This window comes from Sinohyriopsis cumingii, chromosome 1 (genome assembly GCF_028554795.1).
Source record: "Sinohyriopsis cumingii isolate HCF-2022 chromosome 1, ASM2855479v2, whole genome shotgun sequence".
NCBI lineage: Eukaryota > Metazoa > Mollusca > Bivalvia > Unionida > Unionidae > Sinohyriopsis > Sinohyriopsis cumingii.
The window spans coordinates 156,492,152-156,624,120 of NC_142961.1; the positions used below are offsets into that span (position 1 = coordinate 156,492,152).

Sequence of the window (131,969 nt, forward strand, 5' to 3'; positions counted from 1 at the left end):
AGCTACCTACACTTTACACAAACCCATTCGACGCAAGTTTGCCAGAAGTCGCACCCGAGTGGAAGGTATCGATCATCAATGGCAAGCCGATTTAGCCGATGTCTCTCATTTGGCCAGCTACAATCGTGGTTACAAATATTTGTTTTGTGTCATCGACGTCTTTTCCAAATTTGCCTGGGTCGTACCCTTGACTTCCAAATCCAGCAGCGAGTTAGTGCGAGCCCTGCAACGGGTGTTGAAACAAAGTGGTCGTCGCCCTCTTCGATGGCAAACGGACAAAGGCACCGAATTTCTGAACCAAGCTTTCCAAAAAGAATTAAAGAAACGTGACATTCATTTTTTTACCACCGAGAATCCCGAAACCAAAGCCAGCATCGTGGAACGTTTTCAACGCACTTTGAAAGAACGCATGTGGAAATATTTTACGCATCACCACACTCTGAAGTACATCGACATCTTACCGCACCTGGTGCAAGCGTACAACCAATCTTACCATCGAAGCATCGGACGTGCCCCGCAAGACGTGACTCCCGACAACGAAGTGCTGGTGTTCGAGCGCCTGTTCGGTACGTCCCCGACGAGGGCTGTCCCCAAGAAAAGTGGAGAGTTGACCGTAGGAGATTGGGTGCGCATTGGCAAAACCAAACGCACTTTCGACAAAGGTTACTTACCTAACTGGACGACCGAACTGTTTCGCGTCACTGGACGAGTACATGGCCGTCATCCTGTCGTCTATAAATTGGAAGACATGAACGGAGAAGTACTCAAAGGAACGTTTTATTTGCCCGAGTTACAACGTGTCACCAAAAAAGAAGACGACGTGTACGACATCGAAAGCATTCTCGAACGCAGAACCCGTAAAGTGGGCAAACGACGTGTCAAAGAAGTCAAAGTACGTTGGAAAGGATATCCACCCAGTTTCGATTCTTGGATCGACGCTTCGCAAGTCATCGACTATAAAAAGAAGAAGTGACCATCATGCCCTTTCACACATCAGACGCAGCTACGTCGACCAGTCCTTCTTCCCCTAGTTCTTCTGTGCAAGATTTACAAAAACAAGCCTTGTGGGTGTGGTGCGGAGAACGTGTGCCTAAAACGCAAATCGTCTTTTTCTGCCAAATCTTCGTGGTGTATTGTGTCATCGGGGCAGCCATTGCCAATTTGAGTTTGCAACAAGGAGACAAACAATTGTGGACCATTTTATTGAGCAGTTGCATCGGTTACCTGCTTCCCAATCCCTCCCTGAAATTCTCCTCGAACGGGAACGTTGTGTCCAGTGCCAGTGCCAGTCACCACTCCAACAACCACAACCAGAACCCCATTTTGGGCGGAGACACGCCTCTGACATCCACTAACCCCTCGGACAGCCACAGAACTCTGGAATTATGAGTCACCAAAACCAATTTTACTTAACTTTACCCAGTGACAGTTCCATGGAGGTGTTTCCCAACAACACGTTGTGCTGTTACACGGCCAAATTACCTCAAGCCATCCCCTTAGATCACGAAGCCCATTGGGAAGTGGCTTTAGTAGAAATGATTCACCCGACCCAAGTCCTCAATGTCATTCCCCAGCAAAATTGTTTTCAGGTGGAAGTTCATGACAAACCATTGCAAGAGGAGTTGGATAAGACTAGTAGCACATATACCAATAAAACCTATGATGAGAAAACTAAAACATGGACCTACAACTTCTCCATTCTCCCAGGCTATTATTTCAGTGGTCATCATTTGGTCAGCGCCATAGCCTCCAAGTTTAATGGTGTGTTTGGGGAAGTTTTTAAGAAGGATAATGCCAATGTCAAGAACAAAAGTGTCACCATGGAGTACCACAAAGTAGCTCGTCGCTTCTTGATGAAATTTGAGCGAAGTAAAATCGTCTCCATTATATTTTGTCCTGAATTGTTTGACATGTTGGGCGGGGACATGGAACTGAGGAAGAAATTAGAACAAAAAACACCACCCGAATTACCAGTCATTTACGACAACGTGACTTTTGGCCAGTATTTTCGTACCCCGGTAGAACTGAACCAAGGACTGAATTTGATCTTTGTGTACTCCGATGTGGTGGAATACAACGTGGTGGGACACACCTCCGTGCCGTTACTGCGTGTCATTCCTTTCAAAGTGGATTCTGCCACGAACGCTGACGAGGAAGGTGGAAACACTTACCACGTCCACCGCGAATTTGTCCATCCTCACTATTTGCCGGTCAGCAAGTCGTATTTGGACACGGTCAACATTACTATAAAAGGAGATTTGGGACAAAATATTCCATTCACCAAAGGAAAAGTCACGGTGAAACTCCATTTTCGAAAACGGTTCTCTCACGATTCGTAAGTAAGTCATGTATCCAGTGTACCAAGGGGTGGCTCGACAGCGAGGACACGGTTTAGGAGACATGTTAAAATCGGCCTTTCGTTCGGTGGCTCCGGTGTTGAAACCGATGGTGACACGCGGATTGCACGCCTTGAAAGATGCGGCACTGACGCAAGGCAAAGAATTTCTCCAAAATGTCATCATCGACAAACAAAACCCTAAAGAAGCCTTCATGAGGGCAGGCAAAAATGTCTTGCTGCAAACGGGTAAAGACATTTTGGGCCGACGAGACACACCTATAAATGCCCTGCACGCTACCGAGTCAGGCATTCAGCAAGGACAAGGCAGAAAGAGACGACGAAGAAAACACCCTTTCACCAGACTTCAAGCGAGAAAAGCCAAGAAAAGAAGAACCGTTCGAGACTTAGACGTTTTCGATTATTGAAACACAAAACAAAATGATGCACCGAGAGTCTTGCGCCTGTTCCAAGACGGAACTGGATCTGTTTGCCATGCCCCCTACCATGATGACCATGCAAGAATCCCAGTGGGTGGAATTTAATCCCATCTCCTCTTTGACCGATTCTGCTCCCATCGAGTTTGAAATCAAAGGACAGCCCGAAGATTACATCGATCTGAATAGCAGTTACTTGTACCTGAAAGTCAAAGTTCTAGATAAGGATAATGGTGCAGTAGAAGACACTGAGAATATAGCTCCCGTCAACAATTTCATGCATTCCTTGTTCAGCTCAGTGGACTTGTACTTGAATAACAAACTAGTCAGCAGTAGCATGGATACTTACCCTTACCGTGCCTACCTGGAAAATCTCTTGACGTACGGAATAGATGCCAAGGATACTCATCTCAATGCTTGTGTGCTGTGGGAACCTGACGAAGCGAACGAGTTTGACACATTAAAAAAAGACAATGACGGCTTTGAGGAAAGACAAAAGAAAATCCTAGGTGGAAAGAGTTTAGAACTGATGGATCGTTTGCATTTGGACATGTGGTTGCAAGAGAAATATTTGCTGAACGGGGTCAATGTGCGCCTGAGACTGAATCGCAGCAGTGCAACTTTCCATTTGTTGGCTGATGAAACTGCTACTAAGACTGGCAATCCTAAAAGCAAAATCGAGGAGGCCAAACTCTACGTACGACGCGTAGAAGTGTTACCCAAAGTAGGTAACGACATCAGTCAAACGTTGAGCAGAACGACTGCCAAGTATCCCATCCGACGCGTGGAAGTGAAAACGTTCACCATTCCCGCTAACCAGCATTCCATAACCGAAGATCATCTGTTTCAAGGACAGCTACCCAAGCGTTTAATCCTTGGTATGGTCCTGAATTCAGCCTTCAACGGAGCCTTCCATCAAAATCCTTTCAACTTTCAACACTTTTTAGTGAAGAAAATCGAAGTCAGTCGTGATGGCAAGACCTTGTGTACCCGACCTTTCGAACCTGACTTTACCAACAAAAATTACTTGAGATCGTACTTGTCCCTGTACGAAGCCACCGGACAGTTAGGAACCAACACCACTCACGGCATTACGTACGACGATTATGACGGAGGCTATACTTTGTGGGCTTTCGATTTCACTCCAGACCAAGGCAGCGACGAGGGACATTTCCACCCTATAAAATCTGGCCAGATTCGTGTGGAACTTCAGTTTGCAAATCCTCTGCCAGCAACAGTGAACGTCATCCTGTATGCAGAATTCGATAATACCATAGAAATCAACAGTTTAAGAGAAGTCATTCTAGATTATTAGAAAGCCATGGAAGACTGTTATCCCTCTTTACCTAGTGGAGAAACTTTGGAGATGGAATGTGAGGAGACCGTGGAAAAAGAAGAATCTCAAGACAAAGACGAAGAAGATATCATAATGAAGTCGAGATGGCCAGAACAAGAAGCCCATTTAGTCTCCTGTTTTGCCAAACACTTGGTCGACAAAATGACAGAATTGATCAAGAAAAATTGCTATGGATGTCAAGACGATCATCCCAGTCAAATTCAACACGATAAATGCCTGATGTTAAGTCAAGAAGAAAAATTGGACGAGTATCTGGACGAAGCTTGGAGTCTCATCTCGAACAAAGACGTGTTGCACCAGTGGTATAAAGACTTGCGTGAACATTCTTGTCCACCATTAACCACTCAAGAGATCCATCGTATCGAAGCTCTCCTGAATCAAAGTGAGGAAACAGAACGAATAACCGTTTATTCGTCAGACATTTTCAAGCAAAAAGTCAGGATCGAATTGACGACTTATTATTACCTGTGAAGAAGAAAACAAACACAAATCAATGGATACCTGGGAACTTTATTACCTTTTGAACCATAGTTCGTATACGGCTTCTTGGAATCCTGTCGTCTGTGCTAAAGATGAACTCCCTCATCGCAAACCTAAAGACCATCAAGCTTACGTGATCAACACGGACGAAAGTCATCTCCCAGGAACCCACTGGGTAGCCGTCTACTTTCCTCAAGAAGGCTGTGTGGAATATTTCGATTCGTACGGATTGCCCCCTTTGGAAGACGATATCATCGACTTTATGAGAAGAAATGCTCAAACCACCCGATTCAATAACGTGAAATTACAAGGCACAGATTCCTTGGTGTGTGGACAGTACTGTGTGTATTTTCTGCATCATCGCAGCCTGGGCTATTCCTTAGAACATTTAGTGACTCATTTCGATCCTCGTTCTTCTGCTAGAAACGATGTGAAAGTAGATCGATGGTTTTGTGACCATTATGCTTATCTTTTGTCTCAAGCTAGGAAACGTAGTGTCCATCAATGGCCTAATGATTTCCAACAGTGGAAATCACAATTTCATTCACAACGTTGTCAGCCCTGTTTAAAGTAGATTGTCAATTGAGAAAAAAAGTTTGTGATTTGAAAAAATTATTTGATGTTATAGTGTTGGATTATTGTTAAAAATGTTAGAGTTGTTGTTTAGTGTTAAGTGATTTTTGAATAAAAAGTGTTGTGTTTTGAAAAAAATGCCTTTGTCTTTTGTTTAGCTATAAGAATGTTGAATTGATGCTCTTTCATTTCTTACTATCCCTCTCATGACAATCACTGAACGTTGCGAATCGAAAATCGTGTGGGGATGTTTTCCTTCACGTCCGCGCTTTAACTTTAAGAACCGGGGTTGTTTCCAGTCTAGCCATCCATTGTCGACTCATCCTCCTAAGAAGATGTGTTCCAAACTAGCTAAGCTCAACGAAGCCTACGTGAATCTGCATAGGGTCAGACACAGTCTGATACCGAAGCCAGAAGAAATAGAGAATGTGAGAATGTTAAAAATCACTGAAGACCTGATAGAAGAGCTCTTCAGAGAAGAAATGAACAAGGAGAAAGAAGAATGGACAGAGAAGTACAGACTTCAGAGACAGCAGCAACAGCAGCAACAGCAGCAGCAACAGCAACAGCAGCAGCAACAGCAACAGCAGCAGCAACCTGAAGCTGACAGAGGCTTTGTCGATTGTCGTATCGACACCAAAGAATTCTTCTTCTCTTTCCGAAGAAGCAGACCTATTGCCAGAAAGTCTATCCTCAGAGGACATCGCATTCTTAGAAACTAAAAAAAGAATGCCATAGCAAAAAAACAAAAAAAAACAGCCCTTTTCAGGGCTACCCAATACTCTAGAAAAGAAATAACGATCAATTTGCCAATGTGTGTAGGTAGAGTAGTGTGAAAATAAACACTAACTCTTTCTTAAAAATTTTGAGGGTATGTGTTTGTGTATAGGATTGTGTGTTTGTGTGTTTGTAAGTGATAAAGTAGGTTGGTGTGGATAGTAGATTAAAATTATGTCTTTTTGGTGTTTGAGGTGTATATTTGGGGTTAGATTGGATTGCTTTGCTTATGTGATAGTCAATTGAAGTGATTTATAAAAAATTTTAAAATAATGATGGATAGCATAAAAAGTGAGTGAGTGTTTCTTTTAGGTCCGCGCGTTGTTGTTTTTTTTTTTGGTCATGATCTAGGTAAGATGAATTTTATGTTATTAGGGGGATGTTTTCCATCACGTCCGCGCTTTCAGTATAAATTGAAACTCGTTCGGCAGTCCAGCTACCCTTGTTGATTGATCAACACCGAAAAATGAACACGAGACTTGAGAAACTGTTGGAGCTTCATGTGCATCTGGAATATGCCAGGCGCATATTAAATGAACTGGCCGCGGAAGCCATTGTCGAGGAGGGAAGGATAAGAGAGGAGGAAAGAAGAAACAAAGAAGAGGAGGAGAGAAGATATAAAGAAGAAGAAGAAAGAAGATATAAAGAGGGAAGAAGAAACAAAGAAGAGGAGGAGGAAAAGGAGAGAAGAAAAAATTTCAAAATCCCAGAGAGCGAAAATTGGGATTCTGAAGCGACATATCCTGCCTCTGCTCTCTCCCCCCAAAAGGTAAAAAGTAACTGGGGGATAAGATGCGTATGTGGCGCCAGGCCTGGAAGGTGCCACCATTAACCAGGTGCCCATGAAGTTCCAAACAAAACAGCCCTTTTCAGGGCTACCCAATACTCTAGAAAAGAAATAACGATCGATTTGCCAATGTGTGTAGGTAGAGTAGTGTGAATATAAACACTAACTCTTTATTAATAGTGGAAGTGTAAGTGTTTGTGTGTTTGTGTTTGTAAATGATGAAGTAAGTTTGTGTGAATAGTAGATTATGGGTTTCTTTATTGTTTCTTAGAGTATGTGGAGAGTATAGTTTGGGCTTGATTATATGAAATGAGAAAAGTGGGGATGTTTTCCTTCACGTCCGCACGTTGTTGGTCATGATCTAGGTAAGATCAATTTTATGTTTTTAGGGGATGTTTTCCATCACGTCCGCGCTTTTTGTATAAGAACCCACAGTATTCGTGGTTCAAACCATTCTGCAAAGAATAAAAAAAGAAGATGGCTTCAAACCACCTTAACAAAATGGAAAAATTGCAAAACGTCATGGACAATTTAGGAATGTTTGAGCAAATGTTGGTTAACCTAAACGAGGATCACTACTCATATAGTCCCCATAGAGTGAAGATGGAGATAAACAATTTACGAAAAATGAAGGTAATCATTAGTGATCTGTTGAAAGAAATAAAGGAGGAAAAGGAGGATGAAGAGGAAAGGATAAGGATGAGAGAATGGAATGAAAAAATTGAAAAAGAAGAAGAAAATGAAAAGAGGAAGAAAGAAGAGGAGGAAGAGAAGAAGAAAGAAGAGGAGAAGAAAAAAAAGAAAGAGAAGAAGAGTGTAGGAGATAAAATAAGAACTTGGTGGAGGAAAAGAAGAAATTAGAAGAAGAAGAAAACCCAAAGGCCCTTTTCAGGGCCAGCCATATTTCTCGAAAAGAGATAGTCTTTGAATTGCCTACCCCTTTTTTTTAAAAAAATTTTTTAAATTTTTTAAAAAAAAAATCCCATGTTAAATTCCCCTTGTCCGTAAAGTGACCCACGATTTATTGCCATGTTCAATTCCCCTTGTCCGTAAAGTGACCCACGATTTATTGCCATGTTAAATTCCCTTGTCCGTAAAGTGACCCACGATTTTTCTCCATGTTAAATTTCCCTTGTCCGTAAAGTGACCCAGGGGTGTTTTTAATGCTAATTCCCATTGTCCGTAAAGCGCCCCCATTCACTACTAACAACGTATTCAGATCAACAGAAAAGACATTATTGATACTCACAAAATGTTTGTTACTGATGTGTATGCATTTTGTTTAAAGTGTGCTTTGGATTTATAGCACACATGAAAGATCAACAATTTTAAAGGCATGGGACAGATGATAATCGTATGTCACTTGTTTAGGCTCGAATAAACAGTAACACAAAAAAGAGTGAAAACAACAAGCTTTGAAAAAAATACAATAATTTATATCCCTAGAAAAAATATTGTAAAAATTAATTTAAAAAAAAAATGAGCTTACGGTTTTATAGAATCAAATCCAAAAATAATCCAAAAATAATCCGAGAATTTTAGTAATCCTAATAACAAAATGTTCTACTGATTTCACGTTCTAATCCCGACGTATGCTGCAATCTGTAGTGTTGAAGTCTACAGTTCCTTGTAGAAATAAAAACTATCACTCCGGTTTCTGATAGCTGAATACAATTTTATATAATAAAAAAAACTGCCCTTGTTCCACAATATTACATGAGCACACGTATTTTCCAGAAAAAGAATGGAATTAATCCTTTTGAATCCAAGTAATTTAAAATAACTCGAAATCAAGTAATTTGAAATAACTCCAAAAACAGCACAACACACAACTAACAGTTTAACAGACCAGCTTCTACTGAGATTAATTCTCCAAAACATGGGTTATATGGTCTTTCTAAAAACGTAAACAAGGGTCACGTGATCATCTTCTGGAAGTTTATAGAAGCAAGTACTTGTTACAGATCACGTTTACCCAGCGCGACCCTGTCGAAAACCAATAATTTTTACTCTAAGAAATAAAAAAAACAACAATTGTTTGTATCTTAAAGACAAAGTCCCATTATGACCTTGGAAACAACCAATCATTTTAAAATAAAATAGAACTTGTTTACGAATGTTGCTACAAATTCTGAAACAAGGTCGGGATTTAAATCAACACCTGGTATTTATAAACTAACTGTCACGGTCAAACTATTTTCTTTAAAAAAAATGTATCATCTCTAGTGAATACATTAAAATATAATGTAATGAAAACTTAAAAAAATTAAAACTGACAAACAATTAAATTGAAATAAATATATATTAAATTAAATCAAATATACATGACAATAATAATAATAATAATAATAATAATAATGAGGACTTTGTATAGCGCCTAATCTTCAGAAGCTCTAAGGGCTTTACAACATTATACAACACATATAACATAAAAAAACATATATAATGATATGATTACAAAAAAACAAACACCATTAGAAAACATAAAAAAACATGCTGAAAATATTTAAGGTAGGAAACATTATTAGGTCTTTAAGTTTGTTCTTGCAGTCAAAATAAGTGAGCTTTAAGAGCACTCTTGAATGGGATCACTGTGTCTTTGTGTCTAAGTTCAGTGGGCAATGCATTCCACGTTGCTTGGCCCTGGTATGCAAAAGAACATTATCCATATGACTTTGTTTTCATAGTGGGAATAATGAGTATACGATTGTCAGAAGAGGAGCGTAGGTATCTTGCTGGTGTGTACACATGGGTGAGGTCGGATAGGTATGTTGGACTGGAGTCCGTCAGTGAAACCTAGCACAGAGACCAAATTTTGTGTCTGATTCAGGATCGAATGGATAGCCAGTGTAGGGTACAGAACATCGGGGAGGTGTGCTCTGTTCGTGGTACTCTAAGTATGATCCGAGCAGCTGTGTTTTCAACGTTTTGAAGTTTCTGGAGTAGATATTAAGATCAATCAGACAAAACTGAGTTACAATAGTCAAGTCTTGAAAGTACTATTGAACGCACAAGTGTTTTAGTGGCATCAACTGAAATATATTTGCGAATGGAACTGATGCGTCTCAGCTCAATATATGCAGCCTTGCATATGTTCATGACATGTTGGTGCAGTGTGAGAGTACTGTCCAGAGTAACACCTAGGTTTCGTACTGACTGTGTGAATTTAATATTTCTGTTGCTGATATTTATTGCTTGAGGTAAAGGATGCGAATGAGAAAGTCATTGTGTTATGATCACAATGGCCTCAGTTTTATCATCATTCATCTGCAGCTTGTTACATGTCATCCATGATTTCACATCAGAAATGTACATCTCTACACCTTGGATGGTAGCATCAACTTCAGTTGGGTGGCTAGATTTGCATATTTGGGTGTCATCAGCGTACAATTGGTGAGACACTGGACGATGATCTATGACACTTTAGAGTGGTTGAGTGTATAGAATGAAGAGAACATGTCCAAAAACAGACACCTGTGGAACACCACTACATAGATTAACTAATATGGAGTGTATTACATTTGCAGATAGAATTTGTGCCCTGTTGACCAAGTAGGACTTGAACCACAGTAAGGCTGAATCATGAATGCCAAATACATGCTGGAGACGGTGAGGTGATATATCATGGTCTATTGTGTCAAATGCTGCCGACAAATCAAGGAGGATGAGGACTGTGATCTTTCCCATATCCAAAGCAGAGAGAATGTCATTAACTACTGTTAGAAGAGAAGTTTCAGTACTGTTGCAAGGGCGATATGCAGATTGTACATTGCTAAAAAGGCTGTTTGAATTCAGATGAGATACAAGATGGGATAGAACAACCTTTTATAAGATTTTTTATATGAATGGGAGATTAGAAACTGGGCGGTAGTTCTTTAAATCGTATTGGTCCTGTGTTGGTTTCTTCAGAGGCTTTACGATGGCAGTTTTGAGAAATGATGGTAATTCCCCAGATGAGAGAGAGGTATTAATAACACCAGTTAGTGAAGGCAATACTGGATCTAAGCATTCGAGCAGCAGTGATGTTGGAACTGGATCAAGTTCACATGATTTTGGTGCACTCTTCATCATGATTGTATGTACTAAATCCACAGAGACAGGTTCAAAATGCTGCTAATGTTTGCCGGTGAAATTATGTATCACAACTGTATGGTGACGACGAGTCAATTGAAATTGTGTTGTCAAGCTTATCTCTAATGGTTTGTACTTTGTCACCGAAGAAATCTGCAAACAGGCCAGGAAGGTCAACTGTCGAGAAATTTGTTGGAAGTTGTTTACATTTGTTCCTTGACATTATCTTGTTAGTAATCTCGAAGAGCTCTTTGCAGCTGAAACTTTCCATGATCTTAGGCATTTGTGGCCCCCCTCCCGAATTTGCATGTGCTGTAAAATGTAAAATTGTTTTTGCCTAAATACGAAAATTAACAAGCTCATCAAGTTTTGTCCCCCCCCCCCGAAAAATGTTTGAATCTTAGTAGTGTAGTGTGCTGATTTCGCTGCATAGACTATGTTTGTGATGTTCTTCTTAACGGCTTAATAGAATTGCTTATGAACAGTGAGTCTGGTGAATAGCCAAAGCCTCTCAGCTTTACGGCGGTCTCTTTTAGCAGTGCGAATCTCGTCCCTAACACTGCTATACCATGGAGAACACTTTTGAATTGATAATCTGCACTTGGTGGCTGGGGCATGTTTGTCAAGCAGGGAACGCAGGCAGTTATCGAGTTGTTCTGCTGTAGGAGGTAGGCAGGTTGTTAGGCTTGCTTGGATGTCATGCATTAGTTTGGTTCTAATTATCATACGGAGGTTTCTCTTAGTAGCAGATAAAGGTGGAGGGTTAGGGATTGATACGTCAAGATGGCATACAATGCAGAGGTGATCTGATGCAAGTTCGTGGGATACCAGGGAGGATCGTAGAAGTATTATCATCAGGTCTATGAAGAATTCATTCAAAAATATGACCATGTTTATGGGTTTGTTGGTTAACTGACTGTTTGAGGTTGAAAACATTAATGGAATATAGGAGTTTTTATGTGTTTGGGTTTCCGGGACAGTCAAAGTGAAAGCTGAAATCTCCAAGAATAATCAAGTTGTCACCTATCGAACTTCCATACTCCATGAGATTCGGAAACTGCTCCAAAAAGAGAGATTCATGCAATCAAACATGTTTACGTGGAATCGTTCATTTTCCTGTCCGAAATTTGGAGGGTTGACTAATGACAAATGTTATGGTTTAAGTGGACAAAGAAAAGATAGAGCAAATAGGCAGTATATACAAGTAAACTTGAATAACGTGGGTCTTTGCACGAAAGACCGGAGTGTTGCTCTTCATTATCACGCTGCCGCCGCATCTAAATTTCTGATGTGCATTTTAATACAAGTATTAGTAAAATTATAACAGGAACTAGTCTACTGAATATTCCGGTACCAGTCCAAATCTTCTAAGTTTTCGTACAAGATTATTGGTTTTGCGTTTTAAGTAGAGCGCCTTTGTCCGGAATAAGCAGGCAGCGCCATTTTTGGCATATTCTTTAAGTTTTGTAATTAGTAGTAAAATCTAGAAGAAATATTTGTTTCTGAGTCTGTATCCGTACATTTAGTGGGATGTCGGACAAGCTCGACACCCGCGTGATCCAGATCACTAATGTGGCGCCTGGAGCAACGCGAGAGCAAATGAAAACCCTCTTTGGTTACATAGGACACATTGATGAGCTGAAACTCTACCCTCCCGAGTAAGTTGGTGAAACACTGCATGTGGTTTCCGTTTGATCCTATTGTAAATTTGAAAGTTCTTTTACACTTTGTCTATTTGGTTAAAAACCCTGTTTTTCTGTTTGTGTTTAATGTGTAACGGGGTCAATTCTTTACAAAACCTAAATAGGGATTTCTCCGATTTTTGGGCTTCAGTAATTAGTTGACGTGATTGATGGAAGGGTAAAGGGGGCTGAGTAACACCAGCGAAGTTAGTAGACGAACAGACGGAAAGAACCCTTCAAATAGTCCCCACGTATTTATTCTAACCCAGGTTTGTTTCAGTTAAAAGGCAGTTCGAGTATCCTGTGACCCTTGTCACCCCATTTTTGATATTTGGACAATTTTGATAATTGGACATTTATGTTGGGGTATAGGATCAGAGTCCATTTGCTATCGAAAAGTTCACTATTTGATGTTGGCATGGGGTATTTGCTTACTAGCTGGCCCAGCAAACTTGAACGACCTTTGATCGAGATATACCTGCATGAAATTGATAGGAATATGATTTATTTTCTCAAAAATTGAGATCGCAGCATTTGTTCTGTCTTGAGTCTGCAGAGAGACGAGACGAAAGTACATCGTGGCTGAAATTTGACCTGGATCTGGCCATTTGCATTCCTAGTCACATTTCTACACAACCTTCGTAACCTACATGTCAAAGCCTTAATTTCTACTAGTAACTCTTGGTACTGAATGGTGGAAGTTGTGATGTTTTTGTAATAGTTAGTGAAAAGTAATTTCTAGCCTGTAACCCATTACACTGAATGGTGGAAATTTTGCATTACTATTATATAAATTGTGGGTCAGATATGTTATAGGCCAATTTGGGTAGGCAGAGTTAATTATGGAATGAGAATATTAATGGGCAAACTCTGCTATGGGCAGTGTAGCCCTGGAATCCTTTATTACACTGGTTAAAAAATTAGATGATAAACATGTATCTGTTGTTTTCACGTGACGTTACAAAACTTGTGTACTTCCATATCCACTATTTTGAGTCCTTAGCCCCGCAAACCGGCACCTAATAACATTGTTCTTCCCACATAATTACGAAGGCACGTCTCATTTTGTGCGTAAGAATATAATAATACATTACATTTTGTTGTGATGTCAACCACACGAAACCAAATGCGTGACTTTTCTACTTTTATCATTCAACAATCTTTGTTATTTTTTCATAAATGAATAGATCTATCGATAAACAAACACATAAACAAATGGATACAGAAACAAGTAGAAAATTGAATGAGTTTTGATTTTCATGGGTTGAAATCAATCATTTTGGCTATCATTCAAGTTGAAAAGCTAATTGTTAACATATAATTTCATATTTCTAAAAGCATTTCAGGAATACTTTGTTTGACATTCGACACAAAGTCATGTTCCGTTAGGCACGTGTTTCGTTTCAATACACTGAAGATGAAATGTCTTTGAACGGTTATAGCTTTCATTCAGTATCATCCTATGTCCCTCATCTCCACCACAAATAAAATATCTAACCATACTAATTAAATTGGTTTGTCAACTGTCTTTGGCACAAACACCTGTTGTCCCAAAAATCATTTTCCGGAAATACTCTTTCAAGACGACAAGCTTTGCGATATGATACGACACACATTTTAAAAATGTCATTATTGTCTATTTGTAAAAAGATAAATAACTTTCTTTTTGATAGCAGTAAACATGATTACGGTTCAGATTCACTATTCTGTCTTTCAATATAAGCAAGGGAACTTCCAGTTTTATTTTCTTTCTATAGGGCACTTAATTTCAAGTATAATCTATGTATCGTTTCGATGAAGTAAATGTCCTTATCAACCGTTAAATCAGATTATTATCTTGAATATACATGATCACTAATGTTGACAGAGGTTTGTTAGGGACTCATAATGGCGGTGCAATGTGCGCACGCGTTGCATTGTGTGTATTTTCGTACTCAATCATGACGTCGGTGAAAACAACCCATACGCACATAACAATAAAACTCGAATGCCATTGTGTAATGAAATCATTATTGAGAAACATCAAGAATCTATTATTAATGTGTAGAAATACAAAATGTTACTAAATAATGCAGATAGTTAACACAGATTCATCTGTAGTTTTAAACTATTTAATTTGAGAAGAAGTTTCTGTCTTACTGCCTAAATAACACTCTTGTGTAGTGTTTTCCAAGGTCTGTTAACATGCAAACTATCTAAACACTTTATAACATATTAGTATATTTTTATGTTTCATGAAAGAAACACCTCAGCTTATTCTGATTTTGGCATTACTGGATTCCATTGCATTCCAGCCAGATGAATTTTATAGGTCAACAGATTTTCAAAACACGTGTTTTTGCTTGTCAGAATTTGAATTTACTAGAAAATAGACATCAAAGTGTAATGTGACTAAAGCAGCATGACTTTATTTTGTAGAAAAGCATCAGCTTCGGCTGCCAAGTTTTCCTGAAATTTTTTTCTTCTCATTTTTATATTAGTTGACCTCGGAACACGCTACACAATGTTGTTATTTAGGCGGTAAGACGTTGATTTAAAAAAACACCAATTTGATGAGAAATGGTAAGACAGGAGTCTAGAAAAAACAGGAGGAGGACTCAGGTGTCATATATTGAAGGACTAGGGTGATTTAATAATAGAATAAAGTAGCAGTCCTACGATGTAAGCTATATGCCTTAATATTTATGGTAGCTTCCTATGATATCTTGGGTTCTATGGTATTCAAAGTTTGGGCAATTTATTCTGCCTGGTGCCACCTGTCATTTACTTGTATACAGATCATGATCATAAGTTACTAATTCTGCACCATCAGTTGATTTTGTGAAAATCTCTGGATTGCTGACAGGTACTCTGTTTAGAAATACACCCATGAATATCACTGTTTCCAAATGGGGACCCAGAGTGGTCTAAAGCACTCTCCATTATGGATCACTGCCATCTCACCTCTGTCTGCGTGGGTTCAAGTCTCGGATTCGGCTAATGTGGGTATGTGAGAAAGCTTGCCAGTAGCTTCTTGTGGGTTGGTGGTTCTTTCCGGGGTTTTCCCCGGATTCTTCCTCCACCATTAATTCTGGTCGCCATGTGTAGCCTATCATGTGCTGAAAAATGGCGTTAAACCCTACAACAATAACAACTGTTTTCAAATGTAATCTATATCTTCTTAAAATTGCTATTACAGTAACAGATCATTTAACCATTTTGTTGTCTGATAATATCCTATGATATTATGCAAGAGTTCAACCACATTATTACCGTATTTGTCAAGAACCAAGGGATCAGATCTGTAGTAGCAGTTGAGTCAAAACATGAAGTATGGTTGGTTGTTGTTTTCTTGTGGCTTTCACATTTGACAGGTGGTGACTATTAAACTTTGTTGTACACGATTTATTACTTTTTATTGGAACACTGGTAGTTGTTTCAATGGTCTGAGGCTGACATCAGTGTTCCTGCAGGTCCTGGAATCCTGTAGAAATTTTGGAATTTAAAAAATAAATTTCAAGGGCCTTGAAAAATCATGGTTTCCTTGACATTAGCTTGTTAGTAATGTTGAAGAGCTCTTTGCAGCTGGAACTTTCCATGATCTTAGTACTGTAGTGGGCTGATGTCGCTGCATGTGACCTTCTGAGTGGCTTCATAGATTTGGTTATGAATAGTGAGTCTGGTGGAAAGCCAAAGCCTCTCAGCCTTACGGCGGTCTCTTTTAGTAATGCAAAGCTGGTCCCTAACACTGCTATACCACGGAGGACACTTTTGAATTGATACTCTGTGATTGGTTGCTGGGGCATGTTTGTGAAGCAATCAGTGCTGCCAGTTATCGAGTTGTTCTGCTGTAGGAGGTAAGCAAGTTCATAGGTTTGCTCGGATGTCATGCATTAGTTTGGTTCTTTTTTTCATACGGAGGTTTCTCTTAGCAGCAAATAAAGGCGGATGGTTAGGGACCTATATATCATTGAGATGGCATATAATGCAGAAGTGATCTGATGCAAGTTTGTGGGATACCAGGGAGGACTGCGGGGCTCGAATTTAACACAAATTTCTTTGTAGCCAGAAGGACTAGTATATTGAGAAATTTACTAGTCCTGCCAAGTCTTTACTAGTCCTGTTCACAAAACAATGTCACACAGTTTTTGTGTATGTTTACTGATTCAATTTTAAGTTCGAACAACCCGCAACAAAACTGGATATTTTCTGTGTGTTTGTTTTTGCGAATTGTGTACACCAGTTACACCACATAATGTTCCTTCCCTCGTCATAATTCAGCCATTCCGTCTTTTGTCCATTTCTTCTGAAACTTTTCATTACGCTTTTCCCTATCATAAGAATTATCCCTCATCATTCTCATTCAACTTTTGCTAAGTCAGTCTTTGTTAGGGAATGGCGTAAACAAACGCTGACTATTGATAACTGAAACTTACTACCACATCTGACTATTAACATTATGAAAGTCCGACATGAAATCTGCTAGCCTTGGGCTAGCAGACTACCGCTAATTTTTGAGTCCTGGACTGTAGAAAATTATCATCAGGTCTATGAAGAATCCAGTCTAAAATGTGACCATGTTTATGGGTGGGTTGATTAACTGACTGACTGAGGTTGAAAACATTAATGGAATCTAGGAGTTTTAATGTGTATTGGTTTCTGGGACAGTCAGGGTGATAGTTGAAATCTCCAAGAATAATCAGGTTGCCACCTATCAAATTTCCATACTCCAGGAGATTCGGAAACTGCTCCAAAAAGAGGTTCAGTCAGCTTTTTTTTTCTTTTTTTACTGTGAGGATGCTGGTAGAGGCAGAAAAAATGGACTGACCTTTGTTCCAGTGTGAGTGTGGTTTGGACTAGTTCGAACAATGTGTGGTAGAAATTGATGGTTGTGGTGTGGTTAAGATGTTTGATCATGGAGTTGTTTGCGATGACAGCAATTCCATCTCCGTGAGAGTGGCAGGGGAACGACTTGATGGACATACTGTTGGGTGTTAGATCCATGCACTTGGGTTCATTGCCTGATATTTTTAGCCATGTTTCTGTTAGGAAAAAGACATGGACATTCAGATTGTTGTTAAAATTAACTATTTCTGTGTACTTTTCCATTGGTCCTACTGATTTGGCATTGAATAATGTGATACATTTTGGTATCTCTTGGATAGTTGACACAAAGTTTGATTTTTTAATAGGGATTTGGATTAGGTTGTGTAAATTAACAGCCAAATTTTTAAATTATTGAGCTGGAAAGGACGACATCCAATGGGGCTGTTAATCCTTGATGTGCTTTCTCTGTATTGAAGGGACAAGTAACTAGCAACTTGCCACCATATCAGACATACTCACTGCCAGTGTATGCAATTAACACTGACCTGCTATCCCACAATTAGTGATTTTACTGATGGGTCACTAAAATCCAGTTATCTCTAGTCAGTTGAAGCAGTGAAAATTACCACTGGTTACCAATTTAACAGTTATCTCTAATCAGTTGAAGCAGTGAAAATTACCACTGGTTACTAAGTAACATAACAGTTAAGAAGTCGTTGTGAGTCAGGATTTCCTTCAATGGTTATTTGATCTGTTCATTGTGTTAATTGAATAACATCATGCAAATATACTGGTCTTGAGGCACTCATCAGTTAGATACCATGATTATTGTCAAAACTGTTTTCATACATTTGGAGCTAGCCTGGTGAGCTGATGATAAAGCTAAATGTACAGGGTGTCATGCTAATATTGACCAGATGGGAAAGATCGCATTAGCAAACTCAATGAATAATTTAGATCTGTGCTGGAAGTTTTACTACATGTATTTATAGTAGTTAGTAGTGTGTGGTGACAACTTTGTATGTGTGGGTGTGTATGTATGTATATATATGTGTGTATATGTATATATATATATATATATATATATATATATATATATATATATATATATATATATATATATATATATATTGGATGATGACAAAAGAGGGCACAATCACAATTATGATCCAGAAAAGATGATAAGAAAGACAAGAAATGCCGACAAAATGAACACAAATGGCTGATGATTGATCCAGGTGCTGGGATGTTGTGTACTTTTTTCAGTGAATATTTGGACATTTACAAAAGTGTGCTCAGTACTTCATTTATGAGTCTTGTTGGTGAAATACAATTATTTGTTGAGTTAATGTCAATGAATAATAAACTTTGAATCAGAAATTGAACTAGATTCTGTGTCATTTTAGTAGGATCAGCAAAAATTGAGATAGGATCAGTAAAAGCAATTTTTTTATCCTTCCATTAGTGAAAAAAAATCCTAATTTTGAGCCTGCAATACATTTGTGTTTTGAAGTGAATATACATTTGTATTTTAAAATGGAAAGTAACATTTTTATGTTGTTTTACAAATATAATGACCCATATTTAAAGTCAGTAACAGAAATTTTTATTTTACTAATTCATAATGATACGCCACAATTTTTTGTCTTCAGGGAATCTGAAGTCCAAGTTCCAGCACGAGTTTGCTACGTTAAGTATGATGACACCACAAGTGTTGGGGTTGCCCTCCACCTTACAAACACAGTTTTTATTGACAGGGCCCTTATTGTTGTGCCTGTCATGGATGGTTCGTATATGTTTATTACTGCATGATCATGATTTGAAGTTAGCATTCATCATTTGCTTTAGCCTTGTACAATTTTTATTACATAATTTAGGTGGTTGGTCAGACCAGTAATACTTTTTATATCCATCCCATTCTTAAATAACAATAATCTGTAATTCCAGTTGACTAATCATGATATATTAGGAGTAGTACATCCACTACCTTTTAAATCCAGCCATTAAAAAGAAGACATTTACAACATCTTTTAAGTTCATTTAACACAAAAAGCTTGCATGCTTGCTGCAGTGGAAGTCAGAGAAGAGTGGTCTTCCCATGGGTGGAGGGATTGGTTCCAAATCATGTCAGTTAGCATGAGCTCTTTCCATTTGTACAAGGTCAGCAATTTTGTACAGGAGGCTTAACAGATTCCTTACTGTCTGCAATGATTAAAGTTCTCAAAAAGTATATGCAAGTAATAATGTATGTAGATGAGAAAGGGTTGGAATGTAGATGAAATATAGATAGAACAACAAAATCATATATTTAAATGACTTCTTGAAATCAATGCATACAAATTTAACCACATCTGCAGGAATTGGCCTGGCTTTTTTTTTTTTTTTTTTGCCAAAACAAAATTGCCAACCTCAATATTATGTAGCCAATTTTAAAAAAATGTCACCAGAACAATTAGTTAATATTTTTGCAAGCATATTAACGTAATGGGCAATGAAAATTGAAAAAGATTGGATAGTAATTACTTTATTGACAACAAGCAATACAGTAATAATATTACAAAATAAATCATTACATGACTGTTTTGCACTACTTCCATTTTCTTTGCATCCTGCATCACAGTTAGTGCATAGGTATGACTGTTGTCACCTGAAATAAATGCATTATCAAATCTAAAATATCTACTTTCCTGACATCTACAGTTTGCTGTTAATTTTGTTAGCTTACTCTTTGGATGAGATGATGAACACGTTATATTAAACTTTCATTTACTTATGATAATGTTGCACAGTTGACAGTATATAATTCTGATTGTGATTTTTACCATTTGCTTTGAATTTATACACAACAATCGTTCCTTTAAAAACTAATCAGTTTTCTATGAAGTTTTTTCCAAAACTATTTGATTGGTGCATTTTTATTTTAAAAAAACAGATGGATTAAGCATTGTTCAATTAATTGTAGCTGTTTCTATTCATGTCTTCAGATCGGTTGATTGTAGGTATAGTCTGGTAGCATTACTGAGTGTATCACAGCATACAGTACTCATGCCAGATGTCAACATAGGTGGATTATGATGCACTGTAAAGATGGGTTTGTTAATACTAACAAAGGATTTGTGTATGTAACAGATAGATTCCAGTGCATTTTGTATCTAAGTTTGTGGCTTCCTTTCTTGGTCCCTTTGAATGTCTCCACTCCAGATCCATTACTGTATGTACAAATTAAGCAGCCAAAAAGGTTGTCACCAAAAATCACCAGTTGGCATATTTTGTTGCCAAAAAGGAAACAAAACCGCAGTTTGTGACGTTGGCGAAGCCCAAGATGAACTCTGCCTCTGACATCCTGGCATGGAGGGCTTTTAAATTTGTGCATTGTGCAAGTGATGCTGATACACCATTAAAGACACTTTTACTATATATAAAAAAGGAAAACCTTGAAACAACTAACAAAATCCTGCTCAACAGAATTTGACTAAATTTGATAACACCCCGTCATATAGGGCTTTCTGTTTTGGGCCAGTAATACCTGGACTGCTCCGGTGGCCAAATGGTTAGAGCATCCAGTTCAGAGGTGGGAAGTCATGAGTTTGAACCTCGGCCGAGTAATCCCAAAGACTGATAAAAATGGTGCTCAGCATTAAGAGGTTAGTGTTAGGACTGGTCGGCCTGGTGTCAGGATAATGTGACTGTGTGGAACAACATGCTACATGTCTGTGGCATGATGCCTCAGTGCTAAACATCACAATAAACTGCCACACTGCAGACATCATGGTGATATGACTGTAAAATTGTTATGGCTGCCTTAAAAATCCAAATCACACACATGCATCCATTATTTTAAACTTTTTGCCCCTAGCTCTGAATCAGAACATAGATAAACATTTGCAAAAATATATTTCAGATTTGGAATAAAATGGAGCAAGGACACAAAAGTTGTTGATCTAATATGAGGAAAAAGGGTCCACTGTTCACCCATCTGCACATGAGTGGCTGAAATAGCAATCAAAAATAGTGTCTTTTATGCACCTAATCATCCATTTAAATGGATATCTCCCTGAAACAGATCTGTTTGGATCCATTCAAAAGTAGCTCCAAAAATGCAATTTGTACCCCCATTTCAGGCAAATCTTGAATACAATTGATGCAGTAAAAGTTCCAAGTTACTTGCCTTGCAGGACAAGTAGTCAACTGAAGTATTTTTAGCCCTGGCAAGCCATTAAATATACGAATACAACCAAGACGGCTTTGATACCTTAACTGGTAGGTGATTGCTAAAGATGTCAAAGAGAACGAAGTTGCATAATAACACAAGGAAGTAGGCAAAAAAATGTTTGGTCTCAGAGGGGTATATGTGTTGTCACAGTGACATATGCAAGCAGAGGGGCATCTGTGTTGTCATGGTAACATATGCAGACAGAAGGGTAATTAACACTTGTCTTGTTACATAAGGTGCCAGACACAGGCCTTTGAATTATGAAGGTTCTGTAACTGCAAAGAAAATATGAAATCTAGGAGGTCCTATTGCAAAATTGCTAACTCCAAGGGACTTAGGTGCATCCAGACAGCAGTATGTTATGTCAATATGGGACCTCTAGATAAAGAGTTGCTCAATTTCTTATTCCTGCTAGTGTCTTACTCATGTTGTCTGCATTCTCCATCCATGTGAACACTTTGGTCAACTTCCTGTCCTCTTCACTAATTCTTATTGCAGCATGAAATGCAGTGATTTTGTTCGCAGTATTCCCACATACAGTTGATAGTGAAATGGAATGCAAATAGATTTAGGATGGTTAGTATTAAGAAAGAGTAATTGTGCATTTTATAGTCTGCTAAAATAAAAGATTCTTATTTTTCAATTTTAATGATTCTTTAACCGTGATAGAATGAGGACTTACAAGTAAATTACTAATTTTCAGGGAAGATACCAGATGAACAAACTGCCCTTCAAATGGCCCCATCAGCAATAGCAGGAATGATGCCTGGTCAGCCCACCTGGCCAAGCAATGTTATGAGCCAGGTAAGATTATAATCAGAATTCATGCTTTTTGACAAGCCTGTAAACTTTTTTTATAGCAATCATATTAGCATCTTTGTACATGTTCATACATATATCTTCCAGCACCCTAGATGAATCTCAGTGTTAACATGGCTTAATAAATGGCAGACTCAACAAAAGTTTTGTAATATATACATCAGTCACATTTTATTTTGAAGGTAAAAAATGGACAGAGTCCATTTAGTCTGATGAAATGTCTATTATGTATATCAGAAGTAATTGGTTTAAATGTTTTTGGCCAGCAACAAAAATAAAACTTAGGATTGATTGTATTTGGAGTGAATGTCATGCTTACTACCACTCTGCATGTCATGTTTTTGATCCAGTATTCTTGTAGACACATTACAGGAAAGTCAGAAGCTCTAAAGTGTAATATATATGTTTCCTTGTAACAATAAATTCGGTCCTTCTCAGTGGAACCCATCAGGACCATGTATTAACATAAATTTGTAGAGACTGCTTGCTTGATTTATCAATACCTTATAAAATATTGTAAACAAAATATCCTGACAAGATTGATGGAAAATTATAAATGGAAGTTGTCATTAACGATTCTGCTTTGCTAATTAGGTTCTCTTAGCAGCCCAACACTTTTTCTTTTAAATAATCCACTGAAAGGTAGTCTTGTCTGTTGGGATTGTTCTCATCTTTAAGTTTATATCTGTAACAAATGTTGGGATTGTTCTCATCTTTAAGTTTATATCTGTAACAAATGTTGGGATTGTTCTCATCTTTAAGTTTATATCTGTAACAAATGTTGCCCAATCGGAACTAATTAAACCTTTCTCCTTACTGGATTTGCTGTTAAGTGCATTTTGTGATTTAAGCATAACAAGTGTTGAAGAGATGACAAGCGAGAACAAAGCTCCTTCATTTTTTTGTGGTAGTGGTCATGTGAACCTTGAATTAGATCGATTTTTAGCTCTGTTGGTCATGTGATTTTTAGCTCTGTTGGTCATGGTCCAGTCGATCTTAATGGTTGACTGTCTGTTTTCTGACATCTGTCTGTTAGAACAAGATTTTTTTACCACTACACATCATTACTTGGAGGATTGCTGTGAAACTTGATAAGCATTCATCTCAGGATATAGTTAATCCATTGATGAAAATTGCTGCTCACACATTTGGTATGGCCACCACAGCAGCCATTTTGAAAATCTTGTCACATATTTCAGAAAAGATCCACGTTATGGTTTTCACTTAATATAATTTTCACTTCAAGATTTCTTGTGCGGTCTTGTTGACTCTGAATAATAATTAAAAAAATGCCAATCAGGCATCTAATGTGGGAGAACAAAATTAATGGCTTGAAAAATATTTACTTACATCAGAAAATGTAATGTTGTACTGAACTTGTTAAAAAAAAATAAGGCCTTATATACTTCTTTTTCTAACAGTTACAAGGAACAGGAACCAACCAGGTAATCACTACAAATGATCCAAGACTGACAGCCCATGGCCTGCCTCAGTATCCACCTCTTCCAGGAAGCACTGATCCAGCCAAGATTGAAGAAATACGCAGGACTGTTGTTGTTGGAAATTTGGACGCAATTGTAAGTTGCACAGATTTGAATGGAAAAGTAATTTTGGGCCTGAACAGTTAACAAATAAAAGTTTCTACATTTATTAGCTCTATTGGTCAGTGACCAGAGCTTTTGCTATGGCCAGACATTCGGTGTCTTCTATCTATTCATTATCACAGGTTTATTCTTGCTGCTGCTACTAAACTATTGGGATGATTACTATGAAACTTTATACATGCACAGTCCTTCGTAAAAATGGTACCACATCTGATGGTCATCTTGGGGCTTCAGGTGGCAGAGTGGTCTACGGCACATGCCTTTACAGAACAGAGATATCTCTCCTTGGCCCGAGTTGGTTCAAGTCTCAGCTTAGCTAACATTGGTATGTGTGAAAGCTTGCCAATATTTTCCCATGGTTTATCCTAGGGTTTACCCAGGTTCTTCCTCCACCAGATACACTACATGCCATGTATAGCATATCCTGTGTTAAAAAATGGTGTTAAACCCACAAAACCAAACCAACTGAAGGCCATCTTGAAAGGATTGTTTTTTTCCCTTCTATTCTTGAACTGATTCGTGTATCAACATGGGATTTGCAGTCTTATGTAGTAGGTCCTTATTGAAAGTGATGTTATTAAGACCTCCAACAAGGCCACCGTCTTGAAATCTTTTTATTAATACTCATCATTTTTAGGCACTTGTCCCTGGGATGTGTGAGTAGCAACAGTTATTTGTCCCTGTTACTGTTTTATTCAACACAGTACACTTTAATACAACTAGTAACAAACATCATGAGACAAATCAATAAATAGAAACCTAGAGACTTATTTCAACTTGTTGTGGCAAGTACACAGACAAGTCATTATCAGAGTCTGAGTAAGCGCTGGCATGAGTTGCTGTCAGAACCAATTTACAGTAGTACAGCCTCGTGGCAGATGAGGTAGATCTGAATCATCATCAAATTACTGAAGTTTTGGATGATCATAAGCAGTTGCAGAGACATTATGGATTGCTTCATGGGTTGTTTTCTTACATTTTTCATGTATATGTCTCGTTGTTTTAGCTGAAGACAGCCACAGGGTCAAAGATAGAGCAGGTTCAAAACTCCTGACAGACGTTACCAAATTTGAGATTTTCATGAGATTAGCCAGTGAGCCTTGATTCATAATTTCTGAGCTTTGTCTTGTTCTGTTTTATACCTGAGAAACTTGTCTCACTCTTACCTGTGCTTGGAGACAAGGAAAGCGTAATCTCCACCAGAACCAAAATATAGCTCAAACTTTCTAGTTTAATTTTTAGTAGTGATGAGAAGACTCCATATTGCTCCAGTTTAATTTTACTTTTAACTCAGGCTCAAGTATTGTCTCTACTTCAGTCAGACTGTAATGGTCAGAAAATCAATTAGTCCTTGAATATATCAGGTCAATAGGTAGCAAGAGCTGGCATTTTGGGTCACTCAGAATGGTTGAATACTAAAAAGTGACTGACAGGAGGTTCTGATAAAGATTCAGATCTGTTGCTGATGTAATCCATTGCATCATTGAGGAAAATTCATAGCAGACATTGTCAGCTTCACTTTTTGACATAATTTATTCAACACAATAGTATTTTCCTTAGAGAGTTGAATTTCATGACAAGGTATAGTCTTAAGTTTCTCCAGCTGAAGAAGACTAACATCCAGTTTTAGTAGCACATCACTTAATGAGTTTCCACTTAAAAAACTCTTAGGTCAGAGAGATCCTTGGAAACCTCACAAATCTTTCAGAGTATAATTCCTTCAAAAATGCCCTTGTGATTGGCTCTATCCACACGCTTGCAAACTTGCATGGAATGATTTAAATGCTAGGTATGATTTTTCTAGAGCAACTAGTGCTCTGTGCTGACTGGTTATTCAACTTATCTTCTGCAGTCAAGTTTGAGATTTGGTATCTCCTCTAGCACCTGTTCAGTATTACCCATTTTGGTCCACTGTTTAGGGAGTAATAATAGAAATTGTAAACTTATTGGATGTTTCTTGAAATTCTGTTAGGTACGGAATGTTATACCCCTAGAGATCAAAGAAATACATATGATTTTGCCCCCATTACAGGCCTGCCAACTCTTCTGATTTAGAATGCCTCCTTCACCATTAGTCATTCCTACTAACAAATTCAAGGCCTCCATGGATGGCCAATTATCCAACATTTAGAATCTTGCCACAATTGTAAAAGATTGCAAAAATTGTAGGTCTTCTCTCAGATAAAATTTGCAACCATGGTAACTTGACAGCCTTATTTTTGACAAGCTTGCATCTTTCTCACCACACAAATCTCATGATGATGTTCACTATTCAGCTGTTTTACAAATATATTACCACCTTCATATTTCTGACATACTTCACTCATGGGTGTAAATCTCAACAGCAATATTTTCATGCCAAATTCCAGTGACTTCCACAGGCAGGCTCAGGAAAGTAGAGGACAGGAGAGAAAACAACGTTTATCCTCCCTCCAGTCCCATTCTTCCTGCCAACTGACTGGCATGCTGTTCATTCATCCTGCCAGCATCCCACCTGTGGGTGCCAGGCTTCTTTTTTTTTTTACAAGGCTTGAATTAGCATATCTCCAGAAAAGATTGGATGATCAGATGGTCTCTTGACTTTATTCGTCCAGCCTCCATCACTTTTGTCATCCCCCTTCGTGATGTGTGGTTTTCAATGACTGGTGTCATGTTAATGATATCACACCACTCGCAGCTGCAGTTCTGGTTTCTCTTTGATGACGAGAAGCTAGCCCCAATTACATTGAAAGGATACCATTCCATAATCTCAGATATGTTCAGACATGTTAGGGACAAAACTGACCACAACAAGAACCTTTCTGACTTGCTGTCCAATTTCAGCATATAAAGACCAGGTTCGTTCATTTTTTTCCAAAAATCGAACCGCTTCTATGTCTTGATGTGGCTTAACTCGTGTTAGATTGGGCCCTGTCTTGCACCTAACTGAAGCAGTTTTGTTTCACTTTAAAAAAACAGGTTGCCTTTTCTAGGCAGCCAAAAAATAATTCACTCTCTCTAAGCTGCCCTAAGTTGCTATTTGAGGCACACCACAGTATCTGTAGTGGCCGTAAAGTCAATTTCTACTGCTTAAGGCAGGAAAGAAATTCATAAGCACTTGCCACTTGGCCTAAATTGACCTATTCTGAACTGTCACATGATAGGTACAACTAATTAACATTTCGGATCACAAAATATGCAATTTTCACAAGCATGGTTGTCAAGCATGATGTTTCAGTTTGAGACATATTGTATTCAGTCGACTGGCATGCCCAGTCTTTTTTTTCCGACTTCTGTTTGCATGACATGGCCTGCCAAAGGATAGAGCTGAATTTCATTGGGTCACTGGTAGCTGCCCACTGGTAGCTGCCCATTCATGAATGCACAACCTTAGCTCATTGAATAATTTTGCAACTCATGCTGGATACACCCAGGAAAAACTTCAGAATGTAAGACAAAAACTGGTGTCTTCATTTATGCTAAAATAACATTTTGAGAATTTCATCCATTCAGTAGAGCAATCCTCATGCTTTTACAGGGTGACACATTGAGGTTGGTTCGTGAAACATCTCCTCCTCTTACCAATTCTCCTAATGTTTATTTGATTGGTTAATCCATTTAATGGAAAAAGCAGTTGTTTTATGATGTGTGTTTCTCAAATAATACATTATAAAATTACTATTCTTCCATGCAATATGAGCATCCTGTTAAAGATTTTGCTCAAACTTAAGCTAGTTACACCTGGGATATTGGTTTTCACCTACTGGTAACAAGGGACTTAACTTGAAAGAGTTGCTTCCCTTCATGTATATGATGGATTTTTCTTTTTCGTCTTTCAGGAAGGTCTTGATTTGGAGATATCAGAATAATTCCTTATGTTAATATGATTGAGTATGTATTATTAGAGATATATAATTTGCTAAAATCCTACTATCTGTGCACTACCACAACAGAACCAGTGGCATATTGTGTTACCTATGTCCTACCATCTGTCCTTCACACCTTGGTTAAGTTCTGCGTTTAGGTTATTTTAGGCATTGTGGTGGGGCATCCATGTTCTGTTAACACATTTTTTGTTATATCTAGCTTCCAGTTTGTTATGTTCACAATATTTTATCTGCAGTTGGCATGCCATATGTACTTGCTTATAAAATAATCTGGCTCTATGTAGTTTGTTAATCAATTGAACAAACTGACCCTGATCTGTCTGCACATTAAATAACAGCAAATCAGTCTCTATGCAGTTGGACTTATAAGTGAGTATATATGGTCAGTGCAATGCAAGATTTTTAAAAACAATATTTTTTCACAGACCACAGGAGAACATGTGCTGAGTTTCTTTAGTCAGGTGGGAGAGATTAAGTACGTCAAACTGAGTGAGGATTCAGATGGAACAAGGATTGCTCTAGTGGAGTTCTCTGATCAGAGGTCCATTGCATCTGCTCTCACATACAGTGGTGTTATGTTCCAGAACAGACCTCTCAGGTAAGATTATATGCTTGATTCACAGGTCTTTATCTTGTCTTTCAAAATTTAAGAACAGTAATACCATTCCTGTTGCTATTGCATAGCTGGTATGTTTTTGGGAGGAAAATGCACAGACCATATGATGAAAATTTCATCTTCCAATTAGGGTGAACCAGGAGACTGGAATGCCCTTGCAGGACACACTGATCATGCACACTGCCTTCATACTTTTTTCAGTTCACTGTTTGAGTGCTCAACACCTTTTATGCCAAGAAGATTTTTAGATGCCACTTCATGCTTGTTACTGTTAGTTTTGTATGCTATATTCTTTGTAAATGTTAGGATGAAACCCACACTGAGCTTTATTGTTTTTAATTTGGCTCTGTTGAGTTTTTTTTATTATTTTGTTGTAGAGCATGGTATATTAGTTTAGGGCATAAGTATGTAAGGAAGCAAATCGGGTTGTTCCTTTCTTTTACAAAGAAAGGGTAGGTATTTTGATTTTATTGCATTTATAAATTTTATTGTTCCTTATGAATCATTTAACTTGCCTTGCCTATATCATCACTTGTGCTGTATGTATACTTTTGGTTCATTTATATGATGATAGCTTCTAAAATTCATGTAGTTTTTTAGAAATTTTTTCCATTATATTAACAGTCGTGACTACTGTTTTGTGTTAATTGTTATAGTCCCTAGCTTTGCTAACCCTGGTTGACTTTTTTATTTTACAAGTTTCAGTTTTGAGTTTAGCTGTTATTTGCCTTGTGAAAACAACCCAAATAAGGTTACTTTTCACTGAAAGTTTTTTTTGGTGCCGACTAAGCATTTCTTTGTGTATCCTGTTTGTGCATATTTTTAGTTACATATTTCTAGTTGCTTCTTTATTCAGTCACAATCAAGGTTAAGCAAGGCCAAGATTCTGCTTGACTGTAAGAGGTGGTCTTTGTCCACCTATACTTTGCAGTCCTTGGTAGGTGCTTCTAACCATAAGGTTCATACCCTTACCTGGCTCACTCAACCACACACAGTGGATGGTGAATTGGCTCAAGTGGTTATTTCTGTGTGGACCTGGGTTTGCCTGTAAGTATCAACATGGGAACCTGGACTTGTCTTTCAGTAACAACATGGCGACCTGGGCTCGCCTTTAGGTAACAACAATCTGCTGAAAGGGTAATCCCTGTCGCCAATGACTCTCCAGCTTTTGTCAGAAGCAGTGGCAAACATTTCTAGTCATGTATTGTTTATGGTCATGGTCTTGTTAACTTAGCTTCTCCACCTGCAGGGATGATGCTGTGGACACTCCCAAGGTACAGTCGCACAATAAGAACCTTCTGAAGGCAGCATCCCCCCTCCATGGCTACTTACGTCTGTTGACACCAGTCCCTTGCATTCACTCTTGGCTCTTTGAAACGAGCTACGAAGCAAATTCATCCTGCCTGCCTGAGGGTCCATTAGCTAAATTCTGAGGGACCCATTTAAAGCATCAACTCGTTTCAGAGCTGCCTCTCAGCAGGTAGTTCCTAGAAGGGCATGCTGAAAAGGCCCGGAGAAAGTTCTCAGTCCCTTCCCCATTTACTAAGGAGAAGGATGGATAGCCCAGTGGATTCTCTCCTTCTTCTGCAGAGCATACCTCTTTCTTTTGTTCCTGTTGGTGTCAGGCAACCTCTTTTCAGAGGCTTGGCCCAGAGTAACGGTCAATGGCTAGATCCTTTGTATGAAAAAGATGGCCATGCCATTCGGGTACACATTCTCACTTAACAGACAGTGTTAAAATAAATATGATGGCCCAATGCCCAGGGCCTCTCTAACTTAAGATTAGGGCTGTCCTGTATTCCAAGTGAGGTGCCCATTTGCCTTGTCCAAAACAAATTAGATTACTTAAGGAAACTTTGATCATGCTGATGACATGTGGAAATTTACTTTTAAGTTGTTGAAAGACTAGTAAATTATTAATATTTTATCACCATGTATGTCCCTTAACCCTGATAAAGATTGTCTACTTATAATACATCTGTCGAAAGCAGAAAACTGCAAAGTGAAGCATATAACTGGTGAATGGGGAACAGATGGTCTAGGTTACCTATAATTAGTGCTCACTTGGCTTTAACTTAACATGTGATTCTACCTGACGTTGGACAAATACTGTTTTGGATATTTATATGTGCATTGCAGAAACCAGTCAGAACCAGTCTAGTGGGTGTCTAAACTGTTCCAACAGTCTTTGCAATTGATGTATGGTAGAATAAAGGGATTAAGGCTAGTGTGTATACACAATAGTTGATTATTTTATTTTATTCTGGGGAGTTCAGGCCAAATGCAGGGTGTTTTTTTTTATAGGTATTATAAGGAATAAGCTGATTAAGAGTGCCCCGTGGTGGCTTTTGAGTCTTGGATTAAAAATCAGACGTCCTTTGGTAGAAGTAAGATTAAATGTAAAAATCACCTAAAAATGATTTTGGGAGAAACTGAGACCTGCCAGCTGTTATGATTTTGCCTTAAGTCTTCCGAAAATGACCTTTAAATACAAACTTATGGTATAAAAGCAAAAGCTTCGGAAAAATGATTGTTGCCAAAAAATCCAGATAACTGGTTCATCCTCATTTGATTTGGATATGGGTTTCACATTAGAATTAGTGGAATTAGTTAGGGAACCAGACCAAATTTGCAGCCATATCTTGGGTGCATTTAACCACACAGTTTTCATGCAGAGCATCTGCATGATCAAACTGTTGATTATAGAATTTATTAATCTTTTCTTATTTAAAGTACACCTTTTGCATCATGGAATGACAAATATTAGTATTTAAAAAAATAGGGCTGTTTAGGGCACACGTAAATTGTACCTAGAGCTTGTGATACTCTTAAAAAGGGCAGTTTGGGGCACATGTAAATTGTACCCAGAATTTGTGATTTTCTTAAAGTGACCCAGGAGCTGTATCTAAAACATTGACAGCGGGCCTGATCAGGTATTTAAAACTGCAAAGAACAGTTGTCTAGCTTTCTAATGCCAGGATGGAATCTTTCTTGTGTCATGTGGTCTCTTGCTAAATCCCTTTATAAAGCTTTGGGTGAAGCTTCATTCAAGAACCTTACCCTCAAGAAGTTTTTTTTATGCTCACCATAGTGTCTGCAAGATGGAGTAAATGTCATGCCCTATCCAAAGAGCAGGGATGTATTGGTTTCAGTGGTAAATATGAGTCGGTTTCTCTCCTTTGCCAACTAGGATTGTTAGCACACAAAAAACATCTTCCTTCGGTTATTCCATTCCCAATGAGCTCCCCATTTTGAGCCATTTATGTGTTGTATGATCAAGACATACTTTTTTTGCCCAGTGATGGCTCAATAGCTGACTTTAAATGGAGAAGGAAGAGTTGGAATTGACTTTTCCTCCCCATTAAAGGTTTAAATTTCAGCCTCCATATATAGGTGGATTACATTGATTAACAGGAGAGCTTAGAAATTTCTTTCATCAAATTAAAGTCCATGAGATTCATGTCATTGCTGTCTGATGTAACTCCTTCATCTTTAGAGGATGTGATGAAAGCCGCATTTTGGCACACTACCTTCTGCTTTTACATTTGCTTGATAGCCACCAGAGTAAAAGCTTCTTCTCTCTGGGCCCGATTCTTATTGCTTAGAAAGTGGCCCATGCAGATCCCATCCTGCATTAGTCTCATGCACTTCAGTAAGGGTGAGTAATCTTTGTGTTTGTGTTTTATTACCAGTGGTGTGATCATTTTGCATACCACCATACTGTCTAATTCTGCAATGCAGTAGCAACAGATATGGTATTACTGTAATGGTTGGAGATGAGGGGAGGTTAATTAATTTTGATAATGTAATACTGTTGCTATTGTAAGATTCCCCCTTTGACGCCCCACTAACTTAGGCTGCTCTCTCAAAAAGAATGACTGGATTATTTTGGGGTATTTAACTCCTATACCAGCTATGCAGTAACAACAGGTAAGTATTACATCATTAAAATTTGCTTTCCCCTCCACAATAAAAACTAAATTTTTCTACTCAAATGCCTCTCAAAGAGGCAAAGAAAAAAGAATATATGATGATAGTTTATGCTCCTGCCATGTAGTCTTTCTCAAGATCATCCACCATGTCCTATATCTGTCAGGTCATATCACCTTCCTCGTAAATTTAATTTTTTGTCAGTAACCTTTTAAGAAATCTGTGGATTCAAACCATCTTTGTATGAAGCTTTACAATAAACAGATCTAGAACCAGTTCATTTTTTTTCCTTCAATATTTTGACAAAATTCAGTGGACATCAGTCCCAGTTTCACTTGGGGCTTCAGATTTCCAATACTTTTTTGGCAGGGTTACAGGGATGAACAAATTTATAGCAACTAACCTGCAGGATTGAATTTGCCCTTGGAAGAATTGAGTTTGGCCAAAAATATAACATGTCACCATGAAAGTTACAAAAATAATGTATTAAAATACAAAAGATGTCATGTGTTCTTGAAATTGTGTTGTTTTTATTTTACAATTAAATAGTTTTTTTTTCTTGTTTCCTTATTTACCCCAGCAGTTTTTGCATTAAAGAAATAATGACAGTTACAGTTTTAAAAAGGCTGTATCTGATCTACTGAACTTGGAAGAAGAGATTGCCATAAAAATCCTGCATTATGCCTGTTTTCTCAGATAATCGTGAAGTTAGGTCTTCTAGCCAAACCCATCAAGCAAGCTCTCAAAAGGAACTGGTTCTCAGGAACAAGTGGTAGATAGGATTGATTGGGCAGGAAGACCTGTCACTTTGTGAACACATGGGGACAAGTGGAAACGTTTAACCCAGTGGAAACACATCACTCCTATAATGGCTTCAGATCATTTTGACACTATGGAAGAGAGTATATGATCCAAACCAAAAACCTCTAAAACTTTGGCCAAAATGAACTCTTCCACAGGCTCTGACATGGTTTTAAAAAAGTACCTTTGAAATGAACTCTTTCACTGACTCAGCTGTGGTTTTACAAAAATGCCTTTGGTTGAAATGAACTCTTCCACATTCTCAGACTTGGTTTTAAAAAAGTTCATTTGGAATCAGTGTCTTGAACCTCCCTAAATCACCTCTGTACAAAACATGCTTCAAGTCATTCTAGGCAGTGTAAGTGAGATATATGCCTTGCTGGTTGATCCAGACTATCTGCATTTGTACCATGATGGCTTGGTTTCACTAATGCTGACTCCAAACTTTCATTGTCAAGCATGTTCCACTCATCGGGAATTTGTCTTTTATCTAGAAATCTTTCTCCTCCTTTGATCCTCACCACAATGATGTCTACAGGAAGCCATAACTGCTCCGAAGTGGCACCTAAAGTGAACTGAGCCAATCAGATTAGATCTCACACTTTCCTGCTACTCAAAGACGAAAGTCATGATGTTTCAGACAGGGCTCTGCCATCCTCGATATGATGTGTTTTCCATGACATTTGTGTTGTGAGCATATGAAGTAAGGGCAGTCACCACTAGTGTAGCATTTAAGTTCAACTGCTACCCAAGTGACACCATCCAAAGTGTGGGATTCGAGGTCAGAGTCAGCATTCAGTGTCATTTATCCCAGATACCTTTCATTCCAATAGACTTTGGTACCCGGTGAGGGACCTGTGACTCATTAGCTTCGTGCCAAAGGGCTGTGGGACCTGGTGAGACATGTGACCTAGAAGCTTCATGCCAAAGTGCTAGTGATCTGGTGGGAAATCTGTGACTCAGAAGCTTTGTAGTATTGCTGGTTGCTCTACTTTTGCTGGATTTGAAGGATTTAACCCTAGCTCACGTCTCACACAATACTAGAAGCTGCTTCATTTACATTAAGAGATTAGATACAGGGCCAACTCAAGGGTAAGGTGATAATACTGCCTTTTCTACTAATGTGTTATGGTTGTGTAACATATTTGAATAAGAAAGCAGTTTTTGGAGTAAAACGTTTTTTCAATAATAATTGACAATCATAACAGATATACCCTCCAAGACCCTCCTTGCAGTTACATCCCCCTATGAGTGTACACGTTTGTTCCATTAGTAACTGGTGGACTTTAATGCCAGTCGCAGTATCAAAAGATTGCTTGCTTGACTTTCACCTTGAGAAGCAGAGAGACTTTTTTGACAGACTTTGTACTGTGATTAGTGCACAAAGTATGCAATTTTCAGAACCTAAAAGTATTATGAACACTGAATGACCTCTCTCAGTTATTTGGACTTACCCATGAAAAATCTTTTTGTAAATTTGAGTTTTCCTGAACTGTTTAGCATCTAAATTTGAGCTTGCCTGAACTAAATCTAAGCTTGTCCCATTCATCATGCATGTGGACGTATCCAGCCATGGTCATCTGTGTTGTATGGACATACATCTAGTTTTATACATGTTTAAGATTGTGTGTGTGGATTCATTCAAGTGTAACAATGCAAACTCCGACTCCCATCCATATTCCACCCCCACACAGATAGAGACTTTAAGAGCAAAGTAAGAACATCTTTTAAAATTTGTGTTATGGGTTTGAAATATGATGTCAGTTTTGAAAATTGAACAAAGCTGGAAGTGCTGTTAGGGTGGAGTGGAGCTGTAGACTAAAGCTGGAAGTACTAATAGGGTGGAGTGGTGTAGTAGACTATTTAAGCAAGCTTAGTATGGAATTTGAGAATCAGTTATCTTTTGTAACATATTAGTCCAAATCTTTCATCAGGTCTTGATGTAGATACTAAATACTGTATTCAGCATGTTGGTACACATGAAAGTTGTTCCCATTTCAGAGTAACACACTCCTACTCCTCCATCATCAAGCCTCAAAATAAGCATCAGCAGGCAGCCCAGCGGGAGATTGAAGAGGCGATGAAGAAAGTCAAGGAGGCTCAATCTCTAATCACCGCTGCTGCAGATATGGGTGAGTAGTATATACATTACTGTGTCCGCCATAGCAGTAAGGATAACTGATATTCATACAAATGCATAAGCTTGCCTTAGTTACATGTATTGTCCATGTCTGACTTGCCATTTACTCCTTGATCTAGTCTGTCTGACTTGCCATTTATTCCTTGGACCTAGTTCTCTGACTTGCCAGTTAATCCTTGGACCTAGACTGTGTGACGTGATGCTTTCACCTTGAGCTTACTCTGTTCCTCTTGGAAACATTCTTCCTCTTTTTATCACAGTATAACAAACTAGGATTTAATAAACTCCTAATTACAGTGAAACACTTATCCGAGTCCAGACGTGTATGTAACCTATGTATTTACTCATGTTTATTAAGAGAATCTGTTTCCACTAGTCTTATGGTTTATTTTGAACATGGTCCATTTTATTGTGCTCACACTGTGATAACAGATGGGGGTACTGTACTGTGCTGCTGTCCAGGGTATAATGCTTTGCTCCTCGGTATTTGTCTGTTCATCCACCCTGAATCAATTTTAGCATCATAGCACAAACACTATTAGACCTAGAGCAATGAATGTGAATACACTTTATCATCATACACAAGATGATCTGATCACAGCTGTTTCATTAAGACATACATGTGACATTGGAGCAGTATTTAAAAAAAAATACTATGCTAGGATAGTTGGGTCCAAAATTACTTCTGTCCCTAGTTTATTCCATAAAATTGCTTCTGTGGAGTTAACTAAATTGTGAAAGCCAAATGTTAATTTGTTTGGAGCTGTGTAATAAATTCTTTTTTATTTCAGAGTGGTTTTGACAATGTAATATTCTACATTTGTTCTTCATGGATTCATTAGTCCTCATGAAAAAAACTAGATGTAAAGAAAGAAGTAAAGAAACATATGCAGACTGAAACAGTTATGTGTAACAATCCTCTTGGCATGTCATGGTGTTTTAATATGACATGTTTACACCTTGGCATGTCATGGAGTTTTAATATGACATGTTTACACCTTGGCATGCCATGGAGTTTTAATATGACATGTTTACACCTTGGCATGTCATGGAGTTTTAATATGACATGTTTACACCTTGGCATGTCATGGAGTTTTAATATGACATGTTTACACCTTGGCATGTCATGGAGTTTTAATATGACATGTTTACACCTTGGCATGCCATGGAGTTTTAATATGACATGTTTACACCTTGGCATGTCATGGAGTTTTAATATGACATGTTTACACCTTGGTGCTAGACATCACTATAAACTGCCACATTGCAGACATCATTGCGATATGACTGAAAAATTGTTAAAGCTATGTTAAAAATCCAAATCACATTACACCCCTTGGTGTGTCATGGTGTTGTAATATGACATGTTTACACCTGGGCATCTGAAAACATTTCTTGGCATCACTGGTCTTTATACAGGTAAACAATCACTCAAAATGTGTCCGTTTTAGACTTTGAAACAAGTACTCATCACGCTCCACTGCACATGCCACAATTTTAGCATTATGGCACAAAACCTGTAGTAAATAGTAAAGATTAAGTGTATTGGGATACAGAGACTTGTCATCTTATTAACACATTGTCCAGACATATTCATTCAGTCTGGTAGCCAAGTGTAGCTTTGTATTTCTTCTTGGAACATTGACATGAGAAGTGTGCAAAGGTAAGGTGAGACTGACTGGTCCATTTATTGGTTAACTAGCTAGTGCCAATTCCAGGGTTGCATCTAGGACGCGCGATTGTACAAATCCCCTACCTGCCTATAAGATTTCCCACAAGATTTTTAATCCTTTGCGGGCAAAATAAGATGTGTTATTTTATTATTTATTTTGCTGTCAAATTCCCAGTTGTCACTCGGCGAATATGTTGTACTTGTATAGTTGTAAATATGTCACCTATTTCTGTGTGTCATGTGCTCAGTTCTGAGTGGTTAATAAGAAAGGTCAGCAGATCAGGTTTGATACATAGGCTGGCTAGGCGGGACACATTAAATCAGTTGAAAATCAGACACGTTTTAATTATTTTAGCAATAACACTTCTAATAATAACAGTCGACCAGTCCTAACACTAACCTCTTAATGCTGACTGCCTAACGATGCAGCTGTTTGTACCATTTTTGTAAGTCTTTGTCATGACTTGCATGGGAACTGGACCCACAACCTCCAGCATCCGAAGCGGATGCTCTAACCACTAGGCCATCAGAGCAGCCTTTTTTTTAAACATTGTATATATATTAAAATGATTTGTATATATAAGGTACTAAGTGCTTCCAAGTACTGGGAATAACCATCTTAATTAGATGCACAAATCACTTTCAGGAAATATTTTTTTTTTGTCCTTGAGGTAAAAAGGGCTAGGGTAGGCAATGAGAAATTGGGACAGTCTGCTGACAGAAAACATGCAAGGCCTCTTGAATAAGAAGTCAGGATTTGTTGCTTGCATTTGATTTCAGGAGATGAAAAACATACAGTGGGTCATGGAGTAAATGGGAAGTGTTTGAGGTTTCATTTTTATGCATGCTTATTTTTTCAAAGTACAATGGGTGTCACACAACTTTTAAAACAAGCTTCTTCCTCATGCAGCAGGGGCATCTTGATTTAATCTTGTTCTTTATGGTATGTTCATTTGCAGATTCATCCATCCAATTCCTTATGTTGATAAGTGAAATTTGCTGGGCATGTTGCATGCATGGTTAGGTTGGATTTTAACTCTATTAGGTAGTATTAGCAGCTTTTGTCATTATTGTGGATTTTTTGTGTGTAAACATTTTTTCACTGAAAACCTTGTTTGCATAATTTTTCAAAAGAATACCTAGCTGACATTGAGTATGAATTTTCTCTTCATATGCCCGATATTGGCAAGAGTGTGTTATGTTATGATGTTGTCTTTCCAACGGTTACTAGTTTGGTTTCTGCACAGTAACTCAAGTTATCTACCACAAGGTCACATACTGAAAGAAGAAAAGGGCTTGTGCCTAATACGGGTACATAGAGGACTTAGTCGTGCATGGTTATCAAATTTTGTCAGTTGCTTGTGCTTGGGATAATAAGAACTAAATAGATTTCAGGTTTCAAAGTCAATGTCACTAACTGTAAGAATAAAAATAGTTTTTGCACAAGAATTTGAGTTTTCCGTTATCTACTATAACTTGTGGAGTGGGGAAGAATCCTAGTATGTGTGATGTAAATAGTTCAAAGGTCAAGGTCACTGTGTCTAAAAGAATAATAGTTGTTCCACATAAAAACATTAGTTCTACTTTACTTACCTTAAACAGAGGGGGGCCGAGTGGTCTAAAGCACTCACCGTTATGGATCACTGCCATCTCATGTCTGTCTGCGTGGGTTTGAGTCCAGGATTCGGTCAATGTTAGTATGTGAGAAAGCTTGCCAGTTGCTTCTCGTGGGTCAGTGGTTCTTCCTGGGGTTTTCCCGGGTTCTTCCTCCACCATTAATACTGGCCGCCATGCATAGCCTCTCGTATGCTGAAAAATGGCGGTTAAAACAAGAACAACAACAACCTCAAACAAACTATTTGGATGGGTTGCACATGAGGGAAGGTAGAAGCCTATTGATTTCTGACTTAAATGGTCATAAGTCAGGGTCATTTTGACAAAATATAGTTTTAAGGAAAATATCATTGTGGATGGTTTGCACTTAATGTTTTATTAGGATAAAAGACTTGATTTTTGAGTCAAAAGGTCAAAGTCAGGATCACTGGCAAAGAAAATGGTTTCTGCAAGAAAATTTCAGTTATTCAAATGGATGACTATTGAACATGATGTGGTCCTATAATGTGTCATTCACTGTACTCTTGTTTGGGTATGTTCCTATGCATATGTAGATGACATTAGATTTACACACATTGTGGCAGTGTTTGCTGATTCCTTCAGGATTTTGGATAGAAATATTTTGTGAAAACCATTGTAGCACACTACATAAAAATCTCAATACCTAGCTAAATAAAACATGCCTCCCAGGTTAAACTGGCCTCATCATGAATAGCCATGATTACCACTGTGTGTATAAAAGTTGTATTTTGGATGGCCAAAGAGTATATTTCTATTATGCATGTTTGATGAAGTTACTTGTAGTGCTAGATTGTCTGAATGTTATAGAGTTGAAAACTGGGGAAAAATGCTAATTATTGTTTAGATAAGTCAGCCAAGGAAAACACTAGCATCTTTTGCCTCAAAAAATGTCAACAGTCAAATTGATATGTTCTCATTTATTATCCTCCTGTGTGATGAAAATATACTGGTTTAGGAATTAAGAAGAAACTAGTGTTTACAGTAAAATGCTTGATCCAGATACTTATAAATCCTTTACTCAGTTTGTATATAACTTACAGGTCTGTAATAAGTTGAGACCCACATCATTCATTTGGTGTGCTGGGTATGAGGCCCACATCATGAATTTGGTGTGCTGGGTATGAGACCTGCATCATTCATTTGGTGTGCTGGGTATGAGACCCACATCATTCATTTGGTGTGCTGGGTATGAGGCCCACATTCATTTGGTGTGCTGGGTATGAGACCTGCATCATTCATTTTGGTGTGCTGGGTATGAGACCTGCATCATTCATTTGGTGTACTGGGTATGAGGCCCACATCATTCATTTGGTGTGCTGGGTATGAGGCCCACATCATTCATTTGGTGTGCTGGGTATGAGACCCGCATCATTCATTTGGTGTGCTGGGTATGAGGCCCACATCATTCATTTGGTGTGCTGGGTATGAGACCCGCATCATTCATTTGGTGTGCTGGGTACAAGACCCTTATCATTCTGTCCTCAGAAAGATGTGCAAACATGGGGTAATGTACCACTCGGGTGGTCTAAGTGGCTAGAGCATCTGCTTCAGATGCTGGAGGTAGTGGGTTAAAACCCTGGCCAAGTCATACCAAAGATGGTACTAGCAGCTGTCTTGCTTAATGCTCAGCATTAAGAGGTTAGTGTTAGGGTCAGTTGACCTGGTGTCAGGATAACGTGACTGGGTGTTACATGCTACGTGTCTGCAGGATGCTAGACATCACTATAAACTGCCACACTGCAGACATCATAGCGATATGACTGAAAAATTGTTAAAGCTATGCTAATAATCCAAATCAGCACAGACACACATACATGGGGTGATAAAAAACTTGATCAAGCATTATGGTAAAGTAAAACAGTCAATATTTACCCCAGAGTAGCCTTTGTTGGTAAGTGGATCAATAATTGATGCAATGGCCACCAGTAAAGAATGGTCACTGGTGAAAATCTTGGTTGTGAATGCAGGCTATCTAAGGGACAACATGAGTTCTCTTTGGGTTTTGATTAACAAACACCACAAAGACCAGTTTCCAAACTTGCTGACATTTGCAACACTGGTGTGCAACGATTCATACAGGAGACTGTGAGTGTGGGTTTAGTTTTCAAAATCATGTGAAAACAGCACTGAAAAATAGACTGTCTTCCAAGAGGGTTGATGACCTTTTGGACACAGTCTTCCAAGAGGGTTGATGACCTTTTGGACACTGTCTTCCAAGAGGGTTGATGACCTTTTGGACACTGTCTTCCAAGAGGGTTGATGACCTTTTTGGACACGGTCTTCCAATAAGGTTGATGACTTTTTTGGGCACAGTCTTCCAAGAAGGTTGATGACCTTTAGATTAAACTAGAAGCATATTGAACAGTTTCACTTCATTGATGCCTTGGAGCAGTGGAGAAATGTAAGGAGAAGAAGCTTTTTGTTTTAAAGAAAAATGAGAATTGTTTTGGACAGATAAGTTCAAGTAGACTTAAAGTTGCAGTTGGTGTCTGGTACGGATACAATTCAGTATCATTGGATATTCACATATAGACAAATTTGAACTATCAGTCATTGTGTACTTTGCTTTCTTAAATTCAAGTTAATTTCTGGTATTGAAACAAGTTCAGGATTATTAAAAGTTTATGTATAAAGTTGACTTTATTTATATTTGATCTTTAAAATGTATGTGTATTGAATGATCATTGATTATAATGATGTAAAGCAGGACACGAGAATCATCCATCATAGTTTACAGATTAAAGGTAAATATATTAAATGAAAACAGTATACAGATATATACTCATATATTCTTGTTACTACATATGTACCTAAAATGAAAAAAATACGACAGTTACATTGTTGACCACATTTTTTTAAATGGTCCCTTTTAAAAACAGTTACAGGATCTAAATGCCGCATTTAAGTCATGTCTTGGCAGAACACTGACTCCTTACAGTGATATACAATCCTTACACATGGTGTTTACAGTGTTTGTTAACTTGGGTAAGAAAATATGTCAAGTAAAAGCCTGATATTATTACTGTACATTGCTTGCTCATTGAAAACTTAGCATTACTGAACTTCTGTATTTGCAGATTTTTATTTTAAAAAACATGTAAAATTGTCAAGTTATAGTTTGCAGTATTTATTATCAAAATGCAATATTAATTTGCACGGGTAACCTATGAGAAGCATTTATGCAAAAGTTGTCTTAACAAAAGAGCAACAGTTGTCTAGCATTCGAGTTTGCCAATATACCTTGTAATCTCTTTCCTTACCTGCAAGCAGGATCATGTTACACAATAGTCTTTGCTATACAGTCTATAACTGCTTATAAGTCAAACTGCAAACAGCAAACATCCTGATCTCTTAACTTTTTGCATCCTGCAGATCAGGGTCTGTGTTGTTTGTTCTATTGATTATTCCTAACAAACTCTGCAGACCCAGATCTGCTGGCACATTATGCACTGGCATATCTGGGTCTGTACAGTTTGCAGTTGGACTCAACTTATAAGCCATATTTTATTTTCTACCCGACTATGGGGCTGAAAATTCCAAGAGATTATAGCATGGGATCCAGCTGTAGATATAGATCAATAGTAAAAAAAAGAAAAAGTCAGGTCTAAGATGACAAAGTCAGGTCTAAGATGACAAAGTCAGGTCTAAGACGACAAAGTCAGGTCTAAGATGACAAAGCCAGGTCTAAGATGACAAAGCCAGGTCTACGACGACAAAGTCAGGTCTAAGACGACAAAGTCAGGTCTCAGATGACAATGTATGTGGCACGTGCAGTACATGATACATAACGTATGCTGTTTACATACTTGGCATGACTTCATTGTGTCATGGATCCAACCTAAATTTTTGGTTTAAAAATTCCTGGACAGTGGGATCAAGAAAAAGAATTAAATTTTAATTCCTGCAGACTGTAAAAGTGAACTTACTTTTAATTGGCTCCTGATGAGTCAGTTATGTGTTTGATTGTTTTGATGTACAAGCCTGGTCTCTTACCTGTATGGGTGCAGATCACAGTTTCAAAACCCCATCGTTAGATACCATCATGATTTGGTTTTGTTGTTGGTAATCATACAGGACATAATTGTTGTTAAATACATTCATGGAACTGGTAAGACACCATAATGGATGTTATATTAATCTCTTAAACATTTTTGTATAAAAACAGTCCATCAAAACATGTATAATAATGTATATAAAGAACTTCTGTGCCATTGTATTGATTGGAAAAATATTTATAACAGACCTGCCATTTTCCACATTTGCCACACTTTACATTAATGACATCTTTTTTTCAGAAAGTTTTTTCTCAAGTATTTAACACAATCTGTTTCAGGGAAATTTTGCTGTCATAAATATGGCAGTTGTTTATTTTCTGGGGAATGGATTGTCATGTATTTTTCTTTTCAAGGTGATATCAACATTGACAAGACCGTGTCGAAGCTGGCAAATGGTTAAGTATAAATGGACTGAGTACATACTTCTAGTAAGAGGAGGGACTCATTTGTTTTAAGTGTCATAAATCAGAGTTCTCTTTAATGGGAGTCCCCATTTCTGGGAAATTCAGTTTCGTGTCCTTAACTAACTGGTATCAGCATTAAAATTGGGTCCCCAAATTGGACACAAAAATATTTTGGGAGAAAATCCCATCCTGGACCTCATTCTAAATCCCATCCTGGACCTCATTCTAAATCCCATCCTGGATCTCATTCTAAATCCCATCCTGGACCTCATTCTAAATCCCACAGAGAGCTCTGATAAACAATATGCTCACATAGGTTAGTCACATTAGACACTGATTAAAAATTCCCGTCTTGCCTTTTTTGGAGAAAAATGCAAGACAGTCATACTGATGTAATTATCCAGACAAATGGGTATTGGCGTCAACTGCTAATGTAAAAGTGTTTTATGCAAGCCAGTTTTAAAGTTCATGTGCAACCCCCTTTACTCCAAAAAAGGCGAGGCATGGTATTCCACAGAAACCCTGGTAAGAAATAGCCATTTATATAGAGTTTATGTTTTTCATTCCAATCAGATAAACTATCAGTAGATACAATTTTTATCATTAAATATATTATAAAAATAATAACATATTTTAATACAAACAGATAACCTAATGCTTACCATTAAAGTTGATGACAATTTATCAGTGGCACACCTTTATTTTCTTTGATTCAAGGTGTAAGAGACCAAAGATACAATCAACCCTTGTTACTTTTCAATGCAGCATGTGCTGTATAGAAAAGGAATTCTTAAATTTCAAATAAAAGTGTTTAAGAGATGACTCAGATGGAAAATAAAATGATGCTTATTTATAGAAAGACAACATCAAGTTTTATACGTATTTATAGAAATACAAGCCTGAACATAAAGTTTTAACTTATTCCAGATTTACATAGCAGCAGATCTCGTTCAAGATCTAAATCAAAAAAGAGACGATCCCGCTCACATTCAAGGCGTAGAAGCAGCTCCAAATCACATAAATCCAGGTCTCGCTCAAGACAGAGATCCAAATCTCGGCGATCCAGATCCAAAAAACGATCCAGATCTCGATCTAAAAAGCAGAGGTCAAGATCCAGATCCAAATCCAAATCCAAATCGAGGTCCAGGAGAAATCGTTCAAGATCAAGGTAAAAAAACTGGATTAACTAGGATTTAGTATTCTGTTGCTAGTACAGTACAGCTCACATGTATTTTTGGAACCCCACGCATTGCGGTGCGGGTCTTAATCCATTCGACTTTTGCTCCGCCACAACAGTCCACAATAAAATACAAATCATTACTGCAACTGGGCTGGCATGCTGATGGCATCTCCACCATGGAGCAGCTGGTCAACTTTACTGATTGACATTTGAACAGCCAATCAGTGGAGACCACTAATGGAAAACCGTGATGTCATTAGTGATTAACAATCAAATACTATTTCAGCAATCAGTGATCTTTATTTACATCATATATATGGACAATAGAAGTTAATTTTAAAAGTTCTCTATAATTTGTGCGTTTAGAAAACTTGTATGCTGACTTGACAAGAGGCCCACCCTGTTGACATTCTCTTGAAAAGTGTAAATTTATCCTACTGTTTAAAAATATAAAGTAATCCTTGGGGTTATGGACAGTTAAATTCCAGATATTAGCAACTTCTGTTTAAAAACACAAACAACAGAAAAGAAAACACTGAATTTACACTTAAATGCAAATCATATGTTTAGTTCTTACACAGTATTGAATGTACAAGTACAAAACTACCAATAATTCTGCACATGTACTGTAAGGAACAAGGTCATAAAAGGAATGGCATAGTGTTCTTTTATATACCACAAATCAGAATAAGAGAATAGTCTCAAGATTCACTCGCCCTTTTAGAAACTTAAATGGTGTCTTTCTAATAAAGTCTTGGATGTTCATCAGAAATCAAGGCAGTGACCATTGTAAACACTGTTATCGAATGTTAGCATCAGAATATGATGTCATTTTCAGCTTGGGAAATGTACATTTCTATCACACGAATGACTTGGCACATTGCACTTAATACGTGTAGCTCAAATTATGGTCTAGTTATTAATAACGGAAGTTTTGCTGATTAACATTTGGATAGTCAATGGCTGATGACCATCCACGAAAAGGCAGACATCATACATAATTTGAAATCAGATACCATTCTAGAAATCAGGTGACCTTAATTTTTAAAAAAGATATTGGGACTATAAAAAAATAAAATAAAAAAAGCCTTGTATATTCTGTACATTTAGAGAGGGTTGATGGACTTCTTTTGCAATATGTTTACACTTTTACTAGATTGAGGTGAAAGAAATCTGAACAAACTGACTTGATGAGAGGCACACCGTATTGATCTTCAATTAAACAGTGTAAATTTATCTTGCTGTTTAAACTTGAAATGTAATCATTTTACGGTTTAGACAGTTAAATTCCATTTGACAGCCACTTTTGTTATTAAAAAACCCAACCAAAACAAGAGCAAATTCTGAATTTATTAATCATGTAATGACCCGTCCACAAAACTGAATTTACATACTTGTTCAGTTTTAACTAAATATCTACTGAACATTTAATCTATGGGGCTAGAATGTTCTTTCCAATGGGGATATTTTTTATTGTTTCATTCATCACAAGATAAATTTATTTTAAATAAGAAAAGTAATGACATAATGTAATTTTTACAATATAAATCTCAAGTTTAAATCAACCCAGTGTAATCCTCTGATTGGCTTTCAGAAGAAAACATACAATATATTACAGAAAACTTGTCAGGGCTGGATCAGGGCCTAAAAAAACATACACACATGCAAACATAGTCAGTTGAAATTTGACCATTTTATTCTTGCGCATGTGTAGGTCACCTTTACAAATTAGCGGCGTGCTGTTTTTCTATCACAGGCATCAGTATCAGTGTCTGCACAGATTTTAAAAAATAGATTTACAAATATATAATTTTACTGCATCTCAACAATTCTTTTTTCCTAGGTCAACAGTTTTTAATGGATTTCATTGACTGCTACTGCCAGGGTAGGTGGCAGAGGGAAACACATACATACACATTATTTGTTCATTCCTGTTCAAGTTTTTTTTTATGTTTATCTCATGACCCTCTGTTTTTTATTCTATATGCTTACTGTTATGCCAAGAATCACTAAACTTTGTGAGTTATGCACCTACTACAACCCTTGTCCCAAATGTTGGTTATTGTTACCCACATTTCACACTTACCCAGATTGATTTATGTTCCCAAACAGATTCATGCTGGAAACATCAGACTAGATGATTGTATGCAAATCTATTAGTACAAACCCAAATAATTGAAGTTGCTGTGACCAATATTTCACTTTATTGGTTTAGATTATGGTTTTATGACCATAAGTTGTTTGCATCATGTATGCATTTTGTTTTAGCTGGAATCACAAAACATGTTGAGGGGATGCATCTTAATCAGCATTATGCTCTCATCATAAAAGTAGGTCAGCATGACCCATATTTCACATTTCACTGTCTTTGGTTAAATTTTGTTGAAAAAGTTAATTTATTAGTTGTTGCTTATATTAGAATCTTAAAACAATTTTTGTTTTTTTTATTTATTGCTGTTAGTAACAAACGCTTACAATCAAATAAGGTCACATTGACTTACATTTATGCTTTACTGAAATTGGTTAAATGTTTGAAGCATTATGTTCAAAAAGTACATTGCTTTATGTCTTTTGTTCACAGGGTCCAACACTTCATTCAAATTCTCTTTAGTATGAATTTATTTTGAGTTTCTGCAGAGTACTACAGCTTGATAGATGTGAGCTCTGCAGTCAGTGGTTGCATGCTGCTGATGTTTTGTCATAATAATAAATTCATCTGGTTATGGTGGAACACTAAATTTTGTAACTAATATTTAAACTTAAATGTATACATATGCTTTTTTGTTCCCTCACACTTTAGCGATGGGAATATTGTAATACACAACATCTGTTCATCTCCAGACCAATTGTCTGTGTGTAACTAGATCCTTTCCTAAACCTTTAGGATGAAATTCATGAGACTTCATAATTTGCTTATACAGATGCCATCTGCAAGAAGGGCATAATTTTTACCACTTTCCCTTAGATTGATTGAGGGTGGGTGAAGAGTTGTCAGGGATTAGATATTTTTTAAACATTGCCTTTAGAGGGACGGTTTTGAATATTACACAAAATATCCCTAATAAACTATGACCCATGGGTAATAGGGGTTAGGTGGGGGTCTTATAAGAGATCCTAAGGTTTAGATTTGAGCACAAGTGTTTTACAGAAGCCGTGGTTCCCTTCCTCTTTTTGTGCCCTTCAACAATGGTAGGACTTGGAGCATATAGTGATAGCCTTATCTGTTGTCTATCACTAGTCACAGTAGCCCTTTTGGTGCATTGTGGGGCTTGTAAGCTAAGGGTTGCAGTTTTGATATCCACCCTGTCCAGCCAGGGTTTGCCTTAGTCTGTCATTGAGAAAAAGCACTTGGCCTTTCATTTGTTTGTCATGATATAGCCAGTAATGTGTTGTGTCATTGAAAACCAAATGTCTCTCCACCTCATCTTGGTAACATTTTGCATTTATGCCATGTCAGGCATTATAGTCAAACATCTGTATTCCATGAACATATTTTGTCTTCAAATACATTACCTGATCATAATACATTTTGAGTACATCTGCTATCTCACAAATGCAGCCCTACCCAGCTAAACAAAGATACCACATCTTTTTGTTTCTTTTACCAACTGAAATGCTTCACGATCATCTGCTTGGCAAGTTGGGGGTCAGATTAGAGTGGACTCCCCTTGGATAGAGGGAACCCCTGAGTTGAGTTATTACTTCAGCTCATGACTTGTTGGCACATTCTTTCTCAAGCCCCAATAAACACCAAGTTCTCAAGCCCCAATAAACACCAAGTTCCTTTGTGTCTTTTCTTCAGTTGAGTGATTCTTGGGAATTTTCTTACTTCATTTTACTATTTCTTGCTATCGTCATTGTAGACAAAACTTTACACTTGTTTGCATAATGTCATCAACAGTAAGCTTATTGGCACCTTCTTTATTGCCTGTCATATGTTTGTAGTATTTTCAGTTAAGCTCAGTATTCAACTCCGTTAGTTCCTTGATGTAACTGATCATTTATTACATGTTATTGGATGATTCCTATAATTCCTTTGGCATTTTTCTTTATTCAGAGTGTCCCTTCACAGTAAATTCAATGGGAATTAAGTTTATGCAGAGTTATAATATAATGTGTGCTTATACTGTTTGGAACATGTATATGCAAAGATGACATCCAAAATAACTGATGAGATGGCTAAGAAGTGCACAACCAAGAATGCAGATACTGCCAATCTTACAAAGACACCTTCTGCATCAACAGTTTTTTCTGTCTGAATCTCAAAAGGCTGTAAAATTGCCTGTACAAAAAGAACATTTCTCAGCCATCACAAGCATTCTCACACAGCCCAAGTCCTGCCATTATCCTTATTACCACACACAGAACAGATCTTTATGGCAATATCTAATGGGCCAGTACCAAAATTGTATGGTGGCCCATCTTGTATGGCAATATCTAATGGGCCAGTACCAGAATTGTATGATGGCCCATCTGATATGGCAAAATCTAATGGGCCAGTACCAAAATTGTATGGTGGCCCATCTGGTATGGCAATATCTAATGGGCCAGTACCAAAATTGTATGGTGGCCCATCTGATATGGCAAAATCTAATAGGCCAGTACCAAAATTGTATGGTGGCCCATCTGGTGTGGCAATATCTAATGGGCCAGTACCAAAATTGTATGGTGGCCTATCTGGACCAGTAGTAGATATGACATCAACACATATACCCTGGTAATGACTTCAGTGATTTTAACTTTAATAGGACTTGACTGTTTCAAGAGACGTCAAGCAGCTGCTGACTGCACCAGGTCCAACACAGCCTCAACCTATGTCTGCAAGAGAAATAAGTACAGTGATCTATTTTCTTAGGATGCCCAGTCCTGGCTTAAGACTCAAATAGCACACAGCACCTGGCCAGGCCAGTTCAAGTCAGGATCCAAACAATGCAGTTTAACTGGTATCAGTCAATGAGCAGTCTCGCACTGCTCAGCACCAGACCTGTTGAACTATTGTTACCTGGCACCAGTTCCATCTCCTGTTGCAGCTCAGTTGCTGTCCAGTACCAGCAGTGGCAATTCCTCAGTTCCGTGCTCTCAGTAATAGAGTGTACACCTGGAGATACCTGTGCCCACCCTGGATGGACCAAGCTTTGTTCACTATTCCACATAACATGCATCACCAGCTCAGTTTTCTTACACAACACTAGAGGCTTCTGTATCACACCATTCTTCTGGTTTGTAATGATTCACACTTGCAAGCACCACCTTCTTTTCTTAATGTAGCAATGTTTAGAGAAGACTAGGCTTTCAGTGCATTTCTGCTCTAGAGTTCGGTCCAAATGAACATGTGCTGCCTCTAAACAAGGTTCCTGCATCCATGGATCTCTCAGTTAATGATGACCATTCAGAATTCAAATGACTACCACAGTCAGGTCAGGTAGCTCATATTGTTTGCAGAGGCAGCTTGGAGACTTGTTTGTCAACAGTCTTTTCTTCTTGCATCAACGACTCCCATAACATTTCAGCATGGTTTTCTATGTGAGTTCTTCAGACTAGTGATCAACAGGGACATCTCAGACCAGAGAATGTAAAAAAACATTTTTTTAAAATAGTGACTGGAACTCATTCTAGACACAACAGCTTATTCAAAATGTTGACTTTGTTTTGATGGCCATTTTAAACAAAGCCTAAAATCTTCCTTTTAGACCTCAGCTGATGAATTTACTAGAGTTTCAGTCTCTTGTATGGCTTATTTGTTTAATAGAGACACTTAAAACTCACTGTCTATTAACAGCTTGTGAAAAGAGATGGCTTTGTCTCCATATCAGCTGTCCTGAAAGATCACCGATATAGCCATTTCCATATTACAACCACTTTCTTCCTGTCTTTCCCTTGATCAGGCCAATGATCCCAGGACACAAACAGCCTAGGCGGCAAGCCTATCACAGTCACAGGATAGGTTTTGACCCAGCTTTTCCCTCCTCCCCCCCCCAAACCATTCATAGAACATGCTCATGCCACCGTTGTGTGACTTCCTGGCATGGGGAAGAATGCAACACGTTGCCACAGATTGAAAGATATTCTACCCCCGTGACTGTGGATTTTGCAAACTGCCTCTGAGGCCTCCAGAATATATTTTGTGTCCTTCCCCCATTGTAAAGGAATATATTTTGTGTCCTTCCCCCATTGTATGGTCTGACTTCAGGACAGACACCCCAAGAGACCTATGCAAAGCCAGTATTCCACAGCAAGAAATCTATACTCTTTTTTTGTTGTTGTGAAAATGGTGTAAAGATTGTTCACAATGAAACAATGTGATTTTATTCCAGCCTTTTCCTACTTCCCAAATCAAGTGGTAAGCATCACTGAGTCATGCTCTCTTGACCAATTCGTTAGATTACCATGGTTTGGAATGGAGATGCCAGGATTGGTTCTCAGCATTGTTCAGGAGGGAGACTTTGCAGTCAGCCAAGTCCTCCAAAATGCATACCTTCAGATTCCATTCCCATGTCTTACTGAACATTCCTGAATTTTGCATACATGGACAACTTGTACCAGTTTGGTCTGAATATCAGCCTAAGGTCTTATGAACTACTTCCGTATCCATGACATCCAGCTACACATATTACATTCTGAAAAAGCACATTTTGTATCAGGATATGATATCAATGGTTCTACCTCCACCAAATATACTTTTGCCATGTATAAGTTTATCATGCGCTGAAAAAGGCAATAAACCCACAAAACCAAACCAGGTTTTTATGAGCAATAAACCATACTCCAAGTTACATCCTTGGATATTCTGACTTCCATCTTATTAAGCAGATGACATTTTAGCTTACTAAAACAATTGAAAAGAAGTGGCAGATATCATTTATAACTGTTAGGGCTGGATTTGTGATGTTTTGATTGTCCTCCTAATATATTTCGATTGGCAATGTATTGTCAAAGAAGCATATTCAATTCTATAAATTTGTTTCTACTTCTTGTTTTTTTTTTTTGCAATTTACATTACAGAAAAAAAGAGAAGTCTGGCATCTCACCAAGGTAAATTTCAATAGATTAGCCAATTGACTGGTAGTGTGCTTTTACTTAGTCTCCAGAGACTATATTTTTAATGGTCTTGTTCACTTGGTCTATGCAGTTTGTTTTCTATATTGTACCATTAAGGCTGCAAGATGTTCTTTTTTGTTCATTCTTTGTAATTTGCACAACATACATGTAATAACATGAAAAATGTTGGTTAAAGATTAAATTAACTAACCTACCAACTCGGAGGTTTATTGCTACTATTTCTTCTGAAGAAAAGTTTTATTTATTGAAAGCAATCAGGAAAATAAATGTGGTCCATTTCAGGGTCCATTCTAGACCGATCTGTTAAAGAAAAGAAACTTAAACAACCGTGCCAAAATAGGGCATAGTGATGAAAAGTTGGAAGAAATTGGTGCAGAAAGGTTAAAAGTAGAATGTTGAAAACATTAACTGAAAACAGCAATTTTTCTAAACCTTTGAGTCAAATGACATAAAAGCAAATGAAAGACTAACTGAACCTGACAAGAATATTAGTTTTTCTTTGGTTCAGCAAACATGATATATGACTTGTAAAGGATGGTAACTTTATGGTAGCGTACAATCAGAACCAGGTTATGTCATCAAAGTATTAGCCCATTTTTCCTACTTTTGCAGGATAAAATACAGTTTAAACTTGTTTCATTTGCTAACAATCAGTCGTTAAATAATGATAATATAATAATGATGGTGATAATAATTTGAATCTAGTAAAGCACCTGATCTTTAGAAGTGCTAAGCACTTTACAGTATTAGATAACACATAAAAACATATGCAAACACCTGGTTATAAAAATAAACACCTTGAAATTACAAAAGAAAATCATGATGACAATAATTGAGGAAGAAAACATTATTAAGTCTTTAAGTCTGTTATTGTAATCAGAATAGGTGAGTTATAAGAGCACTCTTGGATGAGATCACAGTACCCTTGTCTCTAATATCATTGGACCATTTGTTCCACATGGCAGGGCCCTGGTATGCTAAAGAACATTTGTATGACTTTGTTTTTAATGGTGGGAACAATGAGAATATGAGTGTCAGAAGATGAGTATAAAGTTTATAGGATGGGGTGTACACATGGGTGAAGTCAGATAGGTATATTGGATTTGAGCTAGTCAACATAGTGAACTTATTTGGTGTTTGATTCTACATAGCAGGGTGTGTGGTGTGTGCTCAGCTCTTCATACTCATTGGATAATCTAAACAACTGTGTTTTGAAGTTTCGGTAGTAGATGATCCAGACAGAAGTGAATTACAATAGTCCAGTCTTGAAAGTACAATGGAACACAAGTGTGTTAATGCATCTATTGAAAAAATATTTTTGATTGGAGCTGATGTGTCTCAGCTCAAGATATGCAGCCATGCATATGTTCATGACATAGTGTAATGATAGGTTTTGTACTGTGTGAATTTAATGTTGGTATTGCTGATTTTTATCATTTGAGGTAAAGGATGTGAATGAAAACGTCTTTGCATGTTGATTTGGATGGTCTCATTTTCATCATCATTCATCTGCAGCTTGTTGCATGTCATCCATGACTTCACATCGGAAATGCATCTGTCTACACCTTGGATGGAAGCGTCAACTTAGTTGGGTGGTTAGATTTGTATATTTGAGTGTCGTCAGCATACAATTAGTGAGACACTTTATGTCAATCTATAACACTTGAGATCTACAGAATTAAGAGAACAGGGCAGAACACAGCCATGTGGAACATCAAAACAGATCAACTGGGCTGAAATGTTTTCCATTTACAGATATAATTTGTGTCCTGTTAACTAAGTAGGACTTTGTATCATGAATTCCAAATACATGCTGGAGAGAGTGAGGTAATGTATAAATGTGTATTGTGTCAAATGATGCAGACAAGTCAAGAAGGCTGCAGATTGTAATGTTTCTGTTATCCAAAGCAGAGTAAAAGTTTTGATCTACACACAGAAGGGTAGTCTCAGTACTATGGCGAGGGCGATATGCAGACTGTACATTGCTAATGTGACTTCGAATTCAGATGAGATACAAGTCGGGATAGAACAACTTTTTCTATGATTTTTTACTTGAACAGGAGGTTAGAAACACGTCAGTAGTTCTTTAAATTGTCATGCTCAAGCATCTGTTCCTTCAACAGAGGCTTTACAATGGCAGTTTTGATTTGAAAAATGATGGAATTCCCCAGATTAGAAGTATTGATAACGTCGGTTAGTGAAGGTAATATTCAACCTAAGCACTCAAGCAGCAATAATGTTGGAATTGGATCGAGTTCGCATGACTTTGGGGCACTCTTCATTATAATTATATGTACAGACCACTCAGGTGGCCAAGTGGTTAGAGCGTCCACCTCGGAAGCGGGAGGTCATGGGTTCGAACCCCAGCCAAATCATACCAGAGACTTACAGAAATGGTACTAACAGCTGCCTCGCTAGGCACTCAGCATTAAGAGGTTAGTGTTAGGACAGGTCAGCCTTGTGTCAGGATAATGTGACTGGGTGGGGACATCATGCTACATGTCTGTGGCATGATGCCCCAGTGCTAGACATCACTATACACTGCCACACTGCAGGCCTTGTAGCGATGACTAAAAAGTTGTTAAAGCTATGTTAAAAATCCTGATCACACACACATAATTGTATGTACCAAATCCATCGAGACTGGTTCAGATGCTGTTGATGGTTGCTATTGACATTCTGTATCACAACTGTATGGTGACGATGAGTTAATTGAAATTGAATTGTCAAGCTTATCTCTAATGGATTGTACATTGTTGCAGAAGAAATCTGCAAATATGATGCAGATATTATCTCATAAAAGTTCTTTGCACACCAATGAAGACTAGAATATTATCATCAGGTCTGTGAAGAATCCAGTCGAAAATGTGACCATGTGTATGAGTGAGTTGGCTGGCTGACTGACTGACAGGTCGAAAATGCAAATAGAATCTAGGAATTTTTATGTCTTTTGGTTTCCAGGACAGACAAAGTGATAGTTTAAATCTCCAAGAAAATTTCCATACTCCAGGAGGTTAGGAAGTGCTTGAAAAAGAGAGATTCAGTCAGCTTGGTTTTTCGACTAAGAGGAGGGTGAGAGGCAGAAGAAATGTACTGACATTTTTTCAATTATGAATGAGGTTTGGATGTTCAAATGATGTATGGCTGAAATTGAAAGTTGTAGTATGGTTAGGACGTGGATTATGGAGTTCTTTGCAGGGACAGCAATTCCACTTTATGGGAGTGACATGGGATCAACTTGATGGAGTAAGCAGAGGGTGTTAGAATAGCACACATTAGTTCATCACCCAATTTTGTTAGCCATGTTTCTGTTAGAAAAAAATATCCTGACCATTGATAAAATGAACTATTTATGTATGCCTTTCCAGTGGTCCTACTGATTGAATTATGATATACATAGTGGTTGCTCGGACTTAAAGGTTGATAATTCATGAGGAATTTGAATTAAGTTATCCAAACTAATGGTTGAGTTTTCAAATGGCTGTGAAAGAAAGGGAGATAACTGGAATCTGTCTTCCTGTTCTACTCTTTCTAGCTTTGAAACAACTTGTTTTCGCTGCAGTTTACTTTTAAATAAAGCTGATAGTAGTCCTAGTTAGTTAAGTCTGGTGCAAAATGAAGTATGGAGTGGTTATTTAATGCAGTTAATGGAGGTCCGTTGTAGCATAAACAGGTCGACTGGTGAGTATATTGTGATGACTTCATGTTCAGAACAAAAGGCAGTTGTAAGAGTTGGGCAAGACAACTAAGAAAAAGTCTAATAGTTCTCTTTTTCAAAACAAGTAAATGAAGAAACATTCCAACAGAACATCCAATGCATGATGAAATCACTAATGTAGATGAATACTGACAACAAACATATATATCATGAAAAACAACAAAAATCCAGAGTAGCTGCCTCAAGCCTGTTAAGTGTTGGTGGCCAAGTTGAAAAATAAACCTCTGCAGCATAATAAATTTAAATTTGATTGGGGTTACAAATGCATGGAATTTCACTAATGAAGCTTCATGTGTGGAATCTTGTTGATTGAAAATTAGTTGCAGACATCAATATCCATTAGATTGACATAAAAGTTTTTAATAAAGCATGCAGTACTATGTTTAAACTGCTTTACACAGGTTTTCTAACAGAAAGAAAAGATACGAGTTGATATTTTACACAGAATTCAAAAGTATTCAGTGGCCAAAAAGTATGGAGTGGGTGTTTTGAAGCAGTAGACTTATGGAAAAGCAAAGTCAACATTTGAGCAGGCTGATAGACAAGGGGACAGCTAGCATGGACTGTGCATTTGAAGTCTAGAAAACATTTAGCCATTTTTTGAAAGTATAGGTCATTACCAAAGAGTAAAAAAGCAAATGGAAAAAGCTTTTCTTTATTGAGCAGTGCAATGGATTGCTAAATAGGGGTACAGCAGACACAGTATAATGCACCATTATCTTTATGCGTGAATCATGCACAGGATTAGATGCACCGCCTTTCTAATCACTATTCATTTTGTAAAGAATGAAAGTACCGGTACAGGTCTGTATTACTCATTTTCTTGGATTATTGTTTGGTATTTTATAGAATTTTACAGGAAAACTTTGAAAATCTTTTCAATTTTAAATTTATATGTAGCAATACTCTAAATATTACAACTGTTTAAAAATTATTGAAGACAATAAAATCGGAAGTAAAGAAAAAGTTAATTTTTATATGACCATGCCAGAGTCTAAGTGGGCTTGTGATATAGCCCCTCAAGCATCGTCTGTCCATCCATCAACACATGTTGGTGAACACTGTAGATGCCATATTCTGATAGGTTTGGTCTTCAAGCTTGTATGATCAAGATCTCAGATGCATTTGAATATGAGTGACATCCAAGCATAATAATGAGGTGATCCTTGTACTGAATGGCTGAGCTTGTGAATACCCTAAATAATATTTTCCTGTTTACATTTTGATCTGATATGTAAGCTTTTATACTCAAGATCTTGGATGGGCTTTTGATATCTTGCATCAGAATGGCTGGGCTTGTGATTTCTCTAGTGGCTATATTTTCATTCAGTTTTTGATCAGACCTGGTATGTAAGCTTATATCATAAATATCTTGCATAGGTTTGATTATTATTGGTGGTCTTGAGTGACTGAGACATTAGAGTCCATATTTCTTGCGTCTGATTGGCTGAGCTTGTCAGCTCTGTTAATCCATATTTCTGAATCAGTTTTGATCAGACCTTCTATATCAGTTCATTTTGTCAGGATCTCAGATGAGTTAAATTAGGATTGAGTTCTATGCAGCTTTATTGAGTATGCAGGCTGAGCAGATGACAACCCTTCTGTCTGTTCACAACTTAAATGTTTTAACCAGTGAGCCACTGAAGTTCTCTTGTGTTGAGATTTAAATGGTTTCAAAGTGGACTCAGTAATGGGACCCTAAGTGGATAAGGACAGAGCCAGGACTTATCCTGACTGCAGACAAACTTTCCTTGATGCATCAAGTAAATGTATATATTTTAAGTGTTGGGCTATGAACAGTTTCTAAACTGTGAATCAGGACCTAGTCCTGAGTGGCAGGGAGGGACCTAGTCCTGAGCAGCAGGGAGGGACCTAGTCCTGAGTGGCAGGGAGGGGTTTAAGGATGATATGCTAGTTGTATAAAGAAAGTTACTTTATACATAGGGTGTAGGAAAAAAGATAAATAACAATATTAATAGATCATATAGCAACTATGTGCTCCAAGCTTTTCTTTCGGCTGAACAATTTCACTGCATGTATGAAATTTGCCTTCAAAAGTTGACATGCCTACTACCCAGTTGAGATATATCAGGCCCAATTAGACCTCTTGTTTATTTCTAATTTTCTTCTAAAATGATCCAAATGGCATTATATGAATGACCAATAGATATTTAAGCAACAAGAAGTCCTGAATGGCAGGTTACTGCACTGGGGAATGGGGTAATTTTATAAGGGGGTGAGAGCTGGAAGGGGGTGGGGGAACAAAATTAAAATGTCTTAGCTTGAGAAAAAAAACAATCAGGAAAATGAAGTTTTGACCGAGTGTATATTTTACTTTATTTCTCTATTTAGAAAAAGTCCTAAACCAGAGGAGGTTACTGCTAGTAAAGAGAGGTAATGAAATCTTTATATGCTCAATCAACTGCAGTAATTTTCATCAGAAATGGTGTATAAGCTTATATCATAAGGACTGAGATGAGTTTTCAGCTATGAACTGTGTCCACAGAATGTTAATGAGATAGTCTTGCAATTGTCTTGGCTTGTGAACACCCCAGAGACCCCAAACAGATTTTGATAGACCTTGTATGTATTCTTGTCAACACTACAGAGACCTGGAACAGATTTTGATAGACCTTGTATGTATTATGTATTCTTGTCAACACCCCAGAGACCCAGAACAGATTTTGATAGACCTAATATGTATTCTTATCAATACCCCAGAGACCCGGAACAGATTTTGATAGACCTTATGTGTATTCTTGTCAACACCCTAGAGACCCCAAACAGATTTTGATAGACCTTGTATGTATTCTTGTCAACACGTCAGAGACCCAGAACAGATTTTGATAGACCTTATTTGTATTCTTGTATATTTTTATTAACACCCAAGAGATCCAGAACAGATTTTGATAGACCTTATATGTATTCTTGTCAACACCCCAGAGATCCAGAACAGATTTTGATAGACCTTATATGTATTCTTATCAACACCCCAGAGATCCAGAACAGATTTTGATAGACCTTATTTGTATTCTTGTATATTTTTATTAACACCCAAGAGATCCAGAACAGATTTTGATAGACCTTATATGTATTCTTGTCAACACCTCAGAGACCTGGAATAGATTTTGATAGACCTTATTTGTATTCTTGTCAACACCCTGGAGACTCGGAACAGATTTTGGTAGACTTTATATATATTCTTGTCAACACCCTACAGACCCAGAACAGATTTTGGTAGACTTTATATGTATTCTTGTCAACACCCCAGAGACCTGGAACAGATTTTGGTAGACTTTATATGTATTCTTGTCAACACCCTAGAGACTCGGAACAGATTTTGGTAGACTTTATATATATTCTTGTCAATACCCTTGAGACACGTAACAGATTTTGGTAGACTTTCTATGTATTCTTGACAACACCCCAGAGACCCAGACTTTATATTTAAGCTTACCTCATCAAGATCTGAGATGATTTTGAACGAGATCCACACACCACTGCTCTATTTTAGCTGCTTTTTGTGGGGATTTCAATGGTTTCCAAATGAAGACTGAAGTGGCAGGGCCTCAGGGTCAAGGACAGACCCAGGAGTCCATGCTGATTACAGGTTAACTCCCCTAGTAATGCCAAGTGTGTCTGTAAATGCTGGTAGGCAGGGCCTCAGGGTCAAGGACAGACTCAGGAATCCATGCTGATTACAGGTTAAGTCCCCTAGAAATGCCAAGTATGTCTGTAAATGCTGGAAGGCAGGGCCTCAGGGTTAAGGACAGACCCAGGAATCCATGCTGATTACAGGTTAACTCCCCTAGAAATGCCAAGTATGTCTGTAAATGCTGGAAGGCAGGGCCTCAGGGTTAAGGACAGACCCAGGAATTCATGCTGATTACAGGTTAACTCTCCTAATAATGCCAAGTATGTCTGTAATTGCTGGAAGGCAGGGACTCTGACCAGTTTCTAAGTTATGAATCGGATCTAGTTTCCATGGGCAGGGAGAGATGAAGGGAATAATGCTATTTGTGATGATGATGTTATTGTGTATGTTGATATATGGTTGTGGAAAAAAGATAAATAACACCAATGTTAATAGCTAGTGTTCTTTGTGATGATGATATTGTGTATGTTTATGTGGATAAAAGATAAATAACGCCAATGTTAATAGCTAGTTTAGTATCTAAGGGCTCCAATAAACACAACCTGAACTGTCATTAACACAGGTGAGCAATATCAAACCCACAATGGGCCTCATATGTATTTCTGATTCCACTCAAAATATTATAAATGACATGACTTATCTGTTGATAATATAAGCAGCTACAAATCCTGAATGATGACTTGATACACTGGGGTGGGGGTGGCACTAGGGGGAAATTGAAGTTTTGACCATGAATGAATATTTTACTTTATTTCTCTATTTAGAAAAAGTCCTAAACCAGAGGAGGTTACTGCTAGTAAAGAGAGGTAATAACAGAAATACATGTATATATGCTTGACATTCTTAATCAATGGGAAAGAAATAATTGTAAAGCAGTGCTTCTTTTCTTAGCTTCTAAGGTTTACCTTGGTGTCTGTGGAAGAATGGTGTATGTAATTTTCATCATCTGATAATGCAATAATAGCTGAACTCTGTTTCTCTTAATACACATCTTTACATGGAGTGAACCACTGGGTCATTTTGTATAGACCCAATTCGTAACTGTTACATGGAGTGAACCACTGGGTCATTTTGTATTGACCCAGTTCATAACTTTTACATGGAGTGAACCACAGGATCATTTTGTATTGACCTAATTCATAACTTTTACATGGAGTGATCCACTGGGTCATTTTTTATAGACTGAATTCGTAACTTTTACATGGAGTGAACCACTGGGTCATTTTGTATAGACCCAATTCGTAACTTTTACATGGAGTGAACCACTGGGTCATTTTGTATAGACCCAATTCGTAACTTTTACATGGAGTGAACCACAGGGTCATTTTGTATAGACCCAATTCATAGCTTTTACATGGAGTGAACCATGGGGTCATTTTGTATAGGCCCAATTCATAGCTTTTACATGGAGAGTGAACCACTTGTCATTTTGTATAGACCCATTTCATAACTTTTACATGGAGTGAACCACTGGGTCATTTTGAATAGACCCAATTTCGTAACTTTTACATGGAGTGAACCACTGGGTCATTTTGTATAGACCCATTTCATAACTTTTACATGGAGTGATCCACTGGGTCGTTTTGTATAGACCCAATTCGTAACTTTTACATGGAGTGATCCACTGGGTCATTTTGTATAGACCCAATTCATAACTTTTACATGGAGTGAACCACTGGGTCATTTTGTATTGACCCAGTTCATAACTTTTACATGGAGTGAACCACAGGATCATTTTGTATAGACCCAATTCATAACTTTTACATGGAGTGAACCACAGGGTCATTTTGTATTGACCTAATTCATAACTTTTACATGGAGTGATCCACTGGGTCATTTTTTATAGACCTAATTCCTAACTTTTACATGGAGTGAACCACTGGGTCATTTTGTATAGACCCAATTCGTAACATTTACATGGAGTGAACCACGGGGTCATTTTGTATAGACCCAATTCATAACTTTTACATTATTGGTGTAATATGCGATGCTATGGCCATAAAAGGCAAATGTGAAACATCCAAAATGTCTGATTATACTTCTGATTCTAACAAATAGATTTTACATTGGTGTTCATTCCAGGTAAACACAGGAAACATGTTGATTGGTTTTAATTCTCTACTCCCACGAGCTTGCAAAATATAGAAAATAAAAGGATGTTGAGATGGTGGTGGAATGAAAAAGTAAGAAAACAGAGATATGCCCATGTTGTTGTTTTGTCTTCTGAGACTTAATATTTTTGTTCCACCTCTGCTGAATATTTCAGTAATCTTGACATAGCAGCTGCTTTAACATCTGTCATCAGGGCATTGTATCAGTCTAAAATTTATATCATTTTGTTCCTTACCAAACATTGCTATTATATTCAAATTTTGAAGTATATACAGTCGAGGTCACAGCGTCAGAGGTAAAGCTATTGGATATGACATCTCTGACTAGCAGTTTCATCAGTGTTTAACCTCGAACACTAATTTCAATTATTTTGTTTTTGTTTTTTGTTGCAGACATCTTGTATAGAAACTATCCCAGTACTGAATTAGAGAATTAAATAAACATGTTTCATTGTCCATAATTACCCCAACCCTTCCTTGATGAAAGTTGGAAGTTTATTAATTTTATGTGTACTAGGAATTTAGTGAAGACATAATGGTAGGGCTTGAAAATAATATTGTGCATTCACTGAAGTGGTTTTGCAAGTGGGGGTGGCTTGTTTTTTTCTTCTCAGAAATCTGTGAATTCTGCAATTGCAGATCATAGAATAGACCCTGTTATGGGTCAGATAAAAGTACAGTTTGTGGTTGAATTTTTATTTATGTGTGAAACGTTAGCCAATAAAAATTAGACATTACCTGGAGGCTATACTCTGATAAAATGATTATCTTACCACTGCCAGAAAATTCTTTTCAGGAGTATACAGTGGAACTTGTATATAAATGACACTCAGGAGCCTAGAAAAATGTTGTCCTTTATGGACTGTAAGGAACAAAATCATAAGGTTTTGGTTTTATTTATTGTGATTCATGTTCTCTTTTCACAGGTCAAGACGCCGATCATCACTGCCACGTCGTTCGAGATCCCCGTCTCGCAGGCAAAGAAGCAAGTCCAGATCTCGGTATGTTTTCATTTCTTACATTAGTAGACATTTATGTTTCATAACAATCACTGGTGAAGATAAGAGTATTTAAATTTTAGAACATTTACAATTTTACATGCTGGTAAGTTAAAAAAAAGCTACCAGCAAAATGAAAGTCTAGTTTTAACAAGTTCAGTCAAGTGTTTGTTCTAAGATGTATCAGCAAATTATTTAAAAGTGTGTGCACAAAAACTGTATAGAAAAATATGTAAAATTTGATTGGTCCGTGAACACATTTCTTGCACCAGATGCAAAAGGAAAAAGGTATATTGTTTAGTCATATGTTTTTCTTCTTTGTTATGAAACAGTGCTTTCTTGAAAATTTTCCACATCTTCACAAAAGTGAAGTATTAGCTTATCATCAGAGAATTGTAGGGTGAAGAAATTTGATATCTACTTTTGACATTTTCCCCATGATTACATATATACAAGCTTACATGTCTTGTTTGTCTGCAGATATCATAGGCCCTGCTCAGTGTGTAATAATGCCAGCAGTTGAGGACCTATTCTTTTTGTTTTACTGAACTTATAATGAACTGCATAGACCTTAGACATTATGGGATGGGATATTTGGTAGACCTAGACGTGCATTGTGCGATGGGATATTTGGTAGACCTAGATGTGCATTATGCGATGGGATATTTGGTAGACCTAGACGTGCATTATGCGATGGGATATTTGGGCCTGTGCAGTTTGCAGATGGATTTAATAGCAAGAATGTATGGTACATCAGATTTCTATTGCCTTTGAAATTTCACTGATTGGTCAGGACATGCACTGTATCATAACAACACTGGCCTTGAATCAACTGATGTCCATTTATGTTTACGTTTTTATAACTTCACCATTGAGCCCTCAGGCGGTTGAGTGATCTAAAGTGCTTGTCTTTACTGATAACTGCCATTTGACCTGTCTACATGAGTTAGAGTCTTGGTTATGTGAGAAAGCATGCCAGTAGCTTCCCATGGGTCAGTGGTTCTTCCCAGGGTTTTCCCAAGTTCGTTATCCACCAACTATACTAGATACCATGTATAGCCAGCCTATCATGTGATGAGTAATGGCATTAGCCATGTATAGCCTGTCATGTGATGAGCAATGATATTAGCCATGTATAGCCTGTCATGTGATGAACAATGGCATTCACCATGTATAGCCTATCATGTGATGAGTAATGACATTAGCCATGTATAGCCTGTCTTGTGATGAGTGATGGCATTAACCATGTATAGCCTGTCATGTTATTAGTAATGGCAGTAGCCATGTATAGCCTGTCATGTGATGAGCAATGGCATTCACCATATATATCCTGTCATGTGATGAGTAATGACATTAACCATGTATAGCCTGTCATGTGATGAATAATGACATTAGCTATGTATATCCTGTCATGTGATGAGCAATGGCATTAACCATGTATAGCCTGTCATGTGATGAGTAATGGCATTAACCATGTATAGCCTATCATGTGATGAATAATGGTATTAGCCATGTATAGCCTGTCATGTGATGAGCAATGGCATTAACCATGTATAGCCTGTCATGTGATGAGTAATGACATTGACCATGTAATAGCCTGTCATGTGATGAGTAATGGCATTAACCATGTATAGCCTGTCATGTGATGAGCAATGGCATTAACCATTTATAGCCTATCTTGTGATGAGCAATGGCATTAACCATGTATAGCCTTAACCATGTATAGCCTATCATGTGATGAGTAATGGCATTAGCCATGTATAGCCTGTCATGTGATGAGTAATGGCATTAACCATGTATAGCCTATCATGTGATGAGGAATGGCATTAACCATGTATAGCCTGTCATGTGATGAGGAATGGCATTAACCATGTATAGCCTGTCATGTGATGAGGAATAGCATTAACCATGTATAGCCTGTCATGTGATGAGCAATGGCATTAATCATGTATAGCCTGTCATGTGATGAGGAATGGCATTAACCATGTATAGCCTGTCATGTGATGAGCAATGGCATTAACCATGTATAGCCTGTCATGTGATGAGCAATGGCATTAACCATGTATAGCCTGTCATGTGATGAGCAATGACATTAACGATGTATAGCCTTTCTTGTGATGAGTAATGGCATTAACCATGTATAGCCTGTCATGTGATGAGCAATGACATTAACGATGTATAGCCTGTCATGTGATGAGCAATGGCATTAACCATGTATAGCCTGTCAGGTGATGAGTAATGGCATTAACCAGCAACAAAATGACTATATCTTTAATTGGCATCCATTATTTGTTCTTCTGTCAACACCTGTATGTGGACACTTCAGAGGCTTTGTTTCTGATAAGAACTTTATCAGACTTGGACTAATAGTTTATATCATGATCTCACATATGTTGGATTATGAGTAACTTGGATGTTTATTGAGATGATGTTGCACTGATAGCTTTTGAATAAATAATCTAAAGGCAAAATTTTTAATCAGATTAAGCTTGTATCATCATTGTATTGGAGAAATTCAGTTATGAGGAACACCATGTACATTAATGAAATAACCTTGCATCTGTTTGGCTTGCCAACAAACACTCCAGGGGCTTATTTACAATAAAATTTACATCAGATTCAGTACACAAGTCAGACTTTGAACATATTCTGATCATTACCTTGGATGAGTTTGATTACAAGCGTATTATGAGGTGATCATTTAACTGGTTGGCCAAGCTTGTGAACACTTTGTAGTCCATAATTCTAATCAAATTTTTTGATCAAATGTGTTATAACAGTTTATAATGTTAAGATCTCAGATGAGTTACATCCATGCTTGTTAATTAGGTGATCTAGTGCCTGATTGGTTGAGCTTGTGAATATAGTAAAAGACCAAATTTTTAACTAGATTTTGATTAGATTTTATAATATCAACTTGCAGACCATTAATGATTTAATCATGCATCTGGTTGGCTGTGATTATGAACACTTTAGAGGCCATGTTTCTGATCAGATTTTCATTAGATAATGGTATATAAGCTTACATCATTAGGATCTCAGATGAATTTTCAGCTATGAGCAATATCCATGCACATTAATGAGATAGTTTTGCAGTTGATTGAGGTTGTTAACACCCCCGAGACCCTGAACAGATTTTGATAGACTATATTAGGTGATTTTGCATATATCTACATATATGAGATCTCAGATGTTAGATAGATTTGGATAATAAGCTTTTGAACACCCTAGAGCCCCTGAACAGATTTTGATAGACTATATTGAGGTGATTTTGCATATATCTACATATATGAGATCTCAGATGTTAGATAGATTTGGATAATAAGCTTTTGAACACCCTAGAGCCCCTGAACAGATTTTGATAGACTTGATATGTAACCTTATATCATCAAAATCTTGGGTGTTTTTGATTATAAGCAACATCCTCTCATATTAATGCGAATCCAAGCTGAGCAGATGGTGGTAACCAAACCCACAACCTTCTTGAACCACTGAGCTATTTTCGCTCCTTTTTGTGGGGATTTCAATAGTTTCCAAGTGATGACTAAAGTGCCAGAGCCTCAAGGGTTAAGTGCAGACCCAGGAATCCATGTTGACTGCAGAAGTAACACCCATTGTAATGCAGAGTGTCTCTATATACTTGAAGGTAGAGGTTCTGACCAGTTTCTAAGTTATGAATCGAGATCTAGTTTCCATGGGCAGGGAGAGATCAAAGAGACAACAGTGCTAGTTGTATACATGATTTTAACCTTTGTATGCTGAAAAGTTACTGTGTATGTGTGTGTGTATGTATGTATGTATGTATGTGTATATATATATATATATATATATATATATATATATATATATATATATATATATATATATATATATATATATGTGTGTGTGTGTGTGTCATGGAAAAAAAATAAATGACACCAACGTTAATAAGTACTGTTGCAGTTAAGTGCTCAAGTACATGTGTACCCATTGTATGAGGAGGAAGTTATGTATACATGCATATCTATATGGTTGTAGAAAAAAGATAAACAACACCAATATTAATAGGTAATGTAGCACCTACGTCCCCATTACATGTGTGAATTTGCATTCACAACCTGAACTGTCCTTACCAGAGGTGTGCAATGTCAGGCTCACATTGGCCTCGTGTTCCACTCAGAATATCATAAATGACATGACATGACTTATCTGTTGGTAATTTAAGCAGCTACAAATCATGTATAATGACTTGATACACTGGGGTGGGGGTGGCATTAGGGGGAAATTGAAGTTATGACTGCGAGTGAATATTTTACTTTATTTCTCTATTTAGAAAAAGTCCTAAACCAGAGGAGGTTACTGCTATTAAACAGAGGTAATAACAGAAATATATGTATATATGCTTGACATTTATTACTGAAATCTGTATGTGATAAGAAAAGAAATCATTGTAAAGAAGTGTTTCTTTTCTTAGCTTCTAAGGTTTACCATGGTGTCTGTGGAAGAATGGTTTGAATTTCATCATTTGATGATGCAATACTGCTTATATCTATCTCTCTTAATACACATCTGCTACATGGATTTAACCATTGGGTCATTTTGTATAAACGCAATTCATAACTTTTACCTTATGTAAGTAAAATGGTGAATACATAAAGTGTTTTATTACACTTCTGTTTCCAACAAACAGATTTTACATTGGTGTTCATTTCTAGTACAATTAGGAAACTTGTTGAGTGATTTCTTACTCCCCAAGCTTGCAACATATGAAAATTAAAAGGATGTAGGGATGGTGGTGGAATGAAAAGTAAGAAAACAGATGTACAGTTGCTTTTTTCAGATCTCTGTTCTTGTTTTTCCACCTTTGCTGAATGTCTCAGTAAGCTTGACATAGCAAGCACATTTAAGATCTGTCAAACACATTGTCATTCTTTATGTTGCTTACCATACATCCCTGCTTGTTTACATCCATTTCCTACTGCCTTTACCGTCAAGTTTAAAAGGATATTATTAATTGCTGATGATCACAATGTCAGAATTTTTTACATTACCCACCATCAGTTCCACAAACATTAAATCTCTTGATCTGATTTAGTTGTTTTGTTTGTTTCACATAGATTTTGAATAATTGAAATTAATGGTTAATCCATTTCTAAATACTTACTCGAGGAACTTGTTCCAAAACTAGAATAGTAATTATCCTAGTATTGAATTAAAGAATTTGATAGGTTTTACTAATTAGGGACAGGATGTTTCTAGAACTTAAAGGTGAAGAGGAAAATTCTTTCCATTTGAACTACAAGAAGTGGCAATTTTTTTACAAATATCGGAGGGATTTAAACAAGACATAATGGTCAGGCTTGAAATATTATGCACAATTTTTGCACATTCAGATGTACGAGAAAGATTTTTGAGAAATCAGTGTGAAGTGCACTGTCATGCAAGCTAGAATAGATCCTGTTATAGTAAAGTCATACAGTTCATGTTTGCCCATTTACCCGTCTTAAATTTACAATAAATTGTTGTTTTAAAATATGATGCTAATATTGTTTAACCAAATTCTATTCAGTCCTGATTATTGAATATTCTGCACTGTAGCTGTCATCAAGAAACTTTCAGACAGAAATGTAATATTATAGGGTAGTACGAATTTGTTTATCAACATGCATAGCTTTTTTATGACATGACATCGTGCAACATTCAATCAGGATTGTACTGGATGAAACCTTTTGTTTGATCGGGTCCAAAAATGTCCATTTACTTTAACATTGATTTTGCCGTATATACTACTCGGGTGTGTGCGTAAATTATGACCGTCCAAGGAGTATGGATGTATGAAGATTCAAATAAAGTGAACAATTTACATTTAAAAGTATGTGAAATTGAATTCTAAAAAATGACATCCATTACTGAACTAATTGGTAATAAACACATGCATGAACTCTGACTTACTATAAGGATCAGATAAAAATATAGTTTGTGGTTGCATCATGGAATAGATCCTGTTAGGGGTAAGATAAAAATACAGTTTGTTTTGCATCATAGAATAGACCCTGTTAGCGGTCAGATACAATTTTACAGTTTGTGGTTGCAGCCTACAATAGATCCTGTTAGCGGTCAGATACAATTTTACAATTTGTGGTCCTAAATCCCGTTAGGGGTCAGATAAAATGCAGTTTATGGTTGCATTCATGTTTACTATGAAAAGCTAACCTGTACAAATTGACATACTTCTGATTACAAGGCACTGCAATAAATAGGTGACTGTATCATTTCCATATTTGTCGGTTATACTCAATCTATAGTATGCATATCATTGCTTATGAACATGTGATAGATTTAATGTGATCGGAAGTTAGTTGGATAATGCCAATTGTGGTTATGATAGAGCTTGTGTCCTGAGGGATCAGTGAAAGTCCAAAGGCAAAATAAATTTAAATATACATGTTAATGATTGGAATACGAGTCAGTGAGTCATACAGTATCGAGTTAAGTAGCTCATGATGAACCAGTTATGAATTGATTGCCTATTAAAAGCGAATGACCTGATGACAACCGACGTTCTGATTCTGAGTGACTTTACCTGCTGATCTTTGGTTGCTTCTTGAAGATCTTATTCCAGTGCTTTCATTTTTGTCCACTTTGGAAAGAAAGTAATGCAGAAAATATATTAGTTTTAAATTTTATCAATCAGATATGATCGCTTCAAGGCAATTTTTTTTTAAAGAATAATTAAGCAATTTTTTATCAGGTAGTTGACTTGATGAAAGATGAACAGTGATTTAATAGATTATTTAATCTCTGATTGCAGTAGAAGATCCAGGTCTTCAAAACGAAGCTCTCGCAAGTCTCGGTCACGGTAAGATATTTTGATTTTAAATTAAGTATATAATCATGGATAAACGGTAAATAAAAATTCTGTATTTTTCTCAATTTTGTCTTTGTCATTCAACTGCCCATCCAATTGTCTGCCACACTTTCTTGAAGGCAAGCTTTTGAGCCAAAACCAGACCAAATGTGTTATTTAGATTCCTTGAGTTGGTCCCAAAACCTGGTTAGATCCTGGTTACTGTGATTTTATTTCACAATTGTTTACACATTTTTGAACTTTTAGGAGAAAGACTTTTTGGGGAAAGAAACTTGTAAGCATGTTTAGGAAAGTTACACAAGGTGGACAGTTTTATTAATATTTAGATGACTTGATTAGATTTCCAGATGATTGTAACAATTGTTACAATCCTGTCAGATTTGTTAACATTTTGTACTTGGTCTTTGCCAAAAATTATGTTATCATGATTAAGTAAATATCACTCCAGGCTGAGAAGTGAAATTGTGATGGTTTTTTGTTGTATTAATATGTAGATAAGCTGATTAGATTTTAAGGCCATTAGAACTGTTTGTACTTTTTTTGCACATTTTTAATAACTTTTTGGGACTTTGGACTTTTTCAGTAAAAATCTTGTTATAATGATTTAGCAAAAGCCCCTTGATGTAGACCTGTAATTTGTCATGCATGCTAATCCATCATGATTTAGCAAAAGTCCCTTGATGTAGACCTGTAATTTGTCATGCATGCTAATCCATCATGATTTAGCAAAAGTCCCTTGATGTAGACATGTAATTTGTCATGCATACTAACCCATCATGATTTAGCAAAAGTCCCTTGATGTAGACCTGTAATTTGTCATGCATGCTAATCCATCATGATTTAGCAAAAGCCCCTTGATGTAGACCTGTAATTTGTCATGCATGCTAATCCATCATGATTTAGCAAAAGCCCCTTGATGTAGACCTGTAATTTGTCATGCATGCTAATCCATCATGATTTAGCAAAAGTCGCTGGATGTAGACCTGTAATTTGTCATGCATGCTAATCCATCATGATTTAGCAAAAGCCCCTTGATGTAGACCTGTAATTTGTCATGCATGCTAATCCATCATGATTTAGCAAAAGCCCCTTGATGTAGACCTGTAATTTGTCATGCATGCTAACCCATCATGATTTAGCAAAAGTCCCTTGATGTAGACCTGTAATTTGTCATGCATGCTAATCCATCATGATTTAGCAAAAGCCCCTTGATGTAGACCTGTAATTTGTCATGCATGCTAATCCATCATGATTTAGCAAAAGTTCCTTGATGTAGACCTGTAATTTGTCATGCATGCTAATCCATCATGATTTAGCAAAAGCCCCTTGATGTAGACCTGTAATTTGTCATGCATGCTAATCCATCATGATTTAGCAAAAGTTCCTTGATGTAGACCTGTAATTTGTCATGCATGCTAATCCATCATGATTTAGCAAAAGTCCCTTGATGTAGACATGTAATTTGTCATGCATACTAACCCATCATGATTTAGCAAAAGTCCCTCGATGTAGACCTGTAATTTGTCATGCATGCTAATCCATCATGATTTAGCAAAAGTCCCTCGATGTAGACCTGTAATTTGTCATGCATGCTAATCCATCATGATTTAGCAAAAGTCCCTTGATGTAGACCTGTAATTTGTCATGTATGCTAATCCATCATGATTTAGCAAAAGTCGCTGGATGTAGACCTGTAATTTGTCATGCATCCTTGCAAGTGCTATGATTCAGTTTTCGTGCCATTATTTAAGAGGTTTTGTGAATATTTGGGACTTGGACCTTCTGCAGTGTCTTGTAAATATATTGGGTGGGGTAGGGGTAGTTCCAATGATTCATTTCCCTAGTCTCATGTTTAGACATGTAAAACTTGTAACAATTTTTGGAAAGCAGAGCCTTCAATCCTTTGTATGCTATTTAAATTGACCATGTTGTTTAAATCTATTAAGGGTGAGACTAATGTCTGGACCATACAAATCCAGGACGTTATATATCAGTATCAAAACCAGATTCCATTTTAGTCACCTTACAGTGTCAAAGTCTATTCATTTCTGATTGTTGAATGCTCTTCACCTTAATTCTCATCAAGAAACTTCACACGAAACTTACTGATCACAATTGACTTTTACAGTGATGGTCAGTTACTAAACTGAGTCAAGATAAGAACATGTTATGTCTGTCACAACAAATAACAGGGTAGTATGAATTTTTTTCAACACACACTGCTTTCATTGAGACATCACAGCACAAACATTCAGTCTGGTTTGTGCTTGATCACATCTTAAAGTTGACCTCATCTGAAAATGTCCACATACTTTAACAATGATTTTTACTGTATGTATGTCTCAGGTCATGTAATAAATAAAGACCTTCCAAAGAATATGAAAATACGAGGATACAAAAAAGTGAATAATCTCCATTTAAAGGTATGTGTAATGAAATTCTAAAAATGGCACCCAATAATGAAGTCTGTACCAATTATATGCATGACCAGTATGATTTATAGAAACATTGACAGGTCGGCCAAACTCTAGTAGGTATAATTTGAGCAACCTTGAAATTGTAGATAATTGACATATAACACATGCAAGTATTTAGCATGACATAGTTCCTGACAGCAAATCATCAGAGGGTAAGGTTCTGTGTGAACATGGGTTTGACATATAGACCACGCCATGGTGATGCTTAATAATACAGTAAAACCTGTTATGAGAGACCACCCCTTCTGCCAACCAAAAGCGGTCTCTCAAGACAGGTGGTCTCTCATAAGAGGTGTGTGAAAATGGACTGGTTTCCAGGGTCAATAGTTAGCAATGTTGAAAAATAAATAATACCCATACTCACTGTACATGTATCATATCCTTTATTCATAAATCTTGTTAAATATTGCATGCATTCCTCTCAAAATATCTTTATATAATAAAGATATACATCTATCAAACAACAAGAATAAAATTTATGTCAACATCACATTAATATGTACAACAAATGAACGGTTAGATATGATGTATATATCTTATTCTATACACTTATTCACTTGTTTTTTAAGAAATCCATTATACTTCTTTGTTGACATGTTTTACTCAGCTGTTTGGTCTGAACATGTATCTCAATTATTGCCTTTTCCTGAATCAACTTTCCACTTACTGGTATGTTTTTACTCCTTGCATCACAAAACCACTCCCATACTCGCTCGTTCACATCTCCGTAAACTGTCCGTCGTGCCGTGGCATATTTCCTCTGTGCTTGTGGACCTTTCTGCCATACGTTTCTAATGGACTCCGTGTCTTTGATTACATTTTGAACTTGCGTTTTACCGACGCTTAAGTTGACTGCTATTTTGCGAGCGGTCTCCCCTTTTTCATTTCTTTCAATGACATTAATCCTTTCTTCCAGTGTTAAAATTTTTTTTTTTCAGCGGAGGTTCTGCCATTGTTATTAGTGTTGATGTTATAAAGACTATCGGTTTTGATCAGGTTTTGGGCAAATGTGGAATAAATATATATTATGTACCAATGAATGAAACCAAAAGACATAATTAACTCATCAAGAAACAATACATTTATTCTGAGACGAAGTTTAAATCAACAGTGTTATAGCTCGATAAACAAAGGTTGCGACCATCTGCACCCAGGTAAACAGATGGTGGCTTGGTGAAACACTAACAAAAGAAATAAAAAATAATTTTAAAAATATCCGGAAATGATTCTCACTTACTAGTATTAAAGACAATGAGCTCATTCACCCTCCAGGCATTATGGATTAACTGGAAAGACAAACGATGTACTCAAACCTACACTGAAGCCCTTTCAAACGATTTCTCACTGGGACATAAGGACTACCGGGGTTTTGTGAGTTTTCATAAAGATAAAGAAAAAATACAAACCTCTAAATTGACTGTGTATATCCATCATTACTCCCTTTGATGTTACTCTTACTGGCTGTTCGCATGACTTCGGCACTACAATGGCAGTTAGTGACATGTACTTTAGTCTGGTTTACTGCAGTTTACAAATGACACCGTACGCTGGAGTTGTAAATTTCACAAAACTGGTACTGTAGCAAGACAAATTCTTTTTAAATACTTTATTAGAGCAATCTTTACTATTTATGCAGTCTTTGTTACAAAGGATTAAATGATGGTTAGAGGTGTTTATCTCGATACTGTAGTCCCCCTCTTATAAGGCCACCCCTAATGCAGCAGGGAAGTGGCCTTATAATGCGGGTGGCCTTTCTAGAGGGGGATGACAAATGCGAATAGTAAATACATATGAAAAAAGTCACAAGTACATTTAATTTTAAATATTTAATATTTTAATTAAAAAATTACATGCATGATGTGAAATAAACGTAAAACAAACTTTGTCATCATTTGCAAAAGAATTCTATGAATAACCATTGATACAGTTTTAACACTGTCTTTATAATTATGTTACAGTTCACATCACGTCACTTTGTTGGTAACAATCTAAAAAACAAACCAGTCTCATCACATTAAAAATATCCTTGCTGTCATATCCCATGCATATATCGTTTAGTCTTTTGTTCCAGTCTTTGACAACTTCATTATTAACATCAGCTGATTCGCCGCTAATGACAGAACACTTGATACTGTGTCACACTTGAAATCTGTGCAACCATCCGTTACTTGCGGTAAAGTCGTCATATCCCAGTTCAACTGACAAAATTTTTGCTTTTTCTTGTCTTTCAAATCAGGATACAAACGTCTCCTGGCTCAAACAATCTTCCTTTCTCCGTCCATTTCACCTTTCCACTTCTGCAGAATTGTTTCATTATCTTTAACGATATTGTTTATCTGAGTCTTCCCGACGTTAGTTTTCTGCAAGGATCCTTGACGACCCCCCCCCCCCCCCCCCGTCAGTTGAATTACTTTCACGTTCTCCTCTAAACTGAGAATTTTTATTTTCCTCGATGACATGTTGATCTTTTTGCAGTAAGTTATTCATGTTGCCAACTACAATACTGATAAAACAATTTTGTATGCATCTAAACAAATTGCCATGTGTTTTTAAAGGAAGTGATCTTGTCACATGATTCGTTAGTCGCAGTCTGGTACCCTATTGTTTTTATACATTTCTTGAAACTAGATGAGAGATGCCAAAACGGCTTCGATATATACCATTAACATCACGCAGATTTGACCTCATGGCCGCTAGGATTCGTAATTTTGACAATTATTGTCAGTAGTAATAGCCACTGATTACCAAAGTGAACAAGCTCAACATCTTACTAAGGGAAGCCATAAAGGCTATTAAACCATTTTCCTGCTGACTTGTGTATTGTACATCAATACTGCCACTTCTCAGCTGTTTCTACTGTTCGATAATTGTATTCTTAACAATTATCAGAGTGACTAAACCGGACATCTTATGATAACACAGCAGTAAGGCTAATTGGATTACATGTACGTACCCTTTTGTATGGATTAAAATTTGAGTCTTTCTAGGTTTTTATGGAATAAATTTGGCTTCTCGTGAGACGTAAATGATATAATATTAACCTTAGTGGTAAATGTACTTTACTCAACACTTCTTTCAGTAACGAAAACCTGACATCGGGAAACAGAAATCGGATTACTTAACACACGTTATGAATACAATACTGGTTCTGGATACATATTCAAATAAAATGCGGCCGCTTGTGAGGGGTAAATTTTATGATTTTGCACTAATATGCTGGCCGCTGGTTGCGTTAGCCGGGTGGCCTTTTGCGAGGGGTACTTTTGAACACAAACTCGTCGGTGCCAATGGATTCTGGCCGTAAGGAGCGGGTGGCCGCTGGTCAGGGGGGCTGTTCAAGAGGGGGACTACTGTATATGGTTGTTAAACTGTAGTGTTATTTACTGTGCACTTTGTTTGCATACTACATTTATCCCGAGCTCTAGTGTTTACAAAGGATTAAGTTAAGGTCAGTGGTGTCAATCTGTTGTGTTTTGTTTTGGCGATGCGGTCGTTTATAGCTGTGTCAAAATGCATATTTTGCCAAGAAATCGCGGTCGCTGGTCGCGTTCAGCAGGTGGTCGTTCATAACAGAGCGTTTATATAGCAAAATCGATCCATGCATTACGATTGTGGTCGGAAATGACAGGTGGTCGCTCATAGCAGAGGTCGCTAATGACAGGTTTTACTGTATGTCTCATGGTATTACCATTGTATTATATTTAGGTCATTGCTTGTAGTGGGGCATTTGTTTTTCCATGAACACATCTCATTCTGTATCCATCTTTAATGATCTTTGCTAGTCATTTGAAAATTGGGAGTGTAATACTCTTGTAACTTAAACATTATTCACCCATGATTCTTTTTTATAAAATAATCCAGGTTGATATAAGTTGTTTTCCATTTTCAGGAGTCGCAAACGAAGCAGGTCAAAGAGCAAGAGATCTGGATCTCAAGAGAAAATCAAAGTATCTGATTCTGTAGACAAGAAATCGAAGTCAAGGTCATTATCCCCACCAAAGCTGGAGAGAGAGGAATCACTTTATGAGGAATCTTCAAGCCGCCGTTCAAGGTAAGTTGTGAGATAAAATTTGTTTCTTGTGGGTTACAATGTTTTTTCTTTAAAGTTAAGTGTAGTTGTACCTAAAATCCGGCAGAGTGATAAATGGCAACAGTTTTATAAATTTGTATACCTCTTTTGCTTTGATCTCTGCTTAATGCTGTTTACTATTTCGGTTATTTGATATACTCACCATTGGGCCCAAATGGCCGAGTGGTCTAAAGCGCTCACCGTTATGGATCACTGCCATCTCACCTCTGTCTGCCTGGGTTTGAGTTTCCTCAGCCAATGTGGGTACATGAGAAAGCTTTTCAGTAGCTTCTCATGGGTTGGTGGTTCTTTCCTGGGTTTTCCGAGGTTCTTCTTCCACCATTTATACTGGCCGCCATATATAGCCTATCTTGTGCTGAAAAATAAAGTTAAACTCCAAGCAACAACAACATCATATCTTGGCTGTCAAAAGAGGATACAAAAATCTATGAAGTACATTGTGGAACCTAAACCATGATTTTTTGTATGTAGTGGTGCTGCAAATGGTATAGGCTCAGATCTGTCATTGCATGATGTGCTGGTAGATCATATTAATTTTCTTAGTTTTTAGTCCCCCATTTCAGTAAATGTCCAAAAATAGGTTCCTCAGACAGAGACTTGTGAAAACCTTTTTTGTTGCATTTTTACAACAATTATTTTTTTCACCAAGAATTCTGCATGCATTTGAGATTTAAATACAATCATAAAATCTTAAAACTTCTTTAAGATGTTTTGACATCCTCTTACTAAATTTTTAGGGGTTCCTCAAACTTAAGGAATTCCTCAACTTTTTATTTTGCCTGCATAAGGCAGAGCATATTATGATCTTTGCCCATATGTCATTCTCTCAGTTTCCAGTTTTGTTTCCTCGTGGTCACTCCAGTTATCCTCTGTCAACAGTTTTGTTTCCTCGTGGTCACTCCAGTTATCCTCTATTAACAGTTGCCGAAATTTGTGGATGGCTTGCACTTGGGGTAAGAAAGAAATCTATTGATTTCAGGATCAGAAAGTCAAAGGTCATATTCACTCTGACTTAAAAAAGAAAAATGGTTTCTGCGCACAAATTTCACTTATCAATCATGTACCGTCACCAAGTTTGGTTTTGAAAAACCTGTTGCTTTTATGGTCAAGAGTTTAATGGATAAGTCACTTTGATTGAGGGAAGAAATATTAGTTTTGCATAACAACTTTAGTACCTTGACCAAAGTTTCTTGAGGGTTTGCACTTAAGGTATAGAAGAGATCTATTGATTTTGGTATCAGGAGGTCAAAAGCTATAGTAATTGTTGCCCAAAGAAAAATGGATTGTGCAGAAAAACTTTTTTGAGAAAGGGCATGCAGGACTCCTAACCAACAGGATGTAGGTTAGAATTCTACCATCCAGCCTGGGACAACTACTTTGGTGTGTCCAAGAAAACTGTACTAAAGAATCTCAAATGACAAAGTATTTTATTTCACTCTATTGTTTTAAAAATTTTTAATTGACAACAAACTGATGTACTGCCTAAAATACTTAACACCTCCAGGCTTAAGTTTTTATATCTAAAAGTCATCTTACCCAGGATAGTATGTTTGACCTTGCCCTCAGGCAAGCACTTTGCAAACATGAGCTTGCCAGTGCTGAATTTGAGCTTGTCCTAGGCATTAGGCCAGTGGATTTGTAAAGAACCACACCAAATTATTGGGCCTTTCTGGTAAAGTTAGACTGAAGTTTTATTTGATCAGGGCCCCGAATAAGTTTTTGAGAATGATAATAAAAGTTAGTTGTTGCTAGTATTCTTTTTTCCTAATTTGAGCCTTGGTTACACATTTTGTTCTACGGTTGTCTGCTGACACACAGAACCACAAACCATGTTGTATGAGGGATGGACATAATGACAGACCCAGGTTATTCAGTTATAGGCCTTATTATAAAGTCCAGGAGATCAGCTTTCACACCACATTTGTCCTGTGTTTTAAATTTTATTGTGTATTTCAACAGTCGTGGGAAAATAACAGTGATGTGTCAAAAACTCATCTGTTGATTGTCCAACAAAAAACTTTCTAGTCAGCAAAATCTTTATTGATTGTTTGTCAGTGAAACAATCTGTAAACTTGACCTAGTAACCACTGAATTTTACTTTATGAAGGAGTTTCTTTTGGGTAAACAAACTCTGACAAGTCGATCTAATGGTATTTCAGAACTCCTGTGACCTATGTCTGGTTGCTCATATATACCGATCAACACCTTTGACCCACTGGACATGTCTGGCAAATACAGGAATTTAAGGATCTCACATATATATATATAGACAGGATTAGAGTTTTTCAGAAGAAAGAGACACATAAACTAATTATGAGAATAATTATGTTTCATAATCACATAAGTGAAGTTGTTGAACTTCTGAGAAAAAAAAGATTTTGTAATCAGTGCTACTGAAGCTATGCTATATGCTTCATCACTGTCACTAAATGTAGATAGAGGATACTTGCTTGAAATGAGTGAAAAATGGATATAAATTATCATGTTGGTGAAAAAAGTCTGTATTTTCACGAGTGGCAAAGCCATGAATGAAAATGCTTGAGCTTTTACTCCACTCATTGAAATATATCCATTATTCATTTGGAATAAATTTTTCATTTTATTGTACCCTCCAACATATTGGCTAGCAATAACTGTAACAGAAATAACAGATTTCTCACTGTATCTTGAACATTAATGTCACCATTTTATGTTTTCTTAATATTCACACAGAAAATACCAGTAGTAATCCAATTCTCTTTCCTAATTCAAGGTGATATAGCACCCAAAAAAAAGAAAAGAACATGCACATTCTGGGATTTGAACTGCATTCATCTGCATGCATTTAAAATTAGCTGTTGGGTTATAATGTTATCGATAACGGGCAAAAAGAAATATTTCTACCAATCAGCTCCAGTGAATTATCAAAATTTATTTCTCTTGGAAAATCCAGTTTTTCAGTTTCCTTGCATAAACTAAAATAGGTTATTTTCATTACTTTTAATTGTTATGGTATTTCAGTAATAAAACTAATGCTACAATTTTATCTCACCTGGCCATAAGGCTATGTGATCTTAATGTGTGGTCCAATGCCTGTCTTATGTCATCTGTTGGCAGCTGCTTTTTTCAACTTCTCAAACATTTGCTTGGCAAATTTGCATTTATTTTTACATGGAGTAATTTGGCGTCAAGACCTTTCAAAATTTGTTACGTGGACGCCAATCTGTCATCTGGTATGGCTGCTGTTGCTAAAAGTAAAAAACTTTTAAACAATTTTTTCTCAGAACCACTAAACTAAATTGACTACCTTTTCTCAAACCAAACAAAATTTTTAAATTTGCCCAAATCTGATATAACCATTCCATTTTCTTCAGACAGTGCTATTCTATCATTAAATATAACTGATGTTCCTAAATATAGAAAAACCCTTAACAGCTTCTTCTCAAAATAGCAGTCAGCCTTCACATATGGCTATCATTGCTAAAAATAGAAAAAAACAGTTTCAAACTTGATTGACACAAAGCATACTGGCATTGAGGTCTTTCAGTATTGGACAAATGATGTTGATACAGCATGAAATATGGAGGGAGATGGAGAAACTATAGAAACATGTACCAGCTGTTTTCATAACTTGTGAAGCTTATAGCATTGCAAGATATTGCTACAGAAAGCATTGGGAGATATTGCTACAGAAAGCATTGGGAGATATTGCTATAGAAAGCATTGGGAGATATTGCTACAGAAAGCATTGGGAGATATTGCTGCAGAAAGCACTGGAAGATATTGCTACAGAAAGCATTGGAAGATATTGCTACAGAAAGCATTGGGAAATACTGCTACAGAAAGCATTGGGAGATATTGCTATAGAAAGCATTGGAAGATATTGCTACAGAAAGCATTGGGAGCTATTGCTATAGAAAGCATTGGGAGATATTGCTACAGAAAGCTTTCGGAGATATTGCTACAGAAAGCATTGGAAGATATTGCTACAGAAAGCATTGGGAGATATTGCTATTGAAAGCATTGGAAGATATTGCAACAGAAAGCATTGGGAGATATTGCTACAGAAAGCATTGGGAGATATTGCAACAGAAAGCATTATACAGACCACGAGTTTTAGGCAAGCTGCTTAAGCTGTTAGGCAGATTTTATCAGAGTGAGTAATCTCAATTCCAGTTCCACCTGGGCCTCTTGTTAAGTGTTTTGAAACTGTACATGTTGACAGAAAAAGTAATTGAATGTTTTATGTATCAGTGTCCCTCAAGGACAAAACTCAAATTTTTCTTTAAAATTATGTGCATGGAATAATACACGATTACACAGAATGACATACAAATTGCACCTCTGAAATATGCAGAAATGCCAACCATTCTAGATTCTGCAGAATTAATACACATTTTTGGTAAAATTTTGTATTTCAAAATGACATAATTCCAGAAGTAAATAGTAGAAAGATGCAGTTTGAAACAGGTGTTTCCTGTATGGATACAGGTAGGGAGAAAAGTACTTCAGTACCAGTATAATCAACTTGTATTTCATGAGGAAAACTAATCTTTATAGTTGGACCAAAATTTTGAAGGAATCCAAAATCCATGAATTGGAAGAATGGATAGACCATTTATTCCCAGTGGACCATGATTGTCACTGACCACAAACAGATACATATGATCTCATGGGATGATGTAAAATAATTGTTGAGAGTTTGTTATTTCTGTAATAAAAATGTTAGGAAATTTGGACAGGCTACCTAGATTCCAGAAATTTGATGAAAGAATTCCTGATTAGCCTGTTTGTGAGTTGGCCTGTCTTACAAATGAATACAAATGGGAATGGGAAAATTTTATTATGTTAAGAGTAATTCACTGGTATTGTTTTAATGGCTTAACATGATAACAGTACCCAGCAAGATTTGTTATAAAATTGTGTGTCAGATATACTTTGCATATTGCATGATTCTTAGGTCAACTTGCAATCACTTAACACCTGTGGCCAAATTAGTCTTAATTTTCTGAAGAAGCACTTTCCTAAGATGCATTCCATGTTGGCCATCTATATTGTTAATTGCATGTGTCTAACATGTTTAAGCTGACATCACATTGTTGCACATAGTTAACAATGGATCCATGGAACACAGCATTTGGTCCATGGAACACAGCAATTTGTTGAAATTTGCAAGATTAACACCTGCATAGAAAGGAATAAAAGGTTGTTGCAACTTGTTAAGTGCTTGTTGAGTGTTTCATGAGAAAATTAAGACAATTTTGGTCATGGACTTGTTTCCACTTTCGAAGTTGCTGTTACCCATGTTGAAGTTTAGAGGTTCTCGCAAGAATGAGCTTCATTTCCAAATTGTGTATTTTCCATATTTCGTATCCTATTTGAAGTTAAAGAAGAGCTTTTACATTCAGTAGTGTACAAATTTGAAGGTCATCTAAATGTTACTAGTCAAGGACCTGGATCACAAACAGTACAGGTAATTTCTTGATTCTGTTTCTCCTGAAATATTACAGCATGAAGTGACAAATTTTTTTCTTATGTCCTTTTCCATTTAACACTTTGTTAAGTTCTTACTTTAAATTTGTTTTATTTCTCTAGCGAAGACACTAAAACTGATGAGCTTTCTTCTGTTAAGAAAAGGTAACCAGTCTACAGTTAAATTATTTTTTCAAGTCTCTCACTCTTCACTATTATACTGTACTTGTGCCTTAAATGTTCTTTAGAGGAAGTCTTTAATAAAGGATCATTATATACTGTACCTCTTTTTACATAGAACCTGTCAGCAGCAGGAGATCCAGTGATTTTATGTCGTTCAGGGGCTCATCAGGGGCACTTTCTTTGCTTCACACCATATATATAGAGGGGGCATATGGCACTACCCATATCTGTCCATCTCATTATATCCCTCAGAAATTTTGTCTCAACTTAAAAACAGTTGAAGGACTTAATGGATTGAAATCAAATTTTGTATGAAGCATTACATTTAGCATACCTATTCAAAGTCGGTTCTCACTGGGTTTTTTGCCCAGATTTTGGTCAATTATGCCCCCTGTATGACTTTGTTCAGCATTTGCTTCTTATAGGTATGGGCAACTTTGTCTTATGGAATACATTTCTAGTATCAGGTTTCTTGTGATGGCCTGTTGTGTGTCAGCCACTGTCCATCCGTTCGTACATTTTTATTATCACTATACCTAATAAAACTATTTTACATGGAGAATTGCCACAAAACTTTACACACATTATTCATTCCATGGTTTAGTTGGTCCTAAATGAAAATCTGCATTGACATATGATGTGGCTGTGAAAACTTCTAGATGGCTTGTCATATAGAGATTTTACTTTCAGCAAAACACTTCACAAGATGTCTGATATCCAGTACGGCTACCATGGCAGTCATCTTGAAATTTATTTCAATGTGTCAAATAAAAATATAATCATTGTATGTCCCATCTTCCAGATAAACATTGAAATAACAAAACACTGTATAAAAAAGTCCTGTTCATATTTGTTGCAGGAGTAGTATGTCAGATTTCACATACTTTGGTTAAAAGTATAAACTTGTTAATTGTTTATACATTTAAATACACTTAACTAATATTTATACAGTGTAGAATTTTCTTTTCATTGAAAATAATTTAACTCAAAATTACCTTTATTTTGTATATTGCATGGGGTTGCCATATGCATGCATAATATTCATAAAAATTTACAAACATTAAAGGAAAACAACTTCTAATTTGAAAAATTTCATTGTGGCAGGTGTTGTAAACTAGTCATGAAGGTAAATATACAAACTTAGAAGTTTACTGATAATGAATCTTCACAAACAGTGTAAGAATGCAAATAAATAAAACAATGGTTTAAAACTTATAATCACTGATTTTCCTGTAATCAAACTGTTGATTGTATGCCTGAAAACACATAAAGAGACATCATATTTACCCAACTTATTCACTGTCATTTTTTCTATTTTTTGAGAAATGCTTGCAGATAATTTGCTTCTTGCACATTCTAGTCCCCATTTAGCACTCTGGCAACATCAGTGTAAAAGTCTAGAAGGGTGTACCTCTTTTCCTTGTTTGTGTCTGGAAAAGTCCCCAGTTTGCATTCTGGCAGTATCAGTGTGAAAGTACAGAAGGGTGTACCTCTTTTCCTTGTTTGTGCCTGGAAAGTCCCCAGTTAGCATTCTGGCAACATCATTTTAAAATTCCAGAAGGGTGTACCTCTTTTCCTTATTAGTGCCTGGAAAAGTCCCCAGTTAGCATTCTGGCAGTATCAGTGTGAAAGTACAGAAGGTTGTACATCAGTGGAAGTCAAGAAGGGTGTACCTCTTTTCCTTATTAGTACCTGGAAAAGTCCCCAGTTAGCATTCTGGCAGTATCAGTGTGAAAGTACAGAAGGTTGTACGTCAGTGGAAGTCAAGAAGGGTGTACCTCTTCTCCAACATCTTGAAAATGCCCATCTCTGACAATATTATACAATATATACTCATAAGTCATTGCAAACAACATAGATCCAGATCTGCCATTGCATAATACACCAGCAAATCAGGGTCTGTTTAGATTGTTCTGCTGATTATTCTTAACAAATTGCATGGACCCAGATCTGCTCAATTTATGCAGTTGCCTGATTGTAAACAAGTTTACACAGTAAATGCGCTACTCAGGCAAAGATTAATGATGAAGAAGAAAAATACTTCTAGCATTTCTTCCTGGGTCTTCCAACTGGATACTTGGATATGCAGGAGTACATCGTACATCATATTTTCACAAAACTGATTGGAAAAAAAAAAGACATACCTAAACAGTACATTTAAAATTCCACAACAAAGCATTATCACATACATTTCTGACATAAAAATTCTTATTTATACCATACATTTTCAGTGACAGAGGATTGATATTTTGCTTTCTGCAAATTGTATGTATTCCTTAACTTATATGCCCAGTGAATCACAAAAAAGGACATTGTTATGAAGAGGTACTTCCTAGACACAGCAATGTCTGCGCAGTTATTACCCTTTGACTTGTATAACTGTGGTTTCAAACTGATTTTATGAAGAAAAAAACACAAACACAGCCAGTAAAATCTTGACAGAATATATTTAGGAAGCAATTGCACTGATTCTGTTCGTAAAACAAATTATTATTTACATATTAACACTTAAGTTTCAAAACTAGTTGCCATGTTTTCATCATAAATTGATAATTTGAAGAAATTGGGGAGTGATAACAAGTGATAACTTGGAGGAATGGGGTTAAGTTGCTTAAGCACTAATTGTCATATTGCAGTAAAAAATAAAATTTTGGTTCAAAGGTTTTTCAATTTCTCCACATTTATGGTATAGTGTCTGTTCTGTGTTACCATATATAGTTTGTATTACTAAAGATAGTAACAAACTTTATGCACTTAATTATTGGGTGGTAGTTTAAGCGAAGATGACATGTCACCAGTAACTTAAGTTCTGTACATAAGTCATGATGTATGAAAAAAAGACAGATATTAATGGAGATGCTTAATGATGCTTGTGTGACACGGGGACACATCTTTTCATTTTTTCTTTATTTTCATTTCATCTAGTTCTCCTCCAGTGCCAGTTGTGAAAAGGTAACGGTTTTTTTAAATTAGTGCTTTGTATATCATTTCATCCTCTCCCCAACAAAGAATTTTGTTTCATGGAACTGAGAAAAATTAATAAAGTCTTGCATCCTTAATACAGAAGGCAGAGAAAAATAAAATTAGTGTACTTTATAATGTAATATCAGAAGGATTGTTTGTTTAGGTTAATATTCTTGTACCTCTACCTTTAGTTGTGGATGGTGGATACTTTATGAGTTGCTTATATCATTTCGAATGCAGTTGCTTGCACACCTGAAAGCACACAATACACTTTCGTTTTCATTCCAAAATGGACTTGTTGGGTTTATTTATTTACAAATCTCTTAGTTTAAAGCATTGCTTAAGACAGAAAAACGAGTATCAAAGACTTATTTTTAAGGCAAATGCTAACAGAAAAAGATAAGACAAAGAATATGTACGTCAGAAAATAGTTATAAATTAAGATTTTATTTTGTTTTTAAAAAAGATTTAAAAAATGATTGCAAATACTGATAAATGTAATAGATATTTTATCCATTTAATACGTAGCAAAAAAATTTCATAATTTTATATCTGATTGTAATTAAAAAATGTACAGCTTTTTAAGCATTGAATTTTAATGTCTCATGTCTGAAGTCGTTCATTGTAGTATAAAACATACATATTGCTTCAAAAGTATATAGAGCAGCTTCAGACAACAGGCCCATCATTTTATGCTTTATTTTTATTTTTTACCTAGTTCCCCTCCAGTACCAGAGGTTAAAAGGTAAAAAAAACCTACCCATATACACACTACACTTCAGTACAGCTTAAAATAAAAAATATTATATGGATGTGAGTTATCAAACATTTGTTTCCTTTTTATTATTTTTAAATTATATTGCTTCATTGCGTTCTGTAGTATATTTCAGAGTATGTTTCAGCTATTTATTATGTACATGACATAAGCATGTTCTGCACCTATGTCAGCTGTCTCTTTACCAGTGGGGGTTGGGAATGCAGGTTATATAACCAAAGATATATCTCTGTATATATCTCTGATCTAGTCCATATTGAGCACTCCATCTTGTCTTAGTCATAACAGATCTAAATGGAATCTTGGAGTCAGTTTGAGCAGTTGGTATTGTGTCTTTCAACTAAACAGAGTGCAAATAGGCCTGATGTGACACCTTGGCATTGTGTCTTTCAACTAAACAGAGAGCAAATAGGCCTGATGTGACACCGTGGCATTGTGTCTTTCAACTGAACAGAGTGCAAATAGGCCTGATGTGACACCTTGGTATTGTGTCTTTCAACTAAACAGAGTGCAAATAGGCCTGATATGACACCTTGGTATTGTGTCTTTCAACTAAACAGAGTGCAAATAGGCCTGATGTGACACCTTGTATGTTGTGTCTTTCAACTAAACAGAGTGCAAATAGGCCTGATGTGATACCTTGTATGTTGTGTCTTTCAACTAAACAGGGTGCAAATAGGCCTGATGTGACACCTTGGTATTGTGTCTTTCAACTAAACAGAGTGCAAATAGGCCTGATGTGACACCTTGGTATTGTGTCTTTCAATTAAACAGAGTGCAAATAGGCCTGATGTGACACCTTGTATGTTGTGCAAAGTGGCTTACGGAGTTGGAAATGACAGTTGTTGAGTGGTTTTGCATTCCAAACTCATGACATAAAGGGTGTGGGTTCAGACTCCACCATTAGGTTAGTGTGGATGGATATATCGTTACGTATCCTTGGCAGTTACTTCAATAACCTCATCACTAAATAACTACTTGTTTTGCTGTGTCATAAAGTCCCAAACCAAAACAAAAATGATGACTTAAATTCCTTTGTTGAGTTTATTGGATTTAATTAACCGAGTAGTCTTCCCAGACATTTTTAGTGACTGATATGGCATTAATAACATCAAAATTAATAAGAACTCCTTCCTATACACAACAATATTGTTAATCTCAATGTAAAAAGAATTCATTATTACAGAAACTTGTTTTCAAAATGACACTTTTGTTTACTAAAACAAATTGACATTAAAAAGCTTTAAATTACTGAAAAATGAAAATAATTTTGTAATGTTGCAGTCAGCAATAGAAAAATTATATAAGCCCTAAAAATATTCAGTAATGCACTTGCATATGACTTTATGGTCAGATTACTTCATAACTTGTTTTCGTTTTATCCAGTTCTCCTCCAGTACCAGATATGAAAAGGTAAAAACTATATAAGTGCACTGTATCATCATCAACCAATGTTCTTATAATTAACTGTTTTCCAAGGCACATGCTAGATACATTTTCTAAATAGAATATAATGTTAAATGGGGGAAACTATCAGTATTTTCTGGCTGTGTTGTAGTGGGATTTAATGCTGCAGTGTTTACATGTGTAAATGGCTCAATTTAGTTTATTGACTGAAAACATTTTCAATATCGGCAAATGTGTAAACGAACATGCCATGGCTGTAAGTGATAAGGGACTAATTGTTTAAATTAAATCAACATGTCTGCTTAAGGGGACTGTTAATGGGAATTTTTCTGATAATACATTTCTTAAAGTATGTATATGATTCACATCAAATGACATGGAAGAAGCTGATGAGAATTGACCTTATGTGAGATAATATATCGCTTTTTCTACTGAATCATGTAACATGATGACCTGTTAACCTCAAACATTCTATATTTGACAAAGAAATGTTTCAGTTTTAGTGGTCTTTTTATGAGAACTTAGTCCTGAAAATGTAAAGTTACCAAGTTGCTTAAGTTATTCTGCAGTAGACAATATTTATATTTGTATTTCAAGTTCCTAAAAGAATAACGGTATTTTATTTCAGTAAATTTTTAAAATCAGTTTTAAAGCAGCCTAAGAACATATATGAAAAAGGAAATTCATTCCAAAACATGTTGCTATAATTAGTATACAGACATATCTTTGCTACTTGTAACTGAGTTTTGTTTAGATTACATTAGAGGAAAACATATATATAACAAAAATTGTGAATAGTTACTGTTTAGAAATATATTGTTGTACATAATAATATGAAAGTTCAACACTGTTCATGAGATGGAATTTTGATGAATGTTGATGTAAACATGTAAATACATGCTTAATATATGAGAAAAGAATTTTGCTTTTGTATTTCTTAATTATTAATGACAATTTTCATCCCACAACACTCCTTCAGGTCAGTGACTGAAAACAAAGAGCCAATCAAGTGTCCGAAAGATCAAGACAATGAAGCAATATTTTTGGAACAAACCAACATCAAAGTGTAAATTTTGAAACTTTAAAATAATGCAATAATAATATTTCCTATAGAAGAAAAAATGCACACAACAAAGCCTGACAGTTCTTGATCCATTTTCTAGACATCTTCATTTTTGCTTTTTTTTAAATTTTTGTTTCCTTTTTTTTCTAATCATTAACAGGCCATGCTTTTCTACATACTTTGATGTAAACAAACAAATTATTGACATTAGTTGTATCCATGTCAAGCTGATTGTGTGGGTGACCACAAGTCTTTATCTATCCAAGTTTTATTTAGGTTTCGATAAAGGAATAAATCTTACTCCATTTAGTCGATCTGGATATTGTTTTAGAATTACAAGACTCCGTTGACCCCTGTTGACAATTATCAATCAAAAAATCAATGAACCATTGCAAAATTAGTCTGTATATCATAACATTCATTATTGCAATAGTAAGCATGTCTGAGGAAAATGGTGGAAGTAAAAGGTGCCTTGACATTTTATTAATTTGCGCTTGCCGATTGGGTAATCAAACAGTCTGATTGACAAGTGGCATTAGGTCAGATGGTTAAAGTGCACAGCATTACACATAAAGCTGATTTGCCAATAATGCTGACAAAAATATCATTATACTACATTATTGTGAAGAACATGCTTCTTAAGATAACCTTAGATTAGTATCATTTTATTTTAAAGAAACACCATTTCAAGTTTATAAGCTGCTGCTTAGTTTTAGATCTGTAGGCAGTACATCCTGTTGAGGTTTGCATCATGTACATATCCATGGTAACAATACATTGACAATGCTAGGAATGGTCTACTGACATTGTCATACATATTCAGTAAAAACAAATTGAATCATATGATAAGAGATTAAATTATGTACATAAAATGAAACAATCACAAATTGAGCAAGTGACAGCCTACAATTGTAATAACTAACAGTTGTGTTGTAAGCGTAATGGTTAGAAATGGAGAAAAGATTGAGTTTCTAATTGTTTCAGTTAAATGGCATCATTTAGTTTTATTGTAAACTGCATACACATTTAGATTTTTTTAAAAACATAGTGGACTTATTGTGATCACCCTTATTCTATAAGCAACTCCTTCATGAATACAAGTATAAAGGCAGAAATGTTTTCATGGATTTAATATCTGATCAGTTTCTTGCCAAGGTTTTCAACAGTTGCCAATTGTTTGGATAATAGCAGTTTTGAGACATAACATGAGGATTTTTTTAGAAAATAGCTGGCAGAAAAATCAGAAGCAAATATAGATGACTTTATGCTTTGCAGAGTTATAGCCCAAGATCAATAGACACATCCAGATTTGTTTTAGCACAGCAAATTCCTTAATTATTATCAGATTTGAAACAAATTTAGTATTGATGTGACCTTGGTTCATTGCTTAGTGGAGTTAAAGACCCCCCCCCCCCCAGTTGTCAGACTCACAATAACCCTTTTATTTCCTGTATTTTTTTTTATCAGCATTATATAGCCTGGAATGTGCTGAATTGTCATTAATCCTTGCACGTACATTCTTCCTAATTATTTTTGAATTTGAATCAGATTGTATGTGCAGCTAAATACTGACGGAACCTTGGATAAATTTAAGTGTCTACATCATCATCAAGCAAGGTTAGGACCTCTAATTGACCCAGCAACTTTTGTTTCTGCACAGTATATCCCATGACTGATATTGGATTTCAGCTGAATTTGGTATTCAGATGTTGATTAGGCCATGACTCGGTTCAGATTTTAGTGTTATATTTAATAATTTAGCATAGTGAAAGCCCCTGATTTACCTACCTTAACACTTTAGCCTCTGTACTGTAAATTCCTTGATATTAAAATTCAACCAGTGCAGTTCGACATTTATGATACTTTGCCATACTATACTTGTAAGCATTCTATGTCATTGATTTACAGGGTTGTAGTCCCTGGTTACCAGACAAACCTAATTTTATTTCTGCACAGTAATGCCCTTAATTATTCCCTTAAGGTTTTTGTATTTATTATTGTCACATTTTAAGAACTTTTCATGAGCAGTATACACACTGTGCTTTTCTGGCATGCTCTTAAACCATATACTGTACTGTACATGCATAATTCCTTGACTGTTCTATTTCAGCCAAATTTGGTGTGCAGCTAGATATTGAAGTGACTTGCAGGGTTCAGTTTTAAGAATTTTGTCTTATTTTGCAATGTTACAGTCCCAAATTATCACACCCACCCACTTTAGTTACCCAACAATGGCTTCTTTAATTATTTTTGGATTTAATCCAAATTTGCTTGATGAGACCATTGCTGGGTTTGATTACTAGCCTTCAATGTGATCATTTGACAGCATTATAGCCCCTGATTGTCATAAACACCCACTTTCATGTCTACACCAAAAATAACATTTTTACAGTTGAATTTGGTATGCTGCATGATATTTTGAAAAGACAGCGAATGAGTTTGTCAGTGTTTAGCAGAGTTATAGCCCATGATTGTCAGACACATCAACTTTAGTTTCCACACAATATCTCCACTCATTGTCTGATTTCAGTCATATTTTATAATCAGCTTGATGCTTATAAGGCATGTGAAAAGCAGGAGCATCAGTTCCTGGAATTTTTTTCTCTCCATTCATTTATTAGTTGCATTGGATAACAATGTGTCATTATGTGACATATGTTTGCTTTGCTTTTATAGCAGAATACATTATAATCTAATCATCTCAATGCAAAAAAATGTCTGCTTTTTTGTGCATAGATTTATGTATTTATATCTTGATGTTATTCCGATTACATGCATAATAGCATGGTACATGTTTTTCAATATGGAATTTATGGCTACATTGGCCGCAAAATCAATAAGTTAGTGACTTGTACAAATAGGAATTTATATCTAGTGTTAGTCTTTTTGTCTCGTTTGTAACACTTTTATCAGATCTTGTTCTTGTATCATAACTTGACAATGATGCTCTGTCATACTGACCTTTATGTTGAACAATCCATTGAAAATATCGTTATTGAAATGGATCTTACTTGACAGTGACACTGTGAAGTACTGACTTTTATGTTGCATTGAACAAATTATGGAGGATATCTATTCTTTCTATTGTTATGGATCATAACTTGACAGTCACTAGTGTTGTACTGATCTTTCTGTTGCATTACTCAATCGTCATAACATAACAGGGACACTATAATACTGGATCATATCTTTAGACAGACAGTCCGTAGTACTGACTTTATGTTGCATTGCTCAGTCGTCATAACATGACAGGGACACTATAATACTGGATCATATCTTGAGACAAACAGTCCGTAGTACTGAATTTATGTTGCATTGCTCAGTCATCATAACATGACAGGGACACTATAATACTGGATCATATCTTGAGACAGACAGTCCATAGTACTGACTTTATGTTGCATTGCTCAGTCATCATAACCTGACAGGAACACTATAATACTGGATCATATCTTGAGACAGACAGTCCGTAGTACTGACTTTGTGTTGTATTATCAGCCATGGAGTTTATCTATAGAGGACACTCAAACAACATGACAGGCATGTCCTTTGTAGACTAGTTTCTTTTAAATGGAAATATCTTGTGCAATCTTTGTGATTTTCTTTAACTGAACTTATTCTCTACCATCTGCACTTAAGAGCCGACCATTTAGTACATATACATGGGAGGGGTAACCCAAATGCATGGGTGGTCTACTGATAATGTATGGCGTATGCATAGGAAATGGGGGGGGGGAGTGAAACCTCAAAAATACATAACCCGTTTGACTGGGTTCAAGGTTTGAATTTTAGCGGACACTAGACAAACTTACATAGCTTATTTCTTTGATGCAGCCAGACATTCAACGTTGGTGGACTATCTGTTTTATTAAACATGTTAATATTATTAATCCTTGATCATGCATGAATTAAATATAGGCCATTCTAATACAGGCCATTTCTTAGAATTTGTAGGGAAGGGTGCGTCAGGCATACGTATGCAGGGGTGTGTGTAAAAAAAGTACGCATGTGTACAGGGAGGGGTCAAGCTTTGCCATATTTTTGTTTACATACTAAATGGATGGCCCCTTACCAGACTTTTTTGGATGACTGGAGCTGGCAATGGGGAAGAACCCATAAATTCGTAACCGCTTCATTAAGATGGATAAACAATGTTAAGAATTTGACTTTAATATAATCATGAAATATTGATATTCATTTTAATATTTTGCAAGTAAGTTCTATTTGATTTAAAAATCATTTCTGGAGGAATCTGTAGATATTATTGTTATGGTTGCCTTTTTATATTACAGTGTCATTAGAGCTTTTATACACCAATCTCTTTTTATATAGTCTCTTGTAATCATGCTGATAACACTTACCATATACACCCAACTGCATACTGCACAGACCCAAATCTGCCATTGCAAAATGTTTAGGCAGATCTGGGGCTATGCAGCTTTTTTTAATGAGTAGCAAGTAGAACAAACAATATAAACCCTGATCTACCAGTGCATTATGCAACAGCAGGTCAGGGCCTCTGTTGTTTGTAGCTGGAGTTATTTCATGAGCAACTATAGACAGTATATTTCATACACATTAGATGTTTTATGACTAGCTAGATTAACACGATGATTAATAAGGTCCCTTGTTTTAGAGACTGCAGAATATTCTCACAAAATATTGTCAGCTTCTTCCTTCTACTGTTGTCAGCTCCTTCCTTGTTTCATATGCTTCAGTCATTTAAAAGCTTCTCAAATGCAGGACCTGGCTTCCTTATACTACAAGACCATATACGTGTACCACAAATATAGAATCTCCTTTCCGACATTACTTTTTCTTGTTGGTGGTAGTTATGAAACTGTTCATATCAAACACAACCTGGGCAGTAATTGTTCATGCATGTTTTGGGGTCAGTGTAAAATTCCAAACAAATCCTGGGCAGTAATTGTTCATGCATGTTTTAGGGTCATAGTAAAATTCCAAACAAAACCTGGACAATAATTGCTCATGCATGTTTTAGGGTCAGTGTAAACTTCCAAACAAAACCTGGGCAGTAATTGTTCATGCATGTTTTAGGGTCAGTGTAAAATTCCAAACAAAACCTGGGTAGTAATTGTTCATGCATGTTTTAGGGTCAGTGTAAAATTCCAAACAAAACCTGGGCAGTAATTGTTCATGCTTGTTTTAGGGTCAGTGTAAAATTACAGCACATGCTTTGTTTTCATAGTAAATCTACTTTGCTAATTTATCATGCTTGGAAGGAAACACAGTAACTACTGTAATCCACTTGAAATTAGGGGTCATCATGCAACAGTACCATCAGTAACATATGGTATGATTAAAAAACCCATTTATTTCAGAGATAGGGCAGGACATTTAGTCAGCAAGTTATATGTATTGGACATACTAAATGTTAGTTGTTTGTATCAATCCACTTCTATACAATTTGACATGAACTTGTCTTTATGCACTAGCCATAATAATAAAGTTGACCTAGACAAGATTCAGACATCAACAACCCAGCTTTGTCCCTATTTAAGGAGTCAAAATTGTGCTGATGTACTGTTACAATGTACACATTCACACATACATACATACATACATACATACTAATTATATATCTGACATCTGTACATTAGCATTCCATAGGAGGCAATCTGTTTGCCTTGAGATACATCTTGTGATGATGAACCAGTTTAGAAGGTATTAGTCTTCTTCAAAGAGTGCAGCATATATCCCAAAATTGTCTTTGCATTTTAAGGATTTCACTGTTTTTGCTTTTGCTCTATCCCCTCTCCCTCCTTTATTTTTGTTTCTTTTTGGGGGATACCTGAACTTAGCACTGATGCACTGTTGAACTCCAGTCATCCACACACATGCATACATACATTGACATTTAGCTGACTTGCTTTTATTCAAGTTCTTCATTGTTTGAATTTGTGTATCAGTCAGTTACCTTTGATTTTTTTGCTGATTGATTAGTGTCATATATACAGGAATAGTCTGTACAGTCCAATCTTTTATAACAGCTACCTGCCTAGGCAGCCACCTCTCATAATGTACCAACTTTTTTATTTACTCTTTTCCTTATCTTATCTATGTACATTGCATTTTACCTCCCTTAATGACAACCTCCAGTACAGTCAAAATTGATTCCTACCTAAGTGGTTGAGGGAACTTGCACCTTTATGAAGAATTCTGTATTTTTTTCTCACAATTTAAAGTTTATTCACTTAAATCATTTTCAAAAATTCAAATCTAATATATTCCTTAGTGTTTAATATGGCACTTAGCCCCAAATTGTCTATTCCCCATTGAAAGATATTTGTCTTTTTAAGATCCTCCAATATTCCACTATTGAAAGATATTTGTCTTTTTAAGATCCTCCAATATTCCACCATTGAAAGATGTGTCTTTTTAAGATCCTTTAATATTGCACCATTGAAAGATATTTGTCTTTTTAAGATTCTCCAATATTCCACCATTGAAAGATATTTGTCTTTTTAAGATCCTCCAGTAGAGCACGTAGCAGGAGCCGGAGCCGCCGAATTTCTATCAGACGATCCAGAAGCAGAAGTGGAAGCAGGTAACATTATTATTAGCTATTTTTATTTGTTGTCCATGTTTGTAACCATTAGCCATTGCTTTGTACAATTTTAGAGGCCTTACATGAAAAAATATCAGATTTGGTATGTATGCTTCAGTCATAAATAATTTAGATCTGTTCAGTGAATCAGATCAAATCTGTAAAGAACTACATCTTTGGTAGTAACAAGCTCAGCTACTTAGATGCCATATCACCTTATTAGTCAGTACAGGAGTCACTTACAATTAACTGACCTGAATTCTTGCTGATACATTAGTTTGGAATAAAATGTGATCATAAATCAGCCTTAAATGTGGTAATAAGTTGACCAGTCTGATTGCATCATTAATATGTACAGATGTCACAGGTATTAACATGCCATCCAAGATCTTGACGATTTGAGCCAATCTACTAGGTTTGATCAAAATTGGTTCAGAAACAGAGATTCTGGGCTTATAACAAAATCGGCCTGGAATCTTGTGAGGATTTTAATTTCAACAGAGACCAGAGTGGAGCAAGAAGATAATTAGAATGTTGGGTAAATAATGAACTATAGTAATCCACACACATGCTTATTTTTCCATTTCCTCCATCTAAAGAGCAATTATAAAATAAGCACAAGGTTTGTTTTAATAATATAGAAGGATCTGTTTGACAAAAGTCATCATTAGCTTTCTCCTCAAGCCAGCCACTAAAATTATCTAAAACCTCTATATATTGTCTGGCCACATCATATTCACTGATAATGGAGCCTCAGGTGCACTGATAATTGGGCCTCAAATTCACTGATGATGGGGTCTCAAAATCACTGATAATGAGGCCTCAGATTCACTGATAGTGGAGCCTTCATTTTCTCTAATGGTAGCTTATATTATTAAAGTCCTTACTATGTCTGTTTTTTTTTTTTGTTGTGGTAGTTACATTGAAATTTCAATATTTGTTTCCATGTCTGCATTTTTCCAGACAGGCCCCAGGTGGCAGATTGTTTTTTTTCTTCTGGTCACTACCATCTCACCTCTGCATGGTTTCAAGTCTCAAGCTGTGGGTTGGTGAGGAAGCTTGCCAGTAGCTTCCCATGGGTCAGTGGATCTTACTGGGAATTACCCGGGTTTTTCCTCCACCAGTTATACTTAGTGCCATCTGTGGCCTATTATAAGCTGAAAAATGGCATTAAACCCAAAAGAACATCAACAACCATTAGCTCAGGTTAATTGCACAGGCGATGTATTAGACTGGTCATTTAATGGCTTTGAGCCAGAAAAGTCGCATGTAGGAACGATCAGTCTCAAAACTTGAAAAGCGATTCAATTGCACAGGCCAAATGTTAATGAGTAAATATGGTTTACATTTCTAGTTTGACCACTCCGGTGACCTAGTGGTTAAAGTGTCCGCCTCAGATGCAGGAGGTCGTGGGTTTGATCCCCAGCTGAGTCATACCAAAGACTTGCAAAAATGGTATTAACAACTGCCTTGCTAGGCACTCGGCATTAAGAGGTTAGTGTTAGGACTGGTCGGCCTGGTGTCAGGATAATGTGGCTGTGTGGGACATCATGCTACATGTCTGCGTCATGATGCCCCAGTGCTAGACATCACTGTAAACTGATACATAGCAGACATCGTAGCGATATGACTGAAAAATTGTTAAAGCTATGTTAAAAATCCAAATCACACACACACACACACACGCATGCAGCTGAAGACAGAGACAAAAGTGAGACTCATATGGCTCATCTGACTTAGTTTCAGCTGATCACATGATTTGGCATCTATTTCAGTTTGCTAAGGATATACATTGATTTCTGTGTAAACTATCAATCAAAATAAGTGTACATATTGTGTCAATGTAAAAACTCTATTCATGAATAGAAGCATTAGAGGTAGACTTGGTTTGGTAGATTTCATTACCTTTTCAATAGAAATCTTGAATAATTTGCGCTCGTTTTATTTCCAGGCACAGATCAAGAAAGGGCTCCAGGAGAAGCAGAAGCCGATCAAGAAAGAGGTCAAGGTCAAGGAGACGATCAAGGTCAAGGAGTGGATCCAGGCACAGGTAGAATACATTTCAGCAAATTGTTTTTTTTCTTTCTGTCTTGATATTTATCAGTCACTTCAACCCATTTAAAATAATTCAATGGACCACTGACCAGTTTCATCTGGGCATGTGCAATTCAGGTGCAAAGATTGTATTTCATTAGTTCAAGTTATTGTAATTTCACTAACGTTAATTTTTGTGAAGTTACCTTATGAACAGTAACAAGATTTTTTGTCTGACAGTGAATGACATGACATAGGTATAGTGTAACCCGACAAAGAGCCATACCATGTACCATACCAAGTCAGTTAACTACAGAAAAATTGTATCCTCCTGCATGTACAATGAGTAGGGGACTTCATTCATTCACACAGTTATCAACATGATGTATTTTAATTGAGAAGTACTTAAAACAGGTGTTATGTGTGTAAGAAAACTCCATCTCATCTCATGATATCCATAGTGGTATTTCCATAAAAAATATGCATGAAGAACCGACTTTGCACTACCTTAGTGATCAGGAAAACAGTGAGTTGTATGTTTGATTATAATAGAAAATCCCTCCACCGCTAGAACTTAAATGGTTCTGTTCCAGTCAGTGGTTTACAGCAGTGCAAGCTATATACATGATACTTTACCATTACAGTGGTTTGTGTATACGGGTGATTTGGAGCTGCTGTTTGCATTTTTGACCCCAAAATAAAAGAATTAAGATGGGTGGGAGGAATGCAGCAATTACAGTTTGAGCAATAAATAAACTTGTTTCAGCATGTGTGTATGACAATTGAGCTGGCTTTGGTGGTATGTTGTTTCCCCTTAAATGTGTTTGTAAATTAATTGATTGATAAAATTTGTGTGAGAAACATTTAAGAATTTCACCTTTGGTGCTTAGTAAAGTATATCAGATGACTGTACAAACACTTATTGGATGTTGTTTACCCTAGATTGAGCAACATTTGTTCACAGAATTAATTGAAGACAAACGCAAAGAAGACCGTATGTCATTATTAATGATGGTGCTATAATAATTAGATTAATAGCTTGTTAAGGATCTAATGTCTTTTAAAAAATGCGCAAGAAAATATTTTTTTCTTTCAAGAATACATCACATTTTGCCAATTTATTATGTCACACTGTTTTTCATTTTGGCACTGTAGTGTTTTACTACTTCAAAAAGATGGGTGTATTTATTACAAAAATTCCAGAGCCATTTTACTTCCTCGTTTGGAATTGTGGGGGGCATTGTACAGTTAATGTACTTAGGAGAGACTGATGGGTACAGGGTGAAGTTCTTTGCATATGCAATATGCACAGTGGATTGTTGCTATGCTACTTTAATGTACTGAGACTGAAATTTCTTTGGATATTTTGCTTGTGGAAATTAAAAATGATTTAAGCATACAGCTTACCAAAATGGCTGCTCTCATGCAATTGTAAAATCAGCTTGAACTAGTCTAAATAAAGTACGCAGTCCTTAGCAGTTATTAAAATAAGGAAAACAGATTTTGCCAGACTAGATATTACCAGTTTATGTTAGTGCAGTGAATGAATTACAAAATATATACAAGTAAATAAAGTTATCTGCTCTTTTTTTACAATTTACCTCTGAAGTCCAGGAAATAAAAATGGTCAAGCAGAGCTAGCATTTTTGCTGTTATAGGTGCACATCTGAAGTAAGGCCAAGCTGTATAATTTGTAACCCAAATTACACCCATTAATCATAAACCAAAATGAAGGGAATTTAAAGTTCTTTTTACAGTACTTAAAATATACAAGGTCTTTTTCAAATGGCCAGGATAACCAGTGAGGAAAACCTGGGAAATTCTTTTTTCTTTCAAAATCTAACCATATGCAAAACACGAAACTGTAGAGCTCCACCTATTTGCATTTGGAAAAAATTGCATGGTATTTTCTGAACACCTAAAACAAAACTTGCACTATAAAATTGAGCCATAATCATCAAGATGTTAAATCAAGTGGCTTAGTGACCAGGACTAGTTTTGTTTGATGATATGCCTTTTTGAATGCATCAAGTGGCTTAGTGGCCAGGACTAGTTTTGTTTGATGATATGCCTTTTTGAATGCATCAAGTGGCTTAGTGACCAGGACTAGTTTTGTTTGATTATATGCCTTTTTGAATGCATCAAGTGGCTTAGTGACCAGGACTAGTTTTGTTTGATGATATGCATTTTTGAATGCATCAAGTGGCTTAGTGACCAGGACTAGTTTTGTTTGATGAATGCATCAAGTGGCTTAGTGACCAGGACTAGTTTTGTTTGATGATATGCCTTTTTGAATGCATCAAAAAAAAAAAAGACTGCTTGTGGCAGTAGTAATACACTGACAACTTTCAAGTAAATGCTAAAGTTAAATTGTTTTATGCAGTTTGAATGTAATGAAATATATCTTTAGGTGTTTCTTTTATTTTGGTTTTATTTGTGTGTTTTTGTCAAATTGTGTAAAATACAGTGGTCTCCTTTGTATAAGGCCACCCCATCTGCAGCAGGAAACGTTTTTAAGTAAAAGTAAAAGTGAGTAAAAGTTAAGTAAGAAATGCATAAGTAATTTCTAAATATTTGATATTTGCAATTAAAAATCACATATATTATGAGTCAGTATGATTAAGCTTATATTAATGTTATTTAAAATAATTATGAACACTCATCAGTTGCAGTGCAAAATCATGCGAAAACTTTGAGTTGCCAGCATCATGCAGCAGACATTGTTTATTGGGATCTTTCTGACATCATGATTCTCATTAACCTCTATTGAATTTGTCAAATTGCTTTCACTTTTCCTTCTTAACTGAGAATGTCTGACATTTGCACTTTTGCAACAACTTGTTCCTTCATTGACAACTTTACTACTGTCAGACTTAACAAAATGGTGCATTTGCAAAGGAAGTGAGCTTGTCACGTGATCGACTGGTTTTGAGAGAGAAGCTATTATGGTTAACATGGCATTTTCACTTTATGATGATTGGACATCACATTGACTGAATAATACTGCTCTTCTGAACTGATAACTTTTGTCATCTTGATAATCATTGGTGGTAATTATAGACAGTAATTATCAAAGTGACAAAAACCTGATACCTAAGAAACAGCAGTAATGATAATCGAATTTCTTTGTATTGGTTAAGGCAAGTACTTGATTCAGGTGTTAGAACCAATGTCAGGTGTTGAATTTGGAACCAATATTTATGAGATTTCCATCTGTAAATCCCATTATGTGTCCATTTATGATGGGTAATTTTTAAATTTTTGCACTAATATGCAAGATGCATTTGAGGGGCACATCTGAATACAAACTAGGTGCCAATGGATTCTGGCCATGCTAAGCAGGTGGCCAATGGTCAGATTAGGGGGGCATTCAAAAGGAGGGCCATTGCAGACAAGTATGCTGCTTATCTACAGTTCCAGTCTACTACACCACTTTATATATTCAGCTAAAACTTGGATAAAATATTACTGTAATCTAGGACCTAGATTATATGCTATGATTTCCTGTCATTACACAGAAGGGTATGCCATGATAATAGTATTTATAGGTAAGACCCACTGTTTTACAATATACCCATCAGCACATGGTAATATTTCACCCCCACCCCCACAATTTAATTAAAAATGCTAGAAGTAGGCCTGTTTTCTTGTCCTTGTCAATTCATTGATTTAGCAGCTATATACTTGAATAGACTTTGATGAAAGATCAACCATTTACTAATTCAAATCTTAGATTCTTGATTTGAATGATTATATCAGTAATTAGCCTTGATCACATATCTCAACCTGAGCCCCCACTTCCAAATGTAAAATATTTAATGCCTATTTTATACGATTTTTTTTCTGTTCCAATATAAGGTCTAGGAAGGACAAGAAGAGAGACACCGAACGCATTCGTGGCCACAGTCGTGACAAGGACAAGGAAAAGAGCAAAAGGAAACACAAAGAAAAGGAAAAAGAGAAAGATGACAAGAAGGATTCCAAAGTCACCCGAAACTATGATGAAGAGGAACAGACTATATATGATGACTCAGCTCAGGCAAATTCTGTATCTGGCAGAAGCACTGGCGATAGAGATCAGATGGAAAGCAGAAATGGAGGAGGCACTACTGCAGTATTAGACACTACAGGGGATGATAGTAACTTACAACAGATTGACATGGATATGAGTGATTAAGTATGGATGAAATGTTACACAAGGGTGAAGAGTCTGTAAGTCACAGTACTTTTGCCTAGTCGGTAGACATTTCTTTTGAATCGTAACTTTGTAAATTGTCATTAATGAATGTGAATGTTGTTACTGTCATTTATTTCTTTTGCGGAAATAGCACAGACAAGAGCATATATTTGTATGGCAGTTACAATGACCATATTTCATTATTACAGGGTTTAAATGACATTTATTGGACCACAAATAAGAAATGTACACTTACATGTATATATTTATAAAATAGTCATTACAAGTATGAGTCGTACATTTGTTAATTAAATATAGCTACAGTTTATGACAGTTTTATTGCATACTTGATGTAGATGAGTGATAAGCAATTGTGTTTTGACCTGACATAGTTTTTATTACATATTTCCCAGGCATTACAATGAAGAACTTGAAATTTTGGCAAAAATTTTATTTATTTAATGGTTATTCTCATGCTTTAGTAGATATCAAGTACTTAAGCACTCTAATTCCATTTTGAGAATAGCATGGTTTATTATGTTGGATACTGAATATATGATATTTGGACTTTGCTTAATGTCTTTGTTGTTAGCAATTTGCAGCTTGAAAGATGTCGAACATGTTAAAACAAACGCAAAAAAGTCACCTTGATTTTCAGTGTCATATTTGCACAGTATATTACATTTTGCTTTCTTTATGCTATGTTAGGCAAAATAAATGGTGTTGTCTTTTATGAATAAACTTCTCAAATGAATAGAATATTTTAAATTGTTATTTTATTTCCTTTATTGATGCCAATGTAAGAATTAGGGTTTGTACATTAAATGCTGATGTCCTTTTCTTTATATACACCTGCCATGAGTATATTATGTTATGATGTTGTCCATTGATAAGACTTTGTTGATAACATGTTTTAGACAAGAAAGACATGCATCTTTTTTCATTTTTGGGGTCAAAAGGCTGAACGTCAAGGTCAGTTTAAATTATTTTTTATATACAAAAATTGCTATTTTCACTAAACTATGTGAGTTCTGTACTACATGTCTTGACCAGACTTTGTAGATGGCTTGCATTTTAGGTAAGGAAGATACATATTGGTCTGCTGGTTACCTTGTCAGTTTTGTCTGAAATGGACTTGGGGTGGTGTGTAGGAAACACGTTTTTGGAAATGCTTCTGATTGCATTCAGACACATCTGTTTCCAAGAGATTTTCATTTTGCCACATACCTAGGTGCATACAAAACATTGTTTTTGATTGGCTACTTTGCCCATGCATGTGCAGAAAGGTTAAAACATTAATATTTTTGGGTACTGTTGTTTATGGGACAATCAATTTTTGTGTCCAGACCTCATTTTACTCCAAGTCTTAAGCTTATCCTACTTTTTGCAAAGATTCATTTGTCCATGTACAGTTCAGATAGTCTGCTTTAGATTGTTGTGCACAAAAATATAATATCTGGACACAAATTCCTCTTCCAAAACCACAAATTTGCAACCTTTAAATTTTTTTGTGAGCTGTATTTTTTAAGATGAGAAAAAATTATATGTTATTTGATATCATTGTAGAACTACATCTTTTTACTTTTCTGTAATACCAGCCTGCTTTGGTGTATCATACAGGGTTCTTATGCTACCAAGAAATCAGGAAAAAGTCGGGAGAAACAATAATTTTTTTCCCGACCATGAAAAGTCCTGGAATTTCACAAATATTGATAAAAGTCAAAAATAACCCTGGTATTTTTCCACCACTTTACACCATAACAGTCATGTAACTGAGTCGTAACTAAACTGATCATGAGTTAAATTTATCGAGTTCTAACCAGAATATTTAGAGGGTGCAGTATGTATCATTTGGGTGCTTGCAATAACATATATGCTGAGTCAATCCAGATGCTCAGTGAATTAGATTCGTCCAGTAGACTTTTATTTTCAAAGTCAGCTTGATATCCATATCTTTCTTTACGTGGAAACAATGAAAACCACTCTAGCATCACAAGAGGTGTAGCCGCTTACTGGATTTCTTAGCAAACTTTAAATAATGTTAGATCAAGTGATACATGCATGAAATGGATATGATAATTACTGATTGTCTCAGAAATTGCGAGTATTAAAACTGGAGTTGATGAACTGTGACCTGGTGCTCGTGATTAGCATTGCTAGTTGCATGAGTACACAAATTTTGCAACCCACATTTTCAAATGTTGTAGAGAAAGTTTTTTTTTAATGAAAGTCCTACTGATAGTAATCAAAATACAAAAACAAAAGAATACAAAGTTTTTCATATTTATATATTCCGAGAACAACTTTTGTTGTATCACGGGACTACCATGTTCACATGTGCTCTCTGCTTGATAAATCAGACTGGCCAGATTGTTGGTTTTTACAAACAGTGTCCGACTTTCATTTAATGTAACTGAATTTCTCTGCAACAACATTATAATGGAGTTTGTTGTTGATATGACGTGATTAATGGACTTCTTATGTTGTCGTTTGAGATTTGTGAAGTGACTAGTAATGCAAATGGTTTCATCAATGCCATAGTTTGGTCTAGTCTGTCAGCAGAAATAAAGACATAACGAGAAAATAATTAATTTTTCTATCGATTTCATGCAGATTTAAGTCGATATAACATAAGTTTAAATTTTCTAGGCCCGGTGGTAAGTGACTACCATATGTCACTACCGCACTGTGGTGGCAAATTCCAAATTTTTTATATCCAATTGCAGTGACCCCACACCCCAACTTAAAAGTCCAAATACAAAAAATGAAGTGGGAGTATTCGGAGGCAACCCGTATTAGAAAATGCACTGATATTCGTTTTAATCCAAAGTTGTAGTCCAAATTGTTGAATCTCCGAGCTGAAATGAGAAATTGTCATCCCTTGTATTATGTATTAAAAAACTGTTTGAGCCCCTGTATCAGTATAGGTTTGGGGACTGGTTTAACGAATTACAAGAAGACAAGTTGATTTACAGAAAATTCAGTCCTTGTTTATTCAACAGTATATACTTTTTAAGGTCTTTTGTCAAAATTTAAATCAATCCTTTTGAAAGTGTTTTTTCAATGATGGATCTTTAACCAGGTCTGCTAATGCAGGTCACCAAAATAAAGTTAGAATTTTTATTTTGTACATTGAAATGACTTTACATACCAATTTAAAGGAATATAATCAAACTTGTTTCGTGTGATACATTTTTATGGTTTTGTACCTGATCATCTATTCTGGCTTAGATGTTTTGGAGAGTCTTGAAAGAGAACCATCTTTAGATTTAGAAAATGCATGTTTTCTAATCTAAAATGTTCTCTAATTCCATTTAGTAATGGTCATATGTGAACCTTGAAAAAATTCATTTCATCCTGGAAAAACCCTCGAAATGACCTGGAGATTTATCTTTAGAAAAGCGTGGGAACCATGATCATAAATGATGTTGACATTACAGAGCTAAAAAGTAGGGTATTACCTCATGATGTGTACATTTTGCATGTGGTATATCACATTGTGATCTGCCTTTGGCGCATTAAGACGCACATATCAATATTCTTTCTCCAAAACTGTGATGAATTTCCACTAATTAATCATTACCGACGTAATAAAATAACAATACAAATATTAATAATCCCTGTCTTCTAACTGAATTAAACATGGGACACAATTTCATTAATAATCCTCTGTGCTTTCCCATCTCTCTGTCTCTCTGTCTCTCTCTCATGCATGAGAGAGAGAATGTGGTGAAGTGAGAGACGCAAAGAAAACTGAACTTGCATTAAGTAGACTGCAGCTACATGGGACCTCGTAATGGCTAAGTGTACATGTATGGGATTTTAATAAAGTGCTCGCAATACCCAGGCCCAGCCCTAGGGCAAGGCGAATGAAGAACCGCCTTGGGTCCCGTGCTTTCAGGGCCCCGTGCTGCTGACGAAAATCAACTCCGTGATGCATTTTTTGTGTGCTTGGGGCCCCGCTTGTTCCCTTGTGCCCCGCACATCCTAGGGCCAGGCCTGGCAATACCAATGATGCAAAGTTGCAACAATCCTGTCGAGATTATACATTACATTCTTTGGTCAGAAGGAAGACACATTTTGTAATCTATATAATGCTTTTTTGTCTCTATTTCTATTCATATTAAATTTAAAATATAATAAGGGTCTGTAAACATATCAGTTCATATTAAAATGTCAGACGTGTTCTACCCCCTCCCCAGCCGTTCTCTCTGAGTTAGTTGGTAAGGCAGCAGACTAATCAAACAATAAACATAGGGATGGTAAGTCTCCCAACCTCACCACCGCATCTGTCTCTCTCTCTCTCTTTTTCTGATAATTGTAGAAGGTGGGTAAACATGGCGGTTTTTCGCCAGTGACATGTGATGCTGTCTCTGGACCCATGATGGCAAAATAGTCACACAATCCATCGGAAAGGGGAAAGATAGAAATTAAGGAAACATTGGCCTGTTTAGACTCAATAGGAATTGAGACTCGATAAGAATTGACGTTACGGTAGTGGACACTGGCATCAGTGTTGCAAGTGGCTGACCTCAATTGGGCAAAACACTGGCAACAATGTTGCAAGTGGCTGACCTGAATATGCGCTACCCTAGGGAGAGACAGAGACATATATAACACATACAACACATGGACATAGAGTGATACTGTTGGGCAAATGAGAACATATAAGGAAAAACACAGGAACATATAGGGACAAGGGGAATTTAACATGGGTACAAAAGCAAGTTTAACATGGGTTGGGACTGTATAGGGATGGGGAATCGCACATTGGGAATGTATTGCACCTGTCTAGGGACAAGGAGACCTTGAACATGGATGGGCCTGTCTAGGAACAATGGGTAAATTGTATAGGGCCTGTCCAGAGACAAGGATAGTAGAGGGCCAAACACAACAGAGAGAGACAGACATACTAATACAAGCCCGAGATTTATATATAATGCATTACCTAGACCTGAAATTATATGTGTGGTGTTCATAAATTTGCATAAATGTAATGATGCTATAAATAGCTATACTCGAGGAAAAGACCAGCGCCAAAATGAATGTGACTAAAAGTAACGCTAAAATGGCGAAATTGTCCCAGAATTTATAGGAAACTAAACATATCCACGAACATTAGATTACATCACTTTAGACTAAAATGGATAAACCTAGTTACTATTAACAATCTCAACTTGTGTGAATAAACACGCATGTATCTATTTATAACTATAACCTGTTGAAATTCCCATGAAATCCTACTATCTGTTTATAGCTACAACCTGTCGGAATTCGTTTGGAAAAACTCACTATCTTATTATAGCCTCATCTTGTGTGACATTCCTGTTTAAAAACCCTAGTATCTATTTATAGCTCAAATCTGAGGAAAAACCTAAATCTATATTTAGAGTTTAAAAATGTCCAGCTTCAACGACGTCACTTTACTGAACACTAGGGGAATAATGGCAAGTGGCTGACCTGAATACGCATTACTGTAGGTAGGTAAATAGAATTTGATATGGATAAAGGTAGTTTTATAGAGACAAACAAAGACCAATACATACACAAACATATGCGTGCGCACACACACCCATACAAACATATACGACAGAGAGAAGGAGAAAAAACTAACACAATAACTACTATCCACACAAACGTACGCGTACGCATACAAGCCCCAAATATATTATCCATACAAATGTACGGGAACGCATACAAACCCAGAATATACTATCCACACATAGGAAGAGGAAGAAGACAAACTCCAACATCTACTATCCACACAAACATAGGCGCACGCATACAAACAAACAGCTATCCACATAAAGTGTATAAAAAAAACAATATCTACTATAAAAAATACCCCAGTATTTACTGTAAAAAACAAAATGTCTACTATCAACACAAACGTACGCGCACGCATACAAACACACTCTACTATCCACACAGAAGGGAAGGGTAAGAAAACTATTATCTACTATCAAAAATACCCCAATATTTACTATAAAAAACAACATCTACTATCCACACAAACGTACGCGTATTCACACAAACACAATATCTAATATCCGCACAAACGTACGTGAACGCATACAAACACACTTTACTATCCAAACACGAGAAGGTGAAAATAAAACAAACCCATATATACTATTCACACAAGGTACGCGTACGCATACAAACATTCTACTATCCACACACGGGAAGAAGAAATAAAAACAAAAACAAATATACTGTCCACACACGGGAAGGAGAAAAAGCAAACACAATATTTAAAATCCACACAAACGTACGGGAACGCATACAAACCCCAAATATACTATCCACACAAGCGTACGCGAAGGCATACACACATACACATACTCACAAACGGACACATCAGTAAGGAGTGAGTGTTTATAATCACGCTACTCCACATTCACGCCAATTGGCAACTAGAATAATCTCTTTTCTAGAGATTTGGTTAGCCTTGAGAAGGGCTATTTATTTAAGTTTCAGTTACACCTGCTTAATGCTGACATATCCCAGGCCTGGCCCCACACATGCAACATCTACTCCATTTCTGCTATCAGTTGTTGTTTGTTCTTAGGAGCGCAAAGGCGAGTTGAGTGGCCTCATCATCCCAGTCTTCACTTTGTGGGATAGTGAAGACTTCCCTCTGTCTTCTATTTTGTAGTCGGGGATGAAGAGGTCTCCTTATCTCTGGCACTGGTACTGGTGGCTGTAGCTGACATTGTTGTGGTTGTGATGCTGGTTGTAGTGGTGGAGGCGTCATCACATCAGGCTTGATTTGAAACAGAGGTCTCAGTATGAGGCGAGGCAGGATTGTTCTTGTGTTTTCCTTCTCCTCTTCTTTTTTTCCCCTCCTCTTCATTCTTCTCTCTTCTAGCACTTTCTGCTATGGGCTCCATGGCCACTTCATCTAGTAAGCGCCTGACATACTCCAGGTGCATCTGAAGTTCCAGAAGTTTTGCAGTTCTACTCATTTTTCAGGTTGATGAATCAACTATGGGTAGCCAGACTGACGAGCGCTTTCCTTTATATTTGTCAAGCAAGGACATGAAGGAAAATTTGCAAGACCCATATCATTACCAAAACAAATATGGAAAGCACGGACCTAAAGAAAACACTCACTTTTTACCTACAATCACAAACTACAAACAAAAACACACTTTTTGACAAGACAGGGAAAGAAAGTGTTTATAGACACATTTTTATTTTTTGTACATGAAACAAAGAAACGAAGTGCTTATAGACACACAAAATACAATGATTGGCAATCGAACTAGCATAACTTTTCTAGAGTATTGGGGTAGCCAAGAAAAGTTCTGTTTTTGTGAAGGATGAGTTACGGTAATCTTTTATCGTCTAAGATTGCGTCCCCGTCTGGTGGCAGGCTTTCCCACAGGATAGGGTCTGCTTCTTTGGAAAGAGGAGAACTCTTTCGTGTCTACAAGGCAGTCGGCAATACTTCTGTCTGGTTCCTGCTGCTGATGCTGCTGCTCTCTCTCTCTCTCTCTCTCTTTGCTTCGGAAGTCTGTACTTCTCCGTCCATTCTTCTTTCTCCTTTTTGATTTCCTCTTCTATCAGGTTTTCGGTCACTTTAAGCATTCTGAAATTCTCTAACTCTTCAGGCTTTGGTATCAGGCTTTGCCTGCCACGACGTAAATTCACGTAAGCTTCGTTCAGCTTGGCTTGTAAACACATCTTCATAGGAGGGTGAGTCAACAATGGATGGTCAGACTGGAGTCTCCCTCACTTTATATGGTTCAAGCATCGGACGCGACAGAAATCAGGGTTGGCAGACATCGTGGTCAACGACAAAGTAAATGTGACAGAGAGAATGAGAAATCGTAGTCGAGTAGTGTGGTTTTCTGGAGCAACGTTCGTGTCCTAACAGCACAGTGCCGTCTCTAGCACTCTTAGTGACACCAACTGTCTGTTTTTTCTTCTTCTTCTTGCAACCTTTCTTTTTCGTGGTAGTTTTTCTTTCTATCATGTACAACAAGCTACACACAAGTAGTTAAGTGGGATAGGATAGCGACAATGGGAATTAGCATTACAGGACCCCTTGGGAACATATAGCGACAATGGAAATTTAACATGGAGAAAAATCGTGGGAACATATAGCGACAAGGGAAATTTAACATGGAGAAAAATCGTGGGAACATATAGCGACAAGGGAAATTAACATGGAGAAAAATCGTGGGACTGTTGAGCGACAAGGGGATTTGAACATGGAGAAAAATCGTGGGAACATATAGCGACAAAGGAAATTAACATGGGATTTTTTTTTTTAAAAAAATAAAAAATAAAAAAAGGGGTAGGCAATTCAAAGACTATCTCTTTTCGAGAAATATGGCTGGCCCTGAAAAGGGCCTTTGGGTTTTCTTCTTCTAATTTCTTCTTTTCCTCCACCAAGTTCTTATTTTATCTCCTACACTCTTCTTTTTTTTATTCTCCTCCTCTTCTTTCTTCTTCTCTTCCTCCTCTTCTTTCTTCCTCTTTTCATTTTCTTCTTCTTTTTCAATTTTTTCGTTCCATTTGCGTATTCTTATTCTTTCCTCTTCATCCTCCTTTTCCTCCTTTATTTCTTTCAACAGATCACTGATGATTACCTTCATTTTTCGTAAATTGTTTATCTCCATCTTCACTCTATGGGGACTATATGAGTAGTGATCCTCGTTTAGGTTAACCAACATTTGCTCAAACATTCCTAAATTGTCCATTACGTTTTGCAATTTTTCCATTTTGTTAAGGTGGTTTGAAGCCATCTTCTTTTTTTATTCTTTGCAGAATGGTTTGAACCACGAATACTGTGGGTTCTTATACAAAAAGCGCGGACGTGATGGAAAACATCCCCCTAAAAACATAAAATTGATCTTACCTAGATCATGACCAAACAACGTGCGGACGTGAAGGAAAACATCCCCACTTTTTTCATTTCATATAATATAACCCCAACTATACTCTTCACATACGCTAAGAAACCCATAATCTACTATTCACACAAACATACCTGAGCTCTTACAAACACAAACACACAATCACACAAACACATACCCTCACATTTTTTTAAAAAAGAGTTAGTGTTTATTTTCACACTACTCTACCTACACACTTTGGCAAATCGATCGTTATTTCTTTTCTAGAGTATTGGGTAGCCCTGAAAAGGGCTGTTTTGTTTGGAACTTCATGGACAGGTGGTTAATGGTGGCACCTTCCAGGCCTGGCGCCACATACGCATCTTATCCCCCAGTTACTTTTTACCTTTTGGGGGGAGAGAGCAGAGGCAGGATATTTCGCTTCAGAATCCCAATTTTCGCTCTCTGGGATTTTGAAATTTCTTCTCTCCTTTTCCTCCTCCTCTTCTTTGTTTCTTCTTTCCTCTTTGTATCTTCTTTCTTCTTCTTCTTCTTTATATCTTCTCTCCTCCTCTTCTTTATTTCTTCTTTCCTCCTCTCTTATCCTTCCCTCCTCGACAATGGCTTCCGCGGCCAGTTCATTTAATATGCGCCTGGCATATTCCAGATGCACATGAAGCTCCAACAGTTTCTCAAGTCTCGTGTTCATTTTTTGGTGTTGATCAATCAACAAGGGTAGCTGGACTGCCGAACGAGTTTCAATTTATAGTGAAAGCGCGGACGTGATGGAAAACATCCCCTAAAAAACATAAAATGGATCTTACCTAGATCGTGACCAAAATCAACAACAACGCGCGGACCTAAAAGAAACACTCACTCACTATTCTAAAATTTTTTATAAATCACTTCAATAGACTATCCACATACGCAAAGCAATCCAATCTAACCCCAAATATACACCTCAAACACTAAGAAAAGATATCATTTTAATCTACTATCCATACCAAGTTACGTGAGCACTTACTAACACACCAACACATACACTTCCACTATTCATAAAGAGTTAGTGTTTATTTTCACACTACTCTACCTACACACATTGGCAAATCGATCGTTATTTCTTTTCTAGAGTATTGGGTAGCCCTGAAAAGGGCTGTTTTTTGTTTTGCTATGGCATTCTTTTTTTAGTTTCTAAGAATGCGATGTCCTCTGATTATAGACTTTCTGGCAATAGGTCTGCTTCTTCGGAAAGAGAAGAAGAACTCTTTGGTGTCGATACGGCAATCGACAAAGCCTCTGTCAGGTTCAGGTTGCTGCTGCTGCTGTTGTTGTTGCTGTTGCTGCTGTTTTTGAAGTCTGTACTTCTCTGTCCATTCTTCTTTCTCCCTGTTCACTTCTTCTCTGAAGAGCTCTTCTATCAGGTCTTCAGTGATTTTTAACATTCTCACATTCTCTATTTCTTCTGGCTTCGGTATCAGACTGTGTCTGACCCTATGCAAATTTACGTAGGCTTCGTTGAGCTTAGCTAGTTTGGAGCACATCTTCGTAGGAGGATGAGTCGACAATGGATGGTTAGACTGGAAACAACCCCGGTTCTTAAAGTGAAAGCGCGGACGTGAAGGAAAACATCCCCCACACGGTTTTCGAGCCGCAACGTTCAGTGAGTGTCATGAGAGGGATAGTAAGAAATGAAAGAGCATCAATCCAACATTCTTTATAGCTAAACAAACCACAAAGGCATTTTTTTTCAAAACACAACATTTTTTATTCAAAAATCACTTAACACTAAACAACAACTCTAACATTTTTAACACTATAACACTATAACATCAAACAATTTTTTTCAAATCACAAACATTTTTTTCTTCAAATACAATCTACTTTAAACAAGGCTGACAACGTTGTGAATGAAATTGTGATTTCCACTGTTGGAAATCATTAGGCCATTGATGGACACTACGTTTCCTAGCTTGAGACAAAAGATAAGCATAATGGTCACAAAACCATCGATCTACTTTCACATCGTTTCTAGCAGAAGAACGAGGATCGAAATGAGTCACTAAATGTTCTAAGGAATAGCCCAGGCTGCGATGATGCAGAAAATACACACAGTACTGTCCACACACCAAGGAATCTGTGCCTTGTAATTTCACATTATTGAATCGGGTGGTTTGAGCATTTCTTCTCATAAAGTCGATGATATCGTCTTCCAAAGGGGGCAATCCGTACGAATCGAAATATTCCACACATCCTTCTTGAGGAAAGTAGACGGCTACCCAGTGGGTTCCTGGGAGATGACTGTCGTCCGTGTTGATCACGTAAGCTTGATGGTCTTTAGGTTTGCGATGAGGGAGTTCATCTTTAGCACAGACGACAGGATTCCAAGAAGCCGTATACGAACTGTGGTTCAGAAGGTAATAAAGTTCCCAGGTATCCATCTGTGTTGTTTTTTTCTTCTTCACAGGTAATAATAAGTCGTCAATTCGATTCTGACTTTTTGCTTGAAAATGTCTGACGAATAAACGGTTATTCGTTCTGTTTCCTCACTCTGATTCAGGAGAGCTTCGATACGATGGATCTCTTGAGTGGTTAATGGTGGACAAGAATGTTCACGCAAGTCTTTATACCACTGGTGCAACACGTCTTTGTTCGAGATGAGGCTCCAAGCTTCGTCCAGATACTCGTCCAATTTTTCTTCTTGACTCAACATCAGGCATTTATCGTGTTGAATTTGACTGGGATGATCGTTTTGACATCCATAGCAATTTTTCTTGATCAATTCCGTCATTTTGTCAACCAAGTGTTTGGCAAAACAGGAGACTAAATGGGCTTCTTGTTCTGGCCATCTCGACTTCATCATGACAATTTCTTCGTCTTGGGATTCTCCTTCCACGGTCTCCTCACATTTCATGTCCAAAGTTTCTTCACTTTGTAAAGAGGGATAACAGTCTTCCATGGCTTCTAATAATCTAGAATGACTTCTCTCAAACTGTTGATTTCTATGGTATTATCGAATTCTGCATACAGGATGACGTTCACTGTCTCTGGCAGAGGATTTGCAAACTGAAGTTCCACACGAATCTGGCCGGATTTTATAGGGTGGAAATGTCCCTCGTCGCTGCCTTGGTCTGGAGTGAAATCAAACGCCCACAAAGCATAGCCTCCTGCATAATCTTCGTACGTAATACCGTGACTGGTGTTGGTTCCTAACTGACCGGTGGCTTCGTACAAGGACAAGTACGATCTCAAGTAATTCTTCTCTTTAAAGTCAGGTTCAAAAGGTCGGGTACACAAGGTCTTACCATCGCGACTGACTTCGATCTTAGACACGCCAAAGTGTTCAAAGTTGAAAGGATTTTTATCGGCAGCTCCGTTGAAGGCTGTATTCTCGACCATACCAACGATCAAACGTTTGGGTAACTGTCCTTGAAACAGATGATCTTCGATCATGGATCGTTGTCCCTTGGGAATGGTGAAGGTTTTCACTTCCACGCGTCGGATCGGATACTTAGCGGTCGTTCTGCTCAACGTCTGACTGATGTCGTTTCCCACTTTAGGTAACACTTCCACACGGCGTACGTAGAGTCTGGCTTCTAGGATTTTGGTTTTGTACTCGTCAGCATTACCCAATAAATGGAAAGCGGTACTGCTCCGATTCAGTCTCAGGCGAACATTCACTCCGTTTAGCAAATATTTCTCTTGCAACCACATGTCCAAATGCAAACGGTCCATCAGTTCTAAACTCTGTCCATCTTTGATTCTGTCTCTTCGTTCTATAAATCCCGCATTGTTTGGTGTTTTTTTTACATCAATTTCGAATGTTTCAAACTCGTCTGCTTCGTCAGCTTCCCATACCACACAGGAATTGAGATGAGTGTTCTTGGCATCTATTCCGTACGTCAAGAGATTTTCCAGGTAGGCACGATAAGGGTAAGTATCCATGCTGCTACTGACCAGTTTGTTATTCAAGTACAAGTCCACTCCACTGAACAAGGAATGCATGAAATTGTTGACGGGAGCTACTGCTTCAGTGTCTATAGGACCTCCAGTCTTATCTAGAATTTTGACTTTCAGGTACAAGTAACTGCTATTCAGATCGATGTAATCTTCGGGCTGTCCTTTGATTTCAAACTCGATGGGAGCGGAATCGGTCAATGAGGAGACGGGGTGAAATTCCACCCACTGAGATTCTTGCATGGTCATCATGGTGGGGGGCATGGCAAACAGATCCAGTTCCGTCTTGGAACAAGCGCAAGACTCTCGGTGCATCATTTTTTTGTTCTGTGTCTCAATAATCGAAAACGTCTAAGTCTCGAACGGTTCTTCTTTTCTTGGCCTTTCTCGCTTGAAGTCTGGTGAAAGGGTGTTTTCTTCTTCGTCGTCTCTTTCTGCCTTGTCCTTGCTGAATGCCTGACTCGGTAGCGTGCAGGGCATTTATAGGTGTGTCTCGTCGGCCCAAAATGTCTTTTCCCGTTTTCAGCAAGACATTTTTGCCTGCCCTCATGAAGGCTTCTTTAGGGTTTTGTTTGTCGATGATGACATTTTGGAGAAATTCTTTGCCTTGCGTCAGTGCCGCATCTTTCAAGGCGTGCAATCCTCGTGTCACCATCGGTTTCAACACTGGGGCCACCGAACGAAAGGCCGATTTTAACATGTCTCCTAAACCGTGTCCTCGCTGTCGAGCCACCCCTTGGTACACTGGATACATGACTTGCTTACGAGTCGTGAGAGAACCGTTTTCGAAAATGGAGTTTCACCGTGACTTTTCCTTTGGTGAATGGAATATTTTGTCCCAGATCTCCTTTTATAGTAATGTTGACCGTGTCCAAATACGACTTGCTGACCGGTAAATAGTGAGGATGGACAAATTCGCGGTGGACGTGGTAAGTGTTTCCACCTTCCTCGTCAACGTTCGTGGTAGAATCCACTTTGAAAGGAATGACACGCAGTAATGGCACAGAGGTGTGTCCCACCACGTTATACTCCACCACATCGGAGTACACGAACATTAAATTCATTCCTTGGTTCAGTTCTACCGGTTTTCCAAAAGCTTTGTAAAAATCCATATTACTGTTGATCTTGGGGCTCCAATTGTTTGTGACCATTGTTGAATGTCCACCCAAAATTTCAAACAAAATACCATTGAACCTGAAGGACAATGTGTCCGTATCTGGAAATTTCATCAGTAAGCGACGAGCCACTTTATGGTACTCCAGGGTGACACTTTTTTTGACTCTGATCAGGGCTTTGCCAAAGGTGAACTCGAACCTGTCCGCAATAGTGTCCACCAAATGTTGACCACTAAAATAAAACCCTGCTGGAATTTTCACGGTGTAGATACTGAAGGCTGGTTTGCTGGCTGGTCTTGTGATCCCTGAAAACCCGATGTCAGTCATGGCTTCTTGTAATTGTTGGTTCAGGATTTCCACCTCAAAAAAGTTTTGTTTTTCGGTGATGTTTTGGATTTGTGTAGGGTGAATCATTTCTACTAAAGCCACTTCCCAATGGGCTTCGTGATCTAAGGGGATGGCTTGAGGTAATTTGGCCGTGTAACAGCACAACGTGTTGTGGGGAAACACCTCCATGGAACTGTCACTGGGTAAAGTTAAGTAAAATTGGTTTTGGTGACTCATAATTCCAGAGTTCTGTGGCTGTCCGAGGGGATATTACTGGACGTCAGAGGTGTGTCTCCGCCCAAAATGGGGTTCTGGTTGTGGTTGTTGGAGTGGTGACTGGCACTGGCACTGGACACAACGTTCCCGTTCGAGGAGAATTTCAGGGAGGGATTGGGAAGCAGGTAACCGATGCAACTGCTCAATAAAATGGTCCACAATTGTTTGTCTCCTTGTTGCAAACTCAAATTGGCGATGGCTGCCCCGATGACACAATACAGAAAAAGACGATTTGCGTTTTAGGCACACGTTCTCCACACCACACCCACAAGGGTTGTTTTTGTAAATCTTGCACAGAAGAACTAGGTGAAGGAGGATTGGTCGACGTAGCTGCGTCTGCTGTGTGAAAGGGCATGATGGTCACTTCTTTTTATAGTCGATGACTTGCGAAGCGTCGATCCAAGAATCAAAACTGGGTGGATATCCTTTCCAACGTACTTTGACTTCTTTGACACGTCGTTTGCCCACTTTACGGGTTCTGCGTTCGAGAATGCTTTCGATGTCGTACACGTCGTCTTCTTTTTTGGTGACACGTTGTAACTCGGGCAAATAAAACGTTCCTTTGAGCACTTCTCCGTTCATGTCTTCCAATTTATAGACGGCAGGATGACGGCCATGCACTCGTCCAGTGACGCGAAACAATTCGGTCGTCCAGTTAGGTAAGTAACCTTTGTCGAAAGTGCGTTTGGTTTTGCCAATGCGCACCCAATCTCCTACGGTCAACTCTCCACTTTTCTTGGGGACAGCCCTCGTCGGGGACGTACCGAACAGACGCTCGAACACCAGCACTTCGTTGTCGGGAGTCACGTCTTGCGGGGCACGTCCGATGCTTCGATGGTAAGATTGGTTGTACGCTTGCACCAGATGCGGTAAGATGTCGATGTACTTCAGAGTGTGGTGATGCGTAAAATATTTCCACATGCGTTCTTTCAAAGTGCGTTGAAAACGCTCCACGATGCTGGCTTTGGTTTCCGGATTCTCGGTGGTAAAAAAATGAATGTCACGTTTCTTTAATTCTTTTTGGAAAGCTTGGTTCAGAAATTCGGTGCCTTTGTCCGTTTGCCATCGAAGAGGGTGACGGCCGCTTTGTTTCAACACTCGTTGCAGGGCTTGCACTAACTCGCTGCTGGATTTGGAAGTCAAGGGCACGACCCAGGCAAATTTGGAAAAGACGTCGATGACACAAAACAGATATTTGTAGCCACGATTGTAGCTGGCCAAATGAGAGACATCGGCTAAATCGGCTTGCCATTGATGATCGATGCCTTCCACTTGGGTGCGACTTCTGGCAAACTTGCGTCGAATGGGTTTGTGTAAAGTGTAGGTAGCTTGTTCTTGTAACCATCGTTGCACTTGAGGTAAACGGAGACTTTTCAGTCGCGTTTTGGCAGCACGATACAATTTTTGAACTCCTGCGTAACCTGCAGGATGCGAGGGATCGTAGTAAATGCTAGCTAAGACTTTTTCCATTTTTTTGTGTTGATTGGTGTGTTAATAAGGCACCCACTCTTGGAAGAGGCTACTCTTTTTCTCTTGGGGTATTTTCTTGGATTGCAAGGCTTTGCGTGTGCGACCGGCAATAGGTGTTGAAGAGGAGGATGTCTGAGCGGGGGATATCGGTTCTTGTTTCACTTCTGTCTTCACTTTCTTTTTCTCTTGTGATGAAGAAGGGGTGGCCATCATCTTTTTAATCCATCCAATTCTGGAGGTAGGTGGTGTTGTTAACTTGCGTACTTTTTCTGGTGGAGTTTGAAACCCTTCTTCTTCTTCTTCTTTTCCTTTTTCTGTCTTGGTCACGGGTAGTGGTGGAACTGGTACTGGTACTGGTGATGGTGCTGGACTTTTCATCAAGGTCTTAAAATCTTTCAAAGTGGGTAAAGCTGTTTCGTCTAAAGCTTTCTGGTGAAAGAGTTGCAGTCGTTGCAAGAGTTGACCGTACTTTTGCGATTTTTCTGTTTCGGACAAATCTTGGCGATCCATCAAGGATTGCAATTCGTGTTGTAACTGGGACATCTCGCTCAAATTGGGATTGGGAGGTAAATGCGGGGTGCGTTGTTCTTGCCACCGATGGTATTCCATCCATCGTTTGTAAGGCACTAAAGCTAGTTTTCGTCCTTCCATGGGGTTGTCAGGGGTCGATTCTGAGATCTTGGAACTTCCGAGGCCTTTTTATCTTGCTCCCACCAGTCCTCCCAACATGGTTCCCAAGACTCCTTTCAGTATGGGGCCTAACAAGAGAGGTAAAATGCCTCCACGTTGGACCAACATCTTCTTTTTTTGACGAATGGGAATTTTCTTTTGAACCATTTGGCGAAGAACGTGACGATGTTTGCCTAAGCATTGTTTCTGGTGTTTGGACAAAGGGATCGTGCCTTTCAAAACGTTCAAACAACATTCGCACACGGTATCGATGACCTCTTTGGAGGCCGTTTGAATGAGTTTTTTTCGTAGGGGTGAAGAAGCTTTGGACAGGACAGATAACAGGTCCCCATGTTTAGCTAAACGTGGTGGCAGTCCTTTCCTTTTCTTTCCTTGGGGTTTTCTGGAGGGTGACATTTTTTGCTTGTGGTTCCGGGACATTCACCGAACAGACACTAACGTCGATGACTTAACGCACACCCTTTTATCTTTTTTTTGGGACTATCGCTTTGTCATAAAGGTGACAATGTTTTTCCCAAAATCACCAAGGAATCCTCCCCTTTGTTGACGCCTCTTTTTCTTGGAACGACTGTGTCTTTTCTTAGGGTAATGTCGATGCTTGGCTAAGCGCTTTGTTGGATGACGCGTCTGCCTTTGTCTCTTTCTTTTGTGGCTTCTTGGAGGTGACATCTTTTTTACAAGTTCACTGATACCCCGACTTGGTCACAGGCTCTTTTTATACTGGAACGCGTCGCCACTGATTGTCTTTACGTTTTATCAGTTTGAGGACAGGCATGACACGTCGTGCAGGGGTACGCAACGGACTAAATCGAGCCAGTTCTTGCTTGGACAAATCCAGTAAACTTTGTAACATGCCCGATCTTTCTTGGACTTTGATTTTGGGAGAAGGTACTTTGTGAGCAGCAGCCACTGCCGCTAAATGGGAGGGTCCTGCCACTGGGGAAGTTCTTTTGGGGGTCATCAACGGAGATGTTCTTGGTGTGATCAACGTCTCCAAGTACTCTTCAGTTCTGGGTGTCATCAACGGAGAAGTGGATGAACGTGAGGATGCCGGAGACGCAGTCACTGCCGTGGCAGGTCGTGGTTTGCGAGTGTAAGGTTGCGTCCTGGCCGAAGTGCCTCTCTTGCGACTAGTTTTCTTCTGTGGACTTTTCTTTTTCTGGGGACTTTTTCTCTGTTTCTTTTTCTGGGGGCTTCTTTTCTTTTTCCGGGGTGGTGGTGTCTGGTAAGAGGAGGGTCCTGCCACTGGAGAAGTTATTCTTCTTGGGGACCTGGTCTTTTTCTTTTTCTTCTTGGGGCTTCGTTGGACTTTTGTCTTGGGGATAACTTTGGGGGCATTAGGATCCCATCTTAAGAGTGAGCGAATGATGACCCCTCCTAGAGTACCGCTCCCTCCAGGTTTCAAAATGATTTGTTTTTTGGTTTGAGTGTCGATGCGGGGATCGGCCAGTTGGACCAAAGCGACTTTGTTTCGATCGAAAAAGCGTTGGGTTTGATGAGGAATCTGAATGATTCCTTGGAGTAATTGACGTGCCGTCACCGTGAACCATCGTAAGACTTCTTTGAGACTAGCTTCTAAGACACGGGCTCGTGTTTGTGGATTTTTTTCTCGACTGATGCCATACAAGGCACGAATCAATTTGACGGGAAGATGCGACTGAAGGGACGTCATGTTCACACTGTGTGAGACCGACGAAAAAGGGTCTGAGGTTTTTATAGATTTTTTGATGGGGAGTGAAATGAAGTCGAGGACGGAGACGTGTACAGGACAAGCCCTCCGTCTTGGCACCAGTGGTGAAACAAGTGGGTACGAAATCGCAAATCCTCGGGGGTCGTAGGTTTCAAATCGACGAGTAAATAGGCGTGCGGCGTTTGAGTGGCATCGTCGTACGCCTGAGTCAGCCAAGGCGTTCCTAACTGTTTGGCTAAGACTTGCACTTGCGATTTATCTCGAGGGCTTTTAAACAAGACCACGTAATGCGCATTGAGACTGATGGTGCGATGGGCTTTACTTTGTTGAAACAAATTTTGGGTGATGTAAACGACACTGGCATTACGGTGATGCCCTTTGCGCGTGAACCACAATTTAATTTCTTCTTCGTCTTCTCCTAACATGTCGTCGAAAATGACCAAATGGGTTAGACGGGAGTCAGAGACGATGCCGTCGTCTTCTTTAGGAATGCCTTCCACAAACACGATGGAATCGCCTTGACTTTCTCGCAAGAGGCTGTACGCCGATTGCCACTCTTTGTAACACCACACGATCCGTTGAGGGGGCCGATCGATCAAATGATGTTTATGTTCGATCAAACGTTTGACGAATTCGGTTTTGCCTGAACCGCTAGGTCCAGCAATGAGCATGTTAAAGGGATGGCGAAGATACAAAGCCTCCCAACTGGCACGATCTAAGTGTTCGTCGATGACTTTGACAGTAGAGGAAGAGGGAGCAGAGACAGCAGAGGTAGCCATGGTGTGAGAAATGTCACTTGTGACACGAAAACAAACAAGACAAGAGTTTATATACTTTTTCAGAACACGTTTATTGAATGTTTTTTTATCAAACATGAATACGAAAGACAAAAATACATAAAAGCCAAAGGCTTAAGTACAAGGATAAAAGGCACATGATAACGATGAACGTGGAATAAACACAAGTGTCTGTACAACAATCACATCTTTTGGGTAATGTTCTAACCAGTTCAACAGGGGGTAAGGTCACACAAGTGTCCTCCCGAAAGGGTCTTTCAGGTCTGTCCACGACAGTCCTGTCCTGGGTGACGGGTTCTTCTGGCACCGTCACTAACACGGGTTGAAAAGTAACTTTTTTCCTTGAACAACTCTCGTGCATACTGGGCCACTTCTTGGGTCCAAGCCTCAAAATCCCATTCTTTCCAGGCACGGACATCTGTCCAATGGGGATGTAAGTCACAAGCTACACACACATCGTCATACACGTCTTGGGTAGCTAAAAGTTGACGAATCTTTTTTTCCCGTAGAGGTCGAGAAGTATCCAGATGAAAACGCAAGGCTTTGAGCAAAAGGAGTTTTTCGTGACCATTTAAGGCCATGGAGGTGGTAAGTACTGATCGTAAAGAGTCCACAAAGAATCGGCTGGTAAACGAAATCCCAAAAAACAAGTCACTAAGACACACACTATGCGTCGTCCCAAATTGAATGGATACAGTTCTTGTAATAATCGATGGTAATGATCCACGGTTTGAATATGGTCATTGAGTTCCTTCCACGGAATCTGTTGGATGACATGTGACATAAGTCGTGGCATGGCAGCCTGTTTTTATAGTCTCTTTGTTTCGGAAACAATACACGTACTTTCTAGCCAGAGATCTTCGTTCTCCAGTAGGGAATCTAAATCTTGCATACTGTAACCGAAACTTCAGAGTTCGTTTAGAAGTTTCCTCTTCCTCTAAGTGGATTCCACGTAAAATATGTTGATAATCCTTTAACTTGTCTTCCTCAATGTATTGCTGTAGGTGAATCTCGAAGTAACCAAAATCATGAACATTTCGATCATTCACTAACTCAAAGTGTTGAACAAGGTCTGACCACTGAAACAGTTTCTGACGAATCAGTTCTCTTATACCATTCAGGTACCAGTGGTTAAAGATCTGGTGACGTAACGGATGCAATTGTTCTTTACGTTTGACTTGTATTTTCACCAGCTCTCGGTAAATGCGTTCTCTCAACTCCACAGGCAAAGCACGAATGTTCTCTTGTAAAGTATCCATGAATAGGTCATACTAAATCCTCTTTGGTCTGACACAAGAAATGTACTCTTTGCACAAACATGGTTTCACTTCAGTGTCGAATTTAAATCGTTGAGTCACTAATCTACACATGACAATTCGTTCAGAAGTTTCCTCTTTCACCAAGTTGACATTGTGTTCAAAAAGTTTGTAATTCGTTAACTCTTCCTCTGGAATTCGATGCAGTACGTTTACAATGTAGTAACTACAATCGTCCATACCAAACCAATCCTTTTTATAACCAGAAGGTCGTTGATCAATGTCTGTCCGATGGAACACTTTCAATTGAATCAGTCCTTGTATAGCCTTCAGGTACCAGTGGTTCAAACACCGGTGACGTATCGGATGCAATTGTTCTTTACGTTTCACTTGTATTTTGACCAGTTCTCGGTAAATGCGTTCTCTCAACTCCACAGGCAAAGCACGAATGTTCTCTTGTAAAGTATCCATGAACAGATTATTATTATGGTAAGAAGTTACTTCAATGTCTCGGCCCCACTAAAGGTAAGTAATGACAATTCGGTGACCATCGAGCATGTTCTACGTAGGCTGAATCTTGCGGTTCCCAGTGGTGAAGTGACACACCGCAACTGAAGCACTTGACTTTATCTCCTTCGCCCAAGTAGAAAAATCCGGCTCTGGCTAATTCTTCGGGGGTCGGTCCTCCCAGATACTTTGGCCATTTTCCTTTGAACGATTGAAGACGATTTTCAAAGTCGCAGTATTCCGACGAACGCACAGGAAACGAATATTCGTTTTTCACAGGTTCGTTTCGATGAGGGTTGAGTGACATGGGTAGGAGTTTGCTCAGGGCTGGATGACATCCGTAGGGAGGTAAACGTGAAGGTCGACATTCCCCTTTAAAACGAAACCCAGTAAAATGTCCAAGAGGACGAGCAGCATCGCTTTCGCATCCCACAGGTTTGACACGCACAGCATCACTTTCCATGACAGGGGTAGGGGTACTAAAGTTCCCATGATGCTTTACGGCATCGCTCAGGTCACAAGGTACAGCATCGGTCCCATCGCAAGGCTCACAATCGCACTCGTCTGCAAACTCCGTTACGCAATTACAATGGTAACCACATGGACAATCGCAGTTTCCTTCCGGACATTTTCCGTCGCAATGCATGGGTCTTATCCATCCAATATTAGTCACACTAGAGGAAGATACAACTTTTTTACAATCCCCAAACTGGAACGATGTCTTTTTCAAAGTATTCATCTTGTTCGCTCGGTCTTGGTAGTCACAATGAACTATCGATCTTGACCATAGCCCCCTTTTTATACTAGTCTCAATGCAGTCTCCAGCTTGTACATCTTTCCTTTTTTACGTTTTTTATGTCTTGTTTCGGAAGGTACCGTCTCTAAGGTACCGTCAACATTGTACCGTAGTGTGATGGGTGGAAAGGCCATAGAAAGGTAAGGGCAGTGCGGAGACCATCGAGTATGTTCCAGAATAGCTGAATCTTTATAGATACATAGATCCATTCGTAACTTCAGTCCGCAAGCGAAACACTGTACCTCGTATCCCAATCCTGACTCAGGTTCCAAGTAGACAAATCCTGTTCTAGCTAAAACATGCGAAGAAGGTAATCCTTCCCTATCCGTAGGCCATTTCTGAAACGTGTCCAATCGACGGGCACAATCACAATAGTCAGGTAAGAAGACTGGAAAATGGTAGGGTTTGAACTTGGAGTTCTCATCGGGTTTCTCACTCGATTCTTGCTGTGGCGAAGTCATCTTTCTGGTGGGTGGCTATCCTCTTACAACCAATGTTTTATACCAACGTGTCCATACGGTAAGGTGAAATGATTGGGAAGTCGAACTCGCTTCTGGTATACAATTTGATAGACTTTTTCCAAGGGTCGACTGACGATGTGGTGAGTGGGTAAACGTACAATCTTGTTCGGTTGATAGGTGGTCACTTTAAAGTTTCCATCCTCTCCCGATTGCAAGGCTTCTTTCAATACCCCAAAGTTGACCACTCGACTGGTACGATGATTCAGAGTCAGTCCTTTCACTTTGCACGTCGTGTGCACTTCTCCTTGTTTGTCCCGGTATTCGTAGCCGTAATTTTTGGGACCACCACTAACGAAATTTAGAATCTTGTCGTCGGGATGCTCGTCTGTCCAGGCTCCTAAACGGTCTCCTTCGATGTCAGGGTGCTGTTGAATCGGGTGATGGATGTAAATGCAACTGTCCGTGTCAAAGTACAGGACGCGTTCTTCTAACAGTTCTAAAGCTTCGTACAATTTTAAGCGAGCATGAGCTGTCACGTAAGCCGCAATGATGACATTTCCAAAAGGGTCGTCTTGTACAAAGTCCAGATCTTCTTCGTAATTGACCAAGATCAAATCCTCTCGAACGACGTCCACGTGTTTCATGTATTTGGTTTTGTCGTGAATCATCTGGAAGTAGCGGGAAGGTTCTGTCAAATATTCCGTCTTGGGTAAACACGGTCGTTGTGCCATTTTACCCCACAAGCAATTTAACATCACTTTGGCAAACGATCGCCTGCCTTCGTTTTTCTCGATGTGGTCTAAAGTGATGCCTTCTTGTTCGTAGTATTTCTCTTTGAATTGTATTTGGTCTTCGGGAGTGTGACACCAGGAAGGATAGCCGCTGGCTTCTTGCTTCAGTTTCAAAAAGGCATCCACGTAGTCGGCGAAAATGCCTTTCTGACTGGGATCACCCTTGTGGTATTGTTGTGTCTTGGGAAAGTGACAAATTTCGTACACTTCTAACAGTTGGTATCCCATGTCCAAAGCTTTGAACAATTCTACGCTGACCCAGGTTCCCGTCAAGGCCCGTTCTTCCTGGCTGTGATGACAAGGCTGGTCTTGGTTGCACGTTTCGGCACAAGTACGGCACAAGGGAAACATCAGTTTGCCTTGACAATGGTGAGGTAAGACGGGATGGTATAGGTTCGTGGGAGGCAAAACTTTGCACTTGATCAAGCCTTCGTATTGTCGAATGTTTTTCAGGTCGATGTGTTCCGTGAACAATTGTGGGTGCCCTACAGGAAAGCGACAATATTTGCACACGTAGGGATACAGCGAACACACGTCCAAGTATTTGATTTCTTCTCCTTTCTCTTCGTCGGCTTGGTACAGCAAACAGGTGGCATTGGTCCTTCCTCCGTACAAACTATCCCTCGGGTTCAGCGAGTCCATGAACTGGTAACTTTCCACGAGGCGTTTAAACTCGGGATCGGTTTTCATACGGTGATCGTACTCGTGTTCCCACATTTCCACCACTTGGTATCCTTGCTGTTCTAACTTTAGGCGTCGCTGACAAGTGTCCTGGTACAAGTCTTCCATGGTTCGTTGCAAAAACTGATTTTTAGTGCCACGGTCAGGGTAACAAACAGGACATCCGTGAAATAAGCAACCGTTAAACTCGTACACGATCTTGGGGTTTTCTAAGTCCCAGCCATCGACCGAATACGTTCCGATGGTCTTTTCGCCCCCTCCGTTGCGGGCATGCTGAATCCACTTGTCTTCCTTGTCGCACAAGTAATGTAACCAACGTAGGGCTTTGACCGAGTATTGACGTTTGACAAAGTGGGTCGTTTGAGGGCTGATGACAGCCACGGTGTTTTCAGGCATGAATCGTTGTCGATACACTAGGGAACACGCTTTGGCAATGGTGCAAGCTTCTTTCAAAGGATCCACCCCTCCGTGTTCCATGAACAGTTCTCGAAATTTTCCACAGCAACGCCGTAAAATGTCCACGTCGGAACGACAATACTTTAGCATTTCTTCCTGAAAGTCGAAAGGGTCCGAGGCGTGAGCCTGGTACCAAGCGTAGAAAGCTTCTCGTTGTTCGGTACGCATGTTGTCGGGGTCGTAATAGTGAGCCTCAGGTAAATGGGGTAGAACGGCGTGTTGATTGGCTTCCGTATTGAAAAAGTGTGGAAAGTACCCTTTAGCCATTTCTGTCATTCCAAACGTTTTAGGCATTCGGCTCAAAGGCATGGCCAAATAGCTCATCGAATCTTTAAACTGTACTTGTCCCACTTGCATGAAAATGATTTTGGCTCCGTTCAAAGTCACTTTAGGACGCTCGGTGCCTTGTTCCGTATAGTATCTGAGAAGAAACTGTCCATCGTATCCGGAAAAATTGTGAGCCATCACTGTGGCATGACGATGACAATCTCGGTAACGTTCGATGTCCTCTTGGCTCCACGTCTTGTCGATGGGGTCTAAGACCCATTGGGCAAAATCGGCTAACGTGTTCGGTCCTCGAAAGATTTTTTCACGTCCTCCAGGAATCTTGCTGCAGTGAGGGCAATGACTGAAGATAGGTTCTTGAATGCACTTCTCGCACGCTCGATGAGCCACGCAGAAATTAGGGATGTGAATGCCAGTCTCTTGCATGCATTCGAAATCGAAAAAGATGAAATTGCCTTTCTTCTTGTGACCGTCCTCTTTCTCTGGTGGGGGTTGGTATTTTTGCACGTAACATTGGTGTTCCAAGTCCACGATGTGGTGACAAATGTGACATTTTTTCTTTCCTCGACATACGTGTGCCTTGGCATTGTTGGTAAGTATGCCTTGTCCACACGTAGAGCACAATCTCAGGAGTTGACAAGCACATTTCTTCTGTGAACCTCGTGTTTTCAAATGTTGTTGGTAACAGGTAGGGCTGACAAACGTGCGCAGACAAGTTGAACAAGGCACTGGTTCTTCGCTCAGACAGGGTGGAGAGGCCAAACATCCTGGGCATTTCGATCCACAATGCTTGTGTTGCTCTCGATTGTTATAACCATAATCACATTTCTCACAATAATAACCGTATCCTAGGAATCCAGTGATACTGGTAATGGTATCGAAATGGTCATCGTGATGATAAACGTGAATGTATTTTCCGTCCTTAAAATCTTGCCCTCGAAACAACAAAGACCCGCGCACTTCTTGAGGGTACACTTTCAAGGTGTATCGTGGAGCTAGGGCATCTTGCAATTTTTGCATCTCAGGTATGCCACAGGGTGTGTCTTTGGACATGCCAGCTTGTCGTAACAGGAGTTCTGCTTCACTTCGTTGTTTGGCTCGATCGGATCGTTGAATAGTTTTCCAGGTTCTTTTCCATTCTACCGTGTCGTTCTTGTTGGCATAGGTTCGTCCCACCACGATGGCACGGGCTAAACACATCTGGTCATGAGGATTGTGAATTTGGACAAGGCTACGCTTAATGCTGCGAAGGTCATTCACCAATAACATCTTTTTGCGTCCGGTTCCTTGAGGAGGAGAGACGTGGGTCATGTCCAATGTGGCTTTTCCATCGGTGATGTCAAACTGGTCATTAGATTGTTGCACGTGTTGAATCTTGTCCATGACTTTGGAAGCGGTCAATTCTGCCGGGGTGCTAAACTCGATCCAAACAGGGGATTTCAAACCGTCGTGTTGTATGGAAAGTCTCAAGCGATCGTCTTCTTTGGGTTGACATTGTTGCTTGAGTGCAGTGAGCAGAGAATCCCACACTCCGGTGATGAACCCTTCTGCTTTCTCTAACGGTACTTCGGACTTGAAATCTTTAAACTTCACCGTGTATTTGTAAGCCGTGGTTCTAAATTTTCTAGAGGAGCGCTTTTCCGTCTCTCGAATGGAATAGTATTTTTCAGGGTTGACTAAGGGTGGTGAACTTGGTTTAGAGGTTTCAAATTCTGGTTCACTCATGTCCTCTTCAAAATCACTGGCATGAATTTGTGCCAAGATTTCAGCCCTGGTTCGAGGCGATAGATCACGTTTCTGCCTCTTACTTTCTTCTTTCTTCTCGAATGAATGGGATCGTTTCATCTTGAAAGCAAAAAGTCAAATGACTCAAGTTCAAACACCATAAACTACTTTATAGTCATAGCAGACCAGCGTATATAAAAGGGTGTGTGTCTTGTCCTTTCACTATTCATTTCACTCTCAAGCCGAGCACAACGATGGAAGAGACTAACCAGATGGAACGTTTCGTCAGAGCTTTGCGAGGGGTCATTAGAAAATTCTCTTCAGACCAGCCTACGGACTACTCTCCTTCCTTTCGAGATAAAAGTCAAGATACTTGCTATATCTGTCAGAAGAAAGGGCATTGGTCTTCAGAGTGTCCAGACCGTCAAAAAACAGGAGCTAAAAAAGACAAAAGTCAAGATACCTGTTATTATTGTAAAGAAAAAGGACATTGGTCTCCAGATTGCCCAAAAAAGAAACAAGAGGAGTCAGAAGAAAAGAAGGATTCTTCAGAAGAAGAGAGGGATTCTTCAGAGGAAGAAAGCAGACAGGTGAAGAAAAAGAAACAGGAGAAGAAAAGAAGAAGGGAAGAAAGTGAGGAGGAAGAAGAGGAAAAGAGTGTGACGGTGAAGAAATTCAAAAAACAGAGAGACTAAACAAGGAGAAAGAAGAAGTCAATGAACTTTTTATTAAAGTGTTGTGTTGTGAATTGTGAATTGGATTGTAAAAAATGGAGAAAAGAATAAATGAATGATATAAGGTAAGAGTCTTTGAGTTATGATTTTAAAATAAGAAGCTACACTCACGCACTCATACACAGGGTAAAATGGGTGGGTTATTTTTTTTTGAGTTATTGGCAAATTGAAATTGTATTTCTTTTCGAGATATGTGGGTGGCCCTGAAAAGGGCCTTTTTTACGATGTAGGGGTGAGTTTAAGCAATCAACTTTAACTGTCTTATGCCTTTGCCACGGCCAAGGCCTACTTCTGGACTGCGTAATGTTGATGATGATGATAATGATTGGGTTGAAATCACTAAGGGTGGTACGGTAGGCTTAGTCACAGGGTTGACGTGTTTAGCTCGGGAAGGTCGTATTCTCTTCGGTCGTGATAAAGAAGTCTGATACATTTGTTTCAGACTTCTTAACTCCGCTAAAATATCCAACAGTACCGTGACCGTTTGATTTTCACCCTCTTGTTTCTTTGCTGCTACTTCTTCTTGCTGTTGTTTTTTTCTTACCTCTTCTTCTTGTTGCTGTTGCTGTAAGAGAAAAGCCTGTTCCGCTTCCTTTTGTCGTTGCATAAATTTCTCCAATTCTTCTTTCTGTCTCTGTCTAAAATTCTCCACTTGCGGTAATGAAGAAGGTAACGAAGGTTCCGGAACAAATTCTTGCGAGGAGAGAAAATCGACAAAATCCCAATTCACCTCTTCTGAAAGTAAGTCCGGGTTCCCTTGGGCGGTCTCCGCTGCTGGTGCACCCCATTGGATCGTTTTCTGAGTTTCCGTCATGTTGAATCACTGTCGCATAGATTGACTGCACACAAGCGCTAACAGATCTATATTGACTACGTGACGTCACAGACTGCTCTCTTCGGATTGGATGCGGGCTGACTGAATTCTGTAACGCGTGTTCGGATTGGTGAATGAACTCAATCCGTTTCAATCCTACCTGTCCCTATAAATAAGCGCAGTTCAGTGCATTGATTCACCTATTGTAGGAGCCTCAACATGTGGACCGACGTTGAATCTTCAACCCTTGTGTCAACAATGATGTTCAGGACGGACATACTCATGTATGTCCGATCCAAGTGGACCGTTGTCCACAGGACCAGCAGCAGCCTGTGGATAAGAAGAGTCTATATAGAGAGACAAGGTTGCCTCAAGAGGACTCTGATGTATGGCCCTGCTGTAAGACGAAGTTTGAGGACAAGAAGATGTCGCAAATGCCCTTTATGTTAAGGGCATATTAACATAAACCAAAGGCCCTTTTCAGGGCCAGCCATATTTCTCGAAAAGAGATAGTCTTTGAATTGCCTACCCCTTTTTTTATTTTTTATTTTTTTTAAAAAAAAAATCCCATGTTAATTTCCTTTGTCGCTATATGTTCCCACGATTTTTCTCCATGTTCAAATCCCCTTGTCGCTCAACAGTCCCACGATTTTTCTCCATGTTAATTTCCCTTGTCGCTATATGTTCCCACGATTTTTCTCCATGTTAAATTTCCCTTGTCGCTATATGTTCCCACGATTTTTCTCCATGTTAAATTTCCATTGTCGCTATATGTTCCCAAGGGGTCCTGTAATGCTAATTCCCATTGTCGCTATCCTATCCCACTTAACTACTCACACATCGTCTTAAGCATCCAAAGTCACTAAATTTTACGAATCTTTTCTTCATGTAGTAGAGAGTGAGATGTATCGAGATAAAACCGTAAAGCTTTGAACAGAATGAGTGTGTCGTGCACATTTCAAGGAACCACCGTAATGTTTTTGTATGTACTGTTCGTAAAGAGTCCACAAGGAATACGCTGGTAAACGAAATCCCAGAAAGGAAGTCACTAAGTCACACACCACACGTCGACCTAAATTCATGGGACACAGTTCTCGTAATAAGTGTTGGTAATCCTCCACCGCTTGAATAATCTCATTGATTTCCTTCCATGAAATCTGTTGTATCACCACTGATAAAAGCTGTGGCATGATAGTCCGTTTTTATGACTCTTTTTTGTCGGAGGCAATAAGTGTACTTTCTGCACATAGATGATCGTACTCCAGTGGCGAAGCTAAATGGTTTAGTCACTAACTTGCACATCACACTCCGTTCAAAAGTTTCCACTTGAACTATGTTTACGTTGTGTAAAAGATTTTGGTAACCCTGTAACTCTCCCTCTGGAATTCGTTGCAGTAAGTCTATTAAATAGAATCAGTAACAAATCAATCCTTATCACCCACAAGAAGCTGATTAATGTCTGACCACTGGAACACTTTCATCTGAATCAGTCCTCTTATAGCATTCAGGACACGTGATTTAAACATCGGTGACGTAACGGATGAAATTGCACTTTGCGTTGAACTTGTATTTTGACAAGCTCTGGGTAAATGCGTTCTCTCAACTCTAGAGGTAAACCACGAATGTTCTCTTGTAAAGGATCCATGACAATGTCTGCCAATGTTTATACCCACTTTGAGGGTCACTTCTGAATGCCCCATAGTTTTATTAAAGTTTCCTTTTCTTTACACGATGAATTTGACAGACAAAAGTGTACAGTTTCTTCTGAGGCACTTTCACCGTAAGTAGTGAATGGGGCCACCATAGGGTCTGTGGGAGTTAGCATTACAGACCCCCCCCCCCCGGGCCGGTATAGGGTCTATGTAAATTTAACACGGAGAAAAACCCTGGGCCTGTATAGGGTCTAGGGGAATTAGCATTACAGACCTTCTTGGGTCGGTATAGGGTCTATGTAAATTTAACACTAACACCCCATGGCCTGTATAGGGTCTATGTAAATTTAACATGGACAAAAAACCCCTGGGTCTGTATAGGGTCTATGTAAAATTGAAACAGGGAGCGGTTTCTATTTTTAAAAAAATAAAAAATAAAAAAGGGGTAGGCAATTGAAAGTCAATCTCTTTTCGAGACCTATGAGTAGCCCTGAAAAGGGCCTTTAGTTTGATCATCATCTTCTTCTTTTATTTCCTCCACTTCTGTAGCCATCTTCTAACTTTTGCCATTATTCCTGTCTTCTTCTTCTTTATTTCTGATTCAGGCATCCAGTCAGGATGACCTATCGCTCGGAATTTCTCCTGTATTCGTATCCAGTTATTGTTGAGTTTCTCAAAGCTTTCTTTTCTCTTTCTATTTTCTTCATCTTTTCTTTCCTTAGTCCACTTTTCTTTGATGTTCTTTACCTCTTCCGTCATCACTTTCCTCATTACTTCTTCCGTTTTTGTCAGCTGGTCCAACCTACATTTTACGTATCACCACTCCGTCCAATTCAATATCTTTTCTAAGAAGCACCTGACTTCGATGACATTTTCAAGTGCTTCCTATAACTTCCCACTCTTACATAGGGCGGGTCAATCAATCCTCTCAGTCTCTTTTCCTCTTCTTCCATCATTCCTGTTACTATCTCCTTTGCTTCCTTCAAATTATTAAAACAGTCAAGACACTTTTCTAATTTGAATTCTTTCTCTATCTTTTCCATGACAAACGTAACATCTACTATCCAATAATAAATGCCTATCAAATGATTCAGTAACGCTGTTGCTACCACCATTTTCTTTGTCTTTATTCCGTGGAATGGGTTCTAATGGCTAAAACTGTTAGCTTTATAGTTAAAGTGCGGACGTGATGGAAAACATCCCCTAAAACAAAATTCGTTCGTTAGTTGGATTATAGTGGTTTTCGTTCTTTTGAACATGTACCACTTTTTTATTCACGCACTGCGTGATTTTTAATTACTCCTGGGGGAAGGAAAAGGAGCCTCATCCCCCAGGCTTTTATGTACTCAAAGAGTACTTTTTAATTTAGCCACTCAGATGTAGGACTAACTAGTCCTTAACAACCTGACTGAAAGGTTAATAGACATGAGTGGGAATAGTCACACCACACACTCGTGTTTCTTAGTTGGATTGAAATGCCCCAGGTGTCAAACCAAGCAGTATGTGACTCCCGCCACGATTGGTCGGCAGCGATGACGTCACATTAGGACACCCGGTCTTGTGGCATTGACGAAGTGGCCCGCTTTTTTGATATCATCAATTGCCTTTCCCAGTCCCATATTCCGGTAGACAGAGCCTTCCTTTTTTCCACTCTGTTTAGGTGGTGCAGGTTCATCAGCTTCATCGCCGCTGGATGATGATACTTCCAGGGCCGCTGCCAGCGTGGAAGTTTCACATTCTTCAGTGTCGTCTGTCAACATTGCCTGGATTTGGCTGAGTATGTTAGTAGAAATAGCTGTGGAAGCTTGATTTAAAAGTTCAGCCAGATGTTGTTTAAGAGACAAGGAGACGGTTAGGAGTATTTTTTTTTTATTTTTTTTTCTTTTTCTTTTTTTTTATTCATGAATTCCTTATTTATTTTGATTCCCTATCTTATTGGTTTGGAATGAAAACTTGTTTTATGGTTGTTTGTATGTTATTATGGAGTCCTGTTTTAATTAATTCCTATTTTCCTATTTTAATTTTTTGTGGCCTTAATTGGTTTTTATTATTCGGGGTATGAACGGCTGTGTCAGTTTGTGAACCTACGAGACCTAGCAGGCCGTCATAATTCCCAAACAGTGATTTTGTAATATTCGTCCTTAACTGGTTTTTATTATTCGGGCTATGAACGGCTGTGTCAGTCTGTGAACCCACGAGACTGAGCCGGCCGTCATAATTCCCAAACAGTGATTTGTTATATTTTTAACTGGTCTTTGATTTACTTTCTTAGATTTTTTTGAGTAGATTGGATTCGTGTATAAAACTTATGATAGTTTTGAATGTTAGATTAATATTGGGGTTTGTGTTCATCAAGAATTCTGGGTATGTTGTAGGGGATCCAATTTTATGCTGTTTAACTTTAAACTTAGCCCTTTCTTTTTCAAGTGTATGGCAGTTGTTAAAAATATGCTCTATGTCTTCTGGGACCCTGCAGTGGTAGCAGTTAGGGTTATGTGGTTGTGGTCCTATGTACTGTCATAAGCTGTTAGCCAGCTTGGTTTTGCCCGTGAGTATTCTATTTATGAATTTTTGTTCACTGCCTTTTGTTTTGGGTGGTTTCCTATTTCTACATACTTCTTTAATGATGGTTTTTAGTTTCCTGCCTTGAGTGCTTGTGTTCCATAATTCCTGCCATTTATTATCAATGAGGGTTTTAGATATGCTATTGAGTTCGCATATGCTATAATCTAGGTTGATGTGAGTGGTTTCGTTTAGTTTTTGTTTAGCTGTTATATCTGCCATATCGTTACCTGGTATGTTAATATGGGATGGTATCCACATAAATTC

The 131,969-nt window shown here is 37.8% G+C and overlaps 1 protein-coding gene across 19 annotated transcripts; it reads left to right on the forward strand.

Moving 5' to 3' along the window:
• The first annotated feature begins 12,161 nt into the window (after positions 1 to 12,161).
• On the forward strand, positions 12,162 to 100,576 carry LOC149808208 (uncharacterized). Of its 19 annotated transcripts, XM_089974730.1 has the most exons (23): positions 12,162 to 12,475; positions 18,958 to 19,091; positions 22,222 to 22,322; positions 23,759 to 23,914; positions 28,233 to 28,405; positions 35,156 to 35,286; positions 43,010 to 43,051; positions 43,988 to 44,228; positions 51,243 to 51,272; positions 57,370 to 57,411; positions 59,437 to 59,478; positions 61,710 to 61,784; positions 66,094 to 66,135; positions 68,572 to 68,619; positions 74,995 to 75,156; positions 80,770 to 80,811; positions 83,755 to 83,781; positions 84,512 to 84,538; positions 85,955 to 85,981; positions 86,955 to 87,041; positions 93,529 to 93,606; positions 95,558 to 95,656; positions 99,499 to 100,576. In XM_089974730.1, the coding sequence occupies exons 1-23, from the start codon at positions 12,348 to 12,350 to the stop codon at positions 99,815 to 99,817; spliced, it is 2,253 nt and encodes a 750-aa protein (XP_089830856.1). In that variant the 5' UTR covers positions 12,162 to 12,347; the 3' UTR covers positions 99,818 to 100,576. The 19 variants fall into 19 exon arrangements, with proteins under 19 accessions (XP_089830856.1, XP_089830922.1, XP_089830863.1 ...); XM_089974796.1 differs by lacking the exon at positions 86,955 to 87,041; XM_089974737.1 differs by lacking the exon at positions 85,955 to 85,981.
• The last annotated feature ends 31,393 nt before the right edge of the window (positions 100,577 to 131,969 follow it).

Bases quoted from the DNA above. Each gene is read 5' to 3' on its own strand.
- LOC149808208 (XM_089974730.1), top strand. From the start codon at position 12,348: ATGTCGGACAAGCTCGACACCCGCGTGATCCAGATCACTAATGTGGCG. The intron at 35,287-43,009 runs GTGAGTAGTATA...TTTCTTTTCAAG, and splicing joins CACCGCTGCTGCAGATATGG to GTGATATCAACATTGACAAG. The intron at 93,607-95,557 runs GTAACATTATTA...TTTTATTTCCAG, and splicing joins AGAAGCAGAAGTGGAAGCAG to GCACAGATCAAGAAAGGGCT.